The following is a 112,223-nucleotide window of genomic DNA, read 5'->3' as shown; positions in this document are numbered from 1 at the left end:
ACCCTTCCGATTATGAACTAATAGCAAAATTTCATAAACCATGGCTGTCTTTGGTAAAACCTTTAACACTTTACTCTTATACTGCCAGTATGAAAAACTTAGAGCTTTATGTCGCTCGTGCAGTTTCAAAAGATGCATTTAAACCCAAAATTTTAGCAGTATTGCAATAATTATTCTTACAATCTATTAAAACAAAGACTAGCTAATCAGTGTTAAGTTTACCACTTTCGATTTCCGCTTTCGGCAAAGTAAGGGCAAATTTTAACAATTTTTGACCATCGGCTATTAACCCTTTGGATCACTGCGGATAAATAAGTAGTACCAGGGACCCAGTACCCCCCCCCCCCCCCCCACCGCTGGAAGCAGGCCTGAAGAAAAAAAGAGACCTAAGAGTAAAAACACTGCGCCTGAAGTCCAGGTGCGACAAAATCGAAAACCCGGTCCTGGGGGCAACGTGTAAAAATGTAAAGGCACCCTGTGAATAATGCGTAATTTCTTGCAATGAAGGGAGGGACAGTAAACTACAAAATGACGTCATCAGAGGGGGAAAAAGTAAACAAACACCCACTGAGCGCTATGGCGCTGTACCCCCCTCCCCTCCTCCCCAGCGACTAGCCGCAACAAGTGCAGTGCAACCTATGTGCAACTTGTGCAACTAACAATTGCGTAGGAATAACCAATCAGAGTTCAATATGACGATGTCACAACTCTCCCCAACCAAACTCTTTAGGGTGAAACGTGATAAGTGAACGCCCGGGCATGGTTCGGGAGTTTGTGTGTGTGTGAGCGAGCGCACGGACGGAAAATTTTTTGGTGATACGAATGCCGTGTTGTTGTTGTCTTATCCTGTGGTGACATGCACCGTCTCGTTTCTGTCTAGTTTTCTCTCGAATTGAACAACGCAGTTGCTCATGAATTGTGATTTATTTTGACTTACTCGATGTAGTTGTGTTAATTTTACCCAGATATCATCGTGATTGGATTTCTGAAAAGAAATCGCCTGAAGTTGTTGTGATTTGTCTTTACTCTCGTCGGATCTTGTGGTGGCAAGTACGAGGTTAGATTGCTTTTCGGTGGAGCAAACTAAATTTGTGGTTTTGTGCACCCCTGAGAAGAACTGGATACATAATCCTGATGTAATTTTCTCCCTGTGCCCCTCATGTGATACTCCTCAGCAATGACTCAATCACATACTACACGAGACACTGTTATTCATCTAGTGGCCGGAGGGTAAGTTGTGAACCGCCTCATTCTCTCTCGTATGAAAATACTGCAACAACTGTTTTACTGTCAAAACCGCCTTCTTGGTTAATGTCAGGACGAACTTTAATGTACACCGCGTATTCAATGCAACTGAATAGTACCAGACGCAATCATTAGCGTTCACTTGATAATGAAATTAAGTCTTAAGCATGATGCTACTTACATTATTAGGTATCCCAAGCGAAATTTTGATATCTGACCCCTCCTCGATTTTGATATTGCCACCACTTACTAGTGGAGTGTATGCGTAACCTCTGTCCGTACTTAGATGTATGCTGTAAAACAGGAAGCAGATCCCAAAATTCTATCAAATCATCATTTGGTAGAATTTTGGAATCTCCTTTAATCTGTGACCTGTAGAAATCTCTCATCAACCCTCTCAAGTGGAGACCTAATTTTCCTGCTTGACGCAAGTTGGTCAAAAAGTGCCTCTCCGTCATTTAGAATTTTTCGTGGTACGTCGGAGGTGATGTTGAATTTCTTGTTTAAGCTATACTTCTAACATACCCATCGGAGGAAGTCTGCTTATAAGTACAAACAATTTTCAAGGGAAATTCACTATAAAATGTCGTAAACTCTACTGAGTTACAGAACTCGAGGAAGCATTGTATCTTAGGTCCGGGTAGTGAGTCCAAATGCTCTGCATCTTAGCAGACAAATCAGTCAGCGGAAGATATCAAGTCTAACGTTGTTGGGAAAGTCCCTTTACCTAGAACAGTGCTGATCTCATCAGGAAATGATAAATTGTAAACATGTAGCTGTACACTGGGAAACATTTCCTTGATAATAAGATGCAGTTTCAGATTTTGGTTATCTGGGCCTACAGAAACTAGTTTGTTCTTCATATAGGTATTTATTACTGCCCTGTAAGCAAATCCGTAAAAATTAGCCTGATTCTGTAGTAGAGTACAAACTCTCTCTCATATTGGTAACTGTTGAAGGAAGGGGTATATCAAGCTAGGTATTTATAGAACATAAGGATCAAATTACATAATGATTTGACCATTAAAAGCAACAGGTCAAAGTCCCCGAAGTTCATTTTTGTGGTCATTCATCTAATTGATGGAGCACAGTTAAATCAAAGGATTTCAGGTCAGGCTTTTATACCTACATCGATTTAGGTGCAAAGTTTCCACAATCTTGGGAGGTATTGAATATTTGATAGATAAATGAATAATTCTCACATGGAGTATTGGAAGAGGTTATGTCATTGTTTGGATCTGATGCAATACCATTGAAACCTTAGACGTATTTTGTTTGCCGCAACAATTGTTTCCTGCTACCGATTTTGTGTTATTTGCGTCACTTTTTCACAACCAATGAGAGCAAAGCAGCTAGAAGTGAGGTTAGAAACCTCGTAACAATTCTGCAACCTGCTCCGGAGCACGTTCCAAGTGTTTCGCATCAAAATGTTACGACAGCGTTGCCATGTTGTGCAAAAAAAATCCAATTAAATAAGCCACGCCCCCTCATTTCCGGTAACACTCAAACAAAATACGAATGTTACACACTGATGCGAAACAGTTTCGATTGTTACGCCAAACAAAATACGTCTCTTTACAACAGTTATATTGACATGGATTCAAACGATACCGTCAACATTTCTCATTACCACCAACTGAAATTAATTTACAGCCATCAAATATTTTATGCTTACCAATGAGAAAATTTTAAAAAATAAAAAAAAACCTGAAAACCTTTGAAAAATTTTCAGAGAAATTAAGTATGTCAGCTTGCACTGAAACAATGTAAACACTCAGTACTGAGCATAAACTATGATGTGAACCGATGATGTCGAGTATGAAAGAGAGGCATGACTTCAACGAACATTATTATGCCCCCTATAGTGAATATGTGTCATAAAGTATTTGGCCCTCTTTTCCATCTTAAGTAACTGCCTCTGTAACCTTTTTTGTTTTGTTTTTTTAGACCGATCCAATTTTTTTTTCCAATATTTGCCTTTTAAAATACCCTTCATTAGTTAGTTTAATGTTTAAAAAATTATGCCAACTCAGTGATGAACTCTTTGTACCAATCATTGAGAGTGAATACCATAGCCTCAAATCATCAGCAATCCAAATAACATGGCACTTTGACTTAATGTAATCCAAACAAAACATTTTTCTTTGCAGGATCGCAGGCACTGCAGGTGCCATTGTAACATGCCCTCTGGAAGTTGTTAAAACACGCCTGCAGTCATCACAAAGCGGGTTCCATATGTACAAAATGAATGTTCCTCCAATTGCTTCGACTGAAGGCGCCAAAAGCCAAGTAACCTGTAAAAGTATTATGTCCGATCAGCGTCGGAAGCTCAACACTATTAGTCCCAAACATTCAGCTCAATTATTTGCCTTGACACATTGTAGTGGAGTAAGCAGGAATGCAAATGTCAACAGTTCCGCTGGTTTAATTCAATGCATTAAGTAAGTGAATTTATTCTCCCTTTATTTTATTTCCTTAGTCTTCTCCACTAAATTGCTCAAAATTATTCCGTTTGACTTCCAAAGCAAAAGGAAGCCTGACTGTGGACATACCTACTGCTCTTTTACCACTCGTTTCTTTACAAAAAATATGAATTTCATGATGTTTTTAGTGAAAGTAACTAGTTCAATTAACATAAATAGGTAAGTCAAATTTTGAAGAAAAAGGGGTCGCAAAAAATCTGGTTGACACTGACTGACTATTTTTGGGAAAGCAGCACTCCTCTATGAATAATATGTTATTGAGAATGCCCTCATGCTATCACAGTCATTCTGAGGGAACCAAACCCCTCCCCCCCCCCCCATCTCTCTGAGCCCTTTTCTGAACTATGCAAACCCAGTGGCTGTTGCTGAAATCTTAGATCTATTTTACTTCCTGTTGACTTAATTTGCCATTGAATCCCTGACCAAAGCTGTAATTTCTATCAAATCCTTCTTGGCGTGGTTAGCACCCCCAGAACAAGTTCCCATGGGTCACCAGGCATTGTAATTACTTCAAGAGAATTGTTGACAACTGTTTACTTCTCTCAGCAATTGATATGGTTTAAATGATCACATGTGAATCAGTGTAGTAATGTAACTCAATGCCAATTTGGTAGAAATTGCAGCAAAGGCATAAAGGGAATAGCCACGTAAGCAACATCTTGCCTCACCTGTTTTTGTTGCACTTGAAAATTTAAAACTATCTCGGGTGAAGTGCAAGTGAAATGGAAGATTTTAGCTCATACTACCGTGCCAATTTCCCTCTCTCTCTCATTGAGTAAAGAGGATAATTGGAGGTAGGTGAGAAGCAAAACACACCGTATTCTTTGAATCAGTCAAAAGTGGATGATAAGTTAGAAGCGATTTGTATGGCCTAACATTTTGAAGAGACCCTTGAAGTAAAATTCAAGTATTACGCAAAGCACTTTTATAGTTCTTTGACCGGGGCCCCTCTTCCCCTGAGTGCGTTGTGTAATATTTAAATGACCAGTAAATTCTGCTTGAAAGATATTCTGGATCTTCTAGAACCCTCCCCAGCTCTTAAGACTTTGAAATTCGTTCTCTTTTTTAAGTGGGACGATTTTGATACATTTTTCTTGGAAAGTAGGATAAGTTTAAAAGACACCCACTACCTAAAATGACTTCTCTTCCCTCCAGCAGCTCATTGTAATCATACGTTCACCGTTTTGTCTGAGATGGTCTGAACACTACCATGAAGGCGAACACACTATGTAGATGGCCAAAGTGCGAAACCCTTGTAACTCCTTTGTGGTGTTTCAGAATATCTGCTCCTATTATTTTTATTTTTTGAGGAGGAACAACCCAACTTTAGTGAAACTTTTAGTGTGAAAGTTACACAGAATATGCTGCTAACATAGAGGAAAAATCAAGGAAGTTTTCAAGAAATTTCACTAACTAGCTTTCCACAGAAAAAGCAACCAGAAATGACATTAACTAGTTTTCCACGGAAAAAAAAAGTACGACAGGAAGTCTGCAACATCGTAAACGAAGATACGTCGTTTTGAACTTCGGTCATCGATATGCACCATGTTCTCCTCATGAAAGGTGTTCTGTATTTTCCAGAACCCTCTCAGTCCTTTCACGGCTTTGGAAATTTATTGTTCTCTCTTTAAGTGCAACAATCTCAATGAATTTTATCGAAAACTGGGAGAGTTTGAAAGCCTCCCCCCCCCCCCCCCCAATTTCGTTGAAACGACCGCCGCCGGTCCCTCCTGGAACTCAACGGAATCCTGTATGCGCCAAGGTCTCCGGAATCTTAGTACCTGTATATGGGAGAGTATTGCCATCTCAATCCTTTTATTACAGAAAAAGTGTGCCGCTCTCTGATTGGTTGGCTATCATGGAGCCCCAAAGTTGGACCAATGTAAACAAACCCCAGCCCCTCCGCTCCTAGTTCGGCCCAACGTAAACAAACAAGACGGCGTCAAAGTTCTACAAAGTTCTAGACATGTTTTTGGGTGTGATGGAAATTTTTTTAAATCCAACTTCTGAATTGAGTTCGGATCGAACTTGGATGAATATTTTTGCCGAAAATTAACCTTCGAGTGTGATAATCATTCATTTCTCAGCCGATAGCACGTTTTCCTCCGGGTCGGGTTTGTTTACATTGGGCCAACTTTGGAGCTCCATGATAGCCCAAAACTGACGAACCAATCGGAGAGCGGCACAGAGATGGCAATACTCTCCGTATACGGGTACTCTACTAGTGCCACGTAGAGTACCTATATTGAGAGAGGATGGCCACTGGGCCCCATGGAGAGGCTTAGGACCCAAAAATGGCGGTGCTTTGTTTTGGTTTTTGTGGATGGGAGGGGGGTCATTGCCAACTTTTGACGGTTATCACCAACCGCACTTGCTGCCAACCTTGCTACATCTAAGATAATTTTTCTAAAAAATTGCACACGATTAGCCTTAAAAATATGTAAATAAGTCGCAAAAGTGCATTTGGGTAAATTTCTCGTTACGATAAGCAAAGAAAACTACATTTTGAGTCATTTTGCATTACATTAATTTATGGCGTCCGCCATTTTTGGGTCCTAAGGGCTCCATTCAGCCTAAGATGGCTGAGCCAATCAGAGGTGGTAATAGCAGTGGCCATACTCTCTCAATATAGGTACTCTACCGTATACAGGTATTCTACTAGTGCCACGGTGTCCGAAACGGCCTAAGCGCCACCGTGAAGGCGACCCCGGTGGATGCACCGCGAGGGGCCCCTCCCGTGGCCGGAGTCAACAACTGCCGAAATGTGTGACAAACAAACAAAATAGAATGTAAACAGAGAGACCGTGGAGAGCGAGAGAAAACAAGCCCTCGTCTGGGAGTCGCGACCCATCATCGTCGAGGCGGCGCACGGTGGAGCGAAGCATAGGAATGCCCGGTCATCGCCTTGCTCCCCAACTTGTTTCGACTATTCCACTCGTTCCAATGGGCATTTCGTGATGAAACTTGGGCATCTTATGGTATTTTGATCGTAGAATTCATTTTTGACCTTACTTTACTTGATTTATTGACGGAAACACATAATTTTGGGGGTTCTTTTTAACTTTCAGTAGACACGTGAAAACATAAGTTACTCAAAGATAAATTTCACTCGTTCCTGTGGACATTTCGTGTTGAAACTTCGCAGGCTTGTGGTATTTTGATCGTAGAATTCATTTCTGACCTTACTTTTCTTGATATGTTAACGCAAACGCACGATTTTTGTGGGTTTTCAAACTTTCAGCGGAAACATAAAAAGATAAGTTGCTCAAAGATAAATTTTACTCATTCTTGTCGGAATTTCGTGTTGAAATTTGGTGCAATCATGGTATTTTGAACGTAGAATTCATTTTTGACATTAGAATTGTTTGTATGTTAACGTAATTACACTACTTTGGTTTTTTTTTTTTTTTTTTTTTTTTTTTTTTTAAACTTCAGGTAGAAATGTGAAAAGAAAAGTTACTCGAAGATAGAATTAACTCGTTCTGGTAAAAAATACGTGTTGAATCGTTGATGCACGATCATACTTTCATCTTAGAACCAATTTTTGAGCTTAATTTTGTTATTTTTTTCTCATGCATACGTGCTTTTGAAGGATTTATTCAATAATCGATCGGAATGCACAAAGAAAATTTACGCAGAGATTTTATCTGTTCCGATTGACAATTCATGTTGCAACTATTGATTTCCTGTGATATTTTCATTGAGGAAGCAATTTTTATCGATACTATGTGATCTCTCAATGTAATGAATGCTCATATTTCTATATCGATTATGAAAAAAATATGGTATTACCGTTACCTTCTACACTGAAAAAAAGAGATAGGGGTTTAGTCCCAACTGTTGGATGATATGGACAATTCCAATTAATTGTGGTGATACCCCAATTCATTGTGGTAATACCCCGATTAATTGTGGTAGTACCCTCTTTCATCAAGATCGACACCGCTATCTTCATGAAGATCTGAAATCAAAAGCTCGCGGTGGATGTCCTAAGGATCGAGAACTTTTGATTTCTTCTTATTTGAGGAATTATATCTAAACAAACAGAAAACACGGAACACGGAACAACACGAAACACGGAAAATTAAAGATCAACACTAACAACGAGATTAAATTGCACGGTAAATCGGTCCATCTCATATCACGAATCACGATATCTCAGAATCAGCTGGGACACTTCCAACGCTTTGTAAAGGATTTTATATATACCACGCCTGAAGCGCCAAGCGCTTCGGGAGGTTGGGCTGCGAAGTGGTCAGGGGATGTAACCCCTTCTATGATGAATAATTCATTCAAAGGTATTGATAGAACATTCAACATTTTTATTTTCTCCTTAAAATGCCAAACAATCATATAAGATAAAAGCAAAAACAGCTCTGTTTCCCCGCCTCGATCGCGAGTTCGCGAACCTATCAAATGATGAATTTTGGCCAAAAAATGGGCAAAAGTAAGGTCAAAATTGAATTCTACGATGAAAATACTGTAAGTACATCAAGTTTTAAAATGAAAATCCGACTGAGTGTATTAAGACGCCAAGATAATCAAGTAAGATGTAGAGAAACAGCGAATTCCGCCCTCACTTTTTCGGACAAAAATCGATGTAACTCTCAAAGCGGCAGCTGGCGGCAGCCAAATACGACGGATTCCTCATCCTGGGGGATCACTGGAACACGCCTTATGCATGATTGGACGGCGAAATGCGGCGAAATTTTTAAAAGTCTATTCAAACATTTATTTTCTTATTTTCGGAAGGGTCATCTTTGATCAGACATTACAACGTATACAATTGAGTAAATTTAACTTTTTAATAGTGAAATATGTTCTTCATACACTCTAGAATAAGATCCAAGCATTCATATTTGTGTCAATTATCGTCACTCGAAGAGGCAGGTATGGAAACCGACCTTAGAAAACAGAGCAAAATCGGCCGTTACAGAAAATGTCAACTTCAGGAGTCCAGGGAGCAAAAGCATTTGAAAAAATCATCAAACCAACACTAGATTCATATAATATGGATCCTTAGGAACACATTCCATCACATCTTTATGCAAAACATGAGAACACCCCATGTCCGAGGTTTTACCCATTTCGTCCCACTGTGCGGCGGAACCGCACTAATTTCCGCCGCCGATGCCTAGCCGTGAAATAAAGCGCTTCTTAAAATAGAATAGTATAATATGTGTATTAATGCATCCGAGCCGAGCCCGAGGTCCCCCCGCGAGGCCGCACAAGGGTTCCAAACCGCAAGAGAGATCGGACATGGAAGTTTTGCAAATGGAGATGTTGCATGTGTGAGGGATTTGCGATTTGAATGTTGCCTATTATGCAAAAGTTCGCGAGAAACACGATGGTGCCACTGGTTTCCTCTGAAATCATCTCCCAAGCTCAAGAAAAGCTCTCAACTTGAGGCCAAAATGGAGGGGCTATCCCACCCTGCTAATGCCCACTGCTAAATGTATTTGCTCCCTATCTTTGCATGGAGAGTTTGTTTTGATGTAGAGGTGGACTCTCAGGGTAGGGTGGGATATCCCCTCCATTTTGGCCTCACTTTGAGAGCTTTTTTTGAGCTTGGGAGTTGATTTCAGAGAAAACCAGTGGCACCATCGTGTTTCTCGCGAACTTTTACATAAGAATCAATGGTCAAATCGCAAATCCCTCACACATGCAACATCTCCATTTTCATGTTTATTTCGTCCTATTTTAAATTTTTAAGGAGCGATTCTGAAAGAAATTTGATGAATGAACCGTTTTTAAACTTCTACCTTTTTATATCAACGAATATATAAGCTTTTGAAGTTTCAACATCATGGTCCGACCTTTTCGACGGACTCGGTCCACTGTACGTCGCGTTGCGTCTTCATCTTCATTCCGATCTCCGAGGCGACTGAGGCCGCCGACCGCGACTTATCATCGTCCGAGAATAGGCTCCATTCAAAGGCTATGTGTCGGTCACTTCATGGCTCTTTTTTACTCGCATGCATGAGCGGCATCTCGGTGCAGTGACGATACTCAAGAGTTGGCAACGCTGTTTTTCCTCCATTTAAATGTACGTGAAACAATCGATTCTTAGTGAGACCTGAAATCGATATTTTTAATGAATGGAGATGTTGCATGTATGAGGAATTGGCGATTTGACCGTTGATTCTTATGTGAAAGTTCGCGAGAAACACGATGGCGCTGCTGGTTTTCTCTGAAATCATCTCCCAAGCTCAAAAAAAGCTCTCAAAGTGAGGCCAAAATGGAGGGGATATCCCACCCTACTCTGAGAGTCCACCTCTACATCAAGACAAACTCTCCATGCAAAGATAGGGAGCAAATACATTAGCAGTGATGCCGTGTTTTCAGTTTTGGAGTCCCCAAATAAAGTGGCAACCCTGCTAATGTATTTGCTCCATATCTTTGCATGGAGAGTTTGTTTTGATGTAGAGGTGGACTCTCAGAGTAGGGTGGGATATCCCCTCCATTTTGGCCTCACTTTGAGAGCTTTTTTTGAGCTTGGGAGATGATTTCAGAGAAAACCAGTGGCACCATCGTGTTTCTCGCGAACTTTTACATAAGAATCAATGGTCAAATCGCAAATCCCTCACGTCTGCAACATCTCCATTACCCCTGTCTCGGCTCCGATCGTTATAAAGTCGCTAAAAAAAGTACCCTTTTAGCGGTTGCTCACTATGCATCCTGTATCCTGCTGCTGTGCGATAAACCAAAGTTTGCAGGAACCACGCACACTATGAAACAGCGGCAGCCTAACTGAGGGTTTATTTGGACTCCCTACGACTTCGAGTAAAAGGCACGCGTAGTGAGAAGCGTCCTGCTAGGAGTTAAGCGTTTAGAACCACACAAGATTTGTTTCCTACTCCCAACTCTGGCTGTAAGGCCATTCTTCAGGTTCAAAGGGCGCATCGATGTCTATTCTATTCCTCTCATTGGCTAGCGATAGAAATTTAAGTGATGCAGGGGTGTGAAAACTTCCCGCGCCATTAAATCTATTCTAGCCCTCTCATTGGCTAGCGATGGAAGTTTGAGTGATGCAAGGGTGTAGAAACTTCCCGCGCTTTTACGAGACCGAGATTGGGTGGCTGCTCGCGTGGAATATAAGAAAGTTTTAAAAATTGGAAAGACCACCTCGTAGTAGCGTCGAAATCGTTCTTCGAAAACAGCCATCAAATTTCCGTGTTTTACCTAGAATCGCGAAGAAATTCGCGTGTCCCTCGCAAAATCGTGGCAATTCGTGGATGAAGAGCAAATAAAAGGTATAATACTTTTCATGGGAAACAATTGTACATGTGACGTAGAAAACCCTCGACAACTAACTACCGCCACCATACGCTTTGCGTTGTGCGTTAAAAAACCAGAGCTCCTGCAATTTTTTGTGTGTGCAACACGGATATCCCGAGAACACGAATAGTTGCATCCAGGCTTAGCCATTGAATAAGCCGGATCGCCTTAAATTTTTCCCGCTTGTGGTAAAAAAATATGTCTCTCATTCCACTCGTATGTCGTTGTTGCACGAAAGTAGGGCGATTTTAGTTACGATCTCGATCGTGATAAAAGACGCAAAGACCCAGGTCTTGAGTCTTGACCCAAACCATGAATCTTAGATCTTCTCACTTAGAAAGCGACTGAGCAAATTTTTCACAGTAACGTATGCACCAGCACCATCGGCATCGTAGTAAATAAAGTCATTCGCCCACGCCGTGTTTTTCGAACGGCGATAGCTTTGTTATTATTGGACCCAGAAACTCGGCGTTTGGACTTTTCCCATTTTTTTCTCGTCTATAAGACTCGACTATCAAAACAGAATTATAAAGCCAGCGCAGCTGCCGATGGTTAAAGAAAACTGCCGTGACGTAGCCTCTGAATTCAATAGGAGATGAACAAAATACACGTGTAGAATGACAGATGTCCCGACCTCAAGTTTTCATGTCTAACTGTAATAGAGCATTCGACGTTGAAGAATTGGTGTCATCCAGCATTAGAGTGTTTTTTTTCTTTTTTTTTCTTCTTTTTTTTTAATTCCTTGACTTCATAAGTAATGCACGTGGAACAGCCAGTTCGATGAGGCAGATTATCTGATCGAAAGGTCCAAAGAGAATGAAATGAGATTATGCACTAGCGCTGTGGATGACGTCAACCATTATGTTTTTTGAAGCTATCGATGTCGTCCCTCAAATCGAAGGAAGATATTTCCACTAACTATAGCCGAGAGAACGAAGCGGAAGTTTTTTTCGGATCAATCAGAGAATTTTGGTGGGTTCTTGTTTTCGACTCGCAATGACTTGAAAGTTCTCTCTCTCGATCAATTTATAATCGCCGATATTGAAACATCATCGTCCGTTCATCAAATATTTTTTAGACTAAAAGTCGTGCCGAACGTGAAAGAAGAAACGTGCCGTGTGAATTTTCGTGAAAAGTGAAGATTACTCTCAAGAGTCTAAATTTTCCAACTGACATCAACACTTTATCTCAACCAAACAATGATATTAAGCAACGCGATATCAGGCGCACACATTTAAGGATCTCACGCCAATAACAGAAAAAAAAAATCGAGGTTCTATGTTATAAGAAAAAAGTCTATCGATAGATAATTGTTTGGCTATTTTCGGGTTGGGTACCTAGGGTGGTTTCGATAAGCGTGGACTGAAATCTATTTACGTCATCGAGAGATAGCTTCGCGTGATCCCCTTATCGGAGCAAGTTTATGTGATGGATTAAATATTGGCTGTACTTGAGTTGCCTTCACCCATTCCAAAATATGCTTCGATGAAGGGGATCACGTGATGCAATCGATGACATCCAAACTTCGTTTTATACCTATAAGTCAACCCCGATCGGAAGTGAAATTAGGCCTTGACCGAGGTTTTTAGCTCATTAAAAGTCTTGTTTATTCTCAAAAATACTCGAGTAGGTGGCTCGTTGGAATTGCATCCAGTAGGAAAATCATATCCAAATGGACGTATTTCTATCAAACGGAACTATGTGTATTGTGACGTGAGCCCTGTTATGCATTTATTCTTATGGGTCTCAGGGCTCATGTCGTAATGCACCTCGTTCCGTTTGGCAGAAATCCGTCCAAATAAAAAGCGGAACCCCCAAAGCTTAGCCCATGACGATCAGTGAAACGTAATCGACAACATTGAATTGGTGTCGTTTGGGGGTAGGAAAAAAACGTCGACTTTATGAACGGCACTTAAGTTAGTAATGTAACGTTACGTTACTGATTTAGAACCACCACGACAAGACAAGAGAAGTTTAAGACATTATCCTGGAGCGTCGAACAACCTAAATCGGTCCCTGCCGATTGAAATAGAAGGTCAAGCCCTGTCGCTAATTTGAAACGGCAAACGTTTATAACAGTCCTCGGTAAAACCGATCTTAGTCCACAATAACTCCGAATCAATTCATTGATAGGTACATATCGATTCAGAATTGCCGGTGGTCTGGAAAACCAGGGAAAGTTAAGGAATTTCTGACATCTATGAATCACTACTAAAACATATTACTGATCTTCCAACTGTTTACCCTTTGTGGTATAATTTTTAAGGCTTAATTTTCATCTTGTAATTAGATACTGAACTCGATAATTTGATTAAATTTCCATAATTTAATCTTTGAGCAAGGAAATGTTGTCCAGATTTTAGCGAAACCCTGGTAAAAATTGGCGATAGGGGCTGCATTTCAAAATACCATAGGAGTTCTTAAAGCCGACTAAAGAAGGCTATTAAAAATCATATAGCTGGCTGTAGAAAGCGGAGCGAATCACATAGCCGGGCTATACGAAGCTATAAACAAGTATACAGTCGGACTAGAGTTCCTATCGCCGGGCTTTACACTTTATCGTTATTGGCTATAAAAGGCTATAAGAAATTGTGTAGAAGTGCGTGTACTTTGGAAATCATTAAGTTTGATACGGAACTACCTTGATATTTACAAAACACACATCATATTTTCCTTTAAAACATATTTTTTTTTCATCAATTAAAATGAGAGTTATCCATACAGAGTGTGCAAACATTTCAAAATCATGAGTTGAAAAACGCTGACTCCGCAAGATTAAATATTAGAGCCTAACACAAAGCGGAGCGGCGACGCACTGGCGCCTACAAACCTTACAGGGATACTTCACGCATTGCGGAATGCGTGAAGTATCCCTGTTAGGTTTGTAGGCGCTAATACGCGTTTCGCGCTCTCTGCCCGCCCGCCGCGCCGCAGCATGCCACGGCGTCTGAAGCAACTATTTCACGCCAGAGGTATTGCATAGTATCATAAGAAATTGAAGGCGCTCCAACATATTAAGAATGACAGGCATCCTTCAAAAGTACGGAACAGTCCTCTCAAAATAAATCAAGATACTGCGGCACAAAATTAGAGCGGTGGTCCAAAAACTAACTAAGTCCTAGTATCCGCATTTAGTAACGTTTACCATAAACTTTATCGTCTGGCTGTTGCTTAGTCGCCATCGGCCATAAAAGGCTAAAAGAAATTGTACAGCCGGCTGCAGAAGCTATTGGAAATCTTGCAGCCGGCTTATTAGGTCTATGGTATTTTGGAACACAGATTCTACTGCCAATTTTTACCAGGGAAATCAGCGCACTTCAAAAAAGTAGGTGGACATTTTATTCGAAGATCAGGGAAAGTCAGAAAGTTGGAATATTTCCGAGTCAAGAAAAAGCAAAAATAGTCTGGGAAAAATCAGGGAAAGTCGGGGAATTTGAAGAATCAGAAATCATGGCAACTCTGTATCGTACCACGAAGAAATGTTGTACAATTTTTTGGACGAAAAATATATTTAAATGTCACCCAAACCGTAGCTCTAATGACTTGAAGTTCGCGCCTAAATAATCATAATTTCAAGAGAATCATCCAGATTTCTAATCCGCCTTGTTCTGAGCACGAAATGCTAGCTCATGATGCAACCTTTCGCTCTTAGTTAGCACAGAATTGAACTGAACTGCTCGCAACTATATTTGGAGGACAACATAATGAATTTTCCGTCAAAATCACGTAATTCGAATAATAATATTAATAATAATAATAATAATAATAATAATAATAATAATAATAATAATAATAATAATAATAATACCTTTTTATTGTAATTTTGCACCGAGGCTAACAAAACGTCAACTTAGAAACTACTTACACAAGTTAACTACAACAATGTACATAATTATAGATAGAAAATGGCTTGAGGCTACTATGAGGCTAAATATTCATTAATGTCATAGATCCCAAGCTGCCCTGAATATCTGTGAAGCTTTACCTTAAAATTGATTTCTCCTTTTCCCTCAAATTGAATTTCGGACAAAAACCGCTCCACCGAAAAATTTTGCCTCCGCGTGGACTAAGGCTCCGTTTCCTGTAGACGGACTCATTTGAATATTCCGTGCTAATTTTTTTTGAGAGAGTGATCAGCCGGTCGGTCATTGGCCTCCGACGAGGCGAAAGCTTTTCTAACCTCTCGCCCCCCTTTTTCACGGAGTGGTCTCTGCGGGGGAGGCCGGCTCCTGGTCCCCTCGCTTTTCGCCGACGGTAGCTCGTTCATCGCTCCCCCTCGCATGTGACTGACTTGCGTGACAGAGATTAAGATAGTAGCTAAGTTTGTGTCAAGGTCAAACTTAGTAAACAACTTAAATGCTTTCTGCATTCTCGTCCCGGCGCAGCGCACACTGGCGCGGTTACGAGGCTACTGCGCCGTCATAACCGAAAGGAGGGGGGTCAATAGGGGGGACAACGAGGGAACACGGGGGGAACCGGCGCGACGGCACCCAACGAGCTGGGCCCAGTGCCGCCGCCACGCCGGTACGAATGCCTCGCCCCTCGCACCTTTTTAGTTATAAAAAAACGATGACGGGAACATGTCTCTTAACAGGCTTGGCTGGGATTTTTTTTTTTTTTTTTTTTTTTTTTTTTTGTAGCTAATTTACATGGCTAGAAGATGATACAATATTGAAAAGAAGAGGCCTGACCTAAGGGAGGATAACTCCTATTGTTTCATTCTATGTAACCTTCTCATTTCTGAGGAGTTATCAAGAAGGGCTATAGCCTCACTATTGGGGTGGCGGTGTAGCCGTTCCTCATATCTTAACGAGAGTTTGAAACATGTTTCTTACCAGGCTTGGCTGGGGTTGCAAGTGGGAACTACGGAACTCTCGCTGGTTTCAACCATTTCACCCTGGTATCTGACTCTTACTTAACCCTGTACTTGATACTGAAAATACATTAGCAATGCTAGAAGAGATCAGTAACATCTAGCACTGATCTTAATTGAAATCGGCTGTGTTGTAGGACTTTTAGGGTGAATCAACCGACTATATTTACCAAGGTTGTCGTGGGCATGTCTTGGCCACCTGCTGGTTTTTTCACCAGTTTTAAGCTTTTTTGCCGATCTCAGGGATCAATGTAAACAAAGCTGACCTAGAGATAGATTTACTTTCGAGGGGAAAAAATGAATGATACTCAAGAAAAGAATGTTATTCTCGGCGAAAACATCTATCAAAGTTTATTTAGAGCTTATCTCGGGCGTTGGAAACCAAAAAATTCTTATCACGTCTATGACTTCGTCGTCATCATGTTTATATCAGTACTTATTAAGAGCTCTATGAAACGGAGAAAGTGGCGCAACGAATCAACTAGAGAGAGAGGCAACCTCCACCTCCTCCGCTCTTGATTTTATCAGTTTCCTCTAATTTTTAGACTCGGTTAGTGAAGCAAAATTTAAAAAAGAATAATAATAATAAAAAGAAATTTAAAAAAGTTTAAGATGAACGAATGTAGACTTTTTTTTGAGATGTCAAAATTGTATTGTAATTCATTAGTGTTCGAAAATGCCCCCCCCCCCCCCCCCCCCCCCCAGATACGGATTGAGGTCCTTTCAGATAAGTCAATTTCAAAAGTTTAAATTGTTCTCAACCGCGCGGTTGCACCGAGATGGTGGACATACCCTGAATCGAAAATTGTGGTGACTAATTTTTTTGTTTTTTTGGCTATATGAGTTTTTCCTCCTGATTAGCACTTTCTGATGGTTAGCCTCTTTGCAGAAACACAGCAAGTTATAAAAATTTACCAACATTTGGTGAAACGCAGCCTTAAAAACTTACCAACATTTGGTGCAGCGCGTCGTGTTGACCTTTTCCCGAAAACTTAGCGCGCCGCAGAAAATTGCAGAGGCCCCGGCAAATTTCACTTCTGTAACGGTAATGGTCTAACTATTCTGCCATGCCAAGGAAAAACGCTGTATGATTATTGGCGAGAGTTGTCAAATTTCCTCGTTTAAAATATGTATTTTCGAGTAATGTTACTTATATTTTTCCTTGAAATTTTCAGGCATTTGAGATCAAAATGCGAAAAAAATGTCTGAAAAATTGTAAGAATAATATTCACAATTTTCCCAGTAAATTCGTCTTTCATGGAAGGTAATCTGGCAAGGCTAAAATTTCGTAAGGCGTTCTTCCTTAGCACGGCAGTGTCAGAACCGGGGAAGAAAAGAAAAGAATAGACATAAGTCACATTAGTCTAAATGCATCAATCATCAGTTGGATTGCATTTTGCAAAAATGAACCAGGAGCATTGCAATGTTGCTATGATCGTGCAGCTTCTTTTGTTTTGGAAGAAAAACCTGATTATCCATAAACAGTTTCTTCTTACTCGATAAAAACTGTAAAATTGGGACAAAAATTCTCGTGTAAATTTCACATTTTTTCAGGATTTCAATAGTCATATTGCAATGAGTGAAGTTGCACAATCTTAACAACATTGCGATGCTCTTGGTTCCTTTTTTCAAAATGCTATCCAGTTGGTCCATCGGTTAAATATCTGCTGAATGGTTGCAATTTTAGGTTGTGACATTCGTCTACTCTTTTCTTTCCCCAGTTCTAGTTTGAATATTTTCGGGCAAAGACTTGAAGCCAAAGACATAAAGACGGAGCACTAAAAGCAAAAAATGAAGCTTCTAGAGCTTCTTTTCAATCACCTCTACTATTGGCTAGAGGATTGGCGGCGAAATCGGGACTAGTTTGAATTCAAATGTAGGGCGGGAACTGATAAATAAAATTGCGGAAACAAAGTATTTTAGGTTGATTTTTGCCCAAATTCAGGTACACACTCATATTTTTTTAACTTTAGGTTAGTTTCAGTCCGTCGTCGACCGATTAATTTCATTTGGGAGTAACGTTGATCTAGAACTGTAACGGCCTGTTTGAACCTGCAGAACCACCATGAGCAGAAGAAAAACTAACTTTATCTGAGATTACTGCCTGTTACCGAGCAAAAGTAGGTGTATTATATTAGGACGCAGACCGAACTTTCTTAGTATATTCGTTTTAGGAATTTAAAATACGTTTCAAAGAAGAAATGTGCAAAAATCAAGAGGACAAGTTCAAATCAAATTTCCGTTTGCCGCCATGGATTCCCGCGCTCATTTACACACTCACACAAGCGCGCAGCGCCGAACCTAGCTTCACTTTTTCCCCGTGCTTTTAGATACGAGCGCTCCGTCTTTATGTCTTTGCTTGAAGCCCACAACGGCGCTTCGTAACCTCTCCTAGATCTCCGTACTGAACCAAAACAAACATCTGTGCCAAAGATCCGAATCGTATCGGGTTCAGCGTCGTCGTTGCGCTTTTGCGAACATCGAGCGGTGCATCCGGCATCCGGTGCAATTAGCCGCAGCGAGAGTAAATCTTTTAAAATTGAGATCCTCCTCGTAACCGCCCGTGACGATCTCAGAAACCGATGTAAACAAACATTATTATTGATTAATTAAGTGGCTCCCGCCGCCCACAAACGTGCGCGCCTAAATCCGCTGCCAGCGGATAAGTTGATTAAAACTGCTCCGCTCATTCGTAAGTCGAAATTGGCTTGTATGTATGTTTATGCAAATTTAGGCATTTTTCGGTAAAAGGGCGTAATACACTTCCAATGCTGCTAAGATTGTGCAACGTAGTTTTGTAGTTGTAAGTCGTAGAGAGAAGAAGGAGGTGTTTGCATCTTGAGGATTGTTTACCCCGTGACGTAGGTTGGTACAGCATGGCAAGCAAAGTCGGAATTCGAAGTATGAAAAACGGACCATTACGTCCGATTTTCTCACTTAAATCAACTCATTATATAATTTCAAACACTTTATGACAAACTTACACACACTGACAACAACAATAACTACTTACAACTTTCTGACCCTTTACGAATGACTTTCTTCGATAAAATACACCATTTCCTAAAAAAAATCGATGATAAAAGTCGTCCGTACCGACCTAGGTCATCTAAAAAATCCAAGATGCCCGAAATGCCAATTCTCCTTTTCTTTCTCCATGGTTGCAAGTAACTTAGCCGACAGTTCTGCCATGAATTTTTCCCTGAATCTTCTTCAAGTTTTTTCTCACTATTGTAAGGAAGTATGTCGACTGTGAATGAATTTCATCTACCGCAAACTCCATAAAAATTTCACAACCTCAGCAGCATTGAAAACCTTATACGCCCTTTTACCGAAAAAGTCCTCAGTTCTTGATTTCGGTAAGCCGAATCAGGAATCTGAAATTCAATTGAAAGTATTACCCTTAATTAAAATAATTCTCAACTCGAAATTTTGATCATCCTGCCACATTGAGTGAGGAAACAGAATCAGCATACAAACACGGGTTGTTTACAAGTCTGGAAAATCAGAAGAGAATTTCATCAGGTCTGGGAAAAACCTGGGTATTACATGAAAAAAAAAACTGGAAATTTCAATTAAATCTTTTTTGAAATCATAAGAAATATGAACGCTGTCCAATCAATCAAGCTGACATCTTAATCAGCGGGTCGATTGTTGAATCGTTATCGAAAGACCTTGATCGATAAAAAGCATTGCCGAGATAGGGATTTATCGATCGAGTTCTTTCGATAACGATTCAACAATCGACCCGCTGGTTCGGAACTCAATGCTCTGAGTTACACTTCGTATACATGGTGAAAAGCGGAATACTGTCGTAATGAAAATCAGTAATAGGTAGATTACTTCATCGGCATAATAGACAACGCTGGAATTAAGTCACGCTGTAAGAGAAACGAACAAAGCTCCCTTAATTAGTGTCGAACTCAAAGGAGACGAACACAATACAAAATTCATCTTAATTCCTGGATGCAACTATTCGAGCTCCATGGATGTCCGTGTTGCCTACGCACGAAACGGAAGGCGTTTTGATTGTCCGGGCCCTCACCACCTCATCCGCGGCTTGGCGTAAACTATCACTGCGAGGATCTAAAATGGCAGAGTGCTTTCAATTCTTCGGTTTTTGTTATCACGCCAGAATAATTAGTCTTGAGGTAATTCGATGGACACCATATTTTGTGTCAGAATGGCATGCGATGTATCGCATCTATTGGTTCCATTTTTTCAGCCACTCGTCATTTTTCTCCAATGTTGAGATCGCAATTCTGTTGTCAGGAGACTAAAGCACTCACCAATTTTAACAAAGAAATTCAACGTAATAAAGGCGTGGTTTTTTCAGAGAGAAAATATCGCATTCGAGTGCAGTTTCGATATCAGTATCGAATGCGATGTTTTCTCTCTAAGAAAAACACGCCTTTATTACGTTGAATTTCTTTGTTAAAATTGGTAAGTGAGTGCTTTAGTCTCCTGACAACAGAATTGCGTTCTCAAAATTGGAGGAAAATGACGAGTAGCTGAACAAATGGAACCAATTGATGCGATATATCGCATGCCGTTCTGACACAAAACATGGCGTCCATCGAATCACCCTAAGAACAGTCTCTCATCAGTTTCCTCAGTCTTACATGCTAGGAGAACTCGAATGATTTTCCGGACGAGCCCTCCTCTCCCCCCCCCCCCCCCCCCCTCCCTACCCAGTTCTCATTAGTTTCATTCGCGAGCCTTAATGCATTCCATGCTGGATCGCACGTAAGCTGTCTTATCTTCTCGGAGTCCGACTTATCAAAACTTGCCGAATTTTGTACTACCGGCCAGCCGAAACGAACTATGAAAGTTATTTTTTACATCTCATGGTTAATGGAGATTCGGTTCGGCCACTTCAGCTCACGTTGGTCTGAGGAGGGTTCCAAGTTTTCGCAGGGTAGCCTCAGTCAAGAAAAACTTGGAAACAGGGAAAAGTCCGGAAACGAGAAAATGACCCTATAAAATGCCCAGCTTTGACTTTTTGTGGCCAACAGCATAGTGTTCGAAACTCACATTTAAGTTTTAGGAGCCATGTGGCGCATCAAGCCCGATTTTTAGGCGCCATTGAAGATTTTTTAGGGGCCAAATTGACTTTTTGCCTATCTATTACGGCGCATTTGGTGAAAAGTTAGACGCAAGATGTTTTCGTAACATAACAGAACTAGTAAGTAGCTGTAACTTGGGGAAGACAAAAGCACTAAGGATGAAATCGTGGAAGAATAGAAAAAGCTTTCACTTGTAGTGCTGAAAATTTCGAATAATCTCCTGATATGAAAATTCAGATTTTTAGGGGGCAATTTTTAGGGGCCTCGTTGGCGCAGAGCCTTCAATTTTTAGGCGCCATGGCCGATTTTTTAGGCGCATTTGGCGCGTTGGCGCCTGTGAGTTTCAAACACTGGCCAACAAGAACCTCCCCCCCCCCCCTCCTGTGATGGCTTTAAATATCCCGAAAAATTGTGTAAAAAGGATGCCTCTTTTTGTGCTAGTTTTACCTATTTTGCTTCAAATCTTACCCGTGTAAATAGTTATGTTACTAGGAAAATTTTTAAAAAATCTAAAAGCACTTATTTCTCGGTGGCGTGGCGACGCGTGGCGTGCTTTGCGATATACCGGTTGCTCTACCATTTAAACCTATGGAAAATGGTCTATGAACAGGGTATTTGCAATTAACGAACACCTTACCAATCGATTCTTAAACATTGATAATCGATCATTTACACCTCGCCACCGTCAGAGGCGGATCCAACAGTTTGGCAACACCGGTTTCCTCCAATGAAACCAATGTTAAATAATCGGTTTTTGTAGGAGCACCTGGCCATTCCAAGAATCGATACATTTCTATAGGTTTTAATGAAGAAAATGCAACGTTGCCAATTTGCTCGATCCGCCAATGGCCACCGTTATTTCTCCCTCTTCTGTTTCCCTCCTATATTTGCCGCGCCTTAGGTTGCTTAGCCTGTTAAATTCGAACATGCCGAAAAGCTCAGGAAAAATTGCATATTCGAAAATAGCGGATTTTTTGTATCGTATCCCACAGTTTTAGCTTGTCCTCTCGACAAATCGAAAAATCCCGAAAGAATCACTTATATACTACGTTGTGTAAAAATCAGGTGATTTTCATCAAATCAGTCGGAAAAACTCCGGAAAAGTCTGTCCATTCCAGTGTCTGTTCCAATCTTTCACCACGCCCTACTTCCCTCCCAGCTGAATCGACAAAATAACTCAGGCTGTATAATATATGTATCTCCTCTTGCTCTCTGTCGGAGGAGAACATTCCTATGGAGCGGAAAAATGTTGTTCCCCTCGCCCCCTCCCCCCACAGCTAACATGGTTGGTTTTTACTCTCCACAGCTCCCGCCACACAGGAGGGCGCCCGTGAAATGTGAATTGAACGGATTTACATGATCTGACGAGAGGGTTCAGTCATTGCGGAGAGGGTCATGGCGTTAGTCCGGTTCCAGAGAGGTTAGTTCATCGCCAGCCGTTTCCATTCCATTCAATCTTCATCAATGGGTCTGTTGCACTGGTCACAGAATCGCGTTTTGAAGCTTGATTCTTGTAGATTAGCTACAAATACTGAGATCCGTCCAAACAGCAGCTTTCTACGTTCAATATTAACGGAGATACCGCGCTTTGAAAAAGTGGGTTTTTGACGTCATCCATCGCGATAGTGACACCCTTGGTTACCTCCACCGTAGTTTCATCAGTCAAAGGTTGTCACAACCACGGTGGATAACGTTACAAACTGACTTTTTCGGAGAGCGATATCTCGGTTAATATCAAACGTAGAGAGTTGCTGTTTGGACAGATCTTACTATTTTTAGCGAATCTGCAGCAATCGAGCATCAGAACACGATTCTGTGACCCGCGCAACTGCCCATTAATCGTTTCCCAAACGAAAGAACTTGACTTCATCTCAGCGTGGCAATATTCACATTGGCACTTGATATTCTTCACTGAAAAAAAAAAATTGGTAAAATTTACTATTCCTTCACGCTGTATTTCACACATGGTAAATTCCACCGATCGTCAAGACAATTCTGCGAGAGGAATGGTTACTTGTACCAGTATATAGTAACGTTTAACTTTCCTCTGGCAGAATTGACTCTGAATCGACGCTGTGTGAAATACAGCGTCAGGGAATGGTAAATTCTACCAATCTTTTTTTTTTTTTTTTTTTTTTTTTTCAGTGTATTGAGAAACTACTGGACGTTTTGCCAAAAAAAAATGCCACTAATTTTTCCTCTATTCATACATGCTATAAGCAAGATAACTTTGGACAGAATTTGCCCTCTCTTTAAAAATTTAATTCTTTTAGTCATATTACAACTTTAACATGGAGTTACGTTCTTTCGTTCAGCTAATGTCACACGATCAAACCTAGCTATCAAAATTTCAAGATCAGATGTGGTGATTGGCGTATTTTATAACTTCGACCAATCACTGCACTTGACCTTGATACATTGATGGCACGGTTCGATCGTGTGAAACTAGCTTTGGGAAAAGAAGAATTAAGAACTGATGGGTGGCTAAAAAACGAACCGTTGAAAAGCGCAAGTCCCTAATCCTCCGCGGCGAAAGCTGAGTTGATGTAATAGCATCATGAGTCCAACTTGAGTACCCCTCTATGACCTTTCTCTCTCGGTAAATTTCGGGTTCGTATTTTGTTTAAATCCACCGAACGGCCGCGCTCGGTGTATCCCTTTAAGAAAGTATATAATGCAATTGATTTTCAGGGCAATTCAGGTTGAAGTGATGTTAGTTGTCGATTCTTTCTGTTGAAAAGAGGTTTTTTTCCCCATTAAATCAGTTTCCAAAACCGCTTATTCGCAGAGCTACAGGCCATCAAAGTTTCAAAGAATAAATCATTGTTTCCAATACCGTGGCGACAATTATGATCAAAGTGAAAGAAAATTGAGGGGCTTGAAAGACAAGGCGCATGATAGCAGTTTTTTCTATTTCGAGAAATTGTTTGAAGTTTCGAAGTTACATAGTCCTTATGGCGGAATGAAAGGTCATACTGACTTTCACAGAATATGCATTAAGACTAGTTTTACTTGATACCATTAATAACTCAACTTTTTCAAAAACTGCACTTAAGCGCGCCTTGTCCTCCAAGCCCCTCAATTGATATCCGTGAATATCTGAATAATGATTTGGTCTATTCATTATTGATCTGAGAGTGAAAGAAGTCACATTTTGTGTGAGTTGAAAGGGAGCGCTAATTTTAATTAATTAATTTTGGCCATTTAAAGGTTTTTAGGTCAAAGGTGAGCAGAACGCTACTAAGCCCCATCGGATATTAGCTCCCTTATAATTTTACCCATATAGGTTGCCACAATGTCAACAAAACATTAATTATCTCGAATGGGGGATTGTAACTCTAAGAGTGTAAGGTGATACCACGAACAATTCTTACTTTGATTGCCAAAACCATGTTATAGTAATCTTTTATTTCAGCCCTGAATTCCTCGATGATTTACCGTGTACAAGGACAAAAAGTTTGAATCACACTTGCCAAAAAAATACTCATGCCCCATTTTCTCATTTCGCCTTTTTTTCTCTTCTTTTTTCAGGTACATTATGGAATTCGAAGGACCTGGAGCGTTGTTTAAAGGCCTCGGTCCAAATTTAGTCGGTGTAGCACCCTCACGAGCAATATATTTCTGTTCTTACTCTCAGTCAAAACAATTTTTTAACTCCTTCCTTAGGCCTGATACGCCAATAGTCCACATCTGTTCTGCAGCTTGCGCCGGTAAGTTTCTCGCCCTTCTTACTCTCTTTTTCCATATTCTTCTTCTTCGTCCTCTTTCTTCCCCCTTACTCTCTCTCCTCCACCTCCCCCCTGTTTCTCCTCTATTAAATTACGATGCTTAATGCCTGCCTTTTCGCGCTTACGGGAGTTCAAGAAATCTCAAAACTTCATGTGTGTACGTATCTTTCTCAGCTTTTTCTGAACTTTTTCCCAGGTTCTTTGGAATTTTCTTCCAAATTTTGTGAAGTCTGTTTCAATTCTCTACGGTTCTCATTATCGTTTCTCAGAACTTTTGGGTAGGTAGGTACCAGGAAATCCCAAGATTTGCAAAATCTTCAAGATCACTTTCTCGTATTTCTGATTTACCTCATTTCGCTAGTGCTGGATTTCCCTACCTCTTTGAACGCAAAGAAAAAACACCCCAAACAAATAAAATAAACCTCTCTGTGTGAATGTCATTTCTCTGGCATGATCTCGCCATTCAAGCTAATGCAATTTTTTTTCCACGAAGTTGTTTCCCTGATGGGTTTTCATCAATGAGGTCCAGTCGTAGCGCAAATATTCCTAAGCACATTAATTATGAGGGGAGTCTATACCGACCCCCTCCCTTCTGCTCAGGGAAAAACATTGAAATTTCTTTTTGAATTTTTTTACGTTTGTCCAATGAATCACCGAATTAATGAAAAAATTGCGAAGAACTTGGCTCAACCCACCTCTCACCCTTCGTAAGAGACCTTTGCTGTCGTGCCGAGTAAAAACGCCGTATGAACTTTCAGGCGTTGCCATATTTCCTCAGATAAAATACAAATTTATTGAGAAAGTGGTGCCTAATTTTCTTCCAGTTTTTCAGACAATTTTGTTCGCAATTTAATCTAATATATCTGAAAATTTCAAGTAAAAATATGAGTGAATTTGTTCCAAAATACATTTTCTACAGTGGGAAATTTGGCAACGTTCGAATGTCCATACGGCGTTTTTCCTCGGCTCGGCGCGGCGCACAGTGGATTGAGTTAGTACAAGAGGTCGGACATGATTATTTTTACTAAAACTGCAAATTTAGATGTTTATTTCGTGATATTTTAAAGTTTGAGGGGTGCTTTTAAAAGTAAATTTTACGAAAAAACCAATGGGACTACTTGTAAGATCTCCACGTTTTGTAATAATGGAGTTATGAGCTTCTAAAGTTTCCAAATTTTGTCCGACTTCTCAAATTGATTCGTTCCATTGTGCGGCAGTTTGGGCCGCCTCGAGACCCCCACCCCCTTGCTCCAAGTACCTTCCGACGTTTGCGGATAGTTCCTTTTGTCTCAAGAGGCCGGGATGGCAATGGAGATGTTGCATGTGTGAGGTATTTGCGATTTGACAATTCATTCCTATGTTAAAGTTCGCGAGAAACACGATGGTGCCACTGGTTTTCTCTGAAATCAACTCCCAAGCTCAAAAAAAGCTCTCAAGTTGAGGCCAAAATGGAGGGGATATCCCACGCTATCCTGAGAGTCCACCTCTACATCAAGACAAACTCTCCGTGCAAAGATAGGGAGCAAATACATTAGCAGGGTTGCCGTGTTTTCAGTTTTGGAGTCCCCAAATAAAGTGGCAGCCCTGTCAATGTATTGCTCCCTATCTTCGCATGGAGAGTTTGTCTTGATGTAGAGGTGGACTCTCAGGATAGCGTGGGATATCCCCTCCATTTTGGCCTCACTTTGAGAGCTTTTTTTGAGCTTGGGAGTTGATTTCAGAGAAAACCAGTGGCACCATCGTGTTTCTCGCGAACTTTTACACAAGAATGAACTGTCAAATCGCAAATTCCTCACACATGCAACATCTCCATTGCCATCACCGGGGTCAGACTCGTTCTGGTTCAAGTTCTAAAAACGTCCGGCGATACATCGGCGATGGGTTTAAATTTATTCCGGGTCACTAATCATTGCTCCTCGCATGAGTTCAAGGGAGCGAATTGTAACTGCCACCGCCCGCGACATCCGAGTCCAACATCCGACGGATGCAGGTGAACGATTCCATTCTGCCGTCCTAAGGAAAAACGCCGTATGTGCATTTGAGAGTTGCCAAATTTCCCCAGATCAATCGTGTATTTTTTAGGAAAGTTACTCATGTTTTTGCCTTGAAATTTTCACGTATTTTAAATCAAATGCACCACTAGACAAAGCACGAATTTTAGCATTATGATACATGCTTTTCAACCAATATTTCACGTAAAACACGATGCGCACAACGAAAATTACCGAAATCAACTCCTTTCGAAGATATTCAATAATTCTTGATGCGTCAATTCAAACCACCCCCTCATGAAAACTCAATGCTCTACGTGATTCACATCGCGCGCTAAACGTTTATCATGACAGTCTCTGCTATATAAAAATCTGGCAACCTCAATCTTGACGCTTTGGCTCAGCTATAGCAAATTGCTTGTAGTTTGAACAACACATGGTGGGAAATGAACATTGCTCGGTTGAGAAGATTGCTGAAACCGTTGTAGTGCGCGATTTGACTCAGTAGAGCTTTGAGTTTCTGGGAGCGGGCAGTTCAAATTCCTTGTAACCAATGTGAAATACATAGGCTGTCCCAAAACAACTGGCACTAAGGCTGTCATTCGGAAACTACAATAGATATCGACATGCGGTTTACGGGAGGTGATAGCTCATACTCTTAGCTCTTAAACGAGCCTAAGTTGAGCTAGTTTGGTTAAAAACTCAACGAGTTACATCAATTTTCCCGAGACGTGTAAGAAATACCCCTACGGATTTTTCGGTAATTTTTCATTCCGTTAACTTTGCCTCCGCAAGCTTTGCAAGTGGTTCAGACGTTATGAATCAAGTTTCCACTTGTCTGGATGCAAGTTTGAACTTTCCAGCAAGTGTTTCCATCACAGCCGAGAAGTTTTTTTCTGTTTGCAAAGTCCATTTAGTGAAATTGTCCGGCCTGATAACGCGTTTTTTTGTGTTTCGTCATGAGTTCACCCGCGCAGTTGAAGCAAGGGCAACGATACGCAATTCCATATTGCGTTCGTCGTGAATTATCTGCTTCTGAAACTGTGAATGAAATGACAGTGGCTCAGAGGTGTTTTAGAGGCAGATAATTCACGACGAACGCAATATAGAATTGCGTATCGTTGCCCTTGCTTCAACTGCGCGGGTGAACTCATGACGAAACACAAAAAAACGCGTTATCAGGCCGGACAATTTCACTAAATGGACTTTGCAAACAGAAAAAAACTTCTCGGCTGTGATGGAAACACTTGCTGGAAAGTTCAAACTTGCATCCAGACAAGTGGAAACTTGATTCATAACGTCTGAACCACTTGCAAAGCTTGCGGAGGCAAAGTTAACGGAATGAAAAATTACCGAAAAATCCGTAGGGGTATTTCTTACACGTCTCGGGAAAATTGATGTAACTCGTTGAGTTTTTAACCAAACTAGCTCAACTTAGGCTCGTTTAAGAGCTAAGAGTATGAGCTATCACCTCCCGTAAACCGCATGTCGATATCTATTGTAGTTTCCGAATGACAGCCTTAGTGCCAGTTGTTTTGGGACAGCCTATGTAAAAACGTTAATATCTTTGTTAGGAGTTGGTTTCAGTCATTTTCGTTGCACGAATCGTGTTCTGCGTACAATTTTGAATAAGAAACATGTATCAGAATCCTATATTTCGTACCTTGGCTAGTGGTCCATTGCGAACAAATTCGTCTGAAAAATTTGAAGCAAAAAATTAAAAAATGCCCAGATAATTCGGTTTTAATCAAGGGGAATCTGGCAACGCCGGAAGGCTCATACGGCGTTTTTCCGTAGCCCGGCAGCATTGCCCAGCGTCAGTCTCACAATCAGAACTTACTCACATCGATGTATGCAAACAAACTGTTCCGAAATAAGAAGCATGCTCCCAGCACGCTTCCGAAAAATCTTTCCTAATTTGTCACGTGCTCTTAATTGAAGGCATGACCTGTCACGTGCCTCGATCCGATAGATAATGAACGCAAACCGTGTTGATAAAATTTCAAAATACTCATATCTAGGGGTTCAATTGTTCATCACTGAATAATAGCATGGATGCTGGATGCAACACACGTCTAATCGCCGTGTTTTTTCTCCGGTTTATGCTAACGCAAGGCCTCGGGACATCGTTTACGTCAAAAGAATTTCGAGAATATTTAATAATAGCGTACTCGATAAATTATTCCGTTCGGCGCACGGACTCATCGTCTACATTTCAGGCGGTCAGAAATTGAATTGATAAGTGTATTAATCGATCGTCTTGGACACTTTTTTATCTTTACGGATACTGCTATTGCAACGCCTACTTTCTTTTTTTAAGGAGGATTTGTTCGATGAACGAAAAATCGCGGTAATCGTCGAAAATCACCCTAAAAAATTATTGTTTAGGGTAACTTCACGGCGCGGCGCGTGCTAAGAAAGAAAGGGGACTAAAAATCGAGAAAAGCACCGTAAGTTATTTCCGATTACGTTATTGGGATTTAAGTTAAAAAAGTCCCAGAGAAAAGAAAATGGAAATCAAAAGAAAGGTCTCCGGGTCCTTTCCTCCCGAAGGTAATGCCGTGCCCTCCAGTACCGCACATGGATCGAATTAATCAGATCGGTCGGACATTAAATTTTTGAGTAAAACTGCAAATTTTGATGTTTAATTCATCACATTTCAAATGGAAGGGGGTGCTTCTAGGAGAAACTTTTACGAGGAAACCAATGGAACCACTTTTAAAATCTAAAAGTCGTGTATAAATGGAGTTAAAAGCTTTTAAAGTTTCCAAATTTCGTCCGACCTCTCCCATTGACTCGATCCACTGTGGCGCCGCCTCCTCCAATCAATGGTTCCCGGGTTCCTATCAGATCTTTCAATACCGCCCGAGGACCTTCCCAGTAACGTGACAAAAGCACTCAGTTCGTATCGATAAATTGATAGAAATCTAATTATTCCTGATCAGAAGATTATGAGAAATGTGTTTGTTTCGATCCACTGCTAGAACCGAGGATGACCGAAAAAAATATCACACCATGGCCTTTGCTTTTGCCTTAGTCAAAAGATTAATGTGTTCCATTCGCATTAGACGGAAATCCACCATAAATGAATTAATGTAATGGCATTAAGCAAAGAGAGACTTGAGGCAAAAACTTAAAGCTCTCAGTACAGCAAAAACACAGGACTTGATTCAAAATTATCTATTCTCTGTTTTTTATGCTAATCGCTTTCTAATACACTCAAGAACGCATAATCAACGTATTAAGTCAAAATTGTATCATAAAGACAGCAACGTGTGTTTAAAATGAACCGTGTCCTTAATCGGCAGCAGTGCTATACTTGCCCTTATCTTGGTCGAGTTGAGTGGCATTAGCTATTTGTTTATTTTGTTCGTCAAGAGGGCAAAGTCATGAGTAATCATTATTTTATTTTAATGATAATAAAGTTTACAGGTTTGTTCAAATTCAGCGTAAAATTCTCAAATTTTCAATTTTATCGAGACTTTTCTGAAGTGAACTTACCCTGTCAGTAGCGTGGAGGTAGTAGACTCGAGTTAAGTTAGATTAGGTCACGCAACTAAATCAACTTCACGGCAATGCGGGAGGTGTCGCTCGGAAATGAAGGCGCATGGTGCGCCACTTCTATATCGCGCAGATCCCTTTTGTAGCTACAATAACGGAGGGTTTCAGTTTCTCTCCTTTTCGCCTTGGTACACTATGTATGCAATCGATGGCTAAAGTCGACAAATGCGAAACCTCGATTTTAACGTTCTAAATCTCCATTTATTTTTTACTATTTTAAATGAAACTACAGCAGTTTGGTACCGAGGGGAAGGGAGCATTTGTGATCGAGACATTGTTTATTATAGTGTAATTGCCGCGAGGGCTGTATCGCTCTGCAATTAAAAAAATTCCCTTCTCACTTTTCTACCCTCGGTCATCATTCTAGTTATTTTTTTTTAACAAAAAAAAGGCCTCTTTATCCATTGAGTTTAAAAATTTAATCCCGCAATAGCTCTCTCCTTCTTCCATTTTTTTTTTTTTTTTTTTTTTTTTTTTTTTTGGGTAGGCGAGACGAGCGACACGTTTGAAAACTAATTAAGCCATTGAAAACGTTATCATCTAACGAAGGAGTCCAACCACGGAATATTCACACGCTAATCGTTTTTTGAACGAAATCTTGATAAGAAAAGTCGCATCATGTCGTTAAAATTCAGACATTATTGTTCAATAGCAATTTCCGGGTCTGGATGTGTTTTTTTACTTTCATTCAAGGATTTTTGAAGAGATTTTTTAGGAATAGGTAATCATAGACAACCAAAATCACTTCCGCTCTTTACATTTTATCGAAAAATCGAATGTGAATTTTCGCAAAAAAAAAAAAAAAAAAAAAAAAAAAAAAAAAAAAAAAAAAATTCAACGTATTTTTAAAATTTTCATGGGTGTCATTTCGGAATAATATGGGAAGGGGGCAAAAGTAGTTGCGTAGAGGGTAATCTACGTGAGTTATTAACAAAAACTTCGGAAAATGCCCTAAAATCTATCCAAATACCCCAAAATGCTCTCAAACTATGTCAATTCTAAGATGCCGGGGAAAGAAATATATTTTTGCTTCCTAACTTTTCCCAACGATGCCCTTGTGACGTTTTCCCTTTTTTCAACTAATACTTACCAGTTATTTTTTTAAAACACATTCCATGTTTCCCTCTATAATATATCTATATTAAAAGATTATCAGTTGTCAATACAAGTGCCTCTGGCATCTTCAGGCGCCTCACCGGTTGCTACAAAGTAAACGGATCCGGAGAAAGATAGGCACCCGGCTTTACCCCTCTCCTTCCTGACCTCCCCCCCCCCGTCCTCCCCTCCTTTTACGCAGCGGAGTTATTAATTGCGAGCTCCAGTTGATAAGAGGTAGAGGGAGAAAAATGAGCGAGCGATTCCGTCTCAGCCCGCGAAAAAATTGCACCAGTTGTGCCACGCCTATGACAGGAGCTTGTTTTTAGATAAGGCATATTCATACATCGATCCACGAGCCACCCACTCGGGGATCAACCACTCATGCTCGGAAAATAAACAAACAAACCCTCCATCAAAGTGGCTGAAAGTTGGGTGTATTGTTCCTTTATTAATTTTCCCCTTTGCAAACTATGTCGGAGGAGAGGTTGCCCAAACAAGTTTTGGATCAGGTACCACCTGGGAAAAAGCGACGGGGACGTCCCATGAAGGGATGACAGCAGGGCGTTGACGAAAAGATGTTGCATTGTCAGTTGCCCGATAACCTTTAGGAAAATAGGCACATGTTGTGTTTGGGTGTCGCAGAACGCCAGAGTGCGTTTTAGGAACGACTTTTATGTATGTATGTATGTATGTATGCTCCCTTTTCGTCCCTCTTTAAGAGTTGATTTTGAAAATAGCATGAGCCTTTGTAGAAGGAATCACTGGGGAAGGAAGTGGCGACGTATCATTAGGGCCTGTAACTCCCTTAAAATCCCCTCTTTATCAATTTCAGATTCAGAAGCTGTTTCAAAAGGGGGTTTTTTCTTTCTTTCCACTCGACTTTTCCTACCTCACTTTTTTTCAGAGGAAAGATAATATGGAATTAAGTTCCGGAAATTAGTTGTTTTGCTAAGGGGAAAAGCTGTATGACTGCTTGGTGGTGGCCATTCTAATGATATAATAAAAATTTTCTGAAAAACCTGCAAATTTTGATTCCAATTTAATTTTTTGGAGAACTTTTTCAAAAAATGCCAGTAGAGACGTTTCCTCCCAACAAAAATGGGCGCTTGTGGTTTATTATTTTTTTTTTTTTCTTTTTCTTTTTTTTCCTTCCAAAGTTTTATACAATCAATGAATACTGAATGTTCAGTGTAATGTGATTCTTTCATTTTTTCAATCGCTGATTAGTTGCTCAGAGAATAATGTTCAACTCTCTATGAAATGTTCTAATCATTGTTTCTCAATCATTATTTGTTACAGGATTCACAGCAGCAACTGCTACAAATCCAATTTGGTTTGTGAAGACAAGACTACAGTTACATCATAACAAGAATTTAACTGCCAGTGAATGTATTCAAAGGATATATAAAACCCAGGTATTTACAATTTTGTATTTATTAAGTTTTACTGCTTATTTTTGAAACTTGACACGTGCACTTGCGGACGCCTCTTTATTTTAAATATTCTCATCGAATACCTGCTCTCCTCATTTTTACTCATAGGGTTATTGCGGCTAAAGTGACAGGAGTAAGGATTAAAGAATCACTTAAGTTACTTTTAAAACAATTGATCATTAGTTATTCCAAGTTATACTTCTTTAAGGATTTATTTTGTGAAGAAATGGAACTTGGAAACTCATTGTTTTGCCTCGGTGTTTAGTTCGCAGTTAATTTGTATTTTGAGCTTTCATGCAATTTTTTAACCTAAAATCCATTTTTCCCAGAGGCACAGAAGTGTCACCCAATTCATTTATCTGCGATATCCGTTATTCCCTAAATCAATCAAAAATTTCTTACAAATTACAAATATTAGAACTTATTAATGCAATCATAATTCTCATGCAACTCAATCAATTATTATTAATTGGAAGGAAAATATTCATGGATTCACCTGAAAATTTTTTTTTTATCTTGGGGAAATTTGGCAACCTCTGAAGGCTTGTACGATGTTTTCCTTAGCATGACAGATCTGCTCTCCCACCATAGGTCATTAGGAAGGAGTTGAATTTTTAAATTTGAATTAATTCTCTTTCATTGATTGTTTGATTGTTTTTGGCAGGGTATCAGAGGATTTTACAAAGGTATTACTGCCTCTTATTTCGGAATATCAGAAACCGTAGTACATTTTGTGATATATGAATCAATTAAAGCTAAACTAAACGCACGAAGGATGGCCAGTTCCACATCAGACAATGATTCCAAGTCATCTCAAGATTTTCTTGAATTTATGGTAGCTGGTGGTGTTTCAAAGACTGTAGCATCTTGCATTGCTTATCCTCATGGTATGTATAAATTGTTTTTATTTTTTTGATATTTCAATGAGTGAATAAGCGAAATGGTGCTTTCGTTAGATCAGTAGTTAAAAACTTATACTTCCTCCTTTATTTGGCCAATAATTATGATATTAATCCCGTGTTAATTGAGTAGTTACACTAAATAATAATACTCTTGCGACAAAAACGTAATACAATTGAGAACAACAGTGACTATTATGTCCTAGGGTTGGTAATTTGAAATTGATTTTTTTGATACGTCAATTTATTTGAAAAAGTAATTAAGAATCGTATCGATTTTCCAGGGTCGATTTCAAATCGGAATCGATTTTTCAAGCTAGTGAGTGGTTCAATCTGGCAAACAATTTAGTTAAGTTTTGGTTCAAATTTTTAAAATAGACACAGCACTGACAGGATTTATCACCATTTCGATCATAGAAATCTTGCTGTGAAAAATGAAATTATGGTTACTGTTAAATTTCTTCTGGTTTTAGAAATTGTTCACAGGTCTTGCCTGTTGTTTGGAAGTTCAGGAAAATCAATTTTTTTTGCTACCAATTTTTAAATTTTATCATTTTTTTTTTTTTTTTTGTTTTTTTTTTTTTTTTTGTCAAAATCCTATCAATTTACTGAAACCGATTTTCTCTTGATAATCACCATCCCTGATATAGCTGTGTTGTCGCGACGTTTCGTTTTGTTATGCAAGCTGGAAACTTAGCCCTGGTTTTAGTTACGTTGCTGCCAGCGTTTGCAAAAAATCGCCATAGTCTAGACATCTTCTTAGCTTTGGCCTAGTACAAATGTAAATGAGTAAACCCTCATTGGATTTACAAAATCTTCCTCACACTAGTCACACACAGACTATACTTTTTTCACCACCATTTTATTATATCAAAATGATCTGTCGCATTTCACTCTTTTGCTACACAAAGTACAACATTTTCGAAACACTAACTTGCTGCAAATTTTGAATCTTACAGAAGTTGCAAGAACAAGATTGCGTGAAGAAGGAACAAAGTATCGGAGTTTCTTCCAAACATTAGCGACTGTATATCATGAAGAAGGACATCGAGGTCTCTACAGAGGATTAAGCACGCAATTAATCCGTCAGATACCAAACACAGCAATCATGATGGCTACCTATGAAGCAGTAGTTTACTTTTTAACTTCCTACTTTGATGCTAAGGACTCTAATTTCTATCAGGAAGATGAGACATGAAACGCCGAACTAGAAATGGGAAAGTGTTTGACCTCAAATCTCACCTCACCAAGGACAAGTTGTATGTAAGTATCATCAATACTTTTTTCAAAACATAACATTTTCCTCAATAGTGCCCTCCTTAAAAACATAAGTAGAAAGTCAAAGATAAAAAAAAGGTCATCTTTTTTAAATTGGTGAGAAATTTTGTCAAAAGCGGATGAGGCAAATGTGGAAAACTGGCCAGTGGGTGCGTGAAAGTCTAGAAGCTTGAAAGATTTTGCACCCTTGTATTCTGATTCAGTTTTTGGTAGCATTATGTTTCATGTGATTTTTGGGAAGTGGTTTCAATTTCTGACGAAGTCATTTTGTGACAAACCTGTAGATCCCTGCAAGAAAAAATTCTAAGAAACATGTCACCCCAGAAGTTTTCAAATCACCAAGGTGGTTGCCACTAATGCTCAACATTATCAAACTGCTAATCGTTGAGAGTATTATTCTAAAAGCTGAAGGTTTCACCTAAATCAAACAAGGCTTAAGTAGATTCCCATACGGTTGCTCCTTTATGAGTGTTTTGTGTATCCTCTAGTTATGTATGCATGTGTCATATAACTCATTTTGAAATTTGCTACCTTAAAAAAAGACACAATTCAAGCTCTGAGGTCGATCTCACAAAATAAAAAATCAAAGCTAATTATCAAAATCTTCATTAGGTCAAAGAGCGACTTTAACTTAGTTGGGACTTTCTGTGCACCAAATTAGGCTGCAGTAGGAAGAATCACTACGTGTAAAGCTTAGTTTTGTGTGAATAATTTTCTCCAATTCAGGTATGCCATCCACTGCAAATGGAACCTGATAGCTGAATGCTTTGGATAATTTGAATGACTCATTGGTTGGCATGCAGAACTCAGAGTGCCAATGAACACATTCCATTAAATTACACAAGGAAGAGCACTGTAAAGAAAGGGCAGGGACGGAATTAATTCCCCAGTAACCTATGTCGCTGCACCTTGAACCAACACGGTTACTTTCCTGTAACAAGAGGTCTGTCCTAAATTTTTGTGACCACTTAAAAACGTAAAAATAATTCTGTATTGCCCCCACGTTTTATTTTAATGAGAGCATTGCCAGAAAGGCAACCTTTGATTTAATGCAGCTAGTTAATTTAAGGCTTTGTGCAGGGTTGTAAGAGGCGAAATAGTTTTAGCCAACAAAGTTGGAGAGGAATGCGTGCCTATGAAAGATCGATAAGCTGATTTGATGAAAACAATAGTTCCAAATTGAGATATTTGTAGTTGACTATCATGAATGCAATAGGATTCTATCAAGGTTATTTTTATTCAAATAGACTTCATTCCCTTCAATCCTGTGATATGTGTCCTTGAATTAATTCAGGATACTGCTTTTTCATTTTGTTGAATGTGGCGATGTTTCAACATTCCCATTATATTAGCACCGTCTTCACATCAAATGATTCATCACTCTTTTGAACTTAAATTTTAAGTGCCTCATTAGGTATCGAATATTGCAGAGTATGCCTAATGAAAATGACAAGTAGAACAGTGTCAAAATACCAGCTAATCAGTTAAATTTTCTACTGTTCTCAAGTAATATTAGCCAAAATCAGTAGGAAATTTGACTGCGTAACTGGCATTTTGAAAGCTCTTCTGGTTATTATTATTAGGGATGCCTCCTAGCTTTTATGCAGTTGATTTACATGGCACTTTCTTCCCATTTTGTTAGCAGTCATCTTTTTTTCCATGCTCCAATTTTCTCTTATCGTAGATCCTACCTTTTCCTCCGTAATGATTAACAGGAAATGAAGTTTGTTAAATAGTAACCTTAGTCATTTATCTGGAGGGAATCTATCGGATCTAGAAAAGTTCCTATCACACCATCTGAAATTCTGTCCCCTCATTAATTAATGTGTGTAAATGAGCTCTACATTTTTCCACAATATTTTGTATCAAGGTATGATGGAAATAATTCATGAAGAAGCAGCAATCTGTTCGTTTCAGTGAGAGCACATCTAGCGCCAAAAGGGGGCAAGTCACCTATAACTATTCAGGTTGCCGCTCTCTAAAACTAGGCTTTTATTGTCTTCACATAATACAATCATTTTATTTTTTAACGAAGGATTTTTTTTTTTTCAGGACCTGTTACCTCCTGCTGACTAGTGGCACTTGGATGGCGATAATCCTTATTTCATCTTCACGTTGTCATAAAGCTTCTTTTGCCAGATTCCTTACTAGTTAAATCAAAACCCACCATCAAGACTTATCATAGATTCCTCATCTGGCGGTCGAAGAAGCATGTCTCTTAAAATCTAGAAGCACCGTAATTTCTGTCTATTGAAGTAATGGCGGGTTTTCCTGTCGATAGAAATTGAGACCATAATCAAAACTTTCTTTGATTTTTTATAACTCCTGTCTGCCGCTGAATAATTTATTGAGCACATACATAAAATATTAGATTAGCCTGAAGTGTGGAAATAAGTAGCATTTATGCTGAACTTGGAACGCACATTGACTGCCAGTTTTATCTCAGAACCAAATATTTAATTTATGTTGAAAATATATGTAATTGATTGACTGAATCAGCAATGTTCTAGCAGGAATTTTGCGTCGATCTCCGACCAAGAGCTCATATTGTCATCAGAAAGGAAATATAAGGTTGTGACATAAACCTGGTGCTTAGGATATCTGTAATTAAAATTCAGAATGTCAGTAATCCTCACAAATGCTGTTAGAAGTTAATGGATTTGTTGTAGGCTTAAGTATTACTAGTAGACCTTTTTCTCAAAAAGTAGCCTAAGATCTTGAATAATTGACTTCCTTCTTGCATTTGAACTGATTTGATGTTGAGAGTTTAATGATTACTCGCAAAAAGTTTTTACCTATTAGAAAGTATGAAACTGTTGAAATTGTTTTTTAAAGAGCGGCCATTAGCATCCATATTATTATGTTCAACCGTATATTAGTTTTTAGGTAATTTTTTACAGTTATGAAGCTGTTGTTGCCTTCGTTGAATTGCTCCAAACCAATCGAATATCGATTGACTATGTCATTCTTGGAAAAAGAATATTTTGTAAAAACAACTGAAATAAAAATGTTAATTCTGTTCAAAGATGTTTTGTTTCGTTGAATTTAACTTTCCTTGAGAACTGGCCACAAAAATATCCACCTTGAAACTTAATGGACGCTCAGTTCACCATGTTGCGCTGGGAATCAATTAAATATACCTATTGGTGCATAAGAAAATGGTTTCTGAAATGGATTTGCCATGTTTAAAAGGCTGCTTTTCCAAAAAAATGTGCCTATGAGAGTCTATTAAGTAACAGTATCAATTAAGAAGAAATGCAATATATTAAGCTGAAATTTACAATTTATGTATCAAAAGAGGTTTAACAATGCAAAATAGCAATAAATTAGTTTATATGTATGTACTGATCTCCAAAATTACTTCAAGAAGAATGTTTCTTTGCAATATTCTGAGTTAAAAAACTAGTAATGCAGGAGATACGAAATGTAGATCCTAAGTTCTCAACTTTAACACACAATTAAAAAATTCTCCAACAGGCAGTCAAGTATAATAGGGTAACCTAGAACAAACGTTGGCAGTAGCATCGCTGAAAATGGACTATCTGCTAGTCCTGATCATGAAAAATCACTTGTATTTGAATGAACTTTGCTGTTGATGTCAGTCTGATTTTCCTTGAACGCTAGTCAATTGTCAGAGGTTTTATCAGCATTTTAGTGTTCTAATGTTTGAGTTTTGAAAGTTTCAGGGATATTACATCTGGAGATTTTCAAGAGATTAACCACCAAAATCTGTCCAATACTTTGCGTATGGACGTGCCTTCGTGCACTTCAAATCCCAGGACCAATCAGAAAATGAACTAACCAGCTCCGATAGTTTCTTAAAGAGCTTTCGTCAATTGCATTTCATGGATGGTCTATTTTTTTATTGGACTATCACTTCTCCGCAAAAGATGGGAATGCAAGTATCCGCTTTGATTCTAGGTTACCCTAAGGTGTATGATTCTGAGCAGAATCAGAGCAGAAAAGTATCATCAGTTTCATCATAATTAAAGTTTACTGTTGAAAGCACTCAAAAATATGAAACCTTTCTAGGTCAATATCCTTCAAGTTTGTCACTTTCCTTGAATTCAAAGTCTCGCATTTATCATAAATAGTGAATGTACATTTGAAAAGTACATCCTTTAAGCTTTCTTGAAAATTACACCTATCTCTACTCCTTATTGATGATTTTCTGAAGATTCTGTCGTTCTTGTATCTAAGCCCGACCTCCACTCAAGTGACAAAATTCAAAAGTGGATTCTTCAAAAGTTTTGCTATTATGAGTCTCCATTTCACCTGTGATTTTAGAACTGCCTTAAATGCCTGCAGAGGACTCCAACCAAACTTGAAGTATCTGAAAGGTTCTTCAATAATTTTTTTTTTAGTGCCTTCAGTCACTTACTTTTTTGTTACTTTTTTGAATTCCAAATCTGTGCAAGACCTCAAATCAGACTTGCATATCAACAACTTCAGCTCTTTTGCTTTGACATTAAGGTCGATTGGTGCACTAGCTACAAGAGGGGCACATCTCGGTTGTAGCACTTCTGAATCTCTTCTATAATTTTGTAAGGTAAGTGACTACATTCGTGTCATGGAAATTTTTTACGAATATATTCTTCATAATCCTAAAGGATAAATTCCGGAGAAATCACTCCTTAAATTTTTCTCCAATACATGAATTCGCAATAGAGATTCTGAAACAACAAGACTGAAAAATGCCCTGCTTGTCCCCAGATTCTAAATTATAAATTTATGGAGTCTATAAAAAATAATATCTTAGTCTAAAATTGAGGCTTTCCTTTTGTTTAACCTTTCAGAACCTCTAAAGTCTGACTTTCTCTAACAACATTGAAAGAAAACCCGGTTTTTAGAATAGGTACTCAATGGATCATATCACAGTAATTTGAAAAAGGAAATGATTTTCAGTAAGGAGAAAAGATTAATTGAGACAGAGACTGGGAACATGCTTCCGTTATCACCACACAGAACATTTTTTGACTGGGTTCATGGGAGATCCTAGTGGACAGTTGAACACCTCCGAGAAATCTTTACTGTTAGATAGTGTACCTATGACCCTGTAAAAAGAAATAAAATAGTTAAGTCAAGCAGGAGAGAAAAATTGCAATATAGACACAAGCTCCTAGTTGTTACAGTGCAAATTAACAGTGTTGTGTTGGTCTCAATCATGCGTGATAATGTTTGACAATATCAAGTGAAACTAACCGATGATCACACACCAAAATTACTCTGGCTCTGATCATGCTACCATTTTACTAGGGTAAAATTTCGGCAATCGCCTGACACGCACATTGGTATTTCATCACTGATTAAGATGCAAGCGAACAGCATAGTATCTGTTTGGTTCATTAAAATTCCATCTCTGTAAAAATTGTATTTTAGTCATTATCTGCTCCACCTTTCAGACCAGCAGCTGCTACCCTGAAGAGTCTCTAGACCAGCTGAAGAAAATTTAGGATTTTGTTTTGGAAGAGTCAAAAATAAAATATACATCCATACAGGCATTTTAATACACAACAGGTATTTAAAAATACTTACCGAAATCTTCCTGGCGAATGTACAGCAGTTTTCAATTTATTTCTGGTAGCCTCTGGTCTTGTATTCCCACACCACACTTGTGCAAAATTCAGGAAAAATAACTGAAGGCCTGTGGCGTTAAGTCCTGGTAAAGTCTCATCAGCACCATTGTTGGTTTTTAGCCATTTCTTGTAAGCCTAGACAGTAATAACAATTAAAGAATTGTGCTGAATTATGTCCCATCATTGGAGGATGTAAACTTCTTTGAATATTTACTATGTAAAAGCAAAAACGCATATCTCACAATCAGTGAACATTGCTGCAGACTTTCTGTCGTAATTTACTTTTAAGTGAAAAAAGACTCAACCTCATTTTCAGTTCCCTCACTTTTTCCCTTTTTGTAAAGAATGTGTATTTTTTGGAAATTTTGAGCTATGGTGTAAGTTTGTCCTAATTTGATAAAATAAAACTAGCCCGGTAATTTTTGAAACACCACAGAAAAAAAAAACATGTTTTTGCACTTTCACCATCGATGTACTTTTATGCATGAGTGTCATCTAGACAATATTACAAGAAGGTTCCGTTAAAGTAAACTGGTTAAAACAGAATTCTTATTTGAGGACAGTTAAGAAGTTCACTTTGGAAAAAGAAATGGAACAAATTGGTTTGCAGAATTATTGAAAGAAAATTTTACTTACTCTGAAAGCTTGTTTAATGCCACCATTATCCGCAATGTTTTCCCCTTGAGTATTGATTCCATCTATCTGCATGCTAACTTCGGAAACTACATATTTGCTGTACTGTTCTAAACACAAGTGAAATGAAATAAAATTAAATATCGTGCATAAGGTATCATGTAATTAAATTTATCTGCAAAGAATGTAAACATTATTATTCTTAGATTAGATGAAACTTCTGTTTTTTCAGTTGCTACTGCATGAACTGATATATGGCCAATTTGAATGACATTTCTTTTTGTTTTATTCCAGATTAGATTAATAAATAGCGCATATATGTACACAAATATGTCTTGACTCTGCATGGAGTAATTACAAAATTGTGTCTTCAGATCTGAAAAAATAATTAGAGTAAAATTTGTATTGTAAATTTTGACCAAAGTGAACTGTAGGTAAGCTTTTGACTCTTAGGACCGTTCAAGGATTACATGAGCTACTAAATAGGGGGGGGGGGGGGGGGGAGTCTGAGTTTGTCTCATGGGGTCTTATGAGAGAGAAGAGGAGTCAAGCCTAGTTTTACATAAGCCTTCCACTTTAAATTTTTAACCTTTTAAAATATTTATTTTAGCTATTTTTCAAGCTCTGTCCATTAATTTCTGAAAAATTTGGGGGTCGGATCCGGCAAGTCTTAGGTAATTCAAGAAGGGGGAGAGGAAACAGGTTGTCTTACACATGCATTACAAGGGGGAGGAAGGCGTTAAATAAGTTGATCAAAATCTTTTATCTGTTGCTTCATTTTTAATTTCTATAATGGAACGCTAAAATCCAACTGCTACTAACCAATCAGACATAGCGCTTTTTCGTGAAAATTACTGATAGCTTCATCTTTCCACCATCGATGCAGGTTGCCACTCTTATCAAAAAGACGGCCTTTGTCATCAAAACCATGCGTGATCTCATGACCAATTACAACACCAATTCCTCCGTAGTTCAAACTCCTAGGGAAATGTCGATGATAGAAAGGAGGTTGTAAAATGCCAGCAGGAAACACTGGGAAAGAGAAAAGCAAAAAAATTATGGACCATTTACATTTATAGGATTGTCGTGATTTATGTGCACTTGTCTGTAGCTGTTGTCAAAAACCTAAAGGAAGACCTGAAAATCTTTCTTCTTTGATAATAATTTATTATTTATTAATTCGTTGTTTGTTAAAAGCATAGGTGCTCCTTGTATCAGGATAATTTATATAAATTAAGCCCAGAAAATGATCATTAGCAGTGGCAGGATGGTACAACTTGCACTCTGATTAATTTATCCTAAGTAACTTGAAAAAGTTACAACTCTTGACGACCTTTCCCCAGTACAACATAAATACAAGACAGTGTCAGGAAAACGTGTTCAGAGAGTACCTACCTACCTAGTTTTAAACATTGAGCAGTTGTGAGCTTTGAGCAGAAACATCAGATTCACTGTTTATTCTTCATTTTCCTGTTCTCTTTTTTCTGATTTTTTTTTCGAAACAAACATTACTTACTTATTTGATTTTTATTACGACTGTAATAGGCATTAACGATTGCAGGAGCTGAGTTCCACCACTGAGACTTATTCACAGGAGTCCCAAGATGAGATTGCTCAACTCTCGTTAAATGTTGTAAAATATTCAGAGTGTTTTCGAAATATTTATCTGATTCAATTTCCACCTATAAGAAGAGAAATGTCGGATGGGACATTAAAAAAATAAATAAAATTACAATTATTTATTTAAAATAAATGTTAAAATGTAAAATATTAAAATTGGCACGAGTTCTTGAGAGTCTTGCATTAGGTTAAAAATTTGTCATTAAAAATTGTTGTCCAGCTGACAGTCTTATGAGAAGATTTTACTTCTTTTCTTTCCATTTTTGTGAAGTATTGCTGAGTATTGAGGATGAAACTGAAAGAACGCATGCCTATCTTGTCAGCAGTGTTTCAAAATCTTTGCCTTCATTTAATTTTATCAAACAAGAACAAACCAACGCTATTTTGCTTGTAATTTTCATAAAATATTCCTCAGATAGAAAAGAAAACTCAGTTAAGTTTATAAGGAATATTGTTGAGTATTTTGAGTATTTTTCTATTTAAAAAATAAAGTAAGACAGAAAGTCTGCAACATTGCAAACCAAGACAAGCGTTCCTACCGTTCAACAACCGTAAGTAATTGAAAGAAAAAAAAGCAAAGCTCTTTTGTCCTTCCAATTATAGTTTAGGACCTCTCATTGAAAAGATTGTTTACCCATGGTAGGCCAGTTTTATTAGCAATGTTGAAAATTATAACAGTGGGTACAAAATAGAGGTATCTTAGTAGGTAGATGAAGGAATCAACCTCTGCATCTGATGATCAGCAAAACGACTTTTTCTCTTCAATTACTTCACAATAACCGACACCATTAGAACTTACATCTTTGTAATGATGATTGAGCTCTGCTTTATCCAGAATAAAGTTAGGATATCCGATTCTCAACATCATAGCATCAATTTTCTCCGAAGCAAGCTTTTTAGTTTCTATGTCAATCCAAGTAGTTTCATTTAGAATTTCTTGGAATGCCTGCTGAATTTCTTTCGTCATAACCAATGTCTAGAATCACACAATAATAACAGAATATTAAGTACAGTGCAAAATTGAGGGAAAAACTTTCTTTGGCAGAGCAACTTAGTTTCGACTGCATCACAAAACATGTAACTTTATTTCTTTACAAGCAATATTGCCAATCAATGACTGTGACAGTATTTCCTGTAAACATTATAATACTCATATTATGCGACAAAAAATCACGCAATAGCCATTGCCTCTATCATGCTTAGGTGTAGAGGAAACACCAAACATTCACTGGCAATTTTTCTTTTTTCTCGTTCATATAATACATAATGCTCTAGTATGGGAGGGGGGGGGGGGGGTCGAGGAAAGCGTTAAGGCATTTTCTTTTTACAAATTAAAGGATAAGGACCTACATCATAAAAGCACGAGAATGGGGGACGAGTAGGGTGGGTCGAGAAATCCGAAATTTAGCTTTATATATTTTAAGTGGTCTTTTTAGTGGTCTACAAGTACATGTTCTAAATAAGCATTACACTGAAAGGCACCCAACATGGGGATGGGTCCCTCAACTTATGAGGTCAAATTTTTCCAAAGACAAAAGTAAGTTTTTTGTGACAGAAAACAATGTAAAAAATTAAGCAGATATTCACCTCTTAGTGACATAAAAGCAAATTTTCCTGCCACTAAATTTCGGTAAAAGGGAAATATTCCTAGAATACTAGCCATCTGTACAAAAGAAAGTAAGTACTTACTGAATTAAATCTTCAATCTTTCTTATAATGTAATGATTAAAGTAAAGGACGAAGAGGAGTAGAGAAGGTATATTTTACTTTGAGTTGCGATCTATCTTCCCGCTTTTTTGATAATTTAAACGACTCAAAAAGTTCTATTTTTCGAAAAGATTTTGCTTGAGGGCGCATTGCAACCCCCCCCCCCCCCCCCCCCCCAAATTTGAGGCAGATTTTCAGCCCCGAGAAGGTAATTTTGAAGATTTTTTTCACACAAATTTTTCAACAAAATTTGGAGAGAAAATTCGTTACAATCCATTTTTTTTCGTTCTTCAAAGGGATGGCAAAAGTTCGTCACCCTCCCCCCTTCATCTGATAGTGAGAGCGGCGGCTGTCTCGTTCTGCAGACAAAGAGATGAAAGCGGAACGTTCACTAAAAACCGAGTCTGCAGAACGCAGAACCCACTTCATCAGATCGAGGTCATCAGTCAACGGAACCGGTGACGAATGATTACAGGTTATGTTGACATTCTCGACTTGTTGATAACGTGGAACTTCGCTGTCAAATTTTTATCTAAAAGTAAATCGAAGCAAAAATTGTACTGTTTTTAACACGGCAAATTAAATTTCTCAGTGCGCGGCTGGGCGGTGATAAGACGATGAATGTAATAACTCTTGCATGATGATCCTGCTCCAGTTTTATTTTCTAGATTCGTAAGTGTCCAACGCCCGACAGACTATTTTTCTCAACTCATTCAGACAACTCAGTCAGACTCTAACTCACTGAAATGGCCACAATTAAGGAAAGACAGACAGCTGCTTTGAGGCAAATGCTGAACTTGAATGAATCGCAGCCATCTACCATATCTTACGAGCCAGTGTGGAAAGTGCTAGTTTATGACCGTTTTGGACAAGATATAATTTTACCTTTAATTTCTGTCAAGGAGCTGCGCGAATTGGGTGTTACACTATATGTTCAACTTCATTCTGATCGAGATCCTATTCCTGATGTCCCAGCCATATACTTCTGTATGCCGTCGGAGGAAAACTTGGACAGGATCAGGCAAGACTTCCAAAATGGAATTTATGACATGTACCACCTAAATTTCATATCTGCCATCTCAAGACAAAAACTTGAGGACCTTGCTGCTGCTGCTTTTCACTCTAACTGTGTCGCAAGTATAAACAAAGTATTTGATCAGTATTTGAATTTTATATCCTTAGAAGATGATCTGTTCATCTTGCGTCAGCAAGACTGTAGCGCAGTTTCATATTATGCAATGAACAAGGGTGATATCAAGGATTCTGAAATGGAAGCAATCATGGACACTATTGTAGAGAGTCTCTTCTCGGTGTTTGTAACAATGAGTGCGATTCCAGTCATCAGAAGCCCAAAAGGAAATGCAGCTGAAATGGTTGCAGAGAAACTTGATAAGAAGTTGCGTGAAAATCTCAGAGATTCGAGAAACAGCCTTTTTCTGGGAGACGTCTCCGGAGCGTATAATTTTCAACGGCCCTTGCTCATCATTCTTGATCGGAATTTAGATATGGCAACGCCACTTCACCACACTTGGACCTATCAAGCATTAATTCATGATGTCCTTGACCTGTCGTTAAACAAAGTTGTTGTGAAAGAAGCAAGTGGCAAGTCTCCTGGTGGAGGGGCGCGGAGTAAAGCCAAAGCCTGCCACCTCGACAATACAGACTCTTTTTGGGTTGCTCATAAAGCAAGTCCATTCCCTATTGTGGCTGAAGCAATTCAAGAAGAACTAGAGCAACTGAGAGCATCAGAAGATGAAGTGAAAAACTTGAAAGCCGCAATGGGTGTAGACAATGACAACGAAGCCGCATTCACCGTAATGGATAGTACTGCTAAACTCACCTCCGCTGTTAGTTCTCTACCTCAACACCTAGAAAAGAAACGGCTCATTGATACTCATACGACTATTGCAACTGCTGTTTTGAATTCCATCAAGTCTCGCCGTTTGGATACTTTGTTCGAATTAGAGGAAAAGATTATGTCACGCGCTAGTTTAGATCGGTCAATTATGGACATTATAACTGATCCTGAGTCCGGCACAAGTGAAGATAAAATCAGAATGTTCATCATTTATTATATCTGCAACTCTCAGATGTCTGAAGTTGAGTTTGATCATTACTGCTCAGCTCTCAAAGATCAAGGTTGCGAGCTAGAAGCAATCATGTACATCAAACGGTGGAAAGCCTACGTAAAAATGGCTGCAGCACCTAATCAGTACACAGGAGGTGGAACAAAAACTGTCAGTATGTTTTCAAAGCTAGTCTCTCAAGGGTCATCATTCGTGATGGAAGGAGTGAAAAATCTTGTCATAAAGCGTCACAATCTCCCGGTAACGAGAATCGTTGATGAAATCATGGAGGGTCGAGAGGCTGACGGTCAGTATCGGTACTTTGATCCTAAACAACTTAGGCCTGTAAATGACCCACCTAGATCTAATCTTTCACAATTCACTCAGGCTATCGTATTCATAGTTGGTGGCGGGAATTATATTGAGTATCAGAACTTAATAGATTATGCTAAGGGGAAATGGAGTACAAATCCTAGCAGTGGTATTAGTAGCTCAAAAAAAGTAATATATGGGGCATCAACTTTAGATAATGCTAAACAGTTTTTAAAACAATTGTCAACTCTAGGACAAGAATTGCGCTAATACATTTATTGTGGAAGCAGCTTTTTTGACCCGCTTCAGTTTAAGGAAACTAAGAATATATTCTAAATTTTTATGTTACCTACCAGTTTTTCCCTAAATTAATAGACGAATCTCTAATTAAATCCCTGCTGATTCAGTGTGGGTCCAGCGTCACTGGAGACTTACTACTTGCATTTTGCAGTCTTTTGCCTGTGATTTTGCACCTTTCAAGCTTGTGCTAAAGCCATCTACTCTCAATGAAAGAGAGGGCTTTTATAGTTCTGAATTAGACCTAATACTTCAACAGTGTGATGATCTCCAATTAAGAGAAGGGAACATATTAAAGTAATCATTCAACATTTAATGATGTTTTGAGGATAGATTTTCCTCTTGTCATGTCAAATTGTTACTCATCAGAAAATCAGAAATTGTTTTTCTTTTCAAAAAGAAATCCTAGCCTTTGTCGTCTTTCCAATATTTTATTCATGGAAAAATCAATTATTTGTTAAACACTCAATAAATTGTAAAATTAAAGAAAAGTGTACTGAAATTCGGCCTTGCAAGATAAAATATCCTTCCAACAGACTTTTCTGCTCTGAGGTTCTCAAAAAAAGAGGGAATCAACAAATGCCGAATTTTAAAAAAAAAATTGTTGGAAATTCAATTTTGTTGTGACTTTACTTGATATTATACTTTGCAAATATCATACTGTTAGCACTATTTTACTGCAGAATTGAGGAGTTGCATTATCGAGAATGAGAATCTTAAAGTACACTTTTTTGATTAAATAAGTTTTGTGTAAAAATATCAATTCCTCTAAAAAAATTTTAATCAATTGAAGGAGATAATATGAATCATTGCCTGTCTTACAGGATTTTCATTCCTATATCGAGTTTTTCCATGCCTACTTGAAATATCACTAGTTGTGTTACTAACTGAAGCTAAAAACAATAATAATGAGCAAGGCAAAAAATACCTTTTCAAAGGGATGGAAACTTCTCTCTGTAACAGTGAGGGAATATGAAAGAAGAGGTTGTAGAGGAGATGCCGAAACTCATTCATAAATGGGGAGAAAAGAGATATAAGTCGCTTTAAAGGTAAAGGCAAGCATCAAAAATTTTGAAAATGTACCATTTCCTGTGCCGCCCTTCTTTCTGTCCATTTGTAAGGATTCTAAAACCACCACCTTTTTTTATCATTAACAAGAAAAGAAATCTTAGAAAATTTCTATCTGAACATGTCATTTAGAGGAAGGTTTGCACAACCTTGACACGATTGTGAAGGAGTTTGCTTGTTTTTAATGTGCTAATTTAAAGTGGGAAAGAGAAAATTATAGGGAGCTTGGAAGGGATGTAATGATTTAAAACTGGAGTTTGGGTTGATGGCCCGCGAGAGATTTGACATCGACTTGACAAAAGACCGAAGTGAGGAACTTATGGGTCCATAAATTCTGATAAAAAGGTGACATAAGAATAAAGATAGGATTTTTCCTTTCCCACTATGTAATTCAGACACGTTAAGTTTTTTATTTTTACATGTGTAAGTACCTTAGAAATTAAATATTTGAAAATCAGATTTTGTACTATCAAATTGTTAAAACCTAGACTAGAAAACTTTTTGAAAGCTATATTCATAGCATTAAGTTGCACTCCACAATCGAAAAATTGATTGTGATCGACATGCATACTATTTTGTTAATTTTTATAAGAAACAAAATTATTTTTTTTTACAGTAAAAAATATTATCCCAAAATTAATTTGTTTTTTGTATCTTCATGATCATAGGAAGGTGATCCACCACACGAACACACACATCTTGCTAAAAAGTTACTCAAATAAGCAATTTCTAAAGAAATTCGAAAAGCTTAACATTGGAACCATCAAACAAAACTTACTAACTCTACTTCAATGCTTACTGCTAAAAAGTAAATTCATCAAGAAAACACAAGGAGAGTCCACAAAAAGCTTGAAAGTGCCTGCTGATACTTTACAACTAATGTGGAAGCAGGAGGGATGGTTGCAATCATTTTACCAGGAAAAATGACAGATAAGAATGGAACTTGAACTTACCTTCTGATTAAAACTTTGGAAAATACCTCTCCTAAACCTCAGTTTTAAGATAGTCTGACAACATCAATTTTGAAATCCGTTTGGTTAGTTTTATTGATAGTAAACTTTCTTTGTTTAAATTCATCACAATCTTGTTATGGTTACTAAGTTGGGCCAGAATTCTTTTTCAAGACGCTAAGATTCAGTGCTAGTAGAAAAATTGCGGAAGCAATATCTTAAGGAGTAATAATTCCTCGTATTTTTCAGTCAAAACACAAGATGAGGTTATTTTCTACCCTCACCAACACAATTTAAAAGGCCTTCAAACGAAGATAAAAATAGATTTTAAGAAAGATTACAAATTTGAAGGAAAAACCTGAAATTTAAAAAGAGATTATCTTATGATTGAATACCTATGTCCATCACAAATATATTTGAAAATGCAAGTCAACAATGCTGAAGTTTAATATACCTCATACTTACTCAAAAGTCACACTCTCTGAAAATATTTACCTTTTAAACAAAAAACAATGGTAATAATGAAAACAATGAAAAGGCAAACGTGTTGGAACTTACATCGTCTTTACTGTTTTCATCAAAATAACGTTTAACAAACATAGCTCCTAATGCCATACCCATGTTACTATTGACTTGTGCGACACAATTTTTCCATCTGGGCGGAGCTTTTTCACGGCCGAACAAAATGAAATAAAATCTTTGTTTCACTTCTTGGAATCGATCATCCAGGTTATTCACTCTATGCCGGACAAATCTCCACAGTAAATAATTTGAGATAGTCCTGCAACACAAAATTCACACATACATTCGAAAGAAGTATGAGGCTAGTTCTTGAACAGTGCTTCTCCAGCAGCCTGATTATTACAATTTATGACAGCAAAATTAGACATTAAAAATAATATATTTCACAGAATAGAGCTATGTCTTGCCTACAAAGCAAGAGAGAGTTTCAACAATCAGGCTGTTGGAGTATTCTAACTTTACCCAATGCCATGCACCCAAAAACTGGACGACAGCACCTAAAAGTAAGTGTACTGTGCAAAACTCGATACCCAAAAAATTTGCTCCAAGCATTCAACATGTTTGATAGTTGTACATATTACTTTTTTTTATTTCGGTTCCTTCATCCCTCTTTGTGGCATACCGTTGATACATAGGTTGTCCCAAAAGTACTGCACGTTTTTTTCTTTTTGACGAACGGTAGTAGATATCAAAATGCGGTTTGTGTAGTCTTAAAGACCGGCCAATTACCGGTAAAACAAGACAAATCCGAGCTCTCTAAGTCAAAAAACCACCAAGTTACAGCGTTTTGAAAATGACTTGTAGTGGGGACCCCTACGGGATTTTCAGCTTCTTTTCTGGAAAAAAACAAAGAGTTGATTGTTTTTTTTTTTTGGACAAACGGTAGCAGATATCAAAATGCGGTTTATGTAGTCTTAAAGACCGAGCAATTACCAATAAAACAAGACAAATCTGAGCTCTCTGAGTCAAAAAATGACCAAGTTACAGTGTTTTGAAAATGACTTGTAGAGGTGACCCCTCCAGGATTTTTAGCTTCTTTTCTGGAAAAAACAAAGATTTGATTGATCAAATATTCTACAGAGAAGTCGTCGCGATCGAATGAAGTTGGTAACATGATATCAGCCCGGACCTTGCACCCTGCGATTTTTGGTTATTGCCTACGTTGAAAAAGGGCTTAAGAGGCAGGAAGTTTAACTCCATCAACGAGATGAAAAGAGCTGTTGAAACTTTCTTAAAGAACACTAGGCAAGAAGAATTCGAAAAAACCATCTTTGAAGAATTGGGAAGAACGGTTGCGGCGCTGTGTGGCAAGTGATGGAGGGTATTTTGAGAAGGAAACTAGTGTCCAGTCGTCCAGTGAAGAAGAGTAAATGCTAGTAATCTTGGTAAGATTCTGCAAAATTGATTTAATAAAACCACTTGAATCCTTAATTCTTTGTTTTTTTTTTCAGAAAAGAAGCTGAAAATCCCGTAGGGGTCCCCTCTACAAGTCATTTTCAAAACGCTGTAACTTGGTCATTTTTTGACTTAGAGAGCTCGGATTTGTCTTGTTTTATCGGTAATTGGCCGGTCTTTAAGACTACACAAACCGCATTTTAATATCTACTACCGTTCGTCAATAAGAAAAAAACGTGCAGTACTTTTGGGACAACCTATGTAAATTCCATTTTACTTAAAAAAAATTAATTTGTCTAAAACAAGGATTTCTTTCAATTTTCAAACTATAAAATCTAATAGCCTTTCAACTTTTCAACTAACAACCATTTCTGGGATCTTTAAAACCTTAGACCTTAATTAAATATTTGACAAATATGTATGACACATACTTAGTAAATGGAATTAGTAAACTATTTTAATCAAGGATGAATTTAGGTACATCAAAGCTAGTAATTCACCTATTACCGAAAAAATTAAAACAAGAGCAAGATAATAAAGACGATACTAGATTAATAAAAAAGGTACTAGTGTACCTGGGCGGAGTTTTGGCCAACAGTACCACGAGATCTTGAACATATCGAAGTGCAAAAATTACAACAGGCTCTGATGCATTACAAGGCCTGTTTAGAACAATAGATAAGTAACGTTGCCAATCGATTTCTGGAACCAGTGAACTTAATTCAGCCACCGAAAGTCTCCGGTACAACTCACTAACATTTCGACGCTCATCAGGAGCAGATGTAATCTAAAAAAATAAAAAGGGATGGCAAATAAATTATTCATAAATTTATAAGTTATTTTAAATTGAATAATACAACAAAGTTAAAACATTAAAATTGACTTCAAAATACTCTATGACGTGATAAAATGTGGTTTAACTTTCTGATGGCTTCATGGAGCTTTTATAAGTCCATTGTGAGTACATATCTAAAAGCGTTCAAAATGTAAAAATTTATTTAAAATTTTACTGACGATTGAAGAGTATAGGCAGTGAGGCAAAGGAAATGTACATCACTTTTCAACAAATTGAACATTACGGTTTGTTCTTTTAGCCTCAACGTCCAATTAAGTTCATTTGAGTAATAATCATACATTTATTTTTTCAACTTTGAACAAGTGTTTCTCAAAAGTACAAAAATATCTCTGAAGTACTCCACCCATGATATCATTCAATTGCATTCTCTTTGAATCCACAATAATAGGTAATCTTTTATTTTGCTGTCATGAATTTAATCTATTTAAAGAAAAAATAGGCCATCAGAAAAAAATTTAGAAGTTGACGAAAAAAAGACAAAAGTTTAAAAAATGAAACATTTTTTACTCCAAGTAGTCTTCGAAATGAGGAGATAGCCTGCAATAGATATTGCCTCTTCAATTTATGTAACTAATTCCCTGTGACATCTCGCACTTACATTTTCTGTACACACCATTACATGTGGATGTTACAGACTGTGGCCACCGGTACCTTCCCTCAGCTGGGATTTAAACGTCATTGGGCATCAGCAGAAGTACTCACAGAGAAAATGAAAGTTACTTGGTAGCATTGAACCTGCAAACGAAAAAAGCGATTTAGCATAATGGTGGTTGAGCTTTCATAACCAAGCCACTGTGCATTTTAGACTTAGAAAAAAGAGGAGATCCTAACACAGATAGGTCTAACAGGATCGCTTCACACTTTGGTGGAAATTGCTGCCCTCTTACAAATTATTTTTTTCTATTGTGAATAACTTGCCACACGCATAAATTAGACCTGCAATCCTCGGTCATTCTACCTTCAGAAAATTTGTATCGAACTTCATGACTATATAGAAGCAAAAATGAACTCGAAGTAGAACTTATTTGGTTGAGAAAGTTCGCAAGTTATATCTAATTTCTACGTTGAATTAAATGCTTGAAGTATTGATATCTGAGTCTTCGTGAAACTACTGCATATTTATCCTTCCAAAAAATTAACTTGCATACATATTGAATGCAAAGCACATAAGTAACCTTAATAGAGGCAAATAGTTTGATCAACATGTACACAAAATCATCAAAAGTAAACTCATGAATTCAGGATGTGCTGGTTGAAACACAACTAAACCACATAACTTTCATTGCAGATCCCTCTACTGATGCCCAACGTCGAAATAAAATCCCAGTTGAGGGGCGATGGCAGTGGTGATGCCAAGGGTGTGGCACTTCAAGAAAAGAGTAACTGTTAGTTTGAAAGTGTCAAGAAATCAATTAAAATGTTGAAAAAATTATATTTTGTCAAGTGCCTTCTGTTGATAATTTTCCAACTGGAAAGAGCACCTGCCACAAATCAGCCTTTGTTGATGAAAAAGAACAACGTTAAACTAAGCTAAAGCTAGAAGCACCAACTTTACCAGTTTCTCTAAAGGATTATGAGTTTTCAGGATGAACTCCCAAAATTTAATCTTTATCTTAATTAATAAATTCAAAATGTTTGAAACTTGAGATTTAATAAAATGCCATCCAGTTCCCAGAACCACTGAAGTAGACCACTTGAGGGGCTTGGAGGGCTCGGCGCATAAATACAGTTTTTGCTACTTCAAGAAATTCGTGTTTAAAGCTTCAAAATTATATGGAGTCTAATGATGGGAAGGAAGTTTCAACTACTTTTTGACGCTTTAAAGTTGGATTTTAGTTGTGAATTTTTTACAGAATATACTTGCAAACTAGTTTTAGTCGAGTTCACAAATATCTCAATTTTTCGAAAACTGCACCTATATGCCTTGTCCTCCAAGCTCCTCACTTCTCACTTTAACAGAAACCTACTGCTTTGGTGGGAAAAAAATAAAAATATATATGAAATATAGACTTGAAATAACTGCAATGACAAGAGGGAAATTGAATTAGATTGATAAGTCAATCATACCTCCGCTAGGTCAATTTCAAAAGAAATAATTTCATCTGCTTGGGCTGTTACATTATCTGGTGAGGCTCCAAGCAAAGTGGCAATTTTTATTAGATAATTTCTATAGGCAGCCAGATAGATTAAATTTGACGACTGTAAATAGTAATCTCGGGTAGGCAATCCCAAACTTGTTTGATCAAACTGAAATTTAAAAAATTAAAACAATCGCTTTAAAAGAAGAGCATTTCTCAATTTCTTCCACATAAGTAAATTGAATAAAACATTTGCATCCAATTTTCATCTGTTTTCCACACTTTTAAATACATACAAGATAACATCACTTGAAAAACAATCATCCATAGCTACCACCTTAAATTAGGCTATTCCCTAGGTGGACTATCAGATTAACACAAAAAATTCTACCAAGTTGTGTCTCCAATGGATGATACTGCCTATTTCATACCAGGCTTGGCTGGAGCAAGCACTAATTGAATCAGTGAGAACGAAAACACACCAACTCGGAAAAATGAAAATAATCAAGACACACACAAAACTGCACAGTAGGTGAAGAAGTTACTTTAAAAAAAAGATTTTTGCTGCTGAAAGACAGGTACTTATAGACACTTTAAAGGTTCAAGTTCGAACAGATGTGCTAACTTCAACAACCTTTATGTAAATATACTGTCTTTAATGGAAGTTGAGCTGGAAGTAACAATGGAATTGAGTTTTCGAGTTGGTGTGTTTTCGTTCTCACTGATTCAATTATAGTTTTGACATAGCTCCTTGGTGTAAATTCTGACAAGCTACACCAGAGGTGTCTTGGACTGATAAGCTGAAAGGTCTGAGATTGGTCTGATCTGGGACCACATACATACATTTACATTCTAAGAGATATCTAAAACTAAAAAATGTCTCAAAATGAGAAACTATTAAAATATCAAGCTGAGATAAGATTTCAGTTGCTAAGCTGACGCATAGGATTTTATTACTCTTATTTGCCCTCCACAATTAAAGAATTAAAATTTAAAATTAGAATGGAACACTAGACAGGGTACGAAATTAAGAATCACAATATATGCTTCCTTGTTGAAAATTTTACATAGGGTAGGTACAGTTATTGACCCATTAAAATTTTACAAACTCAACTCGCATGAGTTAGAAAAAAACAGTTTTTGTCCACGTAATTTCACTCATTTCCTATGCAGAATAACCAGAATCTTTTTGAGTCAAATCAAGCACTTGGGTAATTTTGGTATAACTCACGATAGAAGAATTTTCCCCAAGCTGAAGATACCTTGTTGTATCAGAAGAGGAAGGAAATGCAGGTGAAACCAAGGTTAAGTTATTTGCCTAACGTATAAGTTGATTGCAATGCCTAACTTGACCTACATTGCTGAGGTTTTTTTGCATGCGGTAAGTTTTCATTTACTGTTTATAATAATGTGAATGTTGCATGTCATGTGTTACGCAACACTCCTCTTCAAAATTGTCCCTACGATAGGTTTTTCATCTGTCTCTTTTCCTCTTATTTCTTCTGTCTCTTTCCTAAATTCTACTTGTCAAGCATTTTAGGCCTTAAGCTGATGCATGCACACAATCAGACATACCATCTCATTTATTTTATGCTCTTGTTTGTCTGGACACCAAATGGCTGACGCAATGCAACCTTGGACTTATGGATTTTTCTCTAGGCCTGCTGGGCTGGCCATCAAGTTAACAACTTCACTCAACATTTGACGTCCCAAGCAAGACAGCAAGTCAATTCTCAAGTGCTCCATCGAAAGTTAGAAATTCAGTCATTCATCTTTCCAACTGAGTGTATCTAACATCCCTATAAACCGGTCTGAATGAAGTGTGCTCTTCTGGAGCTCTTATGTTTTTAATGCTCTCCCACGAATGAACTTTCAGTCTCTCTCTTTTCCATCAGAAACCATCTTCTTCTTTAAGTTACCATTTCAAGTTTCCGTAACAAACAGATTGAAATGCAACATAATGCGCAAAACCCTCAAGGGACCTCCTTTTGCTACAACAGTCAATTACAAACGTATATTTCTTAATAATGAGTTAATTTTTAAAGTTTTCCGATGCGTTCAATATGTTTTGAGTGAAATTTTTATGAAATATGTGCTTAGGTGCTTGATTCCATACACTCTCCAGTGTTCCATTCCCATCAAATCAGAGAGAAAAGTTCATGGATTAACCTGAATTATATATTCGTCTGAGTTTTTTATGTCTGGTCCAACCCACTCAGAAATCAGAATATCATTATTGTATGAACGTAGTTGAGCCATCTGTGCTATCCAGTCAAAGCTTGATGCGTCCCATCCTGGTCTAAGGATGGGCCAACCTCCCAACTTGTCAAGGAGATCAATAAGCGGTTTTTCAGCACGCTCCGCTAAAACTTCTGTACACAAAAATATACGAGATAGGGAAAAGGTGTTAAGCTAATTTTAGCAGATACTCGTTGAGAAAAATTCAGAACTTTTCTACTTTCACAGTCATCACTCTTTCATGGATCCTGAATTTAGCAGATACTGATTGAGAAAAATTCAGAAATTTTCTACTTTCACATTCATCACTCTTTCATGAATCCTGATCACGGAAAATGAAAAATTATTAATCTATCTGTTTTCATATTGATGTGTGATTATTTGGAAGAATTGTTTTGCTGTCGATTGGTAGTATCCCAAAAGAGCCTGTGAAATGGCCAAAATTCATGGTAAGAAAAAAATCATGATTTTGTGCAAAACAACTTTGGAAACCTCTTTTTCAAAAACAGGGTCATTGCATCTTCACCATCAAGTGAACATTTGGACTGAATTTAACAGAAAGGAACCAAGCCACATCAGCTATTGCCAAGTTTAACTGGGCAATTAAATTTTTTACGAGAGAACTTTTGTTCGGGTTTCTTTGAAAATTTTAAGGAATTTGCTTCGGACCATGGAGAATTTTCACTGAAATTTTCACAAAAATCCGCACAACCGTTTTTGTGTAAAAAATTAAATTGCCCAGTTAAATTTGGCAATGACTAATGTGGCTTGGTTCCTTTCTGTTCAACGCGGTCTATTTGGAATTGCTAGCAAATGTTGGGAGCTAAATTATTTTAGTCTCTTTGAAATTCAGAAGCGTGGGTCAAATCGTTGCTCCTCTGATGTAAGGGCGTATCTTAATTTCCACATGAGGCCTGTTCTCTGCATAACCTCGTGCTATCCAGGGCTCATGAGAAATTAGAGTTACGCCCTTAAGTTAGAGAAACAACGAAATGAAAGATACATTATGAATCACACTTTAATAGATACCTTCTTCAATTCTTCAGCATGCTCCCAGAAAATCGAAAAAACCAAAGAGACAAATTACTGAATTTGAGATCAAAGTATGGGTTTCTGACTTTTTTATAGGCTTCCTAATATACAAAAGACATATACTGTAGTGCAAAAAAAGAAGAGAAAACACACATACCATAGTTAATGCAAGACGAGTATAAATTTTTGGCTTTTAAATGTGATTCTGCCTCATCCGGTAGAGGTTTGGCTTCAAGAAGTTCTTTCAGGACAGAATCTAAAGATTCTCTTAACATTTCAAATGTATCAAAGGCGGCTTTATCTTGTGGAATTGGATTCAGTCGTCCCCAGTTGCCACAAGAATATTGATAGAAATCTTGGCATGGATCAGCATCAGTGTCCATATATTGTCTCATCAATTTTCCTGAAAAGAGAAAACCAGACAGTTTATAAAAAGCATTTAGTGACAAGAAAGTGTTATTCACGTTTCAACAGATTCAGAAACGTTTTTTGTCAACAACTCTTTTGAGATCTTTTATTGAGAAAATGTCAAAAGTTTTTAAAAATTTCAAGCAGCTCTTATTGCTAATCAAAAATCTGATATCTAATGACAATACTTATTTTAAACACAAAAAATCACTCAAGATTCTACATTGAGAAAGTGCTGTACCTTAGCCCAGGCTCATTCAATACCTTAACACTTATCTAATTTGCATGAAACTCAACTCAGATCAAAAATTAAATTGCAAAAGCATACCATGTATCGGCAATGTTTGGCAAAAAGGACCAAAAGACAAACTTGAAACACAGAAAATTTGGTTTAAAGTTTCACTGACCTCAATTTTGAAAACTATTCCACAATGAATGGTAAAGGCCAACATGATACGTGCTGCATATTTTTTTAAAATTAGATTTTTGATAAGAGCAAAAATGCTAGACGAGCTCAAAATTATCCTCAACTCAATTTTTTTTAAAATGTCACCAGGTTCTCTTTTCCTAAACTTCGCCCATTTGTCTGATTCATTTCTCTACAGAACTTGGCTCAGAAAGATTTTCAAAATTTCCAAGGAAAAACATTAGCTATTGAATATGATGAAATTGCCACTCATGACAAGATCAGAGAGAATTTGAGCCTCTGAAATATGATCCGGTGAATCTTAATGGCCATATTCAAATAATTCAAAGTTGTAAGAACATACCTTGCATTTCCAAAATCATATTTTTGGTTCCCTCTCCCTTCCAGAATGCATGCTGTATTGCAGGAACACTATCCGATATAGTAGAAAGAACTGTAGGTTTTTGCCTTTGTATTTCTTCCGTCTGATTTTCTCTCTCAATGGCAGGAGTGGTTTTGAAATTTAGAGGTTTGGTTTTTAACACCCAATCTATGTTTTCTGCATTTTGAATATCCCTGTAAAGAGAAGCAACTTCCTTTAAAATGTCGCACATAAAATCTCTCATATGTGTTGTCTCTCGGCGGCAGATGGCAGCTCATTGTTATGACGGTTTTATTTGGCACTCACAATTAGAGATAGAATTTTTTCACTGGTTGCACTTAAGTGTTTACATGGAAACACAGGAGGGGTGATTCTGACAAGTAATGAAAATGAAGAGGGTTGACGAAAGTCTCAAAAACTCCAAATATCAAGTTCCGCAAATTGAGAGCAAAATGTTCCATTAGTTTCTCTACCAGTCATATAGATTCTCATAATTTAAAAAAAAAGGAAGAAAGAAAAAAGGAACTTCTTGATAACTTACGGACTTGAGTCATGCGTTTGGTCTGCCTGGTCAATATAATTAGGAACTGTCGTTGCAGCTTCTTGAGCTTTTTCAGAATTTTCACTTGGATCTTGATTCTGCTCTTGATTTGTTGCATCAAAAGGCTGAAAAATTAAGCAAAGAACTTCCATTTTGTATGACTTGGCATTGAATTGAACCAAATTTAATAATATTCTCACCACCTAGAATGAAAGAACCTATAACCTGTGTGGAACAGATAATCTAAAATTTTTGGGAGACCTCCCGTAAAAACTTACATCTAAGTAATAGATTTTCAATATGATTTTTCATAATTTGATAAGCCTGTTGGCACGACAAAATGATTGGGTGATTTGAATTTTTATCTACTTGAGAGGTGAAAAATCAAAATGAAAAACACACTTGATTGACTCCATGTTGTTGACACTTCACCTTGTTTCAAAAAATACTAATTTTTACACAGTTATGATGATCAACATTAAACTAGCACAGAATGACTGTGCAATAATGATACTGTAGAATGACTGGTTCAATAGGCACTGCTCTCCACTATGAACATGTTTTCCTTTACAATTCTCTCCAAGTAAATAAATGTTTAACATCAGTAACAGATATACAAATCGTGAAACTACAAAAACATTCGTGTACCTTGATAAAGGTGTTTTAAAATTCTTACTCTTAATTTATTTTTCCCAAGAAATATTACTCGAAATTTTTGTGAAACATGTTTAGAAAATATTTTTGTAAGGGCAAAGAAAAATCAAACAAAATTTTGTGCAATAACACTGGTATGGGTCATCTACTTTCACCATGGATAACTATAGAAATAAAAAATACATGCTCAACTTGGAGCATAAAAATGCATACATACCTCATCGCTTTCTTGGATGCTCTTGGTGGTGCTGTTTAGTAGTTTCTGAGATTTTGGTATTATGTCATTCTCTTTCAGCAATGGCAATGATTCAGAACTCACAAACCACCTTGGGGCTAACTTATGTTGAGAAATTGGATCGCTTGAAACGCTGCTCTAGAGTGGAAATAAAGTAGAAATGAACAGGCAATCAGACCACGATTTGAGTGACAACTATTAATCAGTTAACCAAACTTTTTTCTAATTGTGTTGAGCATCAGTGAATGATAATGTGTATCTTTGCACATCGCAAATATTACAATCAATTCATTTGTGAACAACATAAGACTTAGTAACTTTGCAAACCATCTTACACACATGCTCCCTTATGACGATTGAAAAAAAGCACCTTCAATCGTGTTGCAAGAGAGAAATGTTTGTTAGGCACCCAATGCGACATCCCCTTAGTGTTTCAACAAAGTCTATTGAAGAACAGTCTGTAAAAACTTCAAGTAATCTCGTTGATTTATTCGCTTCGATGAAGTAAAATGGGAGCAGAGATTTTGTAACATCCCAAACAAGATACTTATTCCAGCAATTTCATCCTCAATAAATCTTTCAGCGTGATACCAACCCAATTATTTGAATGGAAACAGTACTTCAATTTTTATACATCTCTCAGTTTACAGTTGACAAGAGAAATGAGACTCAAAAATAAACAATGGTAAAATGAACCCATTGGAAAAGAAAAAAACAAAAATTATGGTCCAAACTCTAAAAAAAAAACAACAGAGACATTCAATCCGTCACTGAATCTTTCCTGATACTTGAGAAAAGTTATTTTTATTCTATATATTGGATTTATTTTAGCTCCTACATAAAATTTCTTACTTGATATGTGCCGTACTTAGGATTGCCAAGAGTATCAGGTCTGAGTTCTCTTTTTTTCCGTAGTTGCGTAAAGTATGAAGATGAAGGTATGCACTTAGTCTTCAATAAATCCTCGAGGAGATCAGACTTGGTAGAAATTGTATGTTCCAGAAGGTCAGCATCATACTGACTGACCACTGTAAGAAATGAGAGAAAAAGTGTAAAAACTAAGAGAGGAGGGAAATGTATAATTTATAGGAAGGTATAGGATTTTTTGCATTATGCGCAGCAATGCAACCAGCCAAGGAAAGGCATGCCTTTAATAATTTAAAAAAATTTCATCTCTTTTCTATGTTAGGTATTAACTTTTGAATGATCATAGAAAAACAGACACTCGCAAGTTCTTTGACTGACGGAATAGAATAATTTTCATCCGAGAAAGGAATTCTTCTATAAAATAAATTTTGACAATCAAAAGACTGAGAATTCCAATACGTGGACAAGAAGGTATAGAGAATTCTGTTATCAAAAAATGTCAACAGATTATTAACCATATGCTGATTAACTTAGATAAACCATAAAAAATACAAAGTCTTGCAGTGTCCAGCTCTTAAAACTTGCATGATTCATTGATGCAAGTCTACATGCAGATCAAGCTGACAAAATCCTCCAAAATGAAATATATTGCTGGTCAAACTGTTTGGAGATTGAACTTTTCAATAATATTTTCCACGAATAACTTATGAAAAAACTAAAGAGATTAGATTACCCATTGGAACTGGTTGTGGTGGAGTAAGGAGATCCGGTGTTACCATTTTCAATGTTTCACAACAGAGAAATGCAATGGATATTATGATGAAAAAGCTAAACGGGAAAAGGAGGATTAGCTTCATTCGTCTCTGCCTCCAGGTCCTCTTGTTATCAAAGGAACCACACCACCTGATAACAAAACTGGAGGCACTGCAAGAATTAAAATCTGTTACCAAAAACAAATGGTTGCTAGGCAATTCTTCTTGAGAGAATATGAAAAGTCAAACTCACCTTTCGAACAGAATCTAAGGTTAGAAACTTTAAAAAGATAGGTAGGTAAGTGATAATTCTGAATTTTAATTTCATCATTTAATTTAAAAAAAAAAAAAAAAAAAAAATAAAAAAAAAAAAAAAAAAAAATTAGACACTCCTCAGCGTTTCCTTCTTCCCTAAGAAATGTTTAAAACCAAACTGATGCATATAATCAAAGGTATTCCGATTCATGTGGAGGACAAAGGTTGGAGAGGTGACACTAAGAGGGTGAGCTTACTAAATGTAGCCAATGACTAAAGGTAGAAAATCAATGTGGTAAATTTACTAGGACAATGAAAACAGAAAATTGTTTGGCTTGAATGATGTTATTACGTAAAATTCAAGTACCTACAATACATCAGGCTGTATCCGTGCATTCTTGCTAAAAACCACATTTTTCATTTTTATCCCTCATTTTTTGTGAGTAAAAATTATTTTCCACTGATCAGCCTGTTTTCCCCGATGTAATTTTTTTTGAAACTTTGATCACTCTACATACAATCTAAAAATGCATCAAATTGGCTCAAATTTTAGATGATTTATCATTTTTGTAAATAAAAATGATTGTCACTAGGTGCGATTGCATATACCATCATCATTGAAATGAGCCGCAACCTAGCTCCAAATAATAGCTGATATCCTTGGGCTTGAAGAGCTCATTCGGAAAAGGACCCTCTTTTGATGGGTGTGTGTTTAAATATTCAAACACAGCCATCAAGGAGTTGGGGTTGCGACTATTTGTTCTGGAGGAGTGAAGGATATTTCCAGGGTGCTCAAGTGACAAATCAATATCTGAATACAAAATCCTATCAGGGTGTCCTATCTGGTGTCCAAGAAAAAATAAACAAATATTTTTATGCTTACTGGAGTCTGCCTGTGTTTTCTGACACTTCAAGTTTACAGCATAAACAAGTTCCTTTATTGGAGGCGGTATCTGCATTTTCATTCATCTGAAACAATGAGGATAAACAAGAATTACTCAGGTGGCAAACAAACACAAAGAAAAACCTTCTTTGATGAAATCTTTAAGCATTTGGAGTGCACAAGCTGCTTCGAGGATTTGATCCAAGCTGATCATCTAAACCATGCGTATTCGGTTGTGGTGACAGGAAAATCAAGTTTAACTTGCTGGAGACTGAATCCTAAATGAATAGGTACGATAGAGCCTTGGTTATCCGCGCTTCAGTTATCCACGATTCGGATTATCCGCGATTTTTCGGTGGCTTTGGGTTCAAGTTTGGCCCGCTGGAAACTGATTCCTAAATGGATAGGTACGATAGAGCCTTGGTTATCCGCGCTTCAGTTATCCACGATTCGGATTATCCGCGATTTTTCGGTGGCTTTGGATTCAAGTTTGACCTGCTGGAAACTGATTCCTAAATGGATAGGTACGATAGAGCCTTGGTTATCCGCGCTTCAGTTATCCACGATTCGGATTATCCGCGATTTTTCGGTGGCTTGGGGTTCAAGTTTGACCTGCTGGAAACTGATTCCTAAATGGATAGGTACGATAGAGCCTTGGTTATCCGCGCTTCAGTTATCCACGATTCGGATTATCCGCGATTTTTCGGTGGCTTGGGTTCAAGTTTGGCCTGCTGGAAACTGATTCCTAAATGGATAGGTACGGTAGAGCCTTGGTTATCCGCGCTTCAGTTATCCACGATTCGGATTATCCGCGATTTTTCGGTGGCTTTGGTTCAAGTTTGCCGCTGGAAACTGATTCCTAAATGGATAGGTACGTAGAGCCTTGGTTATCCGCGCTTCAGTTATCCACGATTCGGATTATCCGCGATTTTTCGGTGGCTTTGGCCCATAAACGCTGCAATTTTAAGGCGCAAACTTCTATAAAAAATTTCTTCCAAAGGAAGAATGTTTGCCGAATGACTTCTTTGAGGTGAAATTCCAACATTTTTAACCAATTTTTACATTATTTTCTGTTTGTTATTTGACAAGAGCACCGATGGATTATTTTAAAATGGAGGCTTTTTGTCTCCTTTTCTGGCTGAACAGCTTAGTTTGAGATTACTTGCGGTAAGTAGCTTCGAAGCTCCAATAGCTTCAATCCCACCCACTGTGGGTAATCAAAACTCAAACAATATGGAACATCGCGTTAATGCCGAGTTCACGCGCGGTTTCCTGTGAAGTGACAAATTTTCTTGCATCTCATAATTCCCTGACTTTTCCATGACTTTCCATAATTTGGGGGAGGGGAGGGGGGGGGGTGATGGATGGTGATTTCTCGTGAAATTGCATTTCAAGACAGATTTTTAGCACGAGGATTTTTGAAATCGAAAAAATTCAAAATTTGAGAACTTAACAGGTAGAGACTGCACTTACTGATCGCGAAGTCCAAAATCCGTCGATTGTGTGTGTGCACGCGATAGAGGATAATTAAAAATTTCGGCCGAAAGGAATTTCTAGGTTTCGCAGCGAAATTTTCTGACTTTTCAGGAAAAATTGAAGTTGAACAAAATTCCCTGCCTTTCACGCGTTTTTAATGATTTTTCAAGAACTTGCCATCTTGCGTCCTGAAATTTACGCGGTATCGCGCAATTTTTAGCAATCCATGGGGACGAGGGACGTAACAGATCGTTTCTTTGATGACATGTCACCAATTTCCTTAGTCAGATACGTGCTTTCAAAAATTCAGAAACGCCACATAGTTGGTTCTCGTTGGCTTTTCGCCGTTCTCAAGCATAATATTGTGACAATATTATTGACAGAGCTCCTGGTAGGTAAACATCATAATTATGGATACATTTCAAATAAATATATTATGGAAACTTTCTTAATCGTATTTATTGTTCATGATAACCAACTTGATGGTGAACGCCACAGAAATTTAGAAAACAAGATATTTGCCTGTAAATATGCCCAAATGCTTCGCTTGAACCTCAAGAATGATGCGAATGGTGGACCAAATCTCTAGACCTACTGGGCTTCATTGATGACAACGTAAATGTATTTAGGCGAAACATTTCAAAAACCGTAATTGTAAACATGATTTGTATTTCTTTTTCCGGGTGAATCTTGGTGACCAATTTTGGAGGAACTTTGATGAACTTTAATGCACTTAATGAACTTAAAGGAACAATTATTAGAGAGCTTGGAGGACGAGGCGCATATAAGTGCAGTTTTCGAAGTTAATTGGAGGTATTGACGATTTCATCAAAAACTAGTCATGAAACATACCGATGACCAAATAAGTGCGAAACTACGTATCTTCCATTTGCGACGTTGCAGACTTCCTGCCATACCTAATTTATTTTCTCGTTGGAAAACAGATCAACTGAATTTCTTGAAAATTTCCCTAATTTTTCTTCTCTATATGCTAGCAGAATATTCCGTAAAATTTTCTAGCTATAAAGTAGACTTGTTTTCTTCGAAGAAATAAACTAGTAGCATAGATTTTGAAACATCACCATGGAAATATCTGGTTTCGCACTTTAAATCGCCATCGATATCATGTGGAAAATTCACTCCCTAATTCCGATTTTTAACCATCGAAAAGCGAGTTTAAACTTTTCCCTTGTAATTTTGAAACTTTATACACGTAAGTATTCCTTGAAATAGCAAATACTGCACTTGTGCGTCTTGTCCTCCAAGCCCTTCAATTGATCTCTCCTTGAAGTTTACACAGAATTGTCAACTATATTTTCACTTAAAACCGAATAATATATTTCTATGCAGTTAGATAAAACATTGGCGGAAATTTGAAAATAAATCATGATTACACCCCTCCTGCCTCGACCGGTTCAATCGTGAGCAAACAAATCGAAAACAGTTAATATTCATTACCTCCGACGGCTGCTTGAACGAATACAACGGTGCACAAGTCACATTTCAAGTCACTTAACTCCGCGAGGAATTGAGATGGGCCTGGAGTGGGCGGCGGATAGCGAAATCGCAAGGAAGTGAGGGACAAAATAGAAGCATCAACACGGGAAGAAAATCATGCGCGCACATGGGACGGGGAAAAAAGTAAGAGCAACTAAAAAATGCCTTGTTTCTTCCAAGACGAGCGTAAATTGAGTGACCTACTGTCACAAATGTCTATCCTCCCGACCTTGAGGAGTCCGAGTTACAATTGAAAGATTTATTTTTCATTAAACGATCTCCACGTTGAAACTGAGCAGCTGAACGGGATGATTACTGGGCAGGGGAATCTGAAACGGCTTTAAATCACGCTGGGCCTCAACTTGACAGAAAAACCGTGTATGTCCAACATCAGTGGTGTCCTTTCGCTAATTGAGCTTAATGGCGAACAAATTAACACTTTGCGCCTCCGATACAGGATCCTTTGAGATCCCCCCACCATAAGAAATCAGTGGATCTGATCGTGCTTCGCTCAGAAATACGATTTACCTTACCCTCGCGTCAGCGACGATTCGCCAGGACAGAAAAGGGCTGCCAAAGGTTCAGTTTTTGGGGTTTTAATGCGCCAAACTATGCAGAATTTACCCGCCTAAGCTGTGGCGTGAACCCCCCCCCCCCCTCCCTCCTCCGTGCACATGTGTGCCCTGCTGCGTCACAATACATGCATCATTGTAAACAAAGTGGCGCATACTACCGTATTAGGGAGAAACACCGTATCAGCATTAGAATGTTGCCAAATTTCTTCTCGGAAAGTATTTAGTTTTGAAGAAACTAAATACTTCGGACTAGAAAAGAAAATACTACCTACTAGAAAATACTACGGACTAGAAAGAAATACTATCGGAAGTTATAAATATTCTTCCTTGAAATTTTCAGACTGTTTATATCAAATTATGGACAAAATTTTCTGAAAAATTGGGAGAAAAATATATACGAATTTTCTAGAAAAAAAATGGGATTTATCAAAGGAAATTGGGCAACGGCTGAAGGCTCATACGGCGTTTTTCCTTAGGACAGCAGCATGGTGTGCAAAATTTGAAAGATTACATATTCGCGAGTACAAAACTCAGTTGTTAAAAAGTGGTTCCGTTGAAGTCCGCTTACCATTAGGAGGCACCCCATAAAATTAATAATGCGATGAAATAGACATAAAAAAAAAAAAAGAGGAACCAATCATAAAAAGTTATCTAAAGAAAATTACTTACCTAGGTGCCTCTGATGAAATATTACCGAGACGAAATGAGAGTTGCACACCCTAAACATGGCCAGGGTGAGCATGGCGGAGTTTTGCTACGAATAAAGTCATTCTTCGTAGAAACAGTGTATCAGCTATGCAATGCTAATCAGAATGTGCGACTTGCAGCATTACTCGCTTCAAGAAGGTTTGAAAGTCCATTAGGATTGGCCCCCTTTATCCCGCCCCCCAACCAAAAAATTCCAAGCCCACCCTCCATGCGTGTAAGTTTTGCTACAAATTATTGCAAATCTCATGCGTCATTTCTACAAATAATGGCTCAATTACTATCAATGTAGCAGATTATAGATACCTGCAAGGTCTGAAGAACGTTGCAGGTACCTATGTCGGAAAGGTTCTTATTCAATACGGACCGTTGTTTGCGATACGCACCATCAGTTTGCAATTTATTGTTCACTCCTCATTTACAATACTCATTTTATGCGATCAACCCGTTTTCCACTTCAACTTATTGTCAGTGCAACCTATCGCACGCGTGCGGGGAAAAACGTGATAACTGGTTCGCGGCAGTCGTGCCGAGAATAGGAAAAAGATTCCGCGACTTGCTCATGCAGAGTCTTCTTCTTGATTCGTTTTTAAAATATTCTATAGGGGTACTCTATAGGGGCTCTCTAAGATATACTAGAGGTATTCTATTTGACTACCATCCTAAAAAGATATGGAGATTTTAAGGTGATTCGATGGACTCCATATTTTGTGTCAGAACGGCATGCCATATATCGCATCAATTGGTTCCATTTTTTCAGCTACTCGTCATTTTTCTCCAATTTTGAGATCGCAATTCTGTTGTCAGGAGACTAAAGCACTCACTTACCAATTTTAACAAAGAAATTCAACGTAATAAAAGCGTGGTTTTTTTAGAGAGAAAATATACCATTCAAGTGCAGTTTCGATATCAGTATCGAATGGTATATTTTCTCTCTAAAAAAAACACGCCTTTATTACGTTGAATTTCTTTGTTAAAATTGGGAAGTGAGTGCTTTAGTCTCCTGACAACAGAATTGCGATCTCAAATTAAATTGGAGAAAAATGAAGAGTAGCTGAAAAAATGGAACCAATTGATGCGATATGTCGCATGCCGTCCTGACACAAAATATGGAGTCCATCGAATCACCTTAAGGAGAATGTTCTGATGCGACATTTCAGAGTGTTATATGTATTTTCGGAGGACCGTCCTCAGAATATGTTTATTTACTAAAAGGTACAGTTGTTTCTGAGTATCCGAGGAGTCAGGGACCGGAAACGCAAGGTCTCAGATTGTGTAGAGTGGAGTTTCTCAGTTACTTGAACTGCTCAAATAAACATCCAAATTGACGGTGAGACTCCCAAATCACATATGCGTGTGTCTCGTTTGCTATGTTTTAAAATCTCCGGTCTTGTTTTATTTTTTTAAAGGAGAAAAAATGGACAACATTCCTTGAAGTTTCGACAGAATTTTGTACCTATGCACAGTGAAGAAAAATCACGGCGGTTTTTAGAAATTTCCGTTGAGTAGTTTTTCCATTTAAGAGACAAAGTGTGACAGGAAGTCTGCAACGTCGTAAAACGAGATACGTGGTTTGGAAGTTTCATCGTCGAAATGCGATTCATTTCGGGATTGGAAAAGCTGATAATGGACCACTAGACAAGGTACGAATTTAAGCAATCTGATACATGTTTCTTAACCAGAATTTCACGTAGAACACGATGAGCGCAATGGATATTACTGAAACTAACTCTTAACGAAGATATCAACGTTTTTATTTCACATTGGGTACGAGGAATTTGAACTGCCCGCTCACAAGAAACTCAAAGCTCTACGTGAGTCAAATCGCGCACTACAACGGTTTCAGCAAGCTTCTCAATTGAGCACTGTTCATTTCCTACCATGTGTTGTTCAAATTATGAGCAATTTGCTATAGCTGAGCCAAAGCGTCAAAATTGAGGTTGCCACATTTTTAAATCGCAGATACTGTCATGATAACGTTTAGCGCGCGATGCGAATCACGTAGAGTATTGAGTTTTCATGAGCGGGTGGTTTGAATTTACGCATCAGGAATCATTAAATATCTTCGTAAGGAGTTGACTTCGGTATTTTTCGTTGTGCGCATCGTGTTTTACATGAAATTTTGGTTAAGAAACATGAATCAGAATGCTGAAATTCGTACCTTGTCTATAGTGCTCCATTTACTGGAATGACTGTTAATGAAAGAGGGGAAGAAATCCTAAATTAACTCGTTCGATTCTCATTGGATGAAAAGTTCAAGACAAGAGTGATCGAACACAGTTTGCGGATTATTCAAGGACTTTACGTGAGTTAAATGGATATTCGTACTGCTCCAAAACTAGTAAAATTAAAGAAAGTCGGTATAGCAAGAGCTATCAGCAGCACCATGTCGGGTTTTTAGAAACTTCAGATTTTTAAATCCGGTCGAATGGTTTGCGGGTAACACTATTTTTTCTGCGCCCACTTCTGGCCACCGTAAATCAAAACGGGTTGCAGTTGAATATTACCTCTACCATGAATAAACCAATTTTTAAAAGAGAGGAAACGGGCTGATACAAATTCTGTAACTCGGCCAGGGCCGGATTTACCTACTTGCCGCCCATGGGCCGCCTGTATTTTGCCGCCCCTTCTTATTCGTTTTGAAACATCAAACGAACACATCAAGTGAACGTGCCGAAGGAGGAGGGGTGCATAAGACGCGTTTACTCGTGTTGGACCCATTTTTTGCGAAAGCCCTGTCAACACTACTAGCAAAAGTTCACGGAACTTGGCGCGAAAGTTCAGTTCCGTAAACCTATCTCTGTGGGGACAAGGCCTTTCATTTGTAAGAAATGAACTAAAAAATTAAGAAAGAACAAACATAAATGTGGTTCAATGATTTTAATTTCCACCACCGTGCAAACCGCACTGTGTTTAGCGCAATGCGTGAAGTATCCATACAGTCTTGTAGGCGCTACGCGTTTAACGCAGACCGCTGCTGACCGCACTGTTTTTGACGCAATGCGTAAAGTATTCATGCAGTCCTGTAGGCACTATGAGTTCCACGCCAACCGCTTATGACTGCATTACGTTTGATGCAATGCGTGAAGTATTCATGGAGTCGTGTAGGCAGGCGCTAATATGTGTTACATGCCGACCGCCGCGCCGTGGGCTTCTCCTTTCCATCTCAAGTCCTCGTCATCATTGCTCTCTGCGCCGCGCCGCTGCAGGCCAAATTGCGCGGTTGGTTTCTCTCTCAACTAGACTAAAGAAAGGCGCTGTTTCTTGTATCACCGAAAGACGAACAAATTAGAAATTACCATACTTTAACTCTCATGGAATGCGAGATTTTTTCGCCTTTTCTCGTTTGTAATTTATTTCTGAATCAGATTTTTTTCTTGATACCTACACTGAAAAAATTACAGCATTTGCAAAATACGGCCATGGGCCGCGGCCCATATAGCCACCCCCAAAATCCGGCCCTGAACTCGGCAGAATTTCCGGTGGCAGGTAATAGCCTGGAGAGAGACCAACTCCAAAATAAAACCGGAATTTTTCACTGACAAGGGACTCCCTTGAACGTATTATGCCTCTTTTCCAGTTTTCGGATGGTTTTAAATTGGATGCAAGTGGTTCTTAAAATAGATCTTGATGACCCCTTTGGAGGCCCCTCGACCCCTTTCTCGCCCCTTTGGAGCGCACTTCGCTTGAGACTAGCTTAATAAAGCGAGGAGCGTCCCTGCGCTGTATGCGGGCACAGCGCCTTCAATACTTGATATGCAACGCGGACATCCACGGAACACGAATAGGTGCATCCAGGCGCTGACCCCAGTCGCAGTGCTTCAATTCCGTCAAGTCGCTGGAGGCACGACTTAAAGAAGAGCGCCTGGGTCGTTTTGATCCTTTTCTCTTTGAATATATGCAACTCATTATTTCTAATGCAAATGGGTGGTTTCACGGTAACTGGAATAGTTTTGTCGCCGTAACAGACAACACATTTTTCGGTCATATTTTTAGTAGTAATGATAATCACTCGAACTTTTTTTGCATTAACCTACACAGGATTACGTGTTATAACGGGTTCAAAGATTTATCGCTTTACTTAACAATTTTAATGTGTAAATAGCCGAAAATGTGCTGTATGTTACGCTGATTCTTCACCGCGTAACAGACAGCACATTTTCGAAATTTACATAATATTATTTGGACTTCATTTTGCAATTCGGAACTATAACCTCCGACCCATCTGTAAAAGCACTTATCTGGATAGTGAAACTAATGGTACATACGATGGTTTTAAACTGAGGCACAATTTATAGTTCCTAATTGCAAAATGTAGTCCATTAGAGAATAAGTAGAGCAATAAATCATTAGAAAGCTGTATAATACGTAATCTTTTGAAGATTAATGCGAAAAAATTCTAGTGATTGTCATTTCTACTAAAAATATGACCGGAAAATGTGTTGTCTGTCACGGTGACAGAACTATTCCAGTTATCGTGAAACCACCCAAGCGAGGATTCGCTTTATTGACACGGTCGCAGCTAGGTACTGTGGGACAAGCAATTTGTGCATTTCCCGCGACGGACCATCGACCATTGCAATGACCTTATCAGTTCCGGCTGAATCCGGACAGTGATTTCTCCGTGATCCCGCAATCTTGAAGGTCGCGAAAAATTGCAGGATGCTCAGCATCAGTTTTTCTGTAATTTCAGGGCCTCGAATGAGATCCGTTCATTCGAATGCAAAACTGTCCGAATACCCACAATTTGTGCGGCATTGTATTTAAGTGGTATCATTCCCCTTTAGCGTTACACGAACCATTAACCATGTTTACGCACTGAACTGTTTGTGACTCGCAGAGGCGAATAAAGACCCTCCCCCCCACTTACCTAGTGCTATGGTTATACGCTCAAATTTCCATCAATTTCCGATCAAATGATGGTGCGCACCATCTACCATCAAATTTCTGCGCCCTGCAAAAATTTGATGGTAGATGACGGAGCATGTGGGGCTCATCCTTCATCTGATTTCCACACAACCGTGCTTATTTCATGCTTATTCCAATCAACACGCTGTTTTAATTAATTTTACTCATCAATCTAGATTACTCTCGACCGCCATCTTGGTCATCTTTTTGATCGGAATTTGACGGAAATTTGAGCGTGTAACCAGGCCATGGTAGTGATAGCAGGCGGAGACTTCTACCTTTCAGAACCTCACCACTCAACCTTTAAAACTCAGCTGTGTGATCCGTTTGACAAACGATCCGTCGTCTAGTAAAGCTACTAGACACACTCCTAAACACGTAATATCAGCCACTGTGCAAGAATGATCAACTACTTAAGTAGGCTGATCAAAAAAGCAGTGGGACAATTGCTACAACTTCAAACGTAAGATAGGTGGAAGATTTTTCTTGGTCTTGTTTTAAAGACAAGACTAATATTAATCTATTAAGATTGAGATCAAGTCATTCAATTGAAAAGTTAAAAAGTTATGAAGGTTTGAACAGCAAGTGTTGAGCTGCCGCCTATGACTTTTAACAAGGATTTTTGCTCCCTGAAATTGGTCTCTAAAACTATGGTCTGATGCGATGTAACGCCTAAAACAACTTGAAGACCCTGAAAAGTACTGGACGACATTTTACTGCAGTCGTCGTCTGACTAGGAGACCCAAGGATCAAAAGGGCGAATAGTCTGGTCGTCATATCGAACCCCGAAAATCTGGAAAATCTGTCTGTGCGAAACAAACCCCTTAGCGCCTTAGCGCTACATCGCAGTTACCGAGTGATTGTGATTTCAGTTCCGTCTCTTGCTAATATTTGGCTAAACCGCACTAAATGATGTTATTTTACCAAATCACTGTCTTCCTACAAGTCGTTCACTAAAAATTAGCACAGAACGAAACAAAAGTCACTCACTAACTGTGATATAACGCGCGCCAAGGGGTTGTTTCGCACGGACACATTTTTCGATTATCGGAGTAAGATCTAACGACCAAAGTGTTAAAATTGTGCAACTTATTTTTAAAACATTTTAAAAAAACGTTTTGTAGGGGTTGAACTCTTTGATTAAAAAAGGAGGAACAAATATATTTCATCGAGAGATGTAAGAAAAAAATTGCCTTGAATGTTAACGGACAACATAATACATTGACTAGGGAGCCATCAGTTACAAAAAGACGTACCTAGGTGCGAATCGGCTTTTATAGCTCAGATGTGCATTGTTACTATCAAAAGCAAGTTTGTTAGAATGTGAATAATGCACTGAAGTATAATAAAGAGACGCTGTGATGGGAAACCTATCCTGACCTTGTTAGCAAATTGACGACTTTCACAGCCAAGTCGCCCAATTTGGGGTGATGAGAGTATACTTAACCCAGATAAAATAAGAGGGCACTCGCAGGGTGAAAAATTCAGACTGGTAAGCTGAATCAATGAGCACGATGTAAATTTCGGAATTTTTAATTGGACGAGTATGACCTATTCATTGAGGGCAACCTCAACAGAAAGGGAAAATAATAGAGGGAGCCAAAAGTTGTACGGGCTGATGTTCAAGCGTTGCGAGTTACATTCAATTACTCTAATTTTCGTTACACTTCATTTGTGATTCCTGCTTCGATTTTTATAAACTAATACCTCAGAAAGTATTGGATTGGAGTAAAATTACGTTCGAACAAACAATATATTTACATTAAAATTATCAACGTGTTATTCAAAATTATCATTGCCATTAATAAAGTAATGTCTCCGATTCGGGTTATTATCATAGTGTATATTCTTCTTATTATCGATTTTTTGTTTTGGTAATATATAATAGGAACAAAGGAAGTTATCCCTAATCCTTCTCATCATATCACTAACGATACTATCAACATGCGAACAGAGGTACGTTCTTCTCATTTCTACTTTAATTTGGTTTCTTCAATTTGCACTATGTTCGATGTATCGTAACTCATGTCTCACCAGGACTTCGATAAACTTCGATAGAGCCAATGGAAAAAGCTTAAACATGTCAGTGAACATCGTCAACTAGAGGTTCGCCTGCAATTTGCCGTGTAGGCAACCAGGGCCGGATTTTCCTACTTGCCGCCCATGGGCCGCCTGTATTTTGCCGCCCCCTTCTCAGTCGTTTTGAAACATCAATAAAAACCATCAAGTGAACGTGCCGGAGGGAGAAGGGTGCACAAGACGCGCTAACTCGTGTTGGACCCATTTTTTGCGAAAGCCCTATGAACACTACTAGCAAAAATTCACGGAACTTTGCGCGAAAGTTAAGCTCCGTAAACCTCTCTCTGTTTGGACAAGGCCTTCCATTTATAAGAAATGAACGAAAAAATTATGAAAGAACAAACATAAATGGGGTTTAATAATTTTAACTTCCACTGCCGCGCCGCGCTGATCGCACTATGTTTAGCGCAATGCGTGAAGTATTCCTACAGTCTTGTAGGCGCTATGCGTTCCACGCAGCGCCGACCGCACAGCTGCTGAACGCACTGTGTTTGACGCTATGCGTGAAGTATTCATGCAGTCTTGTAGGCGCTAATATGTGTTACATGCCGACCGCCTGCGCACCGGGGGCTTCTCCTTTTCATCTCAAGTCCTCGTCATCATTGCTCTCTGCCCTGCACCGCTCCAGGCCAAATTGCGTGTTTGGTTTCTCTCATAACTCGACTAATTAAAGGTGCACCGCAGGTCTCTTGTAACACCGCAAAACGATAAAATTAGAAATCACTAAACTCTCAGAAAATGAAAAATTTGTCGCCTTCTTTTCGTTTGTAATTTTTTTTATACCTACATTTAAAAAAAAATTGCAAATTTGCCGCCATGGGCCACGGTCCATGTGGCCATCGTCACCCCCTAAATCCGGCCCTGTAGGCAACGATCGCACCTGGGAGCGCCTAGAGTTATCGGCTCGCAGTTAACTCTTCCATCTCTCTCTTTAGGCTTGCTTTTGAATGCTTTGATCGAACAGGGCTCTAAGCTTTTCATACCCCGAGACTTGTTTAGGGAATAGCGGTTTCATCAATTTTTTTGCAAAGGAATAATATTTCAAACTACAAAATTTTTGATTTTTTGATTACCTGAGCATCTATTCCGGACCAATCAATTCATTACTCAATACTTTTGAATTGATAATTTATTATTAATTGCCGGGAGCAAGGATGTAACTAAGATGATCCTAGCGCCCCCCCCCCCCTCTTGATAAAATTTGCGATTATAGGTAGTCGCTCAAAACAGTAAACGTGCAAGGGGGTAAATGACCCTCGGTACCCCCCCCCCCCCCTTTTGGAAAACTTTCAGAAAAAAAAAATTTTTTTTGACTATGCTTATGGTCGAAAGACAAAATCCTAGCTACCGAATGACTGAAAAACATGCCACATCTTGATTAGTGAAAGGGATAGAAAGCCTTTTGACAGACAAAGAGGTTATAGGTGGTACCTATAGTGTTAGTACTAGTAATAACTGATGTAAGTAAAAGGAGAAAAAAAGCATGATAAAAAGTTAAAAAACACATAAATTTCGAAAATTGATGAAAGGTCTGGAGAAAAAACTATCACATATCTTGTGAAAAAGGGAGAATTTCTAACCAACAGAAACTCTCAAATTACAATGAGTATTCAATATATGTAATTGTTATGATTACCTAATTTTTTTTTGAAAATTGGATTAAATTCATTAGAGGTTGGGAAGGTTTCTCCCTACGAATTTGCACTATTTTCATTAATAATTTTAGTAAAGATTTAGTTTGAAAATAGGAATAAAATAATTTAGCTCATTATAGGTAACCTTACCAGAAACTCACAGGCTTTTTTCATAAGACAGAAACTTTTAAAAAATAATGCTTGCTGCATAAATATTGCAGCTATCGTTTCCAATTTTATCAAGACTTATTTATGTTTTCTTACATTTAATTTTCTCCTGAGGCTACCAAGCACGAAAGGGCCAGTTTTTTCAAGCAATGACAAACTGACGTACTTGTTTAAATCTTAAGCCCAAGGGCTAAAAGAGATGATTTAAAAATGATAACATTCAAACTTTAGACAAGTCATTGTTTTTTTTATTATCACAGACAAGATATATGCATCACTTAAAACAGAAGTAATGGTTGGTAAATTAGGTTGCTAGATGAAGTAAGTTTACAACTTTATCTTAAAATAACAAAGTATTTAAGCCAAAACTTTCTCTTACATTCCTGGAAATTAAATTTTAAAGATATATGGCTGTATGAGACGATCAACTCTATTATCAAATCATTAAAAAAAGCTGTTCTCATTGCAAGAGAATATTTTAAATTACTCCACAATGACTTTTAACATTTTGATCGGTGATCTCAGCAGTATTGCTGAGTTTTTGAGCTGATATTGATGCAGTCTAATGGATAAAATACAAGAAATTTTTACGTTCAATGATGGGCACTTTCAACGTTTTGATCATTGATATCAGCATTATTTCTGAGTTTTTAAGCGGATATTGATGCAGTCTGGTATATAAAATACAGAAAATTTTTACCTTCGTTGTTGGGCATTTGTGGATCTCTCCAAATTCACCAAAATATACTTTTTGGATGTATCCATTAGTTCAAGCATCATATTAGTTCGTCCACCAGCGACCACATCAGTAAATAATTTAATCAATTCTCAAGTAAAAAAAGATTTTTTTACAACTCCATTCGAGAGACTTTCGTCTCTATTATATGTACAAGTTTTTTTTCAATTTCTGTTTTTACAAATACAGTAATCCTGATGTAACTAGACGTTTCGGTATCTTACAAGGACTGTGGTAAATTCAATGTTCTTATAATGTCATATCCTAAGTAAAGATCTATTGATTAAATAAAATTTAATTTTTTTTTTTTTGTAATCTATACACTTCATAAGTTCGAGAATTTTTTTTCCATTTAAAGAAGAAACAAGAATTTTTAAAGAAAAGTAAAAAAGAATTAATTCAAAAAGACTAAATGCATTAGATAATCATGGTACTTGATTTAATCTGTACAAAGTGGGTAGGTACAAAAAAATTAAAACTTCTTGTGTCATTGAAACATTCAAAATTAAATTTTGAGATAAATATGCTAAAAAGATGCTTCCTCTATCGAATCAAGAGAGAGGAAGCATTCTTTTGTAGCAATGTCTACCTCACTTTTTTAGTGAATTGAATTTCCTTGGCGGAATTAATTTGACAAATAATGAAAATAGGAGAGAAACCCTTTGCCTTAGGCCTGACTACTTGATGAAAATAGAAAAAATTAATTTTCTAAAATGCTCATAAAGATAAAGATAGTTACATATAATTTGAAAAGATCTTAAAAGTATAACTAAAACCAGTCTTTTGAGGTCTGCTTTTGAAATAAAAATATGACTTCTCTCCAGAGACCTTCACTCCTAAGACTAGAGTGGCCTGATCCAATGGATATGTGTTTAAAATTGTTGCTAAAAACCAATAGCTCAAAAATAAAACAATTCTTGTTCAAAGAGTACTCTAACAGGTGACGTTTTTTTCTCGCTCCCTTTTGAGAAAATAAACTTATTAAGTAACGAAAGAGAATTTGTTCAATGAGGCTTAGAATTTTTTTTAAATGATTTAATTTGTAAATCATATTATTGAATCCTTTGAGGAGTAAAATGTAACTCGGACACTCAAAGAGAGAGAGAGAGTTACAGACAGTTATTACATAAAAAATTCAATATTTCTATTGGCTATTCTAGCATAACAAATGCTTCACTTGTATATTCACACAATCTAATGTGAGGGGGGCAAAAATACGTAACTCTAGAAATTTTAAAAGTTTTCTGGGAAAGGCAATTTTGTTAGCCTGCAGTAAGGCTAGTTACACGACCGTTTTAGTAATAGACAAAAGTTAAAAAATCATCAGTGAATTTATTTTAAAAATTTAAATCCTTTAACTGATAATCAAAGACGAATTTAATGAGATCATGTTGCAAAAAAGGAGGAACATAGATCCTCCGCAATGAAATGAAAGAATCAACCCTTAGATTAAAGCAACTTTCAAGCTTGATAAGAACACTCTAATTAGGTCCAAACAGTTTCCCACTTAGTGAAAATGTTTCATAAAACTAAAGTAAGAGTAAAACACCACATTAAAGAGAAATATTTCAAAAATTTCTCACATGCAAAACTGTAATTTAAATATGTTTTAATTGAGAGCACTTAGCTCATTACCGCTGAATGTAAATCAGCTGGTACTTCCATTACGATATTACAGAATAATGCTGTATTTTTGTAAAGTTAATTACCCCTTAAAACGAACATACATATATCTTTCAGAGTCTTTAGCACCCTAGGACAGAGCACCCTTATTTCGATTTGTTGCGCTTGACAGGAAAAAAATAAATTAGAAAATAAAATAACTAAAGTAATATGTGTCTTCGAAAAATTCAGGACTGAGTATATTGGCAATATGTGGCAGTACGATTGTGCGATGTCACCTAATAAGTTGAAGAGAGGATAAACGCAGGTAGGGCTACTTTATGTTTGAATAAAATCAAAATTTGGGAAGAAAAAACTGAAAGTGTTCAATCTGTTTTCTTCAACTAGTCCAAGAGCCTATTATGCTGCATTAATAGGCACTTTCGTTAATTTTGGGCGTTGAAAAGTAATGAAATTTCAAAGGAATGCTATTGTTCAATCGGAATCAATCTTAGAAAAAATGTTTTAACCAGAAACCACTGCACTTTCAATTTTTCTTCTCCATTGACTACTGGACAGAAAATACATTTGTATAAAAAAAACATACAGCATTCTTGAAAGGCTGATAGAAAAAAGAGAAGAAAAATCTCCGAACACCACTTGAAAAAAGTTATCAGGAAAACTTACCAAATCTCACATTTGTTAACAGGGTTCATTTTAGAGCCTAATTTACAATTGTATGCTTTGGCAAATTCAGGTAAATTTGATAGGGTACCCGTAACACGCAAGCTAGCGGGTGAGTGAGTATCCTTCTCGATCTGAAGATTCAGACTTTCATTTGTACTAACAGTGCACCACACCTGAAAAAGATAAAAAATCAATAAATTTAACAATTTATTTTGAATTACACACTTGGTTCTGCGATGGTAAAAGATAAAACAATAAAATATTCGTTTCGTTTATTGTTAATGAATCTTCTCACACCTATTAAATATACTCTAAAGAAGTTTTTTGCACAGTTAGCTGTGAGAACTACGGTAAGTCAGCTGTCTACTTCACAAAATCCTGCTTTGCGCTTGGAATTTTGTAAATTGAGACTTTCTTCCGTAAGGGGTATATGAGGCTTCCAATGCTACACAGACTATACAACAGAGTTCTTACCAAAAGCTCTTCAACAAGTTTTTCTCTAAAACTGCTCAAATTTCTCCTTACTTCTGTGTGGAAGTAAGTTGACAGTGAATGAATTCTATTTGCTGCAAACACTATGAAAAATTACACTAGAGGCTTTACAAGCCTCTTGCGCCCCTTAACCGAAGAGGTCCTCAATTTACAGACAATGTTAGGATGCAAGGTAATACCAACTTCAAAGGTCTTGAGACTTGGAGCAAATGTTAGCTCATCACCTTTTGCTCCCTGTGAGCAGTCCAAGACCAACAAACCAAGGCTTCAGACTGGGATGAAGGGACTTATAGTAACGACTGGAGGCACTACAGTCAAAGTTAGCTATTAAAATAAGCAAGAGGGGACCATTTCAAAATGTGCCTAAGATCTAATGGGCTACTATCAGCTTCAATAAGGGTCCTTCATTCGATCTATTACTACCTGCCGAGCAAGAATGATATGATTCTATCGGGCACCCTACATAAGTTCATGGTTTTGCTCAGCATATGGAATTTTTAGGAAGATAATTTTGCAAAGGAGTTCTAGACTGAATTTGGCATCTTTTACTGCCAATTTCAGCTGAAAATCAGGCTAAACATTGCAATTAGAAACTAATGTTTCTGGCTCATCTCAGAAACAACGCAAGTACCATTAGCTTCCCTACGCAGATTTTAAGAATGAGCCAGAAATAATACTTCTTTGTTGCAAAATGCAGTCCAATCAGAGGAGAGGACCAGTCCTACTTTCTTGGTGCAGTCAGCTGATTGCCTTGTGAAAACCCTCACTTGGAGGGGGGAGGGGGTTAATTTTTTGTCAGGGTCCTAGCTTGTAGCGTTTTCCTCAACATTGAACATGCCTCTTTTATCATTTCTATAAAGACCACTTGTGTATTACAGAGGATGGGGACAGTATTCGAAGTAAAAGCAATTCATTGGTATCTAAAGCGTCAGAAAGAAAGAAAAAAAAGGGTTAAAAACAACAGGATTTAAAAAAGGAGATACGTACCTGTGCAAAACCTAGGAAGAACAATTGTTTAGGGGACAAATTTAAAGCTGGCAATGGCAGCTCTGGAGGATTCTTTGAAGCCCAAGTTTCATAAGCACTGTACGCTGCTCGTAAACCTCCATTGTCAGCAATGTTTTCACCTATAAGGCATTAATTCATGAATTGTTATTGAGTTATTACAGTTTTTATCTTACAAAGCTACACATGATTTGTGTTGAAAAATTGATAGGTGATGAAAACAATCTATAGCTCTTCTTGTCTTCAATAGCTAAACATTCACAGCAATAGGCATAACAAACACTTAGAAATACATGTTTACCCTCTGTGCTAGCCACAAACCAAACGAATAGGATTTACATTATTACAGGTAATCTATTGTAGTTTGTAATTAGAAAAAGCTGAAAGAGTTTTCAGGCATAAAATAGGTGTGCTCATAAGTATTTGGCTGAATCCAAAAATGACCTTAGTATTTCTCCAGCACACGCCAGTTTGACGAAAAATCAAATTTTTCCTCGAAACGCCTATTTTTTCTGATGGTGTTGAATTTCTCAGAAAATCCTCGCAAGATAGTAAAACTGTTGTTATTTTCGGAGTCAGCTCTGAAATTTATGGGAATACTCCATTTGAGATCTTCCCCTCATTTTAGTTGTGGACCTGCGTTGTCATAGTGTGTTTTTCAACGATATTTTATAGGAAAAAATGTTTAGGTAGATCGATTTAGAATATAAGCAGTACTCAACACTTCAACAAATAATTTATGATTCATATAAAGGCATATGTATGTTTTTTATCTTAGTAAATTTTGATATGCTATTCACCCCTCATCACCCTGAGATTCCAGAAACTGGAACAGCAAAATTTTTTAGCTAATTTTAGGCAAATTGAGGCAAATTAGTAACATTCTGTGGGAATGCTTCTTTTGCTAAAAAAAGGAATGTTTTTCTTTAGAAAATCATTGATAATAATCATTCGCAATATTAATGAATATGATAGACATTCAAGAATCAATAATTTTAATGGTGACGTTCTATGAGTAAGGAAAGTTGCAAGAAACAGAGAAATTCATACCTAGAGTACGTTTTCCATTGATGTGTTTTCCAAAAACTTGATAATTCTTATACTGGTCAACAAAACAATTAGCTTGTTTCTTAAATCTACTAATGGTGTCATTTTGCCACCATTGTTTCATGTTGCCGACTGGATCATACTCTCGACCTTGATCATCAAAAGCGTGCGTCAGTTCATGTCCCATGACCACACCAACAGCACCAAAATTAAGTGCTTGATGTTGTTTGGCGTCAAAAAATGGAGCTTGTAAAATACCAGCGGGAAACACCATTTGATTCTTGTTTGGTGTGTAGTAAGCATTTACAGTATGCGGAGCCATACTCCACCTGAAACCATAAAATACGAAATCAAATGAGATAATACATAAGGAAACTTATTTTTATCTAAATGTTCTTTGAATAAGAAATCCTAAAAATTAAGACACATCAACGATAGAAAGACAAAAAAGGGGGGGTAGGAAAAAACTACGTGCAAAGATAGGAGAACTCAGTTACAAGGGAGGGTGTGTGTGTCTGTTTCTTCTTCTAGTCAAAACGATAATTTGGAGCAAAAGCAAAATTATAACTCTCTTCAGTCTTCCTTTACAACGATTCTCATTAATTTCTCATTATGGTCAACCGTGTAATTTCAGTAAATGGATCATTTCTATTCCTTTTTCCATTTTAGCACCAAATTTTGAAACCAAGTAGAGTAGCTCTCACTTTGAACCAATGACATTGCTCACAGAAAAAAATTGAGAAATGCTTAAACCTTGTTTTGTTCACAGGAAAATCCAATCGCTGTACATTCTGTTTCAACATAAATTGATTTGATCTCACATTATTTTGGAAATATTCATCTTCTCGGATAGTCAGATCCTTGTACTTATCATCAAGAGCTTGAGGGTTCATGATGAAATCTGGATAACCTGATTCAACAATTTATGAGAGGAAAAATTAATATGCATACATATATGAGATATTTTACTGTCTTTTAGTTTATAAAGATGAAAGAAATGAAACAATTTAAAAATGATTTTCCAGAAATGGCTTACCATTTAAAAAGAGCACAGTAGTGATTGATAGGAAACTTTTTATTCATCAAATAGTGTACCCAGAGATAAATGTATCCATTTTTTACAAGCTGCACAGCCACAGCTACTGTTGCTGAACTCATGCTCAAAATTAAATCAGTCATTCCCAAAGAAACTTAGGCACCAGAAATGAAAATACGAAAAAAACAGTAAGAACCACTTTAAACAACATGTTGTAAATCTAAGAGCTCTGGGATGTTGAAGAGATTGATGAATTTATCACATTGTTGTTTGCTTTGAGATTAATCATGGGTCCATTACAACAGTTTTTTCTGTTTTCCTCATACTTTCATTTTTGACACTTAAGTCTTTTCTTAAATAACAAATTCAATTATTCTTGTATTTGCAAAAACCTAACATGGCGCCCTCAGGTTACACTTCAGGGGAAATAGAATTTTTTATTGCAGATGATTTTCTTGGAAGTCTCTGAACGTATATTAAAATATACGTTCAGAGACTTCCATTTACTAATTTTACTGAGAAAATGTAAAAGCATTTGTAATTATTATAGGAGTATTAACTCCTCATGCTGTGATGACAATATTAATAAAGACAACTTTAATTGCAAAAGACATCATAATTACCGATCATATCTGTGATTGCATCTACTTTTACTTCTGCCAATTTTAAAGTCTTTTTATCCATCCAATCCAACTTGTGCATATTCTTCTTGAATGCTGTTTTAATGTCATTAATCATTTTTTCTGCCTGCAAAATAATACAGAGATAAATTATGATTTTAAACCACAAGAAACTTTTTTGGAGGGCTATTTTCCCCTAGCATCCCCTCTGTGGAGAGTGCCTCTAGAGACTCACCCCACCAAAATTGCAGGCCTCTGAGATATGTCAACCACCTGGTTATATTAGTTTCTCTTTGCCACGTGTGGCATGATATGTTAGGGAATTCAATCAGAGATAAACCCTTGTTTGGTAAACTTGTTAGACTTACATCTTGACACAAGAAACGACAAGAAATTAAGATAATAGTTATTGCCCAGTGGAAAATTGTAAATCTCCAAAGCTTAGAGTTTTCACTTTAGCCAGTAGCGAGGATAATTCTAGATGATCTTGGTTAATCCTGGGCATGTCCATTATAAGGGACCAGCACTGTCTGGTGGCGACTCTGAGCATATTAGCATAAGACAGTATTCTAGTTGTCCGGTTACTTGCCGAATAATAGGTTATTTTCTATGGCTAACCAAGCTTACATTAATTTCATTTTTTTTGCTAGCGTCATGTTTGCAATCACTTACTTGATACAAATGATAGGCACTAGGCTCTCACTTTACATAAGCAAAATTTCCATAACTTTAATATGTTTTACATGAAATTCTGGTCAGGAAACATGCCTCATGGTGCTTTAATTTTTTACCTGTCCAGAGACCCATTATCAAACATGATTCTAGTGTAAAATTCGGATGCGATCATTCAAATAATTTTTTGCAGAGTTGGGTGAAGTTTCAGAGCAAATCTCTTTCTGACGAACAAACTACTTGAACTATGAAAAAAAATTCATTTCAGTATTGCGATTCGTATTTTCAAGAAATCGGTCTTGAAGACCTTGGGTCATTGCCATTAATCTCTCATTGTGTGGGACCTGATTATGGGAAATTCTGTAGAGACACGTCAGTTTAAATGCTAGGGACACGTTACATAATTTTATCCAAACATACCATAGGTTTGGAATTTTTGTGAAATGTTTCTCTGATATACAAGGCACCGAGCGCAAAACCAATTATGTTGTTGGTATCAGAAACACAATATCTCCAGGGTTCTTCTCCTTCTTCTGAGCCAGACAGCATTTTCCTAAGACCTTTGTAAGCATCCCTGAAAGCTTTTGACAAGTATGGAGTCATACTCCGCACAGTTTGCCAAACAAGATAGTTGTTCAGAACTCTGTAAATTGATAAAAAATTTCAAAAAAATTAGGGAACAGGTAATAACCATAAAAAACAAATTATTCACAGTCATTAATTTTAATGAAACAATTTCTTTGATTGGAATGACTTCAGCTATGACTTTAGAGACTAGGATCAGGCTCTGGAAACTTCAACCAGAAGTTCAACAAACTTCAGTCCTTCCCCATTTCATATCACATGGCCACGGTCAAGCCGTGTGCCAACATAAGTCTGAGTGACCTTGAAAGATGCTTTTGTGACCGAAACATGTTAGAGGAAGAAGGGGGAGAGCTACACTAAAGTTTTTCTGTAATAACAAATCAATTAATGTACAAAACTGACTCATGTATTCATTGTTTCCCTTTAACTGCATATGAAGAACTATCTGTAAAAATGTCAAATGTCAACATCTCTCATTTTTAGGTATAACAGTTTTTTTGAATCCTCAATCCTCTAAGAGTAAGGGGACAAAGTTTCAGACTTATAGTTCAATATTGCAGCGAGTGATGGCCTAAAAGCAAATTATTACAGTAAAAATGGCCGATGTCAATATCCGCTGGGTTTACATTGACATTGGAGAAAGGTGTGATGTGTCGGAGATTAGATTTATTTTTGAGATATTGACAATAATTTGGACATTACTGACTGCAATAGCCGAAAAGATTCGACTATTTTTACCAATAAACCAGTTTCCATGTAAGTTTTGACCTAATCACTTTCATTGTACTCAAAACCTCAAATTTAAAAGGTTCTATTTATTACCAAAATAATACCTAAATACCCTAACAACTTCATAAAAACAGGGGTAAAGCTTTAAACAAATAAGGATACGCAGGGTTCATTATAGAAGGAGAGACAAAAGTTGATAAAAACAAAAACCAAAAAATAAAATACTGCGACTTACATTTTGCCATCTTCGCTTTGTTGAAATTCGTTGATGATGTTTGTAAGATTGGACAGATACTCAGGAGCATAGACAACGATTATTTCAGAAGAATTTACTTTGCGAAAATTTATGGCATTAGAAAAATATTCCTCCCATCTGATCTGAAATGAAAACCAATGAAGGTGGTTAACTAAATACATATATTAACCAAACATTTTCATAACTTTAATCAGCATACATATTAATCTAAACTTCACTTTCTTCTTTCTGATGATCAGTGTTAAGACCTGCAGAGTAGGTTCAGTCTGCCGAGTGTGGCAGCACTTATATGGCCCACCGAGACAAGTTGTCTCTCGAGAAACAAGCAAGAGGGATTTGCCATGGCGCTCACGTAACCTGGTCGTTATTCTGTTCCCTCTATATCACACTCAACGATCAGCTGTTCCTAAATTTCATGGGTCATATCAATCTTTTACAATAAAACTGTTGTACTGATTCATTCCAAAGTTGCAGGGAATTCCCACTACATTACAAGGCAATTCCATGACATTTGCAAGAAAACCGGTGTAACTATTCTCTTGCAACAAAATAAATTGTCCATTAAAAAATGATAACAACTGATGTTACTTGGTTCCCTTTTAAAATTCACTGCTCAACTGTACTCCATAATAGATCCGCCCCTGATTTGAACAACATCTACATTATACTTACAAAGGGCGCTTTGTTTTGAAGTTCTTTGACAGACATCTTATGGTACAGCTTTTCTTCATCCCTGCGATCTTCATCTGGGGTTGTTATTTCTGCAATTCGTGTTTCTAAATCAATCACAGACTGCATTTGTTGCCGCACGCTACTCTCTTCTCCACCCAAAAGTACACCTATCTATTGGAAAAAGTAAACAAAATTAAACAATGGCTTATTTGAGGGAAAAAATTGCAAATTATTTTAGATACCTAAATTTGAATTTTTTGAGAGGGGTAAAATGACTTTCTCATTTGGTGAGAGTAGGATTGAGCAGGGGGGGGGGGGGAACCCCACCATCCACCATCTTTGCATACCTCTGCCTCACACATCACCTCTTCCACGGTACAGACCAATACCTTAATATTACCAAATGCCATCTAAAAGAAAGGAAATTACATGTACTTTGAGTAGGTATGCAAAAGGACTTACCAATTTCCCTACTGGAGTGCTTTTTCCCTTAAAGTAATTCCACTATAGACAATGCTGATAGTAATTTCTACTTGTACAGCATAGGGAGGGCATTGGAGCAAGACAAACTGGCAAGGAAAACACTGATGTCTCCGTAAGCTTGTGTTCGAAAGGCCGGTATTCTTACGGAATCTATCTGTTTGCTACCTCTTACATTCGACAATACAAAAACTAAAATTTCCCAGTTTTCCTTACCTTGGTCATGTATTCGTGCAGCTCAAACAGCAATGTATGATTGGAAGAACTATTAAGGTAGCTATCTCGCGTTGGTAAACTTAAACCAGTTTGGTCTACCTGAAAACATAAAAGTAGTATCTGAAGCAAAAATACAATACTATAAAGATGCATTCGAGTCATAAAACAAACTAAAATAATTTTTTTTGAACAGCAATTTAAAAACAATCTTTTATCATTTTTTTGTCTTCAAGTAAACTTCAAGGACTATTTCTGCACTTGAATCTTGCCTGGCTCAATTCCTCCTTGACCAAAAGTGCCAGGCAACTCTCATTTGAGCCGAATAACTAATTAGAAATTGAAGCTTTGGCCACCTGGTCATAGGGTAAATGTGGCCCAAAACATCCATATATTATTTATTCCAGATCTACTGAGAAATACAGTTTAAGATAAAAGTTTAATATGGCACATACTTTCCCCTGCTCATATACAGTATAATTCAAAGACTTTTCAAAAATTGAAGCTCCTCTCTGTGAGATAGGAGAAAATATCACAAAATGTACATTTGGTACATTGGGAGGCTCTGAAATTTAGTGGGTAGATTCTCATCAATTTTTGTCTCCTCAGGAGAGCCCTGATTAGACGTTTTCCAGCAGAAGAGCTGAGACTCTACATTTCTCGAATTGAGTTTCCCTAGTAATTTTACTTCTGATATTTATTTTATACTCCTAGTCAAAGAGACAAACATCAATTAGGTACTAGTAATTAATGGGAATAAAATAAAAAAATGAAAAAATTAATTTACCTGAATAACATGCCTACTGGAATTTTTATCATCTTCAGCAACCATCCAGTAAAAAAGTCCTCCCATATTGTACTTATTATGGACAATTTGGAGTGTTTTTTGAAGATCCCATTGATCAACGTCAAATTCTCCAGATACGTTCCAACCTCCAATTTTTCGAATGAGTTTGAGAAGAGGTGTTGCTCCCAGTGTTTCGACGGTCTCATTTTTATCCATACAAGAGAGATAGTACTTCTTAGCTTTAACTTCAGCCTCGCTTTTGAGATCAGTAATAGGTTTTTCTGAATTAAGTAAGAGAAACATATCTAAAATTAAGGCTTGAACAATTTTTAGCAGATAAATATAAGTTGTCTGAGGAGATAACTTAATCTAGAGAATTTCAGTCTCTATAGCAACCCATTCTAGGAACTTGAATCATATTTAACACTAATTCTTACGAAAACTACCTTTTCCTATTCCCAAGTTAGTGAAAAGTTGTGGAACTTCTCTTAGTTTTTCTTCGTCCCAATACAATGGACATCACATAAAACATCCAATTTTTGCAGATTGCATAGATCGCTCCTCTTCTTTGAACTGTTTAATTTGTCCACCGGTCTAAAATTATAAAATGCCATATCTATTTAAAAGAGTATCTTCGGTTTTGGTTTTCATAAATTTATGAACAGAGATATTATTTGGTTTCCACATATTTTAGAAACAGATATATTAACGTTACTTACTTCATTTCTAAGTCTAAATTCTTCAGTGTAAATGCGTAATGTGGGTCTTAATCATACAACGGAGAAGAACTTTTAAAAGAAAAAATTCAAACTTACGTAAAGCATTTTTTAAGACTAGTTGTATTTTTTGTTCAAGTTTTTGGAACATTCCCCAAGCTCCTTTGCTATCAGGCAAAGGATTACTGAGACCAAAAGAGCCACAAGCATATTCATAAAAATCATTACAAGGGTCTGCCTCGGGCTTCATTGAACTCAACATTGAGGCTGCAGTTGAAACACAAGACTCCGACAGGCAGTATCCGGATCCTACAGATAAAATAAGAAATTTGTTTTTATTATTGTAATTTAAGAAGAGTTGGAGTACATTTTGTACTTGAAAAAAGTAAGCAAATAGATCACAAGACAGGGTACAAATTTAAGCATTCTGATACATCAACCTTTTTAAAAATTTTATGTAGACGACAATTTGTGCCAGAATAATAACTGATAGTGACTCCAAACCAAGATAATAACGTTTTTATTTAGCATTGGTTTTGAAACATCTGAATTAACGATTTTGGCGGGATTCTCAATTGAGCTATGTTCCTTCCCCACCCTGAGTTTTTCAAAGTATAAAAAAAAAAGCAATAGCTGAACAAAAGAGTCGAGATTGAGGTTGTCATATTTTCATACTGCAGAACGGTCATGGTAATTTTTGGTGTGCACTTAAACTCAAGTGGATTATTGTTTTTTCTATGAGAGGGAAGTTTAAATTTATGCATTAAATGTTGATATCTTGATTGGGAGTTATTTTCATAATTTCCGTTGTAAAAAATCGTGTTAAACATACAATTTTGATGAGGAAACATACATTATCATGATAAAATTCGCAACTTATGTGGAAGTACATTTGGCGACACCTTCCATACTTGGAAAGAGGAAGCAACTTATAAGAAAAGAGGATATAATAACTGATCTTTGACGAAAATTTGAAAAATAAAAAAAAAACAAATGGTGAAGATTACAGAATGATGGGGCCACCAAATCGATTCAATAGACAAATAAATGCTTTCAAGGCTTAATCTCCATGCAGTCGCAGCTTAAGTGTGAGTTGGTGACTACTCCCAAAAGAGTACTGTCGACAAATCCTTTGCCAGGTTTCTACAGGAGAAAGGCTTCAGAAAAGGATCTAACTTGATCTCAAATGATCGATTTCACGATTTATTACGTGCGATTAATGAAATAAGGTTACGATTTAAAAAACATACCTTGTGAAACTAATATACTCTGTACGTTATCATCTTTTGATCCTAGTAAAAAGCCCATAATGATGACCACAAGTAATAAAACTCCAGAGGATACGATGAGACATTTTTCAAGAACACTTCTTGATTTCCATATAGAATAACCCTGTAAAAGAAAATATAGCATCTAATTAAAAATGTAGGAAAAAATAATACAAAAATCAGCGTAGGTAAAGTCGGAGAAAAGTAAAAAGACTAGATCAAAATTAACAATCAAGATGTGAGAATGGTGTACAGTTATACAAAAACAGAATTACAGTATTGAATCAGGATCCATTCGTGTTTTAGTTTCATAGGCAGCATTTTCACCAAATAACTTCGTGAAATTAAACGCTTACTTAGAGCGCACTCAAAAAACAACTCATCACCAAACCAGAGGAGGTTACTTTAACTTCATATCAGTTCGCTTTTAATTTATAGTGTAGTCAATACAAGCTCCCAAATGGTCGAATGGTGGTGTCACCATGAAATGGTAAGCTTACTCGGGGCACACACAAATAAGAGCTTTTCACGAGACGAGAAGAGGTTACTTTGACGTCATGACAGTCTGCCTTCAATTTTCAGTGTAGGCAACACAATCTCCAAAGTGGTAAAATAATGGTAACATTATCTCCTACGTAACAGTCAGACGATTACTGTCGACGAATTTGTTATACTCGCAGACACGATAACTTCTGTTAGAATCGCGTCAATTCATTCAAATTTTTTAATTGCATGCCTTCTGGTCGCCGGAAGAAAAAAAGCATAGAAGAGAAAAAAGAAGGGAGAAGAAGGAAAAGGAAATAGATGAACAAGAGCGAAGGGTGTTAAACAAAACAGAAAGAAGAAGAAAATAATAAAGAGGGGAAAAAGAGGAAGAAGAACAAAAGAGAGAGAGAAGACAAAAAGAACAAGAATAATAAAATGGAAAGAAGAAAAAGAAGAGGAGGACGATGAAGAAAAGAGAAAGAGAAAGAATAAGAAATAGAGGAAAAATGAGAGAGAAGAGGAAGATAAGAGCAAGGGGAAGAGGAAAAATAAATTAGCCCTTTTCAAGAGGGAGAAGATTACACTAAGGCAATGTCAGTTCGCCTTCAAATTTGATGTAGGCAACACGAGCTCCCACGTGGTCGAAAAGTGGTATCATCGTGAAATTGCACATTCACTCGTGGTTTTTTCTTTCCGGTTTCTCTAGTGGATTACAATAAGTGCTTGAAATGAATTGAATATGTTCTCGTTTGAAATGCCGCACTAGTTTGTAAACATAAACAAATAAAAAATATGAGTATGAAAATACTCCATAAATTAGTAACGGTTCCAGTTGCCACTATCTGTATAATACATATGGTATGCGAGGATCTGCTCAAAATGAATACTGACCGCATGATATCTGATGTGCGTGGTCATAGCAGAAACCCCCTCTGTCAAGTGAACTGACCCGAAGCTGCAAGAATCTTCTTCGATCTCGGCATGTTTGTACCGGGTCATCTACATGCAAATAAAAGAAAACACAACATGTATTAACAAAATAAACGAGGAAAAGAAAGAAGGATTACTTAAAAAAATTTTAGTAGCGATTTATTTTACTTTGTAGTTTTCTGTTTAAAAATAAAATTCGAGATTAAATTTAGCGATATTTGTTGTACTCGTGGTTAGGCTGATTTTACTGAAGTCCATTGATTGAACAGAATTTATAGCAGAGAGGTATCAAGTTCTTTAAAAAATCGCATCTTACAAAAAAATTAGTTATTTTTAAGTAGAACAAATCCTGAAAGTTGCATGCGTTTAGTTTTATTTGCGGTGAAAAAGAAGTTGCACGATCTCGAAAACACCGGGGTTCCTTTCAGTGGCGAGGCGTTAATGATCGATTATCGATATTTTCCCAGTTGAAACTGTGATAAAGAATCGATTATTAAGGTGTTCGTTGCAGACACCCTGTTCATCGATCCTTTCCCATAGGTTTAAATGGTAGATCAATCGATATATCGCAAAGCGCGCCACGCCGCTGGTTCCTTTCTGCTGAACGCTGTCCAAGTACCGAGATTCTCCTGGTCGGTGATTTTGGAACGATCGGCAATTGGACTACATTTTGCAATTAGGAGCTACTTACAACTTTTCGCCGATCTGTAAAAACACGTATGCGCATGGGGAAACTGATGGTACATGCGTTGTTTCTAAACTGGGCCATACATTTTAGTTCCTAATCGCAAAACGTTGTCAAATTTATCATAATAAAAAAATGAGAGGTAGTGTAACATTACAAACATGCACAGAGGTGGAGCTCAATCTGGGGTCAGTCTCAGTCAAATTGTCGATCAAAGGGGCCGATTTCCTGTCGCCGCTGAAAATTCTACCGGCTCGCTGCAACGGCCAAAAGCGGACAGACGGCAGGGACATCGTGAGATGTGCGCCTGAAAAAGTAGCATCTGCAACCCGCGTGGCACAGCCGTCACTTTCGAACGACCGACGATAATCCCCGAACGAAAAATATGCGAAAATTAAGGGGCAATAACATCTCCCTTGCAGAGCCGAGGATCCTCGTACCACAAAGAAAACCAACGACAAAACACAGGATTATCAGGACGAAAACTGCGCTACCAAAGTGCGAGAGACCAAGGTGCCTCGAATGTCAGAACATACAGACTCAAGTGCTGGACACATAACTTCTAACCTGCAGTGAGGAGAAAACACCACTAAAAGAATAAGAAATAAGAAACACCGGAACTTAAAAGATGTTAGACACCGATCAAGGTCAGCAACCACTCATACCCCTCTTTCTAGATAAAATTGTCAGTTTCACTGCGTGGTATCACAGGCGGTACTTTTAGAAAACGAATAATCACTACATTTAATGGGTAAGATTGGTACGAGTGATCCAAAAAATCTTTCAACGAGAAATTCGGCACAAATCGAGACCAAAAACCATTTAGGACCAATTAGGACCATTTTTCATTTCTACAGAAAAGTGTCAGTTTCACTGCATGGTATCACAGACGGTACTATCGAAAAATAAAAAAATCCGAAAAATGTCGACTACATTTGATGAGTTAAAATGGAACGATCGATCAAAAAAAACTTTAAAAGAGAAATTCGGCACCAGTCAAGATCAGAAACCATTTCGTTCCCTTTTTCATTTTTAAAACTGTCAGTTTCACTGAATGGTAGGTGTTACAGGCGGCACTTTCAAAAGAGACATTTAAACTACATTTTAAGGGTAAACTTGGCACGATCGGTCGGAAAACACTTTAAAAGAGAAACTCGGCACCAACGATCAGAAACCATTTGGTTCCCTGCTTTTACTACATAAAAATGTCAGTTTAACTGCATGGTATCATAGACGGCACTTTCGAAAAATGCATTATCACTAAATTGAATGGGATGAATTGGCGCTATGCATCGGAAATTTCACTTCAGATCGGAACTAAAAATAAGGATCCCGACAGGACTACGGAGGCGTAAACGGGGAGCATGGCGAATTCGAATTGGACTGAAGGACCAAACGGACGTCGGCAGGAGACTACTGTCCAGCATCCTAAAGGATGCAGCTTTTGCGAGAAGGTTAACTTGGATCAAATTATCGCATGGATACAGACGCTTTGCAATCTACAACGTTCCTCCCTTCTCTCCAAGTCTTGTATAGCACCAACAAATCGAGTGCTGCCAAGTCTCGCGCCGCACAGTAGAACGAGATACACTGAAAAAAAATTCTCGGCGTTTTTACCACGGTCCGTTGGTACCTTTACCATCTCACTTTTTTACCAATTATTGGTAATTTTACCAAGACAGACTGGTAAGCTTACCTAAAAATCGGTATTTTTACTGTTTTTTTTCAGGTAAGAATACCATTTTTATTGGTGATCAATTCCCAGTAACTTTGCCATTTTATCTCGGTAATTCTACCACAGTCGATAAAAAATATATTGGCGTTTTTACCAAAGTCCAGTAAAATTACCGAGAAAGTTCAATAATTTTACCGAGATTTCTCGGTAAAATTACCAATTCAATAAATGGTTATTTTACCAAGAAGAAACTGGGATCAAATAGAACCCTAAATTCTTGGCAATTTTACCCTTTTCTTAGTAAATACACCGAGATTTTTTTTCAGTGTATGGGAAGGGGGTGGTGCTTGTGGTGGAGAAGATTTTCTGTTTCTTTAGCATGTAATGTAGGTCTTCCGCCATCGACCTGTCTCTCGATGGTTGCAATTTGTAAAAATAAAAAAAGAATTTTAAAAAAATTATATTTGAGGGGGGGGGGGGGAGAATGAATGGGAAGGTCAGACATAAAATTTTTAACTAAAACTGCAAAATTCAATACTCATTTCGTCACAAATTCGATTTCAACGGGTGCCTCTAAAATAAAATGTCATGAAAAACCCGATGAAACCACCTTCAACTTCTCCATTTCATATTTTCGAAGATATAAGCTTTAAAAGTTTCCAAATTTTGTCTGACTTTTCCCGTTGTCTCGTTACACTGCGCAACGCACAATGGAGCGAATTATGACAGAGTTCGAACCATGATGGATGGAACTAGAAAGTTTTTTTTTTTTGGGGGGGGGGGGGTGGCAGAATGACACCTCGTAAAGAAAGGAGTAGGGGTCACTAAAAAAACATCGCGTCGAGGATGATTTTTCAGTTTCCTCCAATTTCGAAGAGGAGCTCATGGGATTTTTATAGCCTCCAAGGGGTACCAGTACCTCTCCCGGAAAATTTCGTAAAATTGAGTCGTCTGCTGAGGAGCAATTTTAATCCGCCCTTACCAACAAATTGATCGAATTGAAAATTCAAGAGTGATAAATATGTCACATCATTATTAAGCAAAATCTCTTTAGTTTCTAGGGGGGGGGGGGGATTTCTGGGGGAGGGGGTAGGCTCTCCTCCCTTCCGGCCCCATACTAATTCTCCCATAATTGTGGCGTTGAGCGCAAAAAAAGCACTGCTTGGTCGTGGTCCATGATTTTATTTTTCATGAAATTCAACAACACTGGGAATGAGGCGAAAAGCAGCCGTGCACAGATTCTACGGTTACAAGCTTGACTCGCTCGAAAATGATGTGAGGAAGTGGGTCAGCAATTTCAGAGAACGAAAACATGATCCATATGGCACATTAATTTCGTCGCAACCAAGAGATGAGAGATGTATGGTCAGGGTCATGGGTAGAAACGGGGGAGGGGGTGTCCCACGGGCCTCTACGCGGCCCAGCCCGCGGCAGGCGCCCCGCGCTCGCGCCCTGAGAGGAGCAATTTGAAGTTTGTGCCGAAATTCAAAAATTTTGGGGGCAAGTCCATCCAAAATAATTATTGTTTTTCGATAGCCAAAGATTTATTGAAATCGGCCCGGTAGATCTCTCGATACAGTATTAGACGTGCTTAAATTAAAAGGAAATATACCTGTTTTGACAAATAGAACACAACAAAACAAATAGAAGTTTGTGCCCTGGGAGAAATAAATAGAAGTTTGTGCCGAAATTCAAAAATTTTGGGGGCAAGTCCATCCAAAATAATTATTATTTTTCGACAGCCAAAAAGTTATGGAAATCGGCCTGGTAGATATCTCGATACAGTATTAGACGTGCTTAAATCAAAAGGAAATATACCTGTTCTGACAAATAGAACACAACAAAACAAATAGAAGTTTGTGTCCTGGGAGAAATAAATAGAAGTTTGTGCCGAGATTCAAGAATTTTTGAAGTAACTTCATCCAAAATGATTATTATTTTTGATAGCCAAAAATTTATGGAAATCGGCCCGGTAAATCTCTCGATACAGAATTAGACGCACTTAAATTAGAAGGAACTTTATCCGTTCTGACATGAGCCCTAGGATCTTAAAGAGTATATATGCATGGCAGGGCTCATATCGTTATAGATATAGTTCCTTGCGATCAAAATGCGTCCAAGTTCCTTTCGATCAAAATACGTCCAGATGGTCATTTACCAGATGAAGGAACTTAGCCTCACGTTGCCAGGTTGAATGGACCACTAGACAAGGTACGAATTTCAGCATTCTGATACATGTTTCTTAACCAAAACTTCACGTAAAACACAATGCACACAACAAAAATTACCGAAATCAACTCCTTATGAAGATATTTAATGATTCTTGATGCGTGAATTCAAACCACCCGCTCATGAAAACTCAATGCTCTACGTGATTCACATCGCTCGATAAACGTTACCATGAACATCTCTGCGATAAAAAAAAATCTGGCAACCTCAATCTTGACGCTTTGGCTCAGCTATAGCAAATTACTTATAGTTTGAAAAACACATGGTGGGAAATGAACATTGCTCGGCTGAGAAGCTTGCTGAAACTGTTGAAGTGCGCGATTTGGCTCACGTAGAGCTTTGAGTTTCTTGTGAGCGGGCAGTTCAAATTCCTCGTAACCAATGTGAAATAAAAACGTTAATATCTTTGTTAGTAGATAATTTCGGTAATTTTCGTTTTGCGAATCGTGTTTTACGTGAAATTCAGGTCAAGAAACATGTACTAGAATGCTTAAATTCGTACCTTGTCTAGTGGTCCATTGTTGACGGATAAACACGAATTCATCAACAAACGGGGCCAATAAGGAAACGAAAAAGTAAGTTAATGAAGGGAACCTCATTCCAAGGTTGCAATATTGACTCAAAAATTCAATATTTTTATATACGACCGAGCAATTTGTGCCGAAAATTGTGCTGATTTTTGCGGGTAACCACAGGAAAAATCAGTGAAATTGTCGGTAAAAACACACGAACAGCATCCTGGCAAACACAAAATTTGCAAGAAGAAATTTTGCAACGTTGAAATTAAGTTATATTCTTTCATTTGGTAAACGACAAACTTGGACCATAAATGAAAATTTGAAAAGCCTGCGAGCTCATAGTGATGATAGCGATAATTGAAACGTTCGGTTCAAAAACGACCCGTTCCCGATTTCAAAAAGTCATTTTTATGCAGAAAAATCGCTTGCTAAGACTAAATCAACTCCAACAGTTGTTTTCCGAAATGATAATGTTGACCTGCCGTGAGTTTGAAATTAGCAGTTTTCGTTTAGTTTGACCCATCTGTAGAGTTTCAATCGCTTACGCATCGACGACAAAATTCACATAAACCGAGTTCCTCGATTGCAGCGTTTCAAAATCTCCTCTTCAATTTCATTTTTCTAACTGAGAACAATCAACATCATTCCATGGAATTTGCACAGAGTTTTTTTCACACTGGCAAAAAAAATCGCGAGTTTCCAAGAGACGATGCTGAATGGTTCCCAAAGAGTTTTGGTGATCCGCGGTTTTTATCGGTGACTTTGTTGTGATTAAGTCACTAAAATACTTCTGGAACAAAAGCTTCTAAAATTTGCGGTAAAATAAATGATTTTTGTCGAAATAACTTCTTGTGAGGTAAAGAATATTCAATTTTCGCTGGAAATTATTCCGTTTCTGGTTAATGCTGGATACGTTTTCTTAATCCGATCTCTTGAAATACGGTCTTTTTGATGCAAATAACTTCGTTTCAGATTAACCGCGAATTTCGATTATCCGCGGTCACTACGTACAGTCCAAATCATCGCGGATAACCGAGGCTCTACTACAGTATGTCAAAAAGTCTATACATCGCCGCAAACCGCGAAACGAAGGCCAAAAATATGCAATTGTAAAAGCAAAGCACTAATACAAAGTAAGCTAGAAACACGGTAATTGATTAAGAAATCGAGCTACAAGTGAAAAATAAATGAAACAAGTAATATTTCAAACTATACATTTAGACGAGAAATAATATAAAACTTACGAGAAACAAAGCAAACGTTTCGACCGCCGACAAACTGCGATCTTCTTCAGTGCATGGGTAAGGAGTCACAAGTTTATTTTTGGCCTGTAGCTCGATTTTTTAATCAATAACCATGTTCTGTGCAGCTTAGTCAGCCAAATTTGGCATTAAAATGTAAGCTAAAAATAGGTCGAACCGGTTTCGAGACTAATATGCTCTAGTCTTCGGCAATACCGCGACTCCGTTACTTTTATAATTTTAAATTTTTGACCTCTGACAAATTCAAACAAATGCAGTCGTATTTGCGTTTTTATCTTGAACGCAAAGACCGTCGATATGTGTTTATTTCCACGACTAAAGGTTTGTACCACTGCCTGTTGATCCTTCTTTACGGTATAGCTTACAAAGCAGTAAGGCGCTCCAAAAATATTTCCAAAACATTAAACTATCGGCACTGATTAGTTAATTCTTCCTTTTTTCCCCGCCCATAGAGATGAGTCGTCCTCGAATTCAACAAGTCGATCAATTTCTAAGGTTGCGGTGTGGCTGTTAACGAGAAGTATCGAAAGCCGCCGGAAAAAAATCGCTTCGACGTTTTCTGAAATCAGTAACTTTTCGCAGATGCGGTTTGACCCCTAAAATTTGACCCTGAATATTTAACTCTTGACCGTCAAATCAAAGGGAACGCGTGGAGGGCGGGGGGGGGGGGGGGGGAGCACCGCGCATTGATAGGAGCCGCGGAATGCGGGGTTCAAGGGGGAAAGAGCGCCGCCACGGGGCCGGGACGCCATTAAAAAAAAAAAAAAAAAAAAAAAATCCAGAATATCAATGAACGTTACTTTCAAAAGTTGGACTGCGTCGAAAGCATTGCATTGAGCGAATTTCGGTGAGCACAGATGGTGCGGTTCCTTTTTGCTTCATCAAGTAAACTTTTTTGTAAATATTTAAGTAAAAATAGTTTTTTTTTCATCTAATACTAAACACTAATTGCTTTTTTAAATTTTAGTCATTAACTTTAGAAAAAGGCTCCAGATTAAAACTATGATGCTTCCTATTGGTTTTCTTGCTGATTACGCAGGTAAAATTCAAAGTAGTTTTTAAAAAAACAGTCGTAGCTATGAAATTTAGAAAACATGTCCGACGCTAAATGAGGCCCTATGACGAATTTTTGACAATAATATAAATAATTACTTAACAAGGTGGCAAAATTTTGCTGAGTCCACACCATTTAGGGGGGAAAACAGAGCCAAGAGGTTCCAAAAATTATAATTAGAGTCAAAAATAAATTGATTAACTCTAATGAGTACCAGTACAAAACCGATGCTGAAACTGAAAATAATTATTGTGGCACGTTTTACTCACTCTCCCCTTTATCCCTCTCGCTCCTTCCCTTTTTCAAGGAGGTCACAAGAGCAGATACACATCAGTAGATACTCTTTTGATATTTAACAACGAAATATGCCACGAAAACCAGTCATAATTCCCGAAGAATACGTACTTAAGGGACCGTAAAATCATACTCATTTTGTTATTTTTAGAATAGGGGGAGCATTTGTAAAATTCTCTAAAATTCGTGGAATTTCAACTGAAATATTTCAATGCATTGACATTTCATATACTATTTGTCTGACGCATGGACTACTGTTAAACCAGAAAATAGATTAAGATCGATTGATAGGGGAAAAGATAGTTATAAATCACACCTAAGTATATCATTCATACACAAAAGTTTTATTTTTATGAAAATTTTGTCTACAGGAAAATTGGTTTCCAATTTTTTGACTCCTTTGTACTCTCTCCTATATTTTATCGTCCTGAGGTTTCCTTGATCTTCAGTAACTGCGCTTGTTAGCTCTCATAGTGAGAAAACAAAGTTTCAAGAGACTTCTCGGATGGTGTATCTATTCCTTAATCTTAACTTTCTGGCTGACACTGGAGTAAAGAAAACATCAGCATCCACACATATAATAACGAATAGATGAAAAATCAAAGAAAACAAATTGAAACTTGAATTTTTAATGTGTTTACAGTTTTTTTATTCACGGTGTTTTCCGCAGTTTTCACCGATATCTACGCATTCCTGAAAGCTGGGTACCTACTGAACGTCTAAACTTAAATTAACTCTTAATTTAAAATGACTCATCATGAAGGAGAGCATAATCTCTGCATTAAAATGTTGAGAGAAAAATCGGCTTGGGGTAATACGGCGGGAGGACTTGAAAGCAAAGGCCTTTGAATAAAAGGAAAACGCAATGGCGAGAGGGACTGGGGTACAATGGAGCGGACGTCAACATAAAGAAGGTTATGCCAAACATTATGCAATGGAGGAAAGGAGCGGATACTAAGTACATCGAGTTTACGAATGCCATAGCGGAGTGAACGTACCTTGACGGACATTTCTGGTTAACTGACCATAATTTCTTCCATGAGAAACGTTTATTCAGAGGGGGAAACGTATGCGGAACATTTCCAAAAAGCACACATGAGTACCTACGGAAATTCTGGGACTTGGCGCGGGCCGCGAGCTCAGGAGGGCGACGCGTATTGGTTATTGATCGAAAGGGCGCACGCGCAGAATAGCCCTCCCGACTTGCTCTTCCGTAGAAGGGAGTCCCAGGGAGCAGGGAGTCAGAGCGTAAATAAAGCTCATGCAGACCCGTTGTATGTACAAGCGTACCAACACTGACAGCTTCGCACCGCCTCGCGTTGTGTCCCGTCACGGCGAGCGTCTGACATCGTCATGGCCGTTGTCGCGCCCAATTTATTTAGCCAGGGGGAACCTGATGAAAGCCCCTCCGCCCCCCTCTCCCCCTGGGGAACTCTTGAATTTGGAATTGAGGAAAAAACTGTTTCAGTTAACAGGAAGGAGCCTCTTTAATCTTCGATAGGTCCGTGTGAAATTACCTTTAAGAAAATATTAGAGGAAAGAAAAAAAAGAAGAAAAAGCGAAAAATTTGTTAAATTTTGAAAATCGAGAGGAAGTCTTTAAGGTACGGCCTTAAAAGCACGGATTGTTGAATTAAGAACTGGAGGGGGGGGGGGGGGGTTAAGAAACTATCGACATTGACGATATAGAAAATTAGCCGGTAGTAGCCCCTCAAGCCCCTCCACACTCTTGAATTTTGAATTGAAAAAAAAATTTCAAAATTAACAGGAGGGAGCCACTCTTTTCTTCGCTGTATCGGCTTGAAATTAACTATGAGGAATTATTAAAAGGAAAAAAAATTGTTAAGTTTTGCAAATCCCACAAGCCTGTATTTGGAAGCCTTTCGGGCCCTTGAAAGCACGGACTGTTGGTGAGTTTGGAGTTATAAGCTATCAAAATTGACGAAATAGAAGACCATTCACTTCTTTCTTAAATCGATTATCTATGAAAATTGATCTCAAATGGTCATTATATCAAGAAAAATATTAGGATAGAAATACTTTTTCAATTTTGAAACCTGCTTTATAATGGTAAAAAAAAGGAGGATAAACTGCAATGATGTGCAGCACGAGAAAGTAAAAGATTTTAATTAAATTTTTGTTTAAATCGTTGTGAAATTTTTGAAACGTTTTCGTAAAAGTTTCGGAAATTTGGTCACTGTTAGTTCAAAGTCATTTGAACTTACCTACCCTACAGAAGTGTTGTTGCGTCTACTTGGAAAACGGACGTACTTGAGGAGCGGTTACCGGAAGAAAGAAACCTGAATAAATATCGGTAAGAGCTATGTTATGACCCAGCTCGAAAGAGCGATGGTAACCTTGTGGCAACCTTATGGCAACCTTGCTGCAACATCAGGCGCTTAAAACTACTTGGTGGTGTCTTCACGATGTTGCAGTGCAAAATTTAGAAAAACTGGTGAGGCTGCAATTTTTTCATGCTGGTTTTTTTGACGGAGGAGGGGTTTGTGTTGTATGTGATACATGTCATTTACTGTCGAAGTGAAGTGTACATGAAAAATACATACAGATATGACTAGGTAAACTTATCATTAAATTACTTCACCTGCGAATATTCTTCAGAAATTAGCGAATGAAAAACTTGGGTACTTAGGTTGATGAAAAAACATTGAAGAAAAGAGAGTAGAGACTGATAAAAGAGAGTTCCAAGACTGACAATCTAAATGGGAGAAGACCCTAAGTGCTAAAAAACCAATCATTCCGTGATAAATGATGAAAAACAAGACTTGGTGCTACCCTAAGCTGAATGACTCTATTTTGATGATAATAAGAGACAAGGTTAAATAGTGTTAGAAACTACTATATGTAGCTCCTTTTGCTTAAAAAAGTTATACAAATTGAAAAAAGAAGGAAAGCTGATACAGACAAGCGTAAGCTGTGTTACACTTCCGTGAAGTTTCCTAAATTCCATTTTCGCCAAAAATTCTGGTTTTCTGTCATCGCACATCTTGGAAATACATTCCACTTAGAATTATTTTGAGTTTCTACTATAGGCATGCAGTAATGGGTATATAACTAATTATATTTTTAAACTGTCGATGATTTCACTATGTAGGTATAATTACTAGGCACGATGTGTGATAAGAAAGCACAACATCAGGGGTTATATTTATCGATGGGTTCACAACATCGTTCATCGGTTCAATCGAAACTAATAGAATAGAGCGACATGAATGAAACATTTTGCCAATGCGGCGAAGGCGAACAGCCAGTGAACGATATGCCAAAATGAAGGATGATTCTTCTGGAATATGGTCCAAAATAATTCACGACAAGCTCATCAAAAAAGTCTGATAGACCTCACTCTTAACTTCATACAAAGGGTACGAATTTGCGCACTTTTGAGACTACCGCATTAAAAGGTACCCTACGGAAAATTTATTTCATACTGAAGAGCCATTCCAGCTTCACAGGTGCATATGAAAAGCAAAACGGCCGCGATTATGTGTCGCAATTTCTCAAAGAACAAGAAAACTACAGAAAAAGCGCCATGCATCCGACATTGATTTTCCTGCTTTCCACGTTACGTTTCAGAAGAAACAGTATTTTAGTGATTTTTTATTTTATTTGGAGTGCTGTGTCGCGTGGCGGCGGTTGTACCATTTTTGAGTGGTTTCAATTAGAATGAAGAGGCTCATCTGAATCAAATTATTTTGCCGTGCTCTACTTTTTGAGGAAACATCTCAAAATGCATACATTATTTACGCTGACTTCGACGTCAGAGAAGAAATCCGACTGCCACATGCGATTATCAAAAATTTTCAGCCGTTTTCCATACCCCAAAAAATTCTTTTTCTTGCTATGGAAAGCAGAGCTCCCAACTTGCCTTTGAGTTTTAGAGGTCATTTAGCCCCCATAGGTTCATTTTTCAAAGGCTTTTGAAGATTTTTCCGGAGCCTAATTGAATTTTTGCCTTTAAATCAACGCACGCTATCTCCGCCCTCCCGCTATTCCATTCTGCACCGAATCTCGATCTGTGGTGACCACTTTTAAACATAGGCGGATCCGGGCATCTCGAGCGGGGGGGGGGGGGGGGGGGGAGCGTAAAGGGGGTCCGGGGGCCGCCCCTAGAAATTCGTCGTATTTTTGTAGCATCCAATATGCAGTTTGAATCAATTTATTCATGAATAATAGCCGAATGTGGGCGTCTTTCCTTCCTTTTTTCTTCCTCTCCTTTCTCTTCCTCTTTTTTTTTCGGGCGGATGGGGGGCGTGCACTCTTGCTAAGGAAAAACGCCGTATGAATATTCTAGGGGTGCCAAAATTCCTTTGAAAACATGTTTGATTTGAGGGAAGTTATGAATGTTTTCCTATGAGATTTTAAAGAACTTTAGTTGAAATATCGATCAAAATTACCTGAAAAATGGGAAGGAAAATATTCATAAGTTTACCGGGAAATTCGTGTTTGATCAAAGGAAATTTGGCAAGGCCTGTAGGTTCATAGTCGTTTTCTAGTACAGGCGTGCACCCCCCCCCCCCCCTCTTTGGATCCGCCCGTGTATTTACGTGACCACGTTAGGTCCGGGTCTTTAGATTTCAGGGCCCATACGGCCGATTTCTTAGGATCCCTCGGTACAATGATGAGTATGGATTGAGGACCCTGCTAAGAGCCTGCAACAGACCCGTCGAAACGTCCAAATGTGAAACTGAGACGGCCTCAAATTTGCGAAAATCTACGCGAGAAAAGATACGAAATCGAGAGGCCCCATGGCGTGGCTCCCTGACCGGCCTCCGAGCCATTGTCGCCGACGAAGATGACGATGACGCAAATCCCTCCGAGGGTTGGCTTTGCCTCCCCTCGCGACGCCGCGCGCCGCTCTGCGTGCCTTGATTTATACGTTCGTCGAGACGAGAGCCGTGATACCAGATATCCTTGGCCTTTGTTGGGGTCGCCGCTGCTGGAAGTGGATCAAGGGTAAGGGCGAGGGGGTTGCGGGTGGAGAGGGCAGGGCGCACGAGGCAGCGACGGGAGGCCCGCTCGGGGGGTGCCGAGGGGGTTGGGAGTCGCAATCCATGGAAGGGTGCGCTGTCGCGGGTGCTACGTTACCACCGGCGAACAAGGTTAAGGTCATCCGAGCTTGGCAATGAACGGAAGCAATGGGAGCTCCATTGCCGATCGCGGCGTGACGTCAACGAGGGCAGACACCCTTGGAGATCGACAAGACTCAACGTCGGTAATAATCGCCCCAAGTTCCAACATTATCATAAGTCTCATATTTTCTGTTCTAAGCTGTTTTTCCTGAGTGGAAAAGCGCCGGTGCAGAGTCGGTTTGGGACCGTTCAAATATTACGTAAGGCATTCTTGGTAGCTTTTTGACCCCCCCCCCTCTCCCTTGTAAGGCACCCGTAAGGAATCTCTGACCCCCCTTTTGAATTACGTAAGATTGGCCGGGACCCCCTCCCCATTTTTTCGGGGAAAAATGAAGAAAACCTGGTAAAATGGCTGGAATAAAGGTAATTTAAGGCTTTTGTAAAGGTATATTGATGGAAAATCGGCAAAAAAGGAAGCAAATAATTGAAATTTAATTGTCAGGGGGGTTACCAGTCGAAAAACCAAAATCGGAGACTTTCGGGGACTCTTGAAGGTGTTTTTTCACAGCCAGCGGAAAGCTTACATAAGACTCGCGACTTGATCCCCTCCCCTTTCGTAAAGGCTCCGTAGGACAAGCTCGGACCCCCTCCCTCCCCCCAAGTGCCTTAAGTAATACTTGAACGGCCCCTAAGTCTCCTGATTTCTGTTCTAAGCTGTTTTTCCTGAGTGGAAAAGCGCCGATGCAGAGTCGATTAGCGGATTTTTGGGCCGTCCCTAAATTACGCATATCTCTAGAGGGGAGGGGGGCTGAGGAGAACGTTACACTATTTACTTCTTACATATTACAGGATAGGGACCTACGTCATAAAAGCGCTACAAGGGGGGGGGGGGCGTCAAAAATGCTGAAAAAAGCGTTACGCAATTTAGGGACGGCCCCTGCTTTTGGGCCTCTGGGCCCAGTCTGGTGTGCGGGCCCCCGGCCCCCTTAGAGGTACCTCCAAATGTACAGCCCCTAAGGCCTTGTCTCCACGGGACGTTTTCATGGGATTTGTCCCAAGTTCGAATCGCAAGAATGAAACTTCTGGGATTTTTCCCAGTTACCGTCTCCACGGGACGGGGCTCTTACGGTCCTGCGACTAGTTTGCGCGGGAAGATAAATTAGTTAAAGTCGAGTATTTAACCGGGATTAAAATAATAATTGCACTCAATTGACAACTAGACACATTATTTTAACGAAACAAACATGAACAATGGAGTAATCAACAAAATATCGCACAATTCGTTTTCACTTCTTCTTCCTCTCTCAGTGGGTCCTAGGGGTACAAGGACCAAACTTGGTACTGGGAAAAATATTGATTAACTCAATATTTTTCCCAACTTCGTAAGTGGGATTTTTCCCAGGGACAAATCCCGTGAAACGGCCCGTGGAGACAAGGCCTTAGTCAAAAGCGCATTTAGCTTTACTTACTTCTTATTTTACTTCTTGGCTCGATCTGTGAAGAAGCTGGTTATTCGAACTTAAGTTATCCTATGAGTTATTCTAACTTTAGCAATTTTTACACCAGGCACCAAGAGAACAATTAAAATGGAGAGCAAAATAATAAAATCTATGGTATCGTAGGTGAATCAACGGAATTTAAAACGAACTGATTATACGATAACCGAGAACTATATGTAAATAACCAAACTAAACAGATCGCATGAAAAGAAAATAAACGACGGATTGTTTTTACACGATGCGATGGTCAAATTCGTCCCGTCGTTATCTTGCGGCGCACAATTTTCTGACCGGTGGTAGTAGGATCAGTTCTAAACCAGTGTCGATCATTTTTACAGCTGATAATTAATTAAGCCGTCAAACGGCTTGAGAGTTAATATCAGAAAAATACCACGTAAAACGTATGCATATGCTCTCTTTTTTTACGTAGTCACAGCTTTTAAATCATCAGTCTTGTATGGAAGTTGCATTCTGCTTATCAAGCGATTACAGTACAGTAACAGTAGGTGTGGGTTCACCTCACGCTTTCGACACTAAATTCCATCTCTGTCTAGAATATCAATTGAAATGAATGGCGTTTTCGTCAAATATTAAGATTGATTTTAGAGGTCTGAATTTTTTTGGAATGAAACAAGAATGAAGACGAACAGATGAGAATTGACAAAGTTTAATTAAAATTTCTAATCAACATTAGGCACTATACACGAAGACGAACTGACAAATCTTCCAGATGCTTGGAAGATTATTTCCACTCATTCGAGTATACAACAATACTATAGAAAAAAGAGAAGTTCACGCAAAGATAAAAAATAATAATAAAAAAATAAATTTAATAAAAGCTCATCACTGAGTTAAACTGAGATCTTGAGAGGAGGAGGGGGGGGGCTAAAAATTTACAATAGTGTAATAGTAAGAACCAGAGATAAGTAAGTCAAAACCTAGCTTATCTTAGTCATGCACTTACACTGAGATTCATAGAAACATTGCTGCAGTTTGAGCACTATTTATTCAGTGCGGGTAGAAGTTCGTTCAAAACATAATAACAACCCCCAAAAAACTAAAGATACCTACCCTTATAACAGAACTTATGAGCAAACTTCATGAAGAACAATTACAAAGCATCTGCATCCAGAGATCAATTGGATTACATTATGCAATAAAGAACCACTATCTCTGGCTCTTCAGTAAAAGCACCTTTCTGCATAAGGAAACCAATGGCATATATGCTGTTTCTAAAATGAGTCAGAAATAGTGGTTCCTTATTGCAAAATTTGGTCCAATTTAGACCTAATCCAGAGTAGTGGGGTTATGCGGTGATGAATCATGAATAAAATCATAGCAATCTTAATTTAGCTAAATCAGATCATTTTAGGAGTAATTATTTTTAAACAAAAAATCCTACGCGGTCATATTTTTAAAATTTTTTTTTCAATGCATCCTTTTACAATTAACAACATTTTAAACTATTGAAAGAAGGACAAAGAGGAGAACAAGAGAGGACATAAAAAAGAAAACAGACGTGCAAAGAAGTTGGCAGGTTACCGTCCTCTCTGCATACATGCTTCAACAAAAGCATGATGAATTTTTACGGAAATAACATTTTTTACACCCAAAAAACACATTTTTCGTCAGTTCGAGGGAATTCAACGATCCATCAACCAACAATACATTGATAATTTTATCTTTCAACACTTAGATTTTGAAAATGAAAAGGCTGTGCTCCTAATAGACAAATTTCACGTATCAAATAAAACTGCCTGCTAGAAACAAGAAACCTGAGCTAGGGGCAGGTTATATCAGGTAAAAATTGTCGTTAAACAGACCATCTACTAGGAGAGGTTCCAAAGAAGTTTAGCCCGCTTAAGTGCTTTGTCATAAGTGCCTTTTTTCCAAATCGAAGTCGAAAGATTTAGGCCAGTCTGTCAGCGGAGTTGACAACAATTGCTCTGTTAAAGGGCAACCAAATTGGAACTAGAATATTTCCTAAATTCTTTTGAGAAATGCAATTAAATATTGTTAATTTCTGTTCGAAAATATTTTTAAAACACTTGTATTATTAAACCTGGAGAGTGTCCGGGCTTTGCCTGGTTGATGCCAGAATATTATACAAAATATTTTCGGGGTAGGTATTTTATTCTTACCTAATTATTTTCTTTCAGGGAGGTTTTTATCATTTTCAAGATATTTTACAATATTTTAACAGAAGTAACATGAACATGCGAGGAAATTGCAAAATATTTTGAAAAAAAAAATACCTTTTCGATTTCAAATATTTTGCTCAAAAATTTTCCATTTACAATTTTTCCAGTGTTGTCAGGGTACTTTAAATACCGATTTTCATCGTCATGTATGTCAAATAATAAGAGCAGGCGATTGCCTTTTCCTCAGTCGTAAAATCTATTAGGTGTAATTTACAGTCGTGCTGTGGCTTAAAACGGTCGCCATTTACAGCCTTATTGGCAGGAGAAAAAATTCTATTTGTGCGCATCTTACCATGACACTCTTTAGAGAGCATTTTTAACGTACTTCCTCGAAAGAAATTCGAACTCTTCTTGACTTGATTCCTCTCACAATCAGTCTCATCTGATATTACCACATGTTGTGGTTTGAAACTGACTAGCACCCTGCTCAAACGTTTGTGCGTGATTTAAAATCCAAACTACCTATCACATTTCATGACCTAACGTTGCTTCCTGACTTGGAAGGGCCTTGACTTTCACTCAGATAAGACAGTCCGGTCTCCGCTGTACCTATACCATCCTCGTAAGATGTCGAACTATGGGAATCCAAAGAAGTCGGAATGGTAAGCTCACGCTGTTCATCACACTGCGAGGTGACAGGGCCAGATACATCCTCGGGCTTATGACTAGACGATTCGGCAGTGCTTCTACTGTGCGACGATGGACTGCTGCCCTCAACATGGTCGGATGATATGCGTTTGAAGCTGCTAAAATTACATAAATACCTATTCGCTTTGTAGGGACTAGTTTGTTTTTTATGGCACTTTGTTTCACAGCATGAGTGACTGGGATTCTGGCTCCCGCCTGCAGTGCTGGGAGCGGATGTTGACGCAACATCACACGCAGACCTTACAACTAAATTAAAACTATCGGGATTTTGACGGTTCGATCCTGATTTGGAGATACTGTTAGAGACTTCGCATTTGATTGTGCTACCTGGCAACGAAGCAGAATGATTCTTTGCAGAGCGATTGCTACTACTAGGGCAAACCAATCCGAATTCGGGCATTGTTGCAGAGCCACTGCCATTGCTGGGACATAATCCGGATGACCCGGGCATTGTTGCAGAGCTATTGCTGCTGCTAGGACACCCTAATCCGGATGATCCGGGCATTGTTGCAGAGCTACTGCTACTGCTGGGACACCCTAATCCGGATGATCCGGGCATTGTTGCAGAGCTACTGCTACTGCTGGGACACCCTAATCCGGATGATCCGGGCATTGTTGCAGAGCTACTGCTACTGCTGGGACACCCTAATCCGGATGATCCGGGCATTGTTGCAGAGCTATTACTACTGCTCGGACACCCCAATCCGGATGCTCCGGGCATTGCTGCAGAGCTACTACTACTGCTCGGACACCCCAATCCGGATGATTCGGGAAACGTTACTGAGCGATTGCTACCAGAGACGCACCTGAATCCAGATACCGTTGCAGGAGTATTGCTACTACTAGGGCACCCGAATTCGGATTGGGGGATGTAGAGGGTGGTTCCGGCGGCGTCTGCGGAGGGCGGTGGCTCGTAGAACTGGACGGTGCTGCCGCTGGCGACGAGACCGGACAGGATTCTTGAGACGGAGTTGTGCAGGTGGGGAATGTCCGAGATGTGGGGGGTCTGCGTGGAGTCGCCGTGGACGGAGACGCTGGCACCGGCGACGACCGAGTCGTAGCTGGGCGGCGGCCCGTAGATCTGATGGTACGGCGAGGAGATGGGCACCCCGTTGGTGATGACCCGGGCGCCGTCGCTCTGCTGGTACGACGGCGGAGACCGCACCCGCGTGGCTCCTCCGACCAGAACGTCGTCCGGACCTGAAACCCCATCATTTCATTTAGCGCCCCTTCGTGACAGACAAAGGCCTTGTCCACACGAACGCGGTTCGCGGAACTCAGTTCGAGGAACTTGTTCCCGGAACAAGTTTTTTGCTGAGCTGAAACTTATTCCTCCAAAACCTGGAATTTTCCCCGTGCTCCGAGCTTCTAAATATGTTTCTTTTGATGTGAATTTGCTTGTTTTTGTTTTTCACGTCCTTTACATATGATCTTAACATTTATTTTTGTCACTTTGGCGGTCATAATAATCTATTATTTTGCAATAATTGTATAGTTTTATTGAAGTTCCGGTTCCAGTTCGGACGAACCCGTGTGGACAGCATGCTTCGTTTCAAGGAATAAGTTCCGGGAACTGAGCAAGTTCGAGGAATAAGTTCCGCGAACTGCGCTCGTGTGGACAAGGCCTAACAAGTTTCCTACAAACATACAAGTCGCTTTACAGCACTCCCTCGCGCTCTACGACTCCTAACCTCCACTGCTCTCTTTCAAACCACAAATCTTGGGGGATTGAGCACCTTAACATTTCCGCTTCAATCCCTTCCATACAAGCTATCATTGGGCGCCCTCTGCGTCTTTTCCCAGGAGGAACCCAATCAAGGACCTTCTTCGGCAACCTGTCTCCTGCCATTCTCTGGACATGACCATACCAAATGAGTTGTTTTGTGATAATATCATGCACGATGGTCTGCTTGGCATCCATGATCTCCCGTACCGTCTCATTCCTGACGCGATCCTTTCTGGAAATACCAGCGGATCTACGCCAGAAGTCCATCTCTGTTGCCTCTAAAACCTCCCGGGTCCGCTGTTTCATCGGCCATACTTCACACCCGTAGGTTACTATGCCCTTGACAATCGCGTTGTAGATCCTTCTTTTGTTCTCTTTGGAGATCCTAACAAGTTTCCTGCCATTTTAAAATGTTTCAAATCAAGGCCTTCAGAATTCCTTCATTTTTCGAATCTCTGGCTTTCCCATGGCTTTTTGTGCTTTTCACTGACTCCAGAACTTCCAAAATCCCTAGCCAGTGTTCGAAACTCACAGGCGCCATCGCGCCAAATGCGCCTGAAAAATCTGCCATGGCGCCTAGAAAACGAAGGCTCTGCGCCAACGTGGCCCCTAAAAATTGCCCCCTAAAAATCTGGATTTTCAAAGGAAGTCGCATAAAGAAAGAAAAACAAATATATTTGAATTGAAAAAATTCAGAATTTTCAGCACTACAAGTGAAAGCTTTTTCCATTCTTCACGAATTCATTCTTGGTGCTTTTGTCTTCCCCAAGTTACAGGTACTTACTAGTTCTGTTACGAAAACATCTTGCATCTAACTTTTCACTAAATGCGCCGTAACAGGCAAAAAGTCAATTTGGCCCCTAAAAAATCTTCAATGGCGCCGAAAAATCGGGCTTGATGCGCCGCATGGCTCCTAAAACTCAAAGGTGAGTTTCGAACACTGTCCCTAGCTCTCTCTGACGTTTGAACATTACTTCCACTTGAGAATTTCTTGTACCTTGTACTTGTTTTAATACCTGCCTTAACTATCGGTGCGAATTTTCTTTTAAAATTTAAAAAACCAAAAGCGACAACCTGAGGACTTTACCTTCTCCTTCCCCTCTTAATACTCAGACCGACTAACTAGGGCATTTTGGGGAAAAAATCTTTGATTTTTATTGCCGGCGAATGATTCTTCATTTTCTCTTATTTACGCACGAGGCTTTTTAATAAAGCACGCTCATCATAAAGAGATTTTTACAGAAAAAAAATGATCTTAAAAATTGTCCAATTAACAGGAAGTTCAGTTTTTTTTTCATTTTGGGAAATCCTGATTTCATAATTTTTCCAAATCCTGATCAAATTCTGATTATTTGCTGAGAAAAATTAAAATTTCTGCATAAGCGTGGGCGAATTAGAGCAGTCCGATCGGACGGCCGACTTTTCTCAAATCCTGATTTTACGACCGACTTTTCCTCAAATCCTGATGAAATTGGGATTAAATACTGATTGACCTCAAATCCTAATAAAATCGGGAAAATCCTGATGCTTCACACCCTGTTTAATCACTAAACTTTGAACGAAATTTCCACTTCCAGAGATTCAAGTTACGGAAAAGAGTCCTTGGAAATCGCTTGCACCCCCTCTAATAGCACTTTTTGAAGTTGCTGAAGTGACAAGCTTTCCTATGCGACGAGTGTCACGATAAATCCCAGTATTTCCCAGGTTTTCCAAATCTTACATCTGACCTGACTTACACGCATATACGCATCAATTTACTAGGCTTATTAGTGGTTTAATGTAGAGTCCCTTCATACTGAGAGTCAAGACAATGCGAATCCATTTCTGATTGGTTACCCGGATTTTAGGCCTTCACAGTGTCACAAACGGGAATAAAGATTACATTTTCACCAATTGCAAAGATTATAATCTGGAATGGACCGAGGAATTTCGGGCTCGACAAGGAACAAACGGAATGAGAGAAGGAACGGAGAAAGGAATTTAAGAATGAGCCGATCAAAGATTACGAAAAACGTTCAATTTGTGTAATCTTTATTCCTGTTTGTGACTCCATGAGGGGTGTTGTCTTGACTCTCAGTATAAAGGGACTCTACCTGACCTGACTTATACGCATATTAGTGGTTTAATAAATTGGATAGACACTGAAGAAATGGATTGATCCCTGAACCAAAAAAACCGAGAAGTCGAGAGCATGTTTTACCTTTCCAAACGTGGTGCAGAATGATGGTTTCCCGAGCAGGATGATATGTAATGCGGGCTGGTCGATAGGGCCTGGGGCAGGGTCTACCGGCTCGATGTGCGTGGAGTGAGCTGGCGAACTCCGAGGGGTACCGCTCGTGGAGCCAATAGCGGTACCACCAGCCTCCTCCAGAGCAGAGCAGGAACATGAGAATGACCATCAACCTGAAGAAGAAAAAAAAGAGAGTGAAATAAGTACGCCATACAGATGAAAATTGCGAAATGAATTGTTTCAAAATGGTTGGAGATTAATTGGATTGCATTTTGCAAAAAGGAACCACTAGCATTGCAATGATGCTAAGATTGTGCAACTTCATCTTTTGCAATAAATTTGCGAGAATCGTGAAAAACTATGAAATTTAGATGGTAATTTTTGTCTTA

At 38.2% G+C, this 112,223-nt stretch overlaps 4 protein-coding genes across 14 annotated transcripts; 2 read left to right on the top strand and 2 right to left on the bottom strand.

Moving 5' to 3' along the window:
- The first annotated feature begins 757 nt into the window (after window positions 1–757).
- Rim2 (replication in mitochondria 2) lies at window positions 758–37,958 on the top strand. Of its 2 annotated transcripts, XM_072301318.1 has the most exons (8): window positions 758–1,230; window positions 3,396–3,686; window positions 24,477–24,655; window positions 32,623–32,738; window positions 33,421–33,643; window positions 34,615–34,918; window positions 35,660–35,876; window positions 36,986–37,958. In XM_072301318.1, exons 1-6 carry the CDS (start codon window positions 1,178–1,180, stop codon window positions 34,851–34,853), a joined length of 1,101 nt encoding a protein of 366 aa, XP_072157419.1. In that variant the 5' UTR covers window positions 758–1,177; the 3' UTR covers window positions 34,854–34,918; window positions 35,660–35,876; window positions 36,986–37,958. The 2 variants fall into 2 exon arrangements, with proteins under 2 accessions (XP_072157419.1, XP_018913182.2); XM_019057637.2 differs by lacking the exon at window positions 35,660–35,876 and having other exon boundaries at window positions 759–1,230.
- Window positions 37,959–38,178: 220 nt separating this feature from the next.
- Window positions 38,179–78,872, bottom strand: LOC109041256 (neprilysin-4). 6 transcript variants are annotated; one of them, XM_019057539.2, is made up of 18 exons: window positions 78,734–78,872; window positions 62,667–62,752; window positions 61,510–61,700; window positions 60,762–60,937; window positions 59,892–60,047; window positions 59,021–59,145; window positions 58,462–58,673; window positions 57,441–57,686; window positions 56,183–56,385; window positions 54,003–54,182; window positions 51,655–51,866; window positions 49,721–49,943; window positions 43,562–43,738; window positions 42,659–42,824; window positions 41,965–42,174; window positions 41,146–41,252; window positions 40,469–40,644; window positions 38,179–39,987 (listed from the first exon to the last, which is right to left on the bottom strand). In XM_019057539.2, the coding sequence occupies exons 2-18, from the start codon at window positions 62,750–62,752 to the stop codon at window positions 39,888–39,890; spliced, it is 2,946 nt and encodes a 981-aa protein (XP_018913084.2). In that variant the 5' UTR covers window positions 78,734–78,872; the 3' UTR covers window positions 38,179–39,887. The 6 variants fall into 6 exon arrangements, with proteins under 6 accessions (XP_018913084.2, XP_018913110.2, XP_072157415.1 ...); XM_019057565.2 differs by having other exon boundaries at window positions 61,510–61,691; XM_072301314.1 differs by lacking the exon at window positions 78,734–78,872 and adding an exon at window positions 66,884–66,902 and having other exon boundaries at window positions 61,510–61,691.
- On the top strand, window positions 44,918–48,848 carry Slh (sec1 family domain containing Slh). The gene has a single exon (XM_019057612.2). The coding sequence runs from the start codon at window positions 45,216–45,218 to the stop codon at window positions 47,115–47,117; it is 1,902 nt and encodes a 633-aa protein (XP_018913157.2). The 5' UTR covers window positions 44,918–45,215; the 3' UTR covers window positions 47,118–48,848.
- Nep3 (M13 family metallopeptidase neprilysin 3) lies at window positions 75,935–111,984 on the bottom strand. Of its 5 annotated transcripts, none has more exons than XM_072301315.1 (14): window positions 111,805–111,984; window positions 90,689–90,796; window positions 89,294–89,435; window positions 88,143–88,352; window positions 87,328–87,608; window positions 86,544–86,642; window positions 85,848–86,018; window positions 85,155–85,297; window positions 84,026–84,248; window positions 82,937–83,060; window positions 82,031–82,187; window positions 81,281–81,606; window positions 80,213–80,352; window positions 75,935–78,906 (listed from the first exon to the last, which is right to left on the bottom strand). In XM_072301315.1, exons 2-14 carry the CDS (start codon window positions 90,794–90,796, stop codon window positions 78,730–78,732), a joined length of 2,301 nt encoding a protein of 766 aa, XP_072157416.1. In that variant the 5' UTR covers window positions 111,805–111,984; the 3' UTR covers window positions 75,935–78,729. The 5 variants fall into 5 exon arrangements, with proteins under 5 accessions (XP_072157416.1, XP_018913135.2, XP_018913127.2 ...); XM_019057590.2 differs by lacking the exon at window positions 111,805–111,984 and adding an exon at window positions 105,000–105,256; XM_019057582.2 differs by lacking the exon at window positions 111,805–111,984 and adding an exon at window positions 99,443–99,709.
- Between the last annotated feature and the right edge of the window lie 239 nt (window positions 111,985–112,223).

Source organism: Bemisia tabaci, chromosome 6 (genome assembly GCF_918797505.1).
Source record: "Bemisia tabaci chromosome 6, PGI_BMITA_v3".
In the NCBI taxonomy this organism is placed as follows: Eukaryota; Metazoa; Arthropoda; class Insecta; order Hemiptera; family Aleyrodidae; genus Bemisia; species Bemisia tabaci.
Note: the sequence above shows the minus strand (reverse complement) of the source record. Positions and strands in the feature narration are given on the sequence as shown.

Coding starts and splice junctions, on each gene's coding strand:
- Slh (XM_019057612.2), top strand. CDS start 45,216: ATGGCCACAATTAAGGAAAGACAGACAGCTGCTTTGAGGCAAATGCTG.
- LOC109041256 (XM_019057539.2), bottom strand. CDS start 62,752: ATGAATGAAAATGCAGATACCGCCTCCAATAAAGGAACTTGTTTATGC. Junction 60,048..60,761: donor CTAAGTACGGCACATATCAA/GTAAGAAATTTT, acceptor TTTCCACTCTAG/AGCAGCGTTTCAAGCGATCC. Junction 58,674..59,020: donor CAAACGCATGACTCAAGTCC/GTAAGTTATCAA, acceptor TTCTCTTTACAG/GGATATTCAAAATGCAGAAA.
- Nep3 (XM_019057574.2), bottom strand. CDS start 91,705: ATGTCCCTGCCGTCTGTCCGCTTTTGGCCGTTGCAGCGAGCCGGTAGA. Junction 86,643..87,327: donor CCAGTAGGCATGTTATTCAG/GTAAATTAATTT, acceptor TTATGTTTTCAG/GTAGACCAAACTGGTTTAAG. Junction 78,907..80,212: donor TCTTCCTAGGTTTTGCACAG/GTACGTATCTCC, acceptor TATCTTTTTCAG/GTGTGGTGCACTGTTAGTAC.
- Rim2 (XM_072301318.1), top strand. CDS start 1,178: ATGACTCAATCACATACTACACGAGACACTGTTATTCATCTAGTGGCC. Junction 3,687..24,476: donor GGTTTAATTCAATGCATTAA/GTAAGTGAATTT, acceptor TTCTTTTTTCAG/GTACATTATGGAATTCGAAG. Junction 24,656..32,622: donor CTGTTCTGCAGCTTGCGCCG/GTAAGTTTCTCG, acceptor TATTTGTTACAG/GATTCACAGCAGCAACTGCT.